This window comes from Micromys minutus (assembly GCF_963924665.1).
Source record: "Micromys minutus genome assembly, chromosome: 18".
Lineage (NCBI taxonomy): Eukaryota > Metazoa > Chordata > Mammalia > Rodentia > Muridae > Micromys > Micromys minutus.
The window spans coordinates 566,461-708,887 of record NC_137953.1 but is presented as its reverse complement, the minus strand read 5'-3'; the positions used below and the strand labels follow the sequence as shown (position 1 = coordinate 708,887).

At 44.4% G+C, this 142,427-nt stretch overlaps 5 protein-coding genes and 1 pseudogene across 9 annotated transcripts in view; 3 read left to right on the top strand and 3 right to left on the bottom strand.

The window, feature by feature from the left end:
• The window catches only part of ISY1 (ISY1 splicing factor homolog), a 13,196-nt gene extending 3,182 nt beyond the window's left edge, over positions 1-10,014 (bottom strand). The window contains exons 1-8 of the mRNA XM_080932178.1: positions 9,888-10,014; positions 8,317-8,339; positions 7,774-7,825; positions 7,242-7,307; positions 6,748-6,790; positions 4,683-4,795; positions 2,967-3,084; positions 28-150 (exon numbers count right to left, since the gene is read on the bottom strand). Of these exons, the coding sequence (XP_080788304.1) occupies positions 28-150; positions 2,967-3,084; positions 4,683-4,795; positions 6,748-6,790; positions 7,242-7,307; positions 7,774-7,825; positions 8,317-8,339; positions 9,888-9,890 (541 nt within the window). The 5' untranslated portion in view covers positions 9,891-10,014. The remainder of the gene's footprint in view (positions 1-27; positions 151-2,966; positions 3,085-4,682; positions 4,796-6,747; positions 6,791-7,241; positions 7,308-7,773; positions 7,826-8,316; positions 8,340-9,887) is intronic.
• A 4,174-nt stretch (positions 10,015-14,188) lies between these two features.
• On the bottom strand, positions 14,189-22,011 carry CNBP (CCHC-type zinc finger nucleic acid binding protein). Of its 4 annotated transcripts, none has more exons than XM_080932207.1 (5): positions 21,860-22,011; positions 16,649-16,787; positions 16,458-16,550; positions 16,098-16,296; positions 14,189-15,274 (listed from the first exon to the last, which is right to left on the bottom strand). In XM_080932207.1, exons 2-5 carry the CDS (start codon positions 16,770-16,772, stop codon positions 15,157-15,159), a joined length of 534 nt encoding a protein of 177 aa, XP_080788333.1. In that variant the 5' UTR covers positions 16,773-16,787; positions 21,860-22,011; the 3' UTR covers positions 14,189-15,156. The 4 variants fall into 4 exon arrangements, with proteins under 4 accessions (XP_080788333.1, XP_080788332.1, XP_080788335.1 ...); XM_080932206.1 differs by having other exon boundaries at positions 16,098-16,301; positions 16,460-16,550; XM_080932209.1 differs by having other exon boundaries at positions 16,670-16,787.
• A 34,927-nt stretch (positions 22,012-56,938) lies between these two features.
• Positions 56,939-81,114, top strand: COPG1 (COPI coat complex subunit gamma 1). Its single transcript, XM_080931970.1, has 24 exons — positions 56,939-57,103; positions 58,084-58,136; positions 58,474-58,554; positions 58,784-58,855; positions 59,019-59,098; positions 61,734-61,809; positions 61,988-62,080; positions 62,402-62,488; positions 63,557-63,714; positions 63,801-63,934; positions 65,905-65,972; positions 66,144-66,332; positions 68,097-68,192; positions 71,900-72,143; positions 72,979-73,054; positions 73,599-73,702; positions 74,312-74,437; positions 74,710-74,778; positions 76,403-76,545; positions 76,819-76,990; positions 77,571-77,668; positions 78,692-78,830; positions 79,091-79,189; positions 80,757-81,114. The coding sequence occupies exons 1-24, from the start codon at positions 57,067-57,069 to the stop codon at positions 80,885-80,887; spliced, it is 2,625 nt and encodes an 874-aa protein (XP_080788096.1). The 5' UTR covers positions 56,939-57,066; the 3' UTR covers positions 80,888-81,114.
• A 1,850-nt stretch (positions 81,115-82,964) lies between these two features.
• HMCES (5-hydroxymethylcytosine binding, ES cell specific) lies at positions 82,965-104,861 on the top strand. Its single transcript, XM_080931941.1, has 6 exons — positions 82,965-83,285; positions 86,744-86,887; positions 90,161-90,286; positions 92,555-92,733; positions 101,448-101,640; positions 104,299-104,861. The coding sequence occupies exons 1-6, from the start codon at positions 83,103-83,105 to the stop codon at positions 104,557-104,559; spliced, it is 1,086 nt and encodes a 361-aa protein (XP_080788067.1). The 5' UTR covers positions 82,965-83,102; the 3' UTR covers positions 104,560-104,861.
• A 3,569-nt stretch (positions 104,862-108,430) lies between these two features.
• Positions 108,431-111,452, top strand: LOC308432341 (cysteine-rich protein 2-like; annotated as a pseudogene). Its single transcript has 2 exons — positions 108,431-108,466; positions 110,841-111,452. The product of its transcript is annotated as a cysteine-rich protein 2-like (transcript).
• Positions 111,453-133,019: 21,567 nt separating this feature from the next.
• H1-10 (H1.10 linker histone) lies at positions 133,020-134,144 on the bottom strand. Its single transcript, XM_080932465.1, has one exon. It carries the CDS (start codon positions 133,883-133,885, stop codon positions 133,316-133,318), a length of 570 nt encoding a protein of 189 aa, XP_080788591.1. The 5' UTR covers positions 133,886-134,144; the 3' UTR covers positions 133,020-133,315.
• Positions 134,145-142,427: the final 8,283 nt, after the last annotated feature.

Below are 142,427 nucleotides of genomic sequence, written 5' to 3'. Positions count from 1 at the left end.
GCTGCAGTGACACACCCACACACATACGTTTCTTCTCATACTCTTGTTCCAAGGGCACAATAACTCCATCATCTTCATCCAGGTAACCATAGTATTCAAAATCGATTGCCTTCATGAGCTCAGCACGTGTCTTTCTGGGAGGAGGAAGGGCTACAAGGAATGGCAGCAACTTAGTTGAAATCCCAACAAGATCACCCTTGAGCCAAACCTTTTCTCCACACAGGACACATGGCCATGGAAATGCCAGTCAGCGATTCTCTGTGTCATACTTGGGACAAAGTGAAGGGGCCCACCCTTCCTAAAGCTGAAGCTTTTGTCCAATGAGTAGAACCTAATTAAAGAAGTTTATCCTTAGGCTACTGGTATAAGCCAGCGATTAAGAATCCTTGCCTCATATGCCTGAGGCCCTTGGTTGAACCCTTAGCATTACAAAAATAGATGCATACCAAGTAAATAAATGGACTGTGGATGGTTTAAACAAACAGACCTAGGAGTGTAGATCAATGGTGACCTCTGTTTAGCAAGCCTTAGGACCAAGACTCAGTCTGAAGCACTTTCTAGCAACACCCTCAAACCTACAGGTCCATAATAAAGTTTTATGGGCAGAGAAATACGTCATAGAAAACACTACTCATAACTAAGACTATAACTTATGGTGTGAGGTAACCTGAAACCTCTTTGACACTGTATTACAATGTTTTAAAAACCCAGGAAATGGTACAAAAGAAAGAACAAGAAGAGTAGACGAGAGAGCTCTGAGGAAGGCACGTCAGACTAGACAGCTAACTAGAACACCAATGTAATTAGCAAAGAGAAAGCAACTGAAAACACTGGCTAAACACTAAAAGGTGACCAGTAAAGAAGGAAAAATGTAGGGGTTGGAGCAATGCTCTTCCAGAGGACCTTGGTTTGGTCTGAGCATCCACATGGCGGCTCACAACCATCTGTAACTTCAGGTACAGAGGGGATCTAATAATATGTCCTCTTCTGGACTGAGGGCTGGGGGGGGGGGGGGGTGGGTTTACTGCATGCATAGTCATACATGCAGACAAAAACACACCCATACACACAAACTTAAAATATAACCCAAAAAAATTTTAAGAAAAAAAGAAAAATGTATAAACATTTCCATTGGTAATAAAGCTTAATTATCAACTTTATTAATTACATAAATAAGGAAATAAGCAGGGAATGATAGCAAACATCCCTGATCCCAGCATGTGGGAGGCCAGCCTGGGCTACCATACAAATTCCAGGCTGGCTGGTGCTCCACAGTAAGACCCTGTCTCAAAACAAAACAGGAAGGTGGCTCAGCAGCTCAAAGTGCTTATTATGCAAGCCCGATGACCCAACTTCAATTCCTAGAACCAAGTAAAGGAGCCAGATGCAGTTAGCACACATCTGAAAACCTAGACTCCTGCAGCATGATGGGCAACAGAAACACAATTGCTAGGAAGTTTGAAGACAGCCAGCCTAAAGTACATAGCACAGAGGCTTAAACAAGAGCCCTGCCTCAAATACAGCAGGAGAGAGCCAACTCACAAATGCTGTCCCCCACATGCACACGAGAGCACACATGTGCCTGCACTTGCACATAGGCATGTGTGATTTTATTTTTAAATCACAAAAATCTTCTAATTATGAGAACTAAAAACAAAGGTCCACCAACAGAAGACTGCTTAAAGAAAGGGCAATTTACACAACTCTTCTTGCTTTCCTTCTGGTGCTAAGGCTTAAGCCCAGGGCCTCCCCGGCCAGGCTCAGCAGGTGCTTCATCATCAATACCCCTGTGATGCACTTTAACTCCTTTCTGTGGTGTAGCTTTTACATGCATGCATCAAGGGTGTCACAACAGTATGGGACAGCCATGTTTTGGCAGACCTTCACTCACTGCCCACATCTGATAATGGCAACTTTATCTGCCACTTTAGGTCATATCCTGTGAAGGGCTGCTCATCACACTGGCTGGAAAAAGTACTGCCGTCCTCCTGACAGCAGGGACTAGTTTTAAAGTGCAATCATATGAAATAGAACAAGAAACACTTTCAGTCACCTAGGATTGATTAATATTACCTAATATGGAAAAAATAAGCCCTGAAAGGGGCCTAGAAGGAAACATGAAGATGAGAACCCGTCCCAGTCACCTCTATAGAGTCCTGCAGGGGGGCAGCAAGGGGACTTAAACCTCTCCTTAACTCCACGGATAAGAGTGACCTATACACACCATTCTTGAGCCAGGCCTGGTAGCACAGGAGAATGAGGCTGGATATGACTTGAGCCTTTGAGCTCATGAGTTTAAGACTTGCCTGGGTAAAACTGAAAGGCTCTGTGTCAACAACTGCAGAGACTACAAGTGAAGTAAAAATACAGCTCAAGGGCTAAAGAGGAAGTCAGTGGCAGAGTGCTTGCCTAGCAAGTGCAAGGCCTTAGGCTCAAATCTTAACAAGGCAGAAAAATTCAGTACAAAATGCAACAACGAGATGGTCGGTGGCTAAAGGTACTCACCAGAGGCCTAATGACACAGGAATAAATAAATGTCAATTACAATGAAAGGTAGATGAAAGAAAAGACAAAAAAAAAAAAAAAACAGAGAAACAATCACAACAAAACCCACACACGATGACCCAGGTCTGCAATCCCAGAACTCTAAAGGGTGAGACTGAAGTTAATTGGCAAACTTTAGGCCAGCCTCAACAATGTTGTTTTGTTTTTGGGTTTTGCTTGCTTGTTTTTTTAAAGGATAGGTATCTATAATCCTAGCAGGTAGAAACAGGAAGATCAGGCATTCAACACCTGGGCTACATGAGACCATGCTACAAAAATATAAAATAAAATTAAGAATAATTTTGAATTTTTTTTTAAATCTGAGAACAATAATTCCTATATAGCATAGCATACAGCACTCTTCTCTCACTCAGTAGCAACAATCAAAGGCCAATGCATTCACAAACACATGAGCTACTTACGTTCTTTCTCAAATAGCTCTCTGACACCAGGCAAATCTTTTGCTGCCCCAAAGTACTTGTAACCTCGGTTTCCTGGGACTTCTTTCCCTTCATGATCCAGCATCTTGGGGCCAACTTTCTTGTTAGGAAAGAAAGAGGAAGAATGAATCTGATGCACAAGCCTGCCCTTCTGTTTACAATACATGTGAGGTAATAATATCACACAAGAGAAACACTCTACACAGAAGTACATTGGTGCATTGTTTTCAAAAGCCTTAAGAACTAAGCTAGAGAGATGTGGCTCAAGAGTAACATTCATCTAGCATATAAGTAGCCCTGGTTTGATCCCAGCACCATAAAAAAATTTTAAAATGCTGGCCTGACATGGTAATGTACACCTTTGATTTCAGCGTTGAAGGAACTAAGAAAGGAAACCCAATGACCTGTTTAATTTTAATTCCCCAGAATCATATGCTAGTTGTCCTCTGATCACTAAAATGTACAGTGGTGTATACATGCACACACATAAATAAATGAATAAATTAACAAGTAAATATCATATCATTAAAAAAAATTAAAAACCAAAAGAAAAAAAAAAAATCAACAAGACTAAGGATGTTAACTCTGAACTGTGCTCCCTTAGACCCAAATACAACTGGGTGTGGTGGTACATGCCTAGAATCCCAGCACTTGAGAACCTGAGAAAGAAAGACTGTCATAAATCCAAGGCTAGTATTAGCCTAGCCTAAGCTACAGAGTGAGACTTGGTCTGAGAGGGGGAACAAAAAAAAAAAAAAAAAAAAAAAACAGAGAAGAAAAGAAAAAAATATACCAAGGGTCCTTTACATACAACTAAACCAGGAAAGGCCCTGCTGGCACAAGTCCCAAGGTCAATCCTCAACACCACATAAAGCCTGGTGACACATGACTGAAACCCCAGCACTCAGGAGGTAGAGGCAAGAGGCAGATATATAGAAGGTTACTTGTAGTTACTTCAAGGCCAACCTGAAGTATATGATACCCTGTCTCAAAAAGTAAATAAATAGAAATATTAATAAATATAAAATAAGATAGAATGGAAAATGCCAAAGTACATCACAGTATAGAGTATGTGTGCTAGGGCCACAGAAATGGTTTAGACTTTAGGAACACATCCTATTCCTACAAAGGATCTGCGTCCAATCCCCAGCATCCACATCAGGAGGCTCACAGGTATTCTGCCTGAATAAAACAGCCGCCTGTCACTCCAACTCCAGAGATCAGACTCCTCCCACCTCCACTGGTACCAACACGCATGTTCTCGTTCTCGCTCTCTCTCTCTCTCACAGACACACACACACATACACACACACACATACACACACACACACACACTCACACACAAACACACACACAAAATTTAAACTTAAATGATTTATGGCAGGCATGGTGGTACAAGACTTTAATCCAGCAGAGGCAGGTGGATCTCTGTGAGTTCAAGGCCAGCCTGGTCTACATAATGAATTCCAAGACAGTCAGAAGAAAAAAACAAAAAAACAAAGTGTGGATGGATGTGTCTTACTACATCCATGCTTCTCATAGGCTTTCTGCCCACATAAAGCAGCTGCTTCTCCACCCTGTCACTCCTTGGCCCCTCTTGGACAGGCATGTACTGAACCTACAGACAATGCTCACAAACAGACTTTGGACAAGCTTGTTAGTTTGTCCTAGATAACATTGGAGCTCTAGCCTACTTACTCCATAGTCAGGACCGCCCAGCTCCTTGATCCGGACCTCCCAGTGTCCTTTCTCCCTTAGCAGCTTGTTAATTTCATCATTCAGGTCTCGAATTCGGAATTCCCCTAAACCAGCTAGAAAGAAAAAAGGAGGAAAATGAGGAGGAGGAATCATCATCATGTGTTATTCTATCCTCTGCTGACATTCTGAAATTTTAACTGGCAGCTGGGTTGGTGGAGGAAGCCTATAAAGCTGGCCGTGCGGAGATGGAGGTCGAAGAACGAGGAGTTGAAGGTCATTCTCAGTGATACAGATGAGACTGGGCTACCTAAGACCCTTATCTCGAAACACAAAAGGAAATCTACACCAAAACATCCACAAACTTGGTACAAAGCTCAGAGATTTTTTACAAGCGACATAATCATGTGGTCATCACTATAACCAAGACACCAAGATTGTCCATCACCCCTAAACATCCTCTCATGCCCCACGGCAGGCAGCCTCAGCCCTCCATATACTCCAAACTACGAACGTCATTGTTTTCTGTTCCTGTGATTTTTTTTCTGATGTCACATAAATGAAGGCACATGGAGTGGCACTTTGAGTTAGATATCTGTTGTTTTGTTTTTGACACTGCTTGGGTGGGTAATCAAGAACCTGAGACTAAAACAGCCAAGGGAGTAAGGGCAAACACCAAATAATCCTTATCTAAAAAAACAAGGGGAAAGCAGTGATAAAATCGCTCCTGCTGACAATCTGCTACACTCATAGATCAGCGCCTGACTCAGCCATCATCAGAGAAGCTTCCTCTTGTAGCAAATGGGAACACAGAGACCCAGACCTAGACATTCATAGAGAATGGACGTTCAGCTCTAAATGAAATGTCTACATCAAATCCCATCCCCTCAAAGGGCAGTGGTGGCACATGCTTCTTATCTCAGCACTTGGTAGACAAAAGCAGGTTGACCTCTGAGTTGGAGGCCAGCATGGTCTATAGAGTGAGGTTCAGGATAGCCAGGGCTACACAGAGAAGTCCTATCTCAAAAAGCAAAAACAAGACAAAAAAAAAAAAAAAAAGAGGCAAAAAAAAAAAAAGTATATATATATATATATATGGGACAGAAAACCAGACCCTCTAAAGCAACATGAGCAAAGCTCATATGACCTCATAGGGACTGAGCCTGCATGGCTCCCACTACAGCCTTTGCATTTACATTATGGCCTCCAGTTAGATGTTTTCATGGGATTTCTGAGTATGTGAATGAATGGGTCTCTGATTCTTTTGTCTTCTCTTGAGCTCTTTTCCTTCTGTTGGTTTGTCTTGTCCAATTTCGATTGCCCAATTTTGACAGTTTTTGTTTATCTTATTTTTTTAAATGAATGATTAAAAACCTATCCACTACAGTAAAGGTTAACAACAGGACTGTCACTTATGCATGCTGGGAGAGGAAAAAGTAAGTTTTCAACAATAAAACACTACATATATCAGCCACTCCATGACAGGCCTCATGTTCAGGAGTAGTAGAACAATATAATATAAATACTGGGCTCCGTACTTACATTTTTTTTAGTGTACTTACATTTACATTTGGTTACAGTTTTGTGGCTTGTTTTCTGTTCTGTTTGTTTGGGGAAGGAGGTATTTTGTTTCTTGGTTTGGGGGATTTTGTAATTGTATTGGTTTACCATTTGATTTTAGAGAAAGAACTTAAAAGTTGAGTAGGTATGGAGGGGCAGAGGATCTAGGAGGACTTGGAGGAGGGAAGAATATGATCAAAATATATTTAGACTTAAAAAGTGTTCTAAATAATGAAAAAATATAATAAAGTTAAATGGAAGTCATTAGGTGCTGTATTCTATGAATGTCAATTAGGTCAAACTGACTAACAAAATTGTATTTAATTGTATGCTGTATTTTAGTTGTATTTAATTTTTAGCCTCTAGTCTGCTGTGGATTCCCTAGAGCTCCTGCCTGCACTGCCCTGACACTGGAATTGCAAGCACGCACCACACCTGGCCAGTGTTCACATCTGGTCCCAACATCTGACTGTTCTTTCTAGAACACTGTAGAAAGTAAGTAGCTTACCATTCTGAATCTGAGCAACTTTTTTTGAGATCTCTCCAATGATCTGTGGGGAAAATAACAGGCAAATTTTTCATGATTTTTGAACATATCTCAAAGTCCAGGAAACCTGTAGTTCACAAGCAACAAAAATAAAATAGGTGTGGCACAGCACACCTTTAATTCTGCTGGGGAGGCAGAGGAAGCAGAACTCTGTGGGTTTAAGGACAGTCTGGCCTATTTAATGAATTCTAGGCCAGCCAGGACTACAAAGTGAGACTATGTCTTAAAAAATAAAAACACCAAGGTGTGGTGGGGCTCACCTCTAGCCTGAGCACTCAGGAGGCAGAGATCTGTTAGTTAGAGGCCAGCCTGGTCTACCTAGGGATTAGCCAGGAGTACAAAAAGAGACCCAATCTCAAAAAACAAGCAAACAAACAAAAAACCTTAGATTCTGGTTCATAACCATTGCTGAGATAAAAAGAAGCAAGCAGAGGCATTACTTCTACTGAACACACCTGCCGTCTCCACTTCTCCGCTTTCGGCAACTCAGTGCATTCGGAAGCAAGGAAAGGTCTTCGTTCCTAAGGAGAAGAGCAACACATGTTGCAGTGAGGTTCTGCACACACTTACATAACAAGCCCAACCAACCCAGCCCTGAAACCTGAAATATTCAATGCTCTAAACACACTAGAAGTCACAGTGCTAGAGGGCATTCAACTCCTAACCGTCACTCTACAGTCTCTTCTTAGGAAACTATATAATTAGAAAACACACTCACTCAAGGAACTGTGTACAGTTAACATAATATATGCAAGTATTTAATCTCTCCAGGCCTGAACACTACCTTCTTCTAGTCAATATTAATGCTAGAATAATAAGGGAAATGCAGGAGGCAGATAATCACACTGCCAACAGAAAAGAGGTAAGGCCAAGATGCAAGTGTACAAACTATTCAACAAACACAGCAGGAGGAGCTGGGGTTTGAAGCCTGCCCAAGGAGTTTCAACACATTTGCTCCAGATGCTTCCCAGAGAGGGCTTCACTCACCTTGACTTTTCCCTCTTCCAGCTGAGCTTGACGGAACCTCGCCAGGGCCGTCCTGCAGGGACACAAAAGACCCCATTAGATTTCTTATAACTCAAGTTCCTGGAAGGGGTAGGTCTGCTCCTGACCACATCTAACCTCACTCACGTATGCAGTAATAAAGAAACCAGAGTAGTTAAGGATTTTCCATGTTCCAAAGGATAGGCCTCCAACATCATTTGTGTTTCTGGGCACTCAAGTATCTACTTTATTTACATTATATATAGAGAGAGAGACTGTGGGAAATTCTATTTATCAGACTGTGATAAGCAATATACAGAAATATTAAAAGATTAACATCAGGTTGCTGTCATTGCCAACCTATCCCCAAATAGGAAAATGTTTATTTAAGCTCTGGAAGATGTCGGACATTAATGGGGGAGAAAAACACACACAAGCAAACACAGAAAGGTTATTTTAACACATGGAGAGAAGAAACCACTTCTATCAAAGTTCTGTGCTAGTTACTAAATCTCAAATTTTTCGGCCCCAAACCCTGATACTCACATGGCTTTTTCTGCATTTCGGGCCTAGGAGACAAGGGAAGAAAACACTAAGTTTAGAATAACTTGTGATTGATTTTAAATGGTATTTTTTTAGTTAAAAAAAAATGTGTGTGCCTACTTGTCTGTACCTGTACCATGTGTATAGTATCCAGAGAACAGAAAAGAACATCAGTTCCACGGAACTAGAGTATAGGCAACTATAAGCCATCTGATATGGATGCTGAGAGCCAAACCTTGGTCCTATGCAGGAACAGTAAGTGCTCTTAACCTCTAAGTCAATTCCTCTGGTCCTAGATTATCTCATCACTTCTATTGTTTTGTTGGTTGGTTGGTGAAGTGGAAATTTCTGGGGGTTTTTTGGAGATTCAGTTGTGTCTTATATTTCTGGAAACTGTCTTATGAGAGGGTGTTTTTGCTGAAGCAGACTCATGAGAGGATGTTTTGATAAGAATAGCCATATGGTATTTTTCTGGAGGCAGCCTGAAAAGGGGGCATGTGATGTTTCGATAGAGTGGATGCTTGGGAACATGTGATGTTTGGAAAGGGTTTAAATGTAGCCCAACAGACAATGGAGGATGCTGGATGGGAGTGGTTCACCTTACCATTCTTTGTACCTATGTATGTTAAATACCACCCCAAACAAAGTGTACTCATGGTTTTTTTTTTCTTTGTATTGTAAAGCACAGACTGTCAAGGCCTATATGTTTTAATGTGTCCATATTTTGCATATATATTTTATAGTTATGCATATATTTATACCTGCTCCTTAAACATACTTTAATATGTACATACGGATTAATATCTACCAAAACGGCCTGTTTTTGTGGATAAGACTATAGACATCATCTACCTACCTCAGAGGTATGAAAGCCACTCTGTATGCTTTTAGGGGAATTTTACTCATGTGTATGAATGCTTTGCCTGTATGCATTGCATGTAAGTGCACCACGTATGTAGTACCACTTCAGAAGTGGTTGTTGGATTCCTCTAAAACCAGAGTTTTGCATGATTGTAAACAACTATGTGGGTGCTGGGAACCAAAGTGAAGTGGTTCTTAACCTCTGGGCCATCTCTGGAGGTCCACAAGGACTTGGCTTTGAAGACACAACAGTTACCACGCCTCTTTGTACCAACACTGTGTCTGATCTCAAATTTCCATATTAAACGCTTCTTGAACGAATGAAACCGAGGATCACAACTTCTCAACATTTCAGCCCATCCTATTCATTTATTCACAGTGATGTCACATCTATCTATGGAGAATGACAGACTCTGTTGCCCGAATTAGGAAAGCAAGAGAGTGAAGACCCTGCCCGTTAGAAGTTCCTGTCTGTGGAGAGAGAGAATACCTAGGCGGGTCCTCTGCTCGTTCATTCTCTACCTATATAATGTGTTTCACCCGGACTGAACCACCGAGACGCAATACAGCTCCCAAACTCAGTTTTCTCCAGTAATTTCTAACAGCTACGCCATGCGGGAAAAGAATCCCGAATAGTTCAGGGATTCCGAGGCCGCACACTGGCCTGGACCTCCTATGGCCCGTGGGCCCGATCCCTTCCCCACAGCACTCACCATGGTGCCGGCGAGGGCACCCAGGCGCCGAGCCGCAACAAAACGTGCTTAGGCGTCCGGAACAGAGCAGGCAGGCTCGGGAACGGAAAACAGCGGTCAGTCTGGCCTTTTTGACGGAAGAATAAATGGAAGGACCGGAAGTTAAGGACCGGAAGCGAGAGAACGGGGGAGGGGAGAGAAATGCAGTTGCGCCTCCCCGCCGGCACGTGTCCAATGCGTCGTCTCGCGCGTAGATCGGCGAGACTACGCTTGCGCGGCAGGAATGTGCGTGTCATTTATCATTTGGTTTCGTTCTGGTGCTAACTGCGATCAAAGATTCGCCTGCCTCTGTCCTTCCTGATTCTTTTATGACAGCAGATGACCTGCACCGAGTGTTCACAGCCACTCCTGGCCGAATGGAGTACTGTCACCACCCTGGACCCGGGTTGCTGGCATACCTCCAAGGCGCAGGCACTGGTTGAGGTGCCAGTGATGTGAACCTGTCTTCCTGGAAGGCTTCTTCACTTCTCATTTACTTAGAGCTCAACAGTGCCTGAGACAACGGTAGTCCTCCTTTTAGGAAACATGTGTAATTATTCTTTATTAAAAGTGACTGTTTCCAAGAAATTGACAGGATGTGATCGTGAGAGAAACGTCTAAGCCATATAAAATCAAACCTCCCTCCACACATTCCCAGAAGGCTGAGACCACTCTCTTTTAAATAGAGTTAAGGCTAAGCTTGTTGCGCGCCCGGCCCCCAGCATTTTAGTGGCAAAACACGCCAGTTTCGGTGGAAGAAACCCTGGTCTTCATAGAGAGTTTCAGGTCAGCCAGGGGTACATAGTGAAACCATGCCTCAAAAACTAAAAAGCTAGGCACCTTTCATCCCAAGATTCAGAAGGCACAGGCGGACATACCTTTGAGTTTGAGGCTACTACACAAATTGAACCCCAGAATAGCCAGGGCTACACAAAGAAACTACTCGAAAAATAAAACAAAAAAGTAAAAAATTAAAAAAAAAAATGAAGTTCAGGGATACAGCATTGGTTAAGGTAAAAAAAGTGACATTGTAGTCAGGTGTGAGAGAAACATTTGTTTTAGCTATGCATTCAGCAGACGTTTTGGTAGTCCGTCTCACCCATGAATAACTGTTATCCAACCATTAGTTTAAGTACACAAGATCTCAGAAGAAGCCATGAACTAGTTCAGGATCGAACAGGCTCCAACAGACTCGTGGAATATCTATGTAAGTGGGCAGCTGGTCACCAGGCTAGAATCTTGTGTTCCCATTTCTTGCAAATAAGTTGTGGAGATGTGACCAAATGATTCAGTGGTGCTTTGGCTCAGAAGCCCCAAGATACTTATTTTGCTTTAACTCTTTTCTGCATTGCTAAAGCATTTTGACTTTTCCCATTCAGAGATCTCTGGAGTTTTGGCCTGGAGCCAATGATGAAATGAACAGATGAGCACTGCTCCACTTCTCATGAAGAAACAGTTAAATACCTACCAGAAATGCCTGTTTCCTTTCTCCACCGTCCAAGTCGCCCACCAGAGGGACAATTAGTCATCAGTTCTTTCAGGAATCACACTCATGCCATCCCCTTCTCTATCACTTCTGAGCCTTCTTACCTCTTTTCACTTTGAGAAAGTCTTACTATGTTGCCCAAGGCAACCCTAAACTTCTACCTCCTAAATGCTGGGGGAGGCAGAGCAGTCAGAACCCCAAAGGCAGGTCCTCTACAAGAGGACGTTAACTGCTTAAGTCTCTTCCCAATATAAATATATAATTTGAGAAAAGGTTTTACCAAGCAGCCTTGGCTCAGCCTGAACTTTACAGCAAGATCGCCTCACATACTCAGCTCACATGCCCTTTTAAAGGCACACACCACTACCTGTAGTTTTTCAAGTTTCTCTGTGAACCCCCAACTAGCCTCAAACTCTTGAGATCCACCTGCCTCTGCCTCCCAAATCCATTTTAAGTAAAGCCATTGCATGCTGTTTTTTTCCTTTGGTATGTTTCAAATGTGTGTATATGCAGGATGTGTGCAGTGCCTTGGAGGCCTCCCTTATAAACTTGGTATCCTGAAGCCATTTGGCATACATCTCTAATCCTAGCATCCAGTGGAGAGGATCTGAGTTAGAAAGCAGTCTGGTCTAGAGGAAATCCCAAGACAGGTGGGGAAATGTAGAAAAAAAAAAGTCTTGGGGTAGGGTGGGGTAAGCAGGTCGCTGTACCATAAATGCGTATTTTGTTTTATACCATCTAAATGTAAACACTAGAACACTACAGAACACTACTTCCTCAACTACACCAGGAAAGTAGAAAAACTAAAGCACCCAACCTCATGCCTTACAACTGCTACATGCACTTTCTACGAAAAACTGACTAGATTTTCCCACAAACCTAACACTACAGGGGTCTGTTTTTAGTTTTTCCCATATTTCAAAATAAAACTACAGGTATGGGCTACACAGGGGCCTAACATGCTGAAGGTACAAGTTTTGTTGTTGCTGTTCAAGATTCTCAATTATGCATTTTATCTCTAGCAATGTCCACCTGCATGTAGGGACCATGTCACAAGACGGTATCAGATCCTGTGACGCTGGAGGTTAACAGGTAGTTCTGAGATATCCTGAGCATCCATCATGACTCAGTTCTTCTGCAAGACATGGCTGAGGCAGTTCTTTCTGCCTAAGGTCCAGTTGTATAATTTTCTATTAAGAGACAACATCCTCATAATTTTCAGTATTCGTAAAGACCACAAAGCTACATTCCAGTCAACCATGTAAAAATTTCACCAAACTGGTAGTGACACTTCCTTGAAGGACATTACTTTTTTTAAATCATGAAAATTCCAAAGTTGTTCTCTGACCTTAATACAAATACCTAAAAGCACAGTAAACTCATTAAAGGATACTAAGGAAACAAAGAACAAAGTACCAGAAAAAAAAAATTTTTTTGCAACACGATTTCTGTGTAGCAGCAGTCCAAGAAAATATTTTGTAGCAGGCTGGCTTCTGAGATCTCCCTGCTTCTGCCTTGAGTGCAGGGACTAAAGGCATGCACCTGGTTTCACAGCAAACTTATTTATAAAGGACTGCCTCAAAAAAAGAAACAAATGTTGGGTGTGGTAGCTCATGCCTTTATTCCCAAGCACCTGAGAGACTAGAGCAGAAAACTTTTAAACCAATAGGTTTTTAAAACTGATAGGTTAAGGGCTGAGTGTAACTAGCTTTACTGTGCTACAGCTATGTCAAGGACTTCATGTAAATCTGTTCTCTCTTTTCACCTTATCATGGGCTCTTCAAAGGCCTTTGGGTCCAGTGAAGGCGCGTTTTCCCAGTGTAGGGGAATGCCAAGGCACTGAGATGGAGAGGGTGGTTGGAAGAGAGCACCTTCATGGAAGTTGAGGGGGAGGAGGAAGGGTAGAAGGGGCTAGCAATTGAAATGAAAATACAGAGAACATCTAATATAAAATTAAAAAACAAAAACATGGGACTTATCAGGTACCATTAGCCATTCACACAGCCTTTGTGCCAGCTCTCAACAATATTGCAGTGGTGTTTGAAAGGAGGCCATTCCTTATGCTGGTTTTACTTTTAAAAACAAATTTACTCGGGTATTTAATATGCTTGCTGCTCAGACATACTACTTAGTTAAAAACAAGTCTCAAGATTCTAAGTGTAGAAATGTATGTCACAGGCATGGTATAGCTATCTACTCCCACACTGACATCAATGTGACAGATCACCACAAACTGACTAGAACTCTATTCACATGGAAGATAAAAGTGAAGAATTACATGGCAGTGAGAGTGGACTGGAACTACTAAACAGGAAGGCCACCAATTATATTTCAGAGAGCAGGAGTAGGGAGGGTGACTTAGGATTACTCCTAAACTACATCACTTTGATTATCTTATCTTTAAAGCAAGGGCATAAAAACAGATTATACTGGGGGTTGTTGGCAGGGCTAAGGAATCCAACATAATAAAGCTAAATATGAAATGTCAAAAAGCAAGAAGTACCAGTTTTGAGTGAACCAAGAATTAGGGGCATTGTGAGAACAGGTTAAGAGGAATGTTCTCTAGTGCATGTCAAAGCACTACTGTGAATGGAAATAGTGTCTTTTTCCACCTTTACAAGGATTTCTCAAGTAAGCCCAGGCTACCAAGCTTGTGCAGCAATTGCCTTTACCCACTAGGTCATTAGATCAGAGACCCACAGAGAACTCTTCATATCTCTACAAATAAAACGTTGTGTTCTTCTGTCACCAGCTTTTCTTTACTGAATACTTTGCACAGAAAGAAAAGTCCAAACTGTCATCTTTCAGTCCTCCACATTCCCCTCTTTAATATGGCATTTTGTTCTATATACATTGATGAAAATTTGAAACAAACAAAAGGAACTTTAGTCAAAACTCCCCTTCCTCCTCCAGCTTTATTGGAATAGTTTAAAATTACATTTTCTATTTTCTAGGACTTCAGTTGCTCTCTCCATCTGACGTTTAAAAACTGATTACAGCAAATGAAACACAGTTGTCTAAGTGATATAGTATACAAAAATAACATCTTGATTTCTGTGAAAATGCATTTCTCTGCAATTCCTGAATAGCTCCAAATTATGCTAACGCTGAGCATTGGATGTTTACTCTGGGTTTTAGATTTAGTCTTTGAAAAAATGTGTTCTACACCTTTGCCATCAACGACTGTATGTCCAGCATCAACACTGGGATGAAGCTGCTCCTGTGTTGGACTTTTAGCCAGATTCCATGGCATAGCCTTCAACACATTTGTCTTTTCAGTTTACTCCCAACTCAACTGTATATTCTATGAGGGCCTGATGCAGATGTTACTCGATGTTATTTAATAGCTACTGAGGTCAGACAATCCAAGGCCATCATTATGCTAAGAATTAAAGTTATTTATGGAAGCTTAGATGCTTCCAGGATTGGTTTTACCTCCTACATGGGAACACACTCAAACCCAGAAGGGCTTACTGGTCTGACTGAACTCTTCCCACTCATTAATCCCTATTCACCAGTGGCACGGAAAGGGGGTTCTTTAACAAAGCATTATACATAACACCTCTACCAAACTAAACATAAACTTTTTTTGTAGTTAAATGCAGAAATTCGGTTTTTTTCCACCCCTTTCCTCCTTTTACACTGCAAGTAAAGCTCACTGGCCTGGGAACAGCCTCTATCTGCCAACCTTTGGCCAGTGAAGAGGATTCAGAGAAAATAATACAACCATCAATCAGAAAAAGGAGGGGCGACAAAGGAAAATAATTAGGCTGTAGCCTCAATTGTGCATTCCCGTGCAAGATGCCCTGACTCGCCACAGCGGTAACAGTTGACTTCACTTGTCTTGCTGCAATTGATGGCTACATGACCAGTTTCACCACACCTAAAAGAAAAAAAAATTACATAGTTTTGACACTGCTTCTCAGAACAAAACTGCTCTCAAATCAATGACCAATACAGAACAAAAATAGACAGAGAAAACTTACTAAAAACAGAGAAGAATAAAAACTAGGTTCTTAAAAACCTTGTGGACTAGAGATGGCTCAGAGGTCCTGAGTTAAAATCCCAGCAACCCACATGGTGGCTCACAACCATCTGTAATGGAATTAGATGCCCTCTTCTGGAATGTCTGAATAATATAACTAAGTCTTTTTAAAAAACAAACAAAACCTTGTAAGAGATTAATTAGTTTCAAGCCTAAAACCTCAAAGCTGATGTTATTTGTAAATTAATCCTAAGGTTTCATTTATATGCCCCAACAGCACTTAGTAACTACACCACACACAAGCCATAGATCATATATGGAAAGTCAGCATAAACAACAGGTGTTTGTTTCCTCCACCCCTCTGGGATTGGCTTGCACAAGTCCTTTCATACTTACTAATCCCTTACTGCCTCAAACTGTACACTTTATCTTGGTTCAGTGGTAGTATCTACCTACCAGTTTGAGGTCCTAGGTCCAATACCTAGTACCACAAAAGAAAAAATAGCAGTCTTTTTGCCAGGCAGTTAAAACTCCCTCAAATTAACAGGCCTATCTGGGCTACATAGTGAACTCACCTCAAAGGAAAAACCAAAATTGTCATCTATCTGCCACTAAGCCTGATGATATCTATTCTAAGGAAGGAGAACAAGTCCAAGGTGTCCCCAACAGACACTACCTCCACAAAAATCTTCAAGTTTTTAGCACCCACTTTATGACTCACCTATAGCATTTCACCTTGGTGCAGTCTTTTTGAATATGTCCAAATTCACCACAAGAATAGCACTTCTGCTCATCCGCGTGGTCACAGTCACGAGCCAGATGGCCTGGCTTGCCACAGTTGTAGCAGCATTGCTCTCGCTCTCTCTTGGGCTCCTTGCAGTCCTTGGCAATGTGGCCACCTCTACCGCAGTTATAGCAGGCTTCAACAATAAGGAAAAGAAGCAGACCAAGACTATAAAACCTTTACAAAGTAGTATGTTTAAGCCCATGCTACAAACCCTCAAAGCTAGAAAAATCTTACAAAGCTGTGTGTAGTTTACATGTTCACCTCTCCCAAGAGTAGGAAGTGTTAAATACTTACCATCCTCCTGAAGATCACAATCCTTGGCAAGATGACCAGACTCACCACAGCGGTAACAGATGTCAGGAAGAGACGAGGAAACAAACTGGAATCCTATTTTAAGCAGAAACAAAAAGAATTGGGATAATCAGGCCAGTCTTAGTATTAATGAATGCTGGAGTACTTCAAAATTTTTTATTCGACAAAAATACCTCTATCCGAGGTAAAACCACCTCTGCCTCGGCTTCTCATTCCACGGCCCCGACCTCCACCAGTAGGGCATTCCCTGGCCCAGTGGCCAGATCGTCCACATTTAAAGCATTCGTTGCTGCTCATAGCTGCAGTTAAGAGCTTTGGAGTATTTAAAAAAAAAAAAAAACAAGCATTTAGAATTCATACTGGTTAGAAATACACTATTTACTTGTACTTCAGATATACTACTACCATATGCAAATCCAAACTCTGAACTGTTATCTTACAACTTCTAAATGGAAGTTATATGGATTACATGCCTGTGTTAATCTCAGTAATATCTCAACATTCCAGGACTAGCTTTGTTTATGTTTATGCACACCCACGCACATCATGTATACTTACTGCCCAAAAAAACCTAATAACAAAAAAGAAAAATAGAAGCTTACTTTTGCCCAGAAATATTAATTTAAAATTTTAGGACAAGAGTAGTGGCAGAGGATCCAGAGATCTAGGTCAGCCAGGGCTACATAAGTTCTTTCTTTAACCCAAAAGTAAACCCACAGCCACTGAGCTCAGAAGTCTAACTTGTCTTAGATACTATGCATTCAAACTGCCTCTCCCTTAGGTCAGGCAACTCAAAGTACTCCCTCTTATGTACAACTGCATTTAATTGGGTCTTTTACAGATTTTGACTGTTCTCCATAGAAACTTAAAACATGGCTGAGAATTAAGACTTTCACTACCTGTGACTATCAGACTCTTCTGCACACCCCTCTTGTTATACCCTTTTCCAACTTTTAAAAGCCATCTCAATGCCAAGTCTATTTAAAAAATATCTGAACATCTCCCAGCCTCAAATTCACATAAATAGCTATCAAATCATACTAACAATGCTTTTAGTCATATTCCTCAAAGGCTGAGACTGAGTCATCTTACCTTTGAATTATTACAGTACACCATATAGTGATCCTTTTAGTTCCTATTATATACCATGGCTTCTGCAGAGATGGGGAGGTCTTAAGTCCTTTCTGCTCTGTAAACTTTGCATATTTTATATAGACCCAATACAATCTAATCAAATAATAACAGTAAGCACTAAATATGCTTGGTATCACAAGTTACTCTATTACTAATTTACTACATTAATGTTTTCAATTAAGCACTCATTAAGGGTACAGTCACTCAGCCTTCTCAAATCATAGGTATGATCCTATGCATGCAGACTTTTAGGAGCAAAGGCTTTTGCTTCCAATAGGGATCAAGGCTCACTGTGTAAGGACATCACTGATGAAATACAGCAAACTAGCTGAACAAAAAAACCCTCCAGGCTGAAGAGATTGCTTAACAGTTACAAGCACTTGCTGCTTTTAGAAGGACTAGAATTCTCTTCCCAACACTGACATGGCTCCAGTTCCAGAACACCAGCCAGCCTCCACTAGCACTAGATACACATATGGCACACACAGAAACATACAGACAAAGATTTATACAAAGGCTGGAGAGATGGCTCAGTGGTTAAGAGCACTGACTTCCAGAGGTCCTGGGTTCAATTCCCAGAAGCCACATGGTGGCTCACAACTATCTCTAGGGGGATCTAATGACCTCTTCTGGTGTGTCAGAAGACAACTACAGTGTACTCATAAATCTTTTTTTAAAAAAACTCAAAATACAAAATAAAAGTAGTGCTAGTGTAAAGAGCAAATCAAAGTTCTAAGGGGAAAGAAAAAAGTAATATCTAAAAATTCAAGAGTAGTTGAGAATTTCCATCAAAAATAAGTAAAATGAGCCAGCAGCCAAATCTCCATCTTACTGTTTATTTGTCACACAAGATCTGTAGAACTACTATCATGAAGTGCTACACAAAATGCCAATATAAAATGACAAATATGGGCTAGAACTATAGTTTAGTATAGTGTTCCTAGCACTCTTGAAGCCCTGGGTTTCATCTCCAGGACCACACACAAAATCTCTTACTTTGCTAGTTAGCTTTGCAGTATAAAAAGACGGATTCTAAAATCATGCTTAAGTTCAAGTTAGCTAGGTTTTTGACTACCCATTTGTCATGTCACCTCAAAGACACATGTCCAGCACCACAACTATGGTGTGTGTTGAGCTAACTTTTATTACTTTATCTGGCTTTCTTCACTGTGGTTTACATTCGTTTTTATGCTCTAAACCCTTAAGTTATCTTTCCCATGCAAAGGGTTATCTCTGCCTTATCACAGTTGTGATACTGAGACTACAGGACAGGTCTTGCCCACTTTCATGCTCCAGTAAATTCTAACAAACTGAATTAAAAAAAAAAAAAAAAGAAAAAAAAAAGAAAATAAGATAACCAGATAACCGCCTGTTACTTGATTCTGGCCACCATGATGAAAATAAGAGTATCAACCGGGAGAAATTGTTTTATCCTACAAATCATTGACCTTGGTTAATTACACCCATATCTGCCTGCCCTGACTACCTGTGCAAAGACTTAATAGCCGAGTACCACCTACTGTGTCAGCCATAATTACATAATCTATCTTAACCACTCTTCAAGTTATGTATCCTTACTCCCTTTTAATAAGAAAACAGTGTGGCTGAGCTTGGTGGCACATTCCTTTAACCCCAGCACTAGGGAGGCAGAGGCAGGCAGGTCTCTGGATTCAAAGCCAACCTGGTCTAGAGTGAGTTCCAAGACAGAGAAGGCTACAAAGAGAATCCTGTCTAAAGGAAAAAAAAAAAAAAAAAAATAGAACAATCTGAGAACAAGTGACTTACTAAATCCATACAGGTAGAACCTAATACTATCAAGATGTCAACAGTTTACCCCTAAATCCTCTAAGGCTATCCTCTAGGAAATTATTTACACATACATACATGCTTCCTATATGTAATTTAAATCCCAATGCGCAAATTTTCTATTCTTTTAGATAAACCAAATACAAATTACAACAGGTAAGATACTAGTCACTTTTAATTTATTCACAGTAATCATTTTCTGGCCCTGAATAGGTAGGTATAGGAGGCAGTATTAAGAGATGGGCCGAAGTTCTGGTATATAATGAGTGTGTCACCACTCCCAGATTTTTCTGCCCTTTTAAAACATTCTGTAGCCTAGGCAGGCTTCAAATTTATTTGCAATCCTGCCTATCCTTCCCAAGTACTGGGGTGATATAGGCTTGTATTCATAAGGTACAAAGCCTTCCTATTTGCATGAGGCCACAACTTTATTATCCCAAGTATTTAACAACCTGAAATTACTGCCAAAACAAGAACCCTATTAAATAAGGCAGTGTAGAAAAGAGCATTCTCCACATAGCTGGCCAGGATGCCTTGGTATTAATATTCTGGCTCACCACTTACTGTCAGGGAGCTAGGAAAGGAAAGCAAAATTTCTCTGGAAATGTATTTACCTAACAGAACAATCACTCTAGCAGTGACTTCTTCACTATATATTGTTTTCAGGTCTAAAGGCAAAAAGAGTCAAGTCATACATCACTACCAAAATTTTAATACTTGCAGTTGTTCAACTGCCAGAATATTGGCCCTTGGTCTTCAGCTGATTTGGCTTAAAGCACATCTCTTTGAAATAAATTTCCTCTTGTTGTCTATATGAAAAGAAATAGTTCAAATACAAGAGTTTCCTAATATGAAGTAGGAGGTAAATACAGATATACTATTAGATTTTAAAAACTTGTTACAGTTGTAATTTGAGGAAAAAATTAAATTAAGCCCTTAATTCAGCCCTTGGAATTCCAATAAATTTCTTTCTCTTATAGTCCAGCATACAAAGAGTTCCTTGTAAACAAGAAGCAAGTTTAACAAGCTTTTTAAAAAAGTACCTAGAACTATGTATGGGGGTTACAATTTGATAAGCCTGAATTTTAATCAGGGTAACTTTCAGTTTTTTATAAAAGTTGAAAAATAAATAAAGCGATAAGGACTACAGCTTATGTATCTTTTTAAAAGTTTGAAAGTCTTACACTCAATATATACTAGCAAATGGCTAACAAACTTGCAAATTTAAAACCAAAGATTAATTCATTCGCGTAAGCATCTCCAAAATTGGGTCAGACAACAGGAAATGGGAATTTTTATCTCATAAAAACTTAACTTAGAGATATAACTTAATTCCCCTTTTCTTTAATGCAAGGCAAATTGAGTGTCGTGGTTTATCTTGTCTTTTGTGTCTTCAAAAATATCACAAAAACCTAATCAGCCGACTGCGCAGTGCAATGTCTCCTTTTCTCAAGACCCCCACCCCCACCCGATATGTAGTCACTTCCTCTCAAAGTGCCTGGTGGCCGAGGCCATGTGCTTGACATGTGGCAACAAGCAAAAAAGCTTCACCTATAAAATCAACACCCAAACCCAAGTGAGAGCGATCAAACCGTTCTAAAAACAGGTTTTCACGCTAATGAAAAAAAAAAATCTAGATTGATCTTTGCCAACTCTACTTCCGAGGCTTGCTTGTAGTTAATGTCCATTTAATCCGAGAAATATTGGCAAAGACCTCTGCCGCCCTGACGGCCTTATGGGCTGACAACCTACGAACCCTTTCCACCCGCTCCCGCTCCATTAAAAGGGGGGGGGGGGTGTTAGACTTGAATCTCTTCGATTCGGGCAAAGGTGGTTTCTTCAGAGAAGCGAGTCGAATAAGCTGCTTAAGAATACAAACTACAAGAAATCAGGAGTCTGACTAAAGATCGACAAGACGGAGAACAGAATCCAGACTTGAGCCTTACAGCGGCGTGCGCGGGCTTCGTCACGGGCCGGGTCCCGAGGCCCCGCAGCCGCTGGCACATGGCCCGCCAGGCCTCCACTCGGCGCTCGGCCTGGGAACCTCCACCACGACCAGGCGCTCCCCCCGCCACACCGCCCCGTTCCAGGAGTTCCCGCCACACTGGCCCTCCGCGCTAGGCCTGCGCGCGAGCCTCCTCGCCTCGGCCCCAAGGGCGCCGGGGCCTGGTCGCCACTCGGCTGAGGCCTGCGTGGCCCGAGCGAGGCCCCCGCGCACCGGCCCTAGTGCCCGCGCCGCAGGACTGCAATTACAGCCGCCCGAGTACGGCGGGCCAGAAACTCCGGCCGAGGCTGCAGTCCGGCCGAGCGAGCCCCGCGCCTGACGCAGCAGGGCGCAGGCCAAGGTGCGGCCGCCATCGCGCCTCGCAGTTCCGGCCCTCCGTCGGTCTAGGCCGTACCAAACCCGCGACCTCCGTTGAGCAGGCTACATCCTCGGCTCTCACCTTCGGCGTCGGAGCTGCCCACAGCGGAGGAGACTAGAACGTAGACCCAAGAAGACGAGTCCCAAAGCAGCGGCTGTTTATTTTCAGGGTCCTTGCCTGCGCCACACGCGGGTCTGCACACGGCCCTACACACGCCGCTGCGCACGGCTCTCCTCCGCCTCGCCCACGGGTCCAATCAGCGCAGGAAGCTAGACCAACCAATCAGGTTCGCCCGCTGGGAGCGCGGCCTCGCGCGAGGGCGGCCGGGGCGGGGCGGACAGATGTACGCCCAGCCTCTTCCGTCCTGCCCCGTTCGCCGTCTTCCCGCCCGTAGCTGGGTTCCGTGGCCCCAATGGGTGTTTGTTGCTTTCCTTCAGGCAGTTCGTCTCTCGAGCCTTTGCTGATCTTACTCCAACTCCGAATGATGGTTCTCACCAGCTACAGCCTAGGGGACTGGCTCGGGCAGTGGTTGCGGCTTGCGGGAGCCAACCTCACCCTGTCCGGTCTCCCCTAAACTTGTGGGGCTCAGAAGCAGGCCCGGTTTCCAGGATACACGCCCTTAAGTTTGGGGGAAGGTCCTAGTGGCCTGATCATAGAAGCGGCTGTGGCTACCATTACGGTCCATGAGATGAGATGCGTTTGGGTTTTGTTTCCTGGGTATTAACCAACAGCGCGCTGCTAGTGGCCCTGGTTTGCAATAACCCCAAATGAAAATGCCTAATGAGGTTGAAGATGGTGACTGGTGATTTGTGTCACAACACTTCTTGTGACCCATAATGAATGACATCCCTAGGATTTATGCATGAGAGAGGAGGCCAGAAAAGTCATTGACCTGAGCTGCCTCATTCAGGAGTGATGTGTTTGCATTTCATGGTGTCTCCAAAAGAGATTCTGTGTGTAGTCGTAGGTCCTCGAAGCAGAAGGCTTTCGTGAAATTTTCCCAGTAAGTCCTGGATTTGAAACCCAACAGTACCACCACCACCCCCAAATTTTTTTTTTCAATATAAACTAAAACATTCTAGAATGTTTTAGTCCCATTTTAGTGGATTTTTATCACAAGCATGAAAAAAAATCTAGACGTCTCAAGACTCTTGAGTTCTAAAAACTAAAATTTAAATTTCAGTTTCTGCTAGTTACTTACTCTCTAAACTTGAACATGGGCCTGCAGAAATGATGTAGAAGTTAAGGGCACTTGCAGCCAGGCATGGTGGTGCATACATTTAATCCCTTGCACTTGGGAAGTAGAGTCAGTCCGAGTTCATCCTAATCTATATAGCAAGTCGAAGGTCAGCCGTGGCTACATAGTAAGATGCTTGGGCTGTAGATACAGTTTAGTAGAGCATTTGTCTTGCTTGAACAAGACTCTGGGTTCCATTTCAACCAATGAAGAAAATGCTCAACCATAGTGAGACCCAGTCTCAAAAACAAACAAAAAGCCCACCACCAGCAACAAGAACTCGTGCTGCTCTTGAAGAGAACCAGAATTTAGTTCCCAACACCTACATCCTACTGCCAACAACTACCTAAAACTCCAGCTCCAGCGGATCTCATGTCCTCTAGCTTAGGAGATACACATAAATATACTCAGCCACATACATATAAATCTTTGTTATTCTTGTTGTTTGAGTCAGGGTCTCTACATAGCACTGGCCACCCTGGAACTCATAGACCAAGCTGATCTCGAACTCACAGAGTTCTGAGATTGTAAACATGCCACCATGCCCAGCTGCATTTTTTTTTTTTCAATTGAATGCAGAAACCTATGAAGAAATTGAAAGACAGAGGATACAGCTCAACGGTAGAGTGCTTGGCAGGTCCTAGTTTCCAGAACCCAGTACAAGCAAAACCCCCTAAGGGTCTGGAGAGATGCCTCAGCTAAATAGAACACTGGCTGCTTCCAGAGGACCCAGTTTCAACTGCCAGCTCCCGAATGACATTTTGTACCCATCGTAACTCCAGTTCTGGAGGATCCAGAACCTTTTTGCCTCCACAGGCACTGCACCCAAGTGCTACACAGACATGCATGCAAGAAAAACATCAGTGCACATAAGATGAAAATAAACCTAAAAAACGTTAGAAGGTGAAACCAGGATGAACCCACCTTGCCAGCAGCTGTCCTCTGTTGGTGACTGTGGAGACTTGAACCACTGTTTTCCCTAACATAACATCTCAGTGGATCCTTCCAGTTCCAAGGCTATGACTGATTGGGAGACCTAGGTTTAAATCACCATTACTCATCAACGCAAAGCATTTAGCAGTTTGTGTAGAACCAGCATTAATACATAACAATTGTCAAAATATGAATGCATTTTTAAGAACGTGTGCTACTTTTAAACCTTTAAACAAAAATGACAAAGTATGAACGGTTTTCATAGCACAAAAAAGATCACATTTTTCCAATCATGTTGAATGAACCCTTAGCAATTGATTAAGCTATAACATCAGACTTACCATAAAAGGTAGATTTTATTTCAGTTGTTTGTTTTTTTTTTTTTTTTTTTTTTTTCTGCAAAATGTCAGGCTACAAACCATTCTTAGTGCTCACTGGCTTCTGAACACTGAGCATAGAAATAGCCACTTGCTCTTTGCCCTGATGTCACAGGCACAGCTGAGCAGCTGGGCCAAACCTGTGGTACTGATCTAGGACAGCGTCTTCAGGGCAGCTCAGTTGTTTCTTAATGGAAATTTTATACCACTTTATAGATATATAGATTCCCTCACTCTGATCTGATTAACTGTCAAACTATAGTATCTTTTTCTTTTCTATCTTGTTTATTTGTTCGAGACTGAGTCTCCAAGCACAGGATGGCTTCAAAGTCCATATATAGCTAGCTGAAGATGATGTTGAACTCTTGATCCCCTGTCTCCATTGCCCAAGTGCTGGGGTTATAGGAACACACCATCATATCCAGCCCTGCAGATAAAGCAATTGCAAACAAGCATCCTCTTCTTAACTCCTAGCAGTGAGTATGTGTAAGGTGAGGCTCTATACAAAGCCTATACTGCTCCAAGACACCAGAACTCTGAACTATTGTTTGCTTTTGAGACAGGATCTCACCGTGTAATCTTGCCTGGCCTCGAACTCACAGATATCTGCTTGCCTTTACCTCTTTTTACTGGAATTAAAGGTATGCAACATCATACCAGGTTAAATTAATAATTTTATGGCTTGTTTCTAATTTGCCATTTTAAGTACAATCACACAAAAAAATCTTTGATCCTCCTTTTAGGTTCAGGGATGGAATGTTTCTTGTGTTAAAATTTGTTTTGAAGCTGGGTGTGGTTTCGTGACAACTGATGACTCTTCACTTGGTGTCCCACATTCTGTAATTATCACTATTCATAAAATGAGACTGGCCGTGAGGCATTATGTTAGTTGGCATGGAGATCTATAATGGAAGTTAACTTGTGTTTCCTGAACATGGCCACCAATTTCACTAGAAATGTTTAAAAACCAGGAAGGAAAGAAGGCCAGCTTTACCTAACGCTGAGCTGTGGGTCACCAAGACAGTTCGACAAGGAACAGTGTTTGCTGCCAGGCTTGCCATCCTGAGCTTGATCGTGTTAGAAGAATGGATGCCCCCCCCACACACACACTTGTTCCCTGACCTCTATACATGTGTAATAGCACACTCCCAAACATTCACAAGCATATACATACAGAAATGTATAAATAAAGTCTAACTTTTTAAAGTTAAGCTCTCAATGGTACTGAAGAAATGGACTCCTGCTGCAGTCTCTGGCCTTGGGATGTGTTTTACCCCTCCTCCAGGATTAGTCATTAGTGTCACATGGGTTACAAAGGTACTCAGTTATCCTCTAGACCTTGGTCTTGGAGGACTTGCTGGCTATCGGGGCCATAAGAAAGCACTGAGTGTTGGAGAGAGGAGCAGCTGAAGCACCATGACTCAGCATGATTCAGTTCTTAAAACCACTTAAAGCAACAGTTTCCAACTCTCCATTTCCCATCCAGTGCCCATCTTCATAGCACATGCCTTAGATTCTGCTGTCAGACTGAGATGATACATAGGTCTTTCCCCTTATGTTTCCTGGGCCAGAAGGGAAGCTGCTGTGGTTTTACTTGGAAAGTATGTGGCTAAGGAAGAAGGGTACAGATTGATGTCTCCACCCCATGTATGAAAACAGAAAGGCAGGGCCTAGACTAAATCCTGAAAATCAGACTGGGCATGGTAGAGCACACCTATAATCCTAGCACTCAAGAAACCAATAACAGAAGTCTGTAAGGAAATCAAGGACAGCCGACCTACAGAGTGAGTCCCAAGAAGGTCTAAAATCCTGTGTCAAAAGCCGGAGAGATGGCTCAGTGGTTAAGAGCACTGACTGCTCTTCCAGGGGTCCTGAGTTCAAATCCTAGCAACCACATGGTGGCTTAGAACCATCTGTAATGAAATCTGATGCTCTCCTCTGGGGTGTTTGAAGACAGCTACAGTGTATTTATATGTAATAATAAATAGATAAATCTTTTTAAAAATGTAACTAAACAAGCAACAACAAAAAGAAATGAACAATAGGCCAGATGACTAAGCATTAAAAATGTGAAGCTTTCATAGCAACATCTGGCAAAAAGTTAAGCAGGTCTGTCATCTGTTCCTGCCTATTGAATGCTGATTCTAGATTGTTTTGGTCTATTTGCCGGTTTGTTTGCCTGGCCTGGAATTCGCTGCATAGACAGATCTGGCCTTGAACTGCACACAGATCTGCCTCTTCCTCTATCAGTACAGGCATATGTGGAGTGGGGGAAGGCCTTGAACCCATGCTCCTCCCACCTCCACCTCTTCAGCATAGCCTTCAGCCTGAACCACCAGAACCAGCTATTGTGGGTTTTTCTTTATGTTTTTTTTTTTTTTCTTTATGTTGTTTTGATTCAGGATCTCACTGTGTAGTGCTGGAAAGCCAGGACCAGACTGGGTTAGAACCTGCCCCTGCCTCCCAAGAGCTAGGATCACAGATAGGCATCACTATGCCCAGCTGTGCCGGGCATTTTTATGATTTTCATAAGTTTTTACAAAACTTTTGTAAATTCTCATTATCCCCAGAAGGTAAATGTTCAGAGATCTAAAATAATCTGCCCAAGGTCAAAATATGAGGAGCATGCTTTCAATACAGCCTGCCTGTTTATCCATTGGACCATATACTCAGCTCCATTCCTCAAAAAGGTGTCCTTACAAATTTTCTATAAGCCAGGCACCCCTGAGTCAGAGGCAGGAAGATCTCTGTGAGTTCAAGGCCAGCCTTGTCTACAGAGTGAGTTCTAGGACAGCCAGTACTATTTAGAGTGACTTTGTCCTCTAAAAGAAGAAGGCGGGGAGAAAGGAGGAGGGGAGATGAAGAAAAAAGAAAAGAAAAGAAAAAAGTTATGTAAATGTAATCATACACGTAACCACTTGAGATTATCTTTTTAAGCCCATTATAATTGTCCGTAGAGCCATTCCAAATCACTGTAGATCAATAATCCACCCTTTTTATTGTTGATATTTCCCAGTTGGGAAGACCACATGTGTTTGGCTACTGGTCATTGAAGGACTACTTCCAGTTTCTGGCTACTATAATAAGTGGTGCTGCAAAAAAAAAGTACATCTATTGCTACAAAACATTTATGCAATGCTCTTTTGTGAATGTAAATTTTCATCTTGCCTCTTGCCTTCCCGTTAGCATCTCCCAGATTACTAGGGGAGCTGAACTCTTCTAAAACTGTAGTCTTCACATTTCTTCTTTCCAGAAGAACGTATTTTGCACATTTTTTTTCTGTTGACTTGGTCTCTTTCTTGTTAATTTATGAGTGTTGTGAGCATTTCCTTCTTTCTTTTTAGTTGGTTTTATTTTGCTGTATTTGTACATAGGTCTGTGTGCATATGATGAGTATGTCTGTTCCATGGCACATGTAGAGGCTCAGAGGACAACCTTGGGTCTTAGTCCTGCTTTCCATCATGGTGCTTTGAGACAGGGTTTTGCAGTAGGAATTATATATTCTATCTAACACGTATAGAAGACACACAATCCTGGTATTTATTTACAAGCTATTCTAACTTACATCCCAGCTAAATATGTCCCTCATTACTTGCTGTTTCTCCTGATCCATCTCTTCGCATGGTTTCCTTCTCCTGTCTCCTTCTCTCTTTGCCCCCTCTCTTCTCCTTCTCCAGTCTCTATGGAGACCCTCTTAAACAATCCTCAAATCCCTCCTTTCTCTCTCTACTGCCCAATCACGGGCTTTATCCTTTTATTGACCAATTAACTTGGGGAGCAAGGTTTGTACAACAAAAATTGGTGAACTTGAGAACTCATTTGTCTTGGGGCAACTAGATCCTGGAGTACAGAACTTAGGATTTGAATACATAGCAGTACTAGATTGACAGCAACAGGGTCTCTTGTTACTCACTGCTTCATAGGCCAGGTTAACTTGCATCCTATATCCTTGTACAGCATCGTAGGTTTACAAATGCTTACATTACCACTATGTTTTGCTTTCTTACCTGGATTCAAGAGATCTGAATGGCTCAGCAAGTGCTCTACCCACTGAGCCATCTCCCTAGCCAACTCTCCTTGTTCTTGTGTGAAGGGACTGAAGAGACACAGATCCATGAAGATCTCCATAGGGCAGATCTTCCTGGTTTCCCATCACACTTCTACCTGCTTGAGGACAGATGTGAACAGCCCACAGAGTCCTCGCAGTAAATATTTTTGCATGATGTTTTGAAGCATTTAGATGCATTTATCTCAAGCCAAACCCAGCCCATGCTTTTCCAGCTCTGGGAAGCTGCTGACATCATGGTCTTCCTTCCCTCCCTGGTGTTCCCATTTCCCCAGCTCTGCGGCTAGTATTCAGAATCCTGACTCATCCTTGAGCCGCCACAGAGAATGCTGATTATTCCAGTACAGTCAGTGCTCACAAAGTGACTTTGAAAGAGAAAGAGCTTTGGAGGAGCCAACTCCACTGTGCTTTTAGGTACCAGACAGCCTCCTCTTAGTCCTCGGTTCAGCAGCCACTGCTTCCTCCTTGGAGGAAACAGGAGCCATGCTCCTGCAGACTTGGACAGAAAGTTGGAGCACCTTTCCATCTGGTGTAGCCAATTCTGTCTTCCTGAGAGCCATAACAGTGCAGTGACCACCTATCCCACCTTGATCTGCTTTTAGGGAACCAGCCTGGCCATCGCACACAGGGTTTAGGATAAGAATCTGCATAGCCCAGCAGTTCATCTTTTAGCCAGCGATCTTTGAGACACGCCCTGCAGCTCAAAAGGTGGTGTACTCCTGTGATCTTAGCACTCAGGAGTCTGAGGCAGGAGGATCACAAGTTCCAGTTTTATTTTAGGTACATGAAATCTTGCTTTAAAGATTTGTAAAAAATTACATTCATTTATCAACTGCCTTGACTTTTTTTCCCCAAAATTTAAAATATTTGTATTGTGTTTTGGGGGAGGGGCAAACTTGTGAAGTCAGTAAACTTATGGAATTGATTCTCTTCCTCCATCAACTGGGATTCATGATTAAACTCAGTTTGTTGGGGTTGTCCCCAAGCATTTCTAACCCCTAAATCATTCCCTGTTCCTCATTATAAATTAAAAAGAAATTAAGTTTTATTTCATTAAATGTTTTGTCCGAATATATATATATATATACATACATACATACATACATACACACATGCACTCGTGTGTGTGTGTGTGTGTGTGTGTGTGTGTGTGTGTGTGTATTGTGTGTGTGTGTGTGTGTGTGTGTGTGTGTGTGTGTGTGTGTGTGTGTGTGCCTGGTCCCCTCAGGGGTCAGAAGAGGCCATCAGGTCCCATGGAACTAGAATGACAAACATCTGTGAACCACCATGGGTGCTGAGAACTGAACCCGGACCCTCCGCAGGAGCAACTAGTGCTCTTCACCACTAACTGTCCAGCCCCCTCATTTTAAAAATGGTATTACTTTATTTACTTATTTTGTGGAGGTGGGGCACCAAAGCACAGGTTTGAAAGTCAAATGACAGCTTGCAGGACTCATTTTGCTCCTTTGTGAGCCATCTTGGCAATCTTACTTTTTTTTATTGACATACGATGATTGTATGATTTACTAAGTGGGATATTTCAACACACATACATGTATTTATATACATAGCATGCCATGATAAAATCAGTAATTAGCATTTCCAGTTTCTTGTCATTTTTTCTGTTTGGAGGTTCTAAGTTCACCTTCTCCAGTTTTCACAAGATGAAGAACAGTGGTCTTGAGTTGGAGTCACCCCCCACGCTCGATCTGACTCTGCTAACTGGACCCTTTCCCAGCTCCTTTCTGTTCCTGCTTCCCCACCCTTCTAGCCTCTTTCATGATTCTACTCTCCTAGTTGAGGTCAACACTTGTCTTTTGAGACAGTGTTGTCTCTCTAATTGTACAGCATTGGCTGTCCTGGAACTAGCCATGTAGACCAGGCTGACCTTGAACTCAACTCACAGAGATCCACCTGCTTCTGCATCCCCAGTAGTGGGACTAAAGGTGTGCACTGGCTGGCCAGCTTCTAGAGGTCACTTCTAAAGCTTCTAGATGAGAACACATGAGGTTTGTCTCTTTTCCTCTGGCACATTTCATGTAACTCAAGTTAATTTCATAGCATGAGTTTGATAACATGAATGACAATTCCCCCAAGATAATGCACAGAGAAGCAGATTGGCAAAAACTCATAAAGGAGAGGTGTGTGTTGGGGGGAGATTTCTTATAATTTTTGCTTAAACCAAAACAAGTACATAAAAACAGGCTTATGAAAGTATGAACATTTATGTTTGAGCTATACAAATAATGCCCCCCCAAAAGGCTTTGAGTACTTCCAAAGGGCTAATAGGTGTCCCTATATAAAAACAGATTAAGGTAAATATCTGTAGGCCTCGTTTGTAATTTTCTTCTTTGCTTCTTTCAATACTGAGAATTAAATCTAGAGCAGCATGTGGGTCATGACCCCCTCTTTGGGGATCTATTTGCATATTTTTTGGGCTACCTACCATCTTTTCAACCCCCCAACTAGGAGACTAGACTGACCTCAGACTTATTAGGTCTCAGAGAAAGACCTTGAACCCCTGATCCTCCTATCTCTACCTTCCACCTGACTCTAATTAAATATTTTTGGAGAATGATCTGTTTCATTAGCTCTGTTTCTATTTTGTTTAGTTTTGGCTTCCACACTTACAAACACAGAACACACACATACACAGTTAATAAAAACATAACTCGAAACCACTAATAGAAAAGGAAACTGTGAATTTCCAAGGCCTCACCTGATACAAGCATCTATGCTGGGCTCTTGCCGTGGAAGGAGCAGCTGTGTGATGATGCTATTAGGGATGTGAAGTCAGGGAATCCAGAGGGGCTAGTGCAGTTAAAAACAAAGCAGGAGGATAATGAAATAGTTCAGGGGGTAAAGGCACCAGTGGCCAAGGCCAACAGGCTGTCCTCTGCCTTCTACACACATGCTGTGCACTTGCTTTGCATAAACATATTCACCCTCGGTGTACACACACACACACACACACACACACACACACACACACACACACACACACCAAACAAATACAGGCTGGAGAGATATCTCAAGGTATAAGACCTTTCTGCTCCACACAGGCAGAAATACATACATACAATTAGAAATGAAGCTGGTTGTAGTGGCAAATGCTTTAATCCCAGCACTGGGTAGGTAGGATCTCGGTGACAGGTGAATCTCTGCAAGTTCAAGGCCAATCTTGTCTACATAGCAAGCTCCAAGACAGTCAGGGCTATATAGAGACCCTGTCCCAAAACAAGCAAGCAAACAAGCAAGCAAGCAAACAAACAGAATCCTAAAATAAACACAATCAGAATTTTTAGAGAGAAAACACAGGAGATGTAGCATTCACTGGTAGAGTGTGCACCTTCCTCTGTCCTGTGATCTGATCTGATCCTGTATTGAGCCAATCCAAACTTCCCTTGGAAAGTTTTTTTTTTTTTTTTTTTTTTTTTTTTTTTTTTTTTTTTAATCTAGTGTTTTGCCCTTAGGTCTCTTTTGGAGAACACAAAAAAATTCCCACACAAGATTTCACATAGGTGCTTAGGAGTGCTTGTAGTGATAAGAACGTGCTTTCGTTTTCTTTTCTGGTGTAGGATAAGAGGCTGTTTTGGAGGGTTCCAGCTACAGCAGAGGCTGGTTTTACCATCTGCAGATAGTTTCTGCAATTGTGTGACCTTTGAAATTCTGAGAACTTTTCAGAGGGCACATAAATGCTAGCACCCTGAGAGGCATGGGTTGGTTGGTGGTCGGTGGTCAGTGGTCATTAAGGGGGCAGGGGGCAGTGGTGGTTGCAGTTTGTTAGTAGTTGTGTTCAAAGCAGAAACAAAAGGAAAGAGATTAGTGCAAAGACCTCTTCCTCTATCCTTCTTTCTCTCCTATCATAGTGATAGGTGGTGAAGCAAGGGCCCATGGGAGCTCGGATGGCACAAGAAGAACTCAGAAAGTAGCAAAGACCAGCGACAAGTGCTGTTTCAAGTTGTTCACACCATATACACAGGGCTTTCGTTGCTTTTTTCTCCTACCTATGAGTGTGTGTGTGTACTAGACAAGTACTTTTATCATGGAGATTATACATCCCTTTATAATATATACCATAGAGATGACTCAAGAATAAAACTATAGAAAATTCATAGCAGTGCACAGGAGGTGTGGCATTCGAACCTATATTCCCAGCTAGAGCAGAGATATTCAACACCAGCCTGGGCTACACAGTGAGACCCTGTCTCAAAAACAGCATCAGCAAACATTAGATAATTCTGCATTACAGATTACACAAGGTGAAAGATATATCTTACAAATTTTTACAATCCTAGCAGTTGTTACAGTACCTGGAACACAGGCATTCTGTGGATTATTATTTTTTATCTTTAAAAGGTTCTAGGAAGAATTCTTGAGAAAATGCTTTGTTTTTCCGCTCAACTTTGGCCAGAAGTTGCACAACTTGCTCATTGTCCATCCTAAGAGCCAGCATTTACTACACTGCACTTGAGAGCTGCTAAGACAAAGCATTTGCCTCAGGTTTTTCCTGTCTCCTAAATTGCCTTCCCACCTTGATTTGCTAGGAGCAGCACTTGGTATGTGCCTTCTGCAAATTGGTGTCACAACACAGTCTGCAGTCTGCAATGTGCAGAAAGGATGTCAGCATAGGTGTCTTCTAAGCGGAATTGCTTCAAGTTGTATCAGTACAACCTTGTGGCTCATAAGACTAGGACCAGGTGTGGTGGCATACAACTAGAATCCCAGCACTTGGAAGAATCAAACAAGCAGATCAAGACTGGAGTCTAGCCTGAACTACATAATGAGTTGGAAGCCACCGTATCTCTATAGCTTCCTTTTTAGTTTTGGCAATCATGGATAAAGCTGCTGTGAATATGTGGGTACCAATGGCTGTGTGGTCATGAGCTGTCAACACTTTTGGGTGAATATCCAAAAGCACTTGCTGGGTCTGATGGTAAGAGCATGTTCAATCTAAGAAAATGACAAAGTAGCCAAGCGTGGTTGTGTATGCCTGTAAACCCAGCTCTTGGGACACCTGGGACGTAGAGGCAAAGGCAGGAGATCAAGTTCATTCTGGAATACATAGTAAAAGTGTACTTATTAATCTCTCTCTCTCTCTCTCTCTCTCTCTCTCTCTCTCTCTCTCTCTCTCTCTCTCTCTCTCTCTTCTCTCTCTCTTCCCCCTAGTCTTAACCCTCCCATACCTCATCACCGATGTCAATAAATGAGAGTTTCTGCCGATGCCCACCCTCACCAGCATTTAGTCTTGTTACTGTTTGCTTTGCACCATTCTCCACCCCCATCAGCATCGCAGAATAAGCCGAATCTGTTCTCACTGGAGCAAAGAAGTATTCCTTCACACAGTTCTTTTAAAGAATGGAAGCTTATCCCACACTCTCAGCCTGGTAGAAAAGTACAGGGTATGGGTTGTTTTAATTAGGTATAGGTAGTAGCCCCTTTCGTTTTGACTTGCCACTCCCTAGTGGCCCCGACTTTGAGATTCCTTTCAGGTGTGTGTGGTGTGTGCATCTCCTTTGCTTAGTGGTCAGTTTGAGTCTTTTGCCCCTTTCTACCTCACAAATGCTTTGATAACAGATATGTGCCACCATGTTGGGATCTTTTGCTTGTTGTTTGTTTGTTTCTGAGACAGGGTTTTACTATGTAGCCCTGCCTGTTCCAGAACTCAAAATGTAGATCACACTGGCTTCAAACTCACAGAGCTCCTCCTGGCTCTGCCTCCTAAATGCAGAGATTAAAAGTATACACCACCAGCACACTGGCTTCTTTTTTTCTCCTGAGAGCTGTTTTATTAACACACTACCTGCTACATAGTGAATGAAGCTGCAATATATTTACTAATTCTTGTTGTGTATAACTAGTACTACTAAGACCATTATCAAACCAGAAGCATGTTGGTGGTGGAGTCAGGTCTAATATATACCACTACCTGGGACTTACTAGAGGAACACATCACCAGGCACCCTGCCAGAAGTACTTTAAGAGCACTCAAAATTCTGTCTCTTCTATAAATCATCTGAATCAGGTCTTTCTGGAGAGCCAGTGGATCCAAACAGCTAGCAAAGACATCAAGAGGAACCCAGCAAAGGTGAAACATGGTGGCCCACATTTTTAATCCCAGGTACACTGGAGGCAGAGGTAGGCAGATCTCTGAGTTCAAGACCAACCTGGTCCATAGGGCTAAGTAAATCACATAAGTTAGTACACCTACAATTTAAGAGTAGGTATGATCTGACTTTTGTTATGAATCAAGATTTTAAAAATATAGACCCCCAAATTACATTGGCAGTAATTATTTCTCCATCAGCCCTGAATGTTTGTCTATGAGTAGCTGTTAATGGTGCAATTTTGTTCTTGGCTTATAGGGACTAAAGAGACATTGCCTCTGCCTGTGGGTTTATACTATCAGCTGGGGCAACAGAACCAGGTGCCTTGAACTGTACCAATGGAGTCTACGGCTCACTCCCTAAGACATTCAGGCCATCGTCCTTTGTTTTGTTTTAAATACAGTCTCACTATGCAGCCCAGGCTGACCTGGAATCCATAATCCTCCTGCCTCAGTGTTACCAGTGCCAGGGTTAAGATAGCCCTGAGAAGCTGTTGGTGTCAAGCATGCTCTGGGCCCTGGAGGAGCAATGGGGAGGAAGATTTTCACTTGCAAGAGGCATGCCTGTGGGGAACTTTGCAAAGCACAGGAGAAAGGAGAAGCTCTCCAAAATCCAAGGTCCTTCCTCTCAGCCATGGAAACCCAAACCTACGCCCTGACAGAATAATCGTGACAGTATCATAGGCCTCAGTGGTCACCAGATGACTAACTCACAAATGACAAGAGTCTACTGTTTAAGCAGATGCTAAGATGCCCAAAGGATGGCCAAGGCCTTCACAGTGCCCATGGTCTATGGACTTGACACTCCAGCCTCTTCTGTTTCAAGGCAGTTCCTACCTCCAAGCCATCCCATCCATTGCCTACTCTGCCCTAAGGCCCTTGCTCTTGTCTCCCCAGAATGCTCAACTGAGACTGAGCTTGATTTAAACACCTATCTCTGGCTGGTAGAGAGTTCAGTGGCTGAAGATTCTTGCTAACAAGCCTGCTGACCAGCGTCATCCCCAGGGCCCGCATGGTAGAAGGAAAGAACCAACTCACACAGGATGTCTCTGACAAAAATGTGCTCCCCCCCATGACAACCAAATAAATGTAAGCATCTTAAAGAACAAATCTGCCAAGTGGTGACAGTGCACACAGTTAGTTCCTGAGACAGGGGGAGGCAGAGCTCTGAGTTCCAAGGCCAGCCTCATCTACAGAGTGCATGGTAGAACAGTCCTGGCCACCTTGAAACACTGGAGCGGGAGAGACCCAGTCTGGCCAGTTCTGTCCAGGTGTCTTATGCTTGGCTGCAAAGCTCAGCAGATGTAATTACTTGGGAGCTGGGGATGTAGGTCAGTTGGAAGCCCTGGATTCAGTCCCCAGAATTGCATAATTTGGGAATGGTTAGTTGCACAAGCCTATAATCCAGCACCCTGCCTGCCTCACCCTCTCAAGTACTGGAATTATGGGTGTGAGCCACCATGACTGGCTTGGGGCGGGTCCCTCATTCAAATGTTGTACTGTGGTAGAATACCTGAGGTCAAGCCTGCCTTTCAGTGTGCAGCTCAGCATCAGTAACTGGCCCCTGATGCTGCATAGCCAACACCCATCTCCACAACTTTCCCATCCTTTCAAACTGAAACCCTGTTCCCATCAAACACTGTCTCTCTCCCCAGCCTCTCTTTACTGATGAGTCTCAGACCTCAGGTAAGTAGGACCATAAGTACTTGTCTTTTTCTGACTAGTTTATTTAACTTGATGCAGCTCCCTCAGGTTCATAGCACAATACCATGTGCTTTTAAATGTCTTTTAAAAAACAAAATATAAATAATACAAGAAAAAAAACCAGATCACATTATGTAACCCTGGTTGACCTAGAACTCAATTTATAGACTAGGCTTGACATGAACTCAAAGAAATCTTTCTTCCTCTCCCTTTGTTCCTCTCTGTCTCTCTGTTTCTATCTCTTCTGCCCCTGTCTGTCTGTCTGTCTCTCTGTCATCCTGGGATTAAAGGTATGTACCATATCCATGTGTGTGACCCTTCTAAAGTCTTCCCTGGATTTTTATTCCTCTTCTTCCTTTGCTTCAGGTGAAAACAGCACAAGTCAGCTTGACTTCTCCAGATGACGCAGCTAAGGCGATCCAAGACTCTGGGCAGCCTCAGAGGAGCGTGGCCTGTACTGGCCTCTGGTCATTGTCCCTCATACTGTCTTTGTAAGGATGAACCTTTGGACCAGGGCCTCAAAGCTTGCTCTGTTGCCAGAGATAGTGGAGAGCCTCAGAGAATCATTTCATTTTCTTTGCCAAAAGAGAATAAAAAATTATGCTGAGTCAGAGGAACTATAAACATTGAATCCTTTTAGAGGTTTTTGCTTCATCCCTGGGCTCTCAGACAACACACCCGAGTTCCAGAGATGTGCTTCTGAGAAATAAACTCTTCTGAGTCGGCAAAGTCCCTAGGCAAACTACCTCGGGCTTCCAGACCCAGATAAGCCAACTTTATTATATTGTATCAATCTTTTAAAATTTTTTTTCTTAATTTTATGGGAGGATTATATGTATGGCACAGTGTGGAGTTGGTGGTTAGAAAAACCTTATTCTTTGTGTGCTTTGGGCTGGACAGATGGCTATAGTGAAGAGCATGTGTTCTTCCAGAGGACCTGAGTTCAGATCCCAGTACTCCCATTCGGTGGCTCTCAGCTACACAGAAACTTAGCTCCATCGGACTCAACACCTCTTTTGACCTCTCAGGCCACCTAGATTCACATGCAAAAACCCACATGGAGACATACACACATAGACATAATTTTTAAAAGAATACAAGAAAAAAATTAAAAGTATGTACCTAATAGGTACAGGAATTTTGAAGGTTTTATGAAAATGGCACATGTAAAATATTGTTTTGTTTGTGTTCTTTATTTTAATATTCTAATATATGTTTTTATGTATTTTTCTAAATACAGTATTTTAGTCTCCTTTACTGCTATAATCAAACTCATGTACAAAAATAAATACTGGTGCCTCTGGAAGAAATTTAAGAGATTATCCCCAAATTAAAAGGAAAAAATTGGTATCAAATAACTATTAAATATAAAAAAAGAAAGAAAAAAAAGTAACTTCCAATGAGCCCAGAACTTCCAGTGATCCCAGCACTCTGAAAACACAGGACGGAACATTATGAGTCTAAGACCAGCCCTCCGTAGATAGCAAGGCTCTGTCTCAATAAATACATAAAAAATGGACTTGTTGACTCATGCCTGTAATCAATAATACAAGGCCATGCTAGGATAGAGCAGATGTGGGGGCAGCCTGGACTACATAGGGCCTTGTCCTGATAAGTTAAAATGAAGGCCTGGCCTGGCATTTGTAAAACCCAGGCTGTCCTCAACACTGTGTAAACTGCACGGTGTCTCAAGTCTATACTCTTAATTCCAACCACCCAAGAGATGGAAGAAGGAAGATCTGAAATTCAAGGTCATCTTTAGCAACACAGGGAGTTTAAGCTAATGTGTGGGATAGAAGTAAAAATTCAAAGCCATTTTGAGTCTCAGGCCAGCCTGTGGGAATATAGTAAGACCCTAAATAAATAAATAAATAAATAGCTTAGAATTGGCAAATTCACAGAAGCGAAGTAGATTAGAGGTTACCAGGAGGAAGAGGAAGGTGAAATGAGAGCCAGTTTTTTTGGAAGGTTGGAAACAGTGATCATTGCATGTATTGCAATTTATGTAGTCAGTGTTATTGAACTGAACATGTAAAAATGATGTAAGAAATACAAAAAGAGGAAGATGAGGTGGTGAGGTGGTTAAAATGTACCATAATAGTTGACCACTAAGACAAAAGAGAAACGGACCCACACTTCTGTGGCCCCACAGCTTCACAGAGCTAACATGTGCATCCTTGCGACTGACCAGCCCCCATGCAGGCTCCCTCCACCCTTCTAGACTCTTCTCTCAGGAGCTGCCTCTGCAGATCCTTCCTGTCCAGCTGCTGGGCTAATCTTGGCCCGAGCCCAAGCTGCTGGCCCAGCTCCACAAGCCTCTCTGGTTTCCTCCATGACTCATTCCTTCTCTTAGTTGTCCATCACTCTTTGTCATGCACACCCCTAACCTGCCCTGTCACCCTTAGCTCTGAGTCACCTGGGCTCCCCCAGAATTTTCTGCTCAGCCATTAGGTGGACCAAGAGAAAGAGAAAGGACCACAGCAAAGTAAGAAGCATCCTCAGAAAATGTGTGCTGCTCTTCATGAAGACTGAAGGGGGGTGTGGGGATTAGCCTAGGGCCTGCTGTCCACTAAGGGCAGGAACTCTTTTGGCCTTTCTCTGGACATGCTTACTCTTCTGTAAGGTAAGTGCCCATGCTGAGATCTCCAGGGTGTGTTTTCTATTCTGGGATTTTAAATAAAGATTCCAGGAGGCCACAGGTGTTCTTGCTTTGGTTTGGTGCTGGGGTCCGAACCAATGGCTTCCCCAATGCTAAGCACACACTTTGCCACTAAGCCACATTCCAGCCAGGGGTCCACAGTTTTGGACCAAGTGTCCCCCAGCAGACCAAGCTAAAAAAAAAAAATAATAATCAAAATGGAACCACTCACACTAAAGTTCCACAGTTACCAAATGCAACCCATAGGTTTATCTGACTTCCTAAGAAATTAGCATTAAGATTTATAGATAACCATAGGATTTCCAAGACAGACAGCATCTGTCAGAGTGGTAATGAAGTTCCCTCTTTTCCATCACAGGAGTCACCCCAGACAGTAAGTGACTCATTAGTTAGCTCCCCATTTCTCTGTCACAAGAATGGACCTGAAATGACCAATCCATTTTGAGGGTTGATCTCTTCCGTCTTCAATCTCTTCATAAAACCAACTTCCTTCTCTTGGGCCACCAGAAGATGACTGTGTTTTAGGGAGTGAAGCGTTACTTGTTTTCATTTACTTTTTATTTTAAGGCAGAGTCTCATACAGACCAGTCTGGCTTTGAGTTCCTGATGTTCCAGCCTCCCTCTTCCATGTGCTGAGATAGAAGAAGATACTCACCACCATGCCGGCTTTCATTGGTTTTTTGTTGTTGTTGTAGCTGTTGTGAGATCTTGAGTCTGGGGCTCTGTGCATCCTAGAAGTGTTTTACTACTAAGCCCTCATTTTGTTCTTTGAGGCTGGCTCTCATTAAATTGGCCTTGGACTCTAGGCCAGCACAGGCTACATATGATCTAGTTTCAAAAGAAAGAAAGGGAGTAGAGGAGGGTGCTTGTGTGAGTTGTTGACTGGGGAAACTTAAGGGAAAAAAAATGTTTTCCCCAGTTCTCAGTACAGGTCCTTATCAATGTAAACACACAGGTCCTGTCCCAGGCACTGTGAGGGCAAACATGTCCTCTCAGTATAACACACAGGCTGCACGTACATGCATAGTTCTAATCCACAGTGTGGCCAGAGTGCAGAAATAATACCTATAGCCGACAGGCTGGGGTTATTAGATTGCAAGTGCCCTAGGCAAACTGATCTCAGAAAGTTCTCCCTACTCCAGAATGCTTGTGCTCACTGAAGAGCGGCACACTGTCCCCTAAAATTCTCCTAACCCTTGAAGGTTGACAGAGTTTCCAACTAAGGGTTCTGGGTCTCCCCTGTTGATTCCAGTCTACAGTGAGCAGGCTGCTAAGAGGCTGCAGCAGGAACATCCCAATCTAATACCCACCTAGAAATGTTGGTACTCTCTACATTGTGGTTATCCTTTTTTGTTGTTTGTTTATGGAAAATATGGCATAACAGATTAAACAGCTCCACCACGAGGTGTTTTGAAATTCATCCCAACTGTAGGCTGAGTGTCCTGGAGGTTAGAGAGACTGCCAAAGTCCAGAAACTTCAGCATTTCCTTGGTGTCAGGATCTACCTCATTGATCTCCTGATCTAGGGCCGAGACCTCTCTCTCTCTTCTTCCTGCAACTTGATAGAGATTCCTCTCACAGGACCTCTCTGAATCTGCTTTATCAGATTCATGACATAGCTGGCTATCTTGTTCCGGAAGTTTTTCTCTGGGGAAAGTGGCGATTTCCTCACACTCACTCTTGTTGGTGTGGAAGTCATTACCCAGGAGTGTTTCGTACTTCTCGATGGTGACCCAGGCCGCCTTCTTCACAGTCTTGGTGTGAACTCAAGAGGAAACAGGACATGATTATCCTATGAGAAAGAGACTCAGTAGCCCAGACTCTCTCCCTCCTTCCCCTCTCCCCCCTCCTCTCTTTATCTTTCTCTCTTCCTCCTTTTAGTTTTTGGAATGGAGTTTCTCTGTGAATCCTGGCTGTCCCAGAACTTGCTCTGTAAACCTTCAACTGGCAGAGGACCGTGTATCCCTGCCTCCAGGGTGCAGAGATTAAAGGTGTGTGCCACCACGCCCAGTTCAAAGGTCCCAGACTCTTGATAACTTCTACCTTAGTCTCTGGAGTTCTGGGGTCACAAGTGTGAGCCATTATATATTATTTATGCACAAAAGACAGAAAAGAAATAGAAAACACACACGACTGTGGTCTTAACTCTGTTGTTATTCTTCACTTCAGGGGATGGAATTAGGATTGGGGAGATGAAGTTAGAATTCATGTAAATTCAGATTATACTGCTTGTAAGGGTTCCTTATACTTATTTCTCAATCTCTTCTTTGGTTTTTTGTTTGTTTCACTTTGTAACTGCCCTGGCTGTCCTAGAACTTGATTTATGTACAAGGCTGGCCTTGAACTCTCAGGGATATACCCCTGCCAGTGCCTTTCGAGCGGTAGAACTAAAGGCATGTGCCACCACGCCCAACTATGCTTTACATAGTGAATGAGACTCTGCACTCCTCTGTAAAAAACAGGATTGAACTGGTTTGGCAATTCTTTCAAATCTTAAGGCAATTTTAAGGTAAATTGGCAAAGATTGTAAAGATTTGGTTGTCTTGCTTTTATTTTTCATTATTTGTGCCTGGATGTTAAATTACCCTGTAACCCTGGCTAAACTGGAACTTGCTACATAGATAGACCAGGCTAGACCAAACTTATCGAGCTCTGCATGCTTCTGTCTCCCTTGTGCACCACCATGCCTGGCATAAAGGAATATTTTTATAGTTTAAAACAGCAGAGTTAAATCTCCAGGACTGAAGAAACAGCTCAGCTTGTTGCACAAACATGAGGCCCTGAGTTTGATCCCCAGTACTGGTGATAAAAAAAAAAAAGAAAAGTGGGTGTGATGCCACATCCTGTGGTCACAGCTCTTGGGAGGCAAAAACAGGCAAATGCCTGAGCTTGGTGGCATCAGCCAGCCTAGTTGAATCAGTTCCAGGCCAGTGAAGGACCTTCGAGAAATGAAGGTAGGTGGCTCTGGTGGAACAACATCCAACATGTGTGAGCACCATACATTGAACATGCACGCTCACCTATGGAGAAGTTAAACAGATATTTCAGTTTTCATTACAAATATACAGGTGGACATGCACATGATAGGACTGGTATCGAGAATCTTCTCCTGATATCGGGACAAGTGGGGCAAGTGAGGTTGAGCTTGTACTTGCGTTATTCCAGCTTTGTCAGGATTCTTTCTCCTTAGGGAAGCACTCACATGGAGATCCTGAGATTTTCTGACTCAAACTCACTTCAAATTATAAAAGTTCCCCCTTCTGTCTTGCTTTTCCTTTTTGCTATGCTAGGGATGGACCCAAGGTCTTCTAGATGATACACATAACAACAACCTCCCTCTTTTATCCACAAGCTGATAGGCCATCCCCAAAACACAGTCGGGCAAGCTGCTGACCTTTGGAAAGAGAATCAAAGACTATATTGAGAAAGGACTTGTAACCAGGCTTGGCTGCCACAGGAGTTATTTAGAGCAGCCCTTGCTCAGTTACATCCCAATGTAGGGGCCACATGGGTCATTGGGACATGTTGACAGGTGCTGTGTTCTGGGCCCACAGAGAATCTGCACCAAGCTAGTTCTTGGGAAGGAAGCCACTGGAGTTCCTCACAGGCTGTGCCAGGGAAACGCATGCCATTCAAATGGATCACTTCCCCACAAGGCTAAAAAGAAAAATCAGTGCTAAATGGGCTCACATCACCTGGCTCCAATCTCCAGAAGCAGCAAAAAATAAAATGATGAAAATTCAAATTGCAATATATTATTTTATTATATTACCTACCTTTGAGATGGTTTCTCTGTGTAGAACTGTCTGGCCTGGAACTTACTGCACACACTCACTCACTCACACACACACACACACACACATGCACACACACACACACACACACACACACACAGGTATGTATATAAAATCAGGCTGACCTCAAACTTGCAACAATGCTCTTGCTTCTGTCTACTGAGTGCTGCATGAATGCAGTGCCAAGGCTGGCTAAGTGTTTAATCAGCACTATCACACAAACACTGGTTTATAATACTCCTTATTCTGTTTGTTGGTTTGGTTCGCTTGAGGAAGGTGTTTATTGAGATAGGATTTCCCTGTGTAGCTTTGGCTCTCAGAACTTCTGTAGACCAGGCTGGCCTCAAACTTACAGAGATCCACCTGCCTCTGTTTCCCCAGTACTGGGATTAAAGGCATGTGCCACCACATAATAATAGTGTTCTTATAAAAAAAAAAAAAACTCTCTCTCTCTCTCTCTCTCTCTCTCTGTGTGTGTGTGTGTGTGTATTGAACTATGTATATGTGGGAACAAATAAGTATACAAGGTCAGAAATCGACATTGCATATCTGCCTCAGTCAGTCCACCTTTGTATAGGGATTTTATTTATTTATCAATGTGTGTTTTGCCTGCATGTATTAATGTGTAGTAGTTTATGCAGTATTCCAGTAGACCAGAAGAGGATGTTGTAACTTTCAGGAACTGGAGTTAAAGGCAGTTGAGAGCTGCCCTGTGGTGCTAAGAACCAAACTCAGATTCTTTGCAAGAGTGGCAAATGCTTTTATCTGCTGAGCCATTTCTCTAGCCGCATTTCCCAGCTCCCCTCTACACCCTCAAGTATCTCTGGCTGTCCTGGAACTCACTCTGTGGAGCAGACTGGCCTTGAATATAGAGATCTACTTGCCTCTGCCTGCAGCGATTAAAGGTAATACAGTCTCCATGAACCTAGAGCTCAAGGATTAAACTAGGCGGTTTGGCCAGAGAGCTCTAGAGATCTGCCAGCCTGTATCTCCCCAGCCTTGGGATCATAGTCACTCAACACTAGTGGCTGGGGATGTGAACTCAGGACCTCATGCTTGCACGGCAAACACTTTAGTGACTGAGCCATCTCCCAAAACCTAAGAGTTCTCCTAAAGGTAATACATTTTATATAAATAATATATATGCATATCCCTTCATGAATATGTAAAAAAGATAAGAAACAGGATGAGCCTTTTTTACTTGTTTATTTTGAGACAGACTTTCACCATGGGGCCCAGGTTAGCATTACATTCACAGTAACCTCACCATCCCATGAGCTAGGATGACAGGTATGAACCATCACATCTGGCAAGCTTGATTTTAAACAGTATGTTGGTTCTAGTTTCAAACAGTACATTCTTTGGGTGGGGGAGAGCTCAGGATTGAAAGAGAGCACTCCAGGCTTGTGCTTTACCACTCACCCCCGCCCCAGGACTAGGTTATATTTTTTTAAGCTCTAGCAAACTTTCTAGGTACAGCTCATCAGACTTCAAAGTAATAGCACCAAGAGGTAGTTTAAAACATTCTAATAAATACAGAGGGAAGTACTTTATGGACTCTCTGTATATGTTTTATGCAGCACATGCCAGGTGTTGATTTGAAACAAGAATACAAGTTCAGGGTAATATGAGCTGCATCTTCTTTTAGTTCTCTGAGCGTGTCTCTGACTCACCAAACAGCCTTGTATGGAGACCATGATCGTGGAGAATGCACGGTCTGGCCACCTGCCCCTGGCAGGCCCTGCAGTAGGAAACCAGATCTGCATGGAGCCAATAGAGGCCATGACTCAGAAGGAAAGACTCTGGTGGAAACTGCAGTCTTATGTCTTGTGGGAACTCTGAGCTATATCCTCCGTGCAAGGTAGATATAGTAATAGAGCCTTATAGGGTTGTAGAGGTTACCCAAGTTAACACATAAGGAAAGCCTTTAGCATGGAGTTCACCATGTGTGTTGCTCATACATTTGCTTATTAGACTCAGTGGTGATATTGGACAAAGTCTGTGAAAACATATGCTCACGTTTTTTCCTGAGGAGACGGTAAATGCTGAAAAGAACAATAGTTTTATATTTAACTTTCTATAAATTCTTATTGTAAGTAACCTTATAGTCAACTCATTGTTTTGGATTCTTTAGGATCACTGAAGGTGACCAATTTGATCTATATGTTACTAGGATGGAGCTACATAGTGAGACCTTGTTTACAAACAAACATACATACAAGTAAACAATCAGAGAGTAAACATTTAAAATATACCATGTCCCAAAACTAGAGTTTAACAGTTGTTAATGTCTGCCATCACACCATAGAAAGATGGGTCTCCTCATCTGTCTCACTGTTAAAGGCAATTTGATGTTTTGATGTCAGTATCTCTGTCCATTAACTCCTTGTCTCTAAACTTGTTCTTGCCTGTTCTTCTGGTCCATTCTGAAAATTGCTTAAAGAAGAATGAGATTAAGACAACTGGAGATCATTCAGCCGTCTATTTCCAATTATAATCAGCATATGTTTTAACAGACATTGTCCAATATCACCACTGAGTCCAAAAAGCAAATGTGTGAGCAACATGTTAAAGGCTTTCCTATATTTTTATTCATTGTGTGTTTGCCTGCATGTGTTATCTGTGCACATGCCAGAAGAGGCTACAGATCCCCTGGAGCTGTAGTAACAGTTGTAAGCTGCTATGTGGATGCTAGAAACTGAGCCCAGGGTCACTGCAAGAGTAACAAAGGCTTTTAACCACTGAGCCATCTTTCCAGCACCAAAATGACTCTTGAAACAGTCCACTGGGGTTCTGAATCACCTTGTAAAGAAGTCCAGCTATTATCAATGAGTTGGTTGGGCTTCTGATCTACCCAGACGAATCATGAACAGGAGAGCGAAAGTTCACCAGTGCTGGCAGTACTTGAGTGCCCAAGGCCTAAGGACTGGCAAAGCCAGAGGCTTAAGCCCAAAAAGCAAGAACCTGTTGCTCCATGCTTCACAAGACCTTGCAGAAGTAAAAGCAACACCTGGCTCAGTTGCTACATCTGAAGTCCCTGGCCAGTGACACCTCCACCTATGAATGAGACAAGGAATATCTTTGCAAATCTCTTCAAGGGATTAAAAACAAAACAAAACAAAACAAAAAAAGAGGTAGAGAGCTTTATAAGCAATCTTGCATGCCACTGCAAAGGTAAAAATTCTGTACAAACTAAAACTGAGTAAAACTGTAACCATTTCTATCATAGTTATCAAGGTGGAGAGTGTTGCACATTAGAATATCATCTCTGTTGAATGGAACAGGAAGCAGTGCACTGCTTCCAGAACCATCAAGGTTTGATTTTCAAGGGAGGAGGCAATGAAAGGCATAATTGAAGGCCCGTAGGGAGCAGTTAATAGAACCGTGGAGGGCAGAAAGCTATCTGTACAATTTGTATCTGATCCCTATCATCTGCCCACACAACTGGTTCAAAGGAGGAATTGTACATCTTACTTACCAAAGAAGAAAGTGTGTGTGTGTACACTGAGATAAGATATCCATGATGCTACTCAGTCTTGGCTTATGGGACTTGCTTGGGCTCAAAGTAAGATAGTGGGTGTGATGGTTTATATATGCTTGGCCCAGGGAGTGGTGCTATTGAAATGTGTGTGTCACTGTGGGCATGGGCTTAAGACCTTTACCCTAGCTGCCTGGAAGTCAGTCTTGCACCAGCCACCTTCCGATGAAGATATAGAACTCTCTGCCTGCACCATGCCTGCCTGGATGCTGCCAGGCTCCTGCCTTAATGATTATAGACTGAACCTGTAAGCCAGCCACAAATACATGTTGTCCTTTATAAGACTTTCCCTGGTCATGGTGCCTGTTCACAACTGTGAAACCCTGACTAAGATGGTGGGTTTCCTATGTCCCCAAAGTCTCCATGTCCTCCCAGTAACTGAAGCCACAGACCTTGGCTTCTTGGAAGGATCTATTTCCAGAAAGTCCATGATGAGTTATGGATCTTCCTTCTCATAAGAGCACCAGGCCTCAGCTCCAGGTAGGCAACTTTAGCAGGACTCTGGCCAGAAGCTCATATGTTTCCAGTCTTTCAAAAACCTATGTATCATAGGTTCAAGGCAGTGTCTAGCTGGCTGGATGTATGTATATAAATTATGTATGTATAGAATAAGCACCAATCAAGAGAGAACTGTCAAACCTGCAGGGGTGAGGATGACCCAAGTCTACCAAATGGTTCCCAGCCAAACCCCAGATTTTGTTCCACTTCCTTCCAAGGCAATGATGGAGAAGAAGGTACTCAGTTCTCGAGGCACCACATGGCCTGCACTGGGCGTTTGCACCAGGACTGCTGGGGTAACCTTGGCTTGGAGCCATCCTGCTGCCATGGTGCTTCCAATGGACAATCATCATGAGTGGGTCGTCCAAGATTATGGTTGTGTGCAGTCAAGCACAGTCTGTTTCTGGCTCTTATTGCAACTGGGAGTTTTTTTCTTTTTCTTCTTTTATTCCTTGTTTCTACATCGATGACATGTGGGAGCCCCTCCCATCCCATCATCAACCATGTGCCTAGGCATAGCCTTAAGTCTTCATACTCCACCAAATCAACTGCTGTATTTTAAAATGCTAATTTCACTTCATTTTCTCTTCTCTTTTTAAATTTCTTTCCTTACTTTTCCTTCCTTCCTTCCTTTCTCCCTCCCTCCCTCCTTTCTTTCTTTTTCTTTCTCCTTTCTTCTCTTTCTTTTTTGAGACAGGACCTCACGATGTATCTTTGGGTAGCCTGGAGCTTGCAATGTAGTCCAGCCTGGTCTTTTATTGACAAAAGATCTGCTTTCCTCAACCCCTCAGCTGCTGGGATTAAAAGCACATGCTCCCCCACCCCTACAGTTTAGCTCTCTATCTATCGATCTATCCATCTAGTTTTCTTTTTCTAAAATGATGCTTATGTGTGCAAGTTTATGCACCCATGTTCACAGGCCCACAGAGGCTAAGAGAGGGCATCATCTTCTCTACAGCTGGTGTTACAGGCAGCCATGAGCTGCCTGATTCAGGTGTTAGCAACTAAACTCAGATCCTTTGCAAAAGCAGGATATTGCCTCTAACTCCTGAGGCATCTCTCCAGCTCACAACTTCTTTCCTAACTCTCTTGTGATCAGTTTTACCCAGCTCAGTGAGCTGGGCATGGAACATCCTTCCAGCATAATTCTCTCGGTGATGTCTATCCTTCACTCTCTTCCAGGTCCTGGTAGTCATGGAGACCCTAGCCAGTACTAAACAAGTATCCTAATGGCTCATATAAGCTAGGCTATCAGGGACTGATTTCCCTTGCATTGCCTCAAATCATAAAACCCTAGAGAAGGAAAGAGACAAGGGGGAAGGGAGAGGGAGAGGGGGAGGAAGAGGGAGATCACTAAACGGTTCATGAATGCATCCCTGAAGCTCCAACCCCACTGGGTGAGGAGTTTCCTCTCATACTGCATTATAGCCTTAAAGGACCTAGTAAATTTGTAAATTAAAGGACTTAGTAAAACTATAAACACATGTGTATTTGTATTCACTAGCTGGCACATGAGCCATGGCTCATTTGTGGAGGTCAGAGGCCAACTTTTGAGAATCTGTTTCTTTTCCACCATGTGGGTTCCAGAGTTCAAACTCAGGTCATCAAATCAGGCTTGACCTGTGGTCTCCAATCTTAGGGAATGCACATTTTTGGTAGGCAAAGAGTGATAGAGAAGGATACCCAGTATATTCTCCTGTTTTTGTGCATCAATAGATGTGTGCACACCCACACATACATACCCACACACCCTACGCACAAATACACACACACACACACACACACACACACACACACACACGTGCTACACTCACAAAGACACAAACATATACATATAAACACACAAACTACTAAGTTTAACACAAATCTGCTACTGAGGAGCTATTTCTCTGAGTTAAGACATTCTTTGCCTAAGCAAGGATGGAGGCTCTGGTGGCTAGTGAAATCTTACAAGTCTCAAGAGGTTCAGAAAGTTACAGGGTTCTGACTGGTTAGAGGACTCAACAGGTAAAGGCACTTGCCAGCCAGCCTGGGTGCCTGTAAGTTGTCCTCTGTCCTCCACACATACCAACTTCACTTGCTTATTCTTAGAAGAAGAATCTCCCTAACCCTTGGGCTAGCATTTTCTTGGCCAGGCTGCAAAGCAGGAAGCCTCAGTGTTTCCCTGTTTCTACCTCCTTTGGAGCTGCCTCTATTGTGTGCAATTTTACATAGCTAAATTCGGGGCAACTTTTACTTAGTATGTCGTGAATAATGTCTAACTTCATTTGGTATGTTCCAGGGAGAGAGTGGTTGTTGGTTTCAAATGCTGCTGAAAGGCAGAGCAAGAGAACCCACACAAAGTCCCACAGAATCCCCAGAGCCCATGCATGACCTGTGGCAGAAGTGTCCCACTGGAGAAGAGGGACAGAAGAGTAAGAGGCAGGAACAGGGGATGAGGGCTTCTTCTGAGGAGGAGCCAGCCAAGTGATTTCTAGGAATTGTCTTAGGTTTGCTTGTTGGTTGTTTGGTTCTTTTGTTCTTGTCCAAAACAGGGTTTCTCTGTGTAGCTCTGGCAGTCCTGGAACTGTGTAGAACACTGGCCTTGAACTCAAAGATCTGCTTTCCTCTGCCTCCCAAGTGCTAGGATTAAAGGTGTGTGCCACCACTCTCTGACTTGTCTTCGGTTCTTTCTGTGAAAAGAGATAAACTGAAGTAGGAGGTTCCTTTAAACCCAGGAGTTTCAGACTAGCATAGACAAGATAGCAAGACCCCAGCTCTTTGTTTGGTTTCAGTTTTTTGAGACACAGATTCTTTGTGCAACTGTCCTGGTTGTCCTGGAATTCATACTGTAGACCCAGCTGGCCTTGAACTCACAGAGATCTGCCTGAGTCTGCCTCCTGAATGCTGGGATTAAAGGCATGTTCCACAGGGCCTGGCCAAGACCCTTAAAAGAACAAAGACTAATATTGAAACAACTGTTTCCTGTTTTGAATCATGTAAGGTTTTTGTACTGTCCTCCTAAGAGTGAAGTGGGCACACAGAGAAGGGTGAACAGACCAGGAAGACTTTTATTCACATGGAGGTGACTGCTCACTAGGGAAGTGGAGGCTCTGAACTCACTGTGTTGATTCCCAAAGTTGAGTCTGTGGACATCAGGTTACCTGTGAAAGTAAAAGCAGTAGATAAGGTAGAGATCCACTTCCCCACTATAAGCAGCAGGTAGCAGGCTGAGGTAGGGATAACTTGCTCCTCCTCAGAATCTGTGAAAACTGACCACTCTGACCTGGGAGAGGCTGCGCACCAGGTTTATATAGACTTTCATAGGTGGGCCTTTATTCAAGTACAGATGTGAAGAATAAGGACCGATTGGATAAAGAGCCTGGAAAAACTAGGGTGGTGGGGGAAGAGTGTCCCCCTGTATGAATGAGCAAAGCCATGTCAAGGACACTAGTGCCTCAGACTCATGGGAATGGCAAGGTATGTTGATGAACAGTTGGCTTTTAACTAAAACTAGTATATGCAGAAAGTACCAGCTAAGCATCCTCAACCCCATGACTGCAGCCTGAGAATGCTCCCTACAGAGATGAATCAACCCACCTCCTCATTTCTATGTATATAAGAAACTTGCTGAGTTTCTGGGCTGGTGTCTCCCACCTGATTCCAGCTTTACTCGTGTCTGTCATTAAGCCCAAAGGCCCTTCAGGTTGAGGCAGAGAACATTCCCAGTCAGGTCTGCTGTTCTGTCCTCTCTTCTCCCCTCTTTTGATGTTGGAAGAAAGTTGGGAACAAGCCTTGAAGTTTCCAGGCAGCCTGTGTTCTTGCATGTTTCCTGCTGCCACCAGGGTTGTGGGAGACCTCTCCCACCTCTCCCAAACATACCTGTCTTAGGGTTTCATTGCTGTGAAGAGACACCATGACCAGGGCAACTGTATTATAAAGGACAGCATTTAACTGGGGCTGGGTTACAGTTTCAGAAGTTCAGTCCACTATTGTCATAATGGGAAGCATGCCAACACCAGGCAGGCATGGTGCAAGAGGAACTGAGAGTTCTACATCTTGATCTGAAGGCAGCCAGGAGGAGACTGTCTTCCTTAAGCAGCCAGGAGAAAGGTCTTCTCCACACGGGGCAGAACTTGAGCATAGAACCCCAAAGCCTACCCCAACATAGATGCACTTTTTCCAACAAGGCCACACCTATTCAGGCCACATCTCCTAATAGTGTCATTTCCCATGGGCCTATTTAAATCACTACCATACCAGATACTGAGTTCCTCCCTTCTTTGCAGAACAGGGCCTCAATGAGGCCATGCTGGCCTCAGTCTCCTGAGCCTTGGAATCACAAGAAGGTACCAGAATGCCTAGTTTTATTATTTTACTTTCTTTTTCTTGATGGTTACTTTTATGAAGGGTAAATAGTACTTATTTTTCCCCAATATATTCCCTCTCCCCTGCCCCTTCTCTCTTCTCTTCCTCTCTTCTCTTCTAATGCCCAGTTTGGCTCATCTACAAACATATTTAGATTTTTGTCTCATAGGCAGTTCATGCCTCTGCCTTCTCTCCAACCAACCCCATCAATTTGTTTAGTTGTCTTTAGAACCATGAACATCATGTAGGAGGCCTCTGATGGTGGTGATAGTTGCAGTGCGTGTGTATGTGTGTGAGAATGTTTTTCCTGCATGCATTTATGTGCACTCTTTGTGTGCCCAGTGTCTTTGGAGGTCAGAGAATTTGTTAGATCTGCTGGAGCTGGAGTTATTGGCAACTGTGAGCTGCCATGTGGGTGCTGAGAATCAAGGTCCTTTGATCTTAACTGTTGAGTCGTTGCTTCGGCCTCCACCACCCTAAGAGACCTACCTTTCACAGTATATACAAGTCCAAGGCCCAGCACAAACATCAGTGCCTGCTCCCAGGGAGTTCACGGAAATGAGTCCTTTAAAATGAAAATGTGCTCTAACTCTTTATACATAAGTCTGTGTATATCCCAGAGTATCATGTGCAGTTTTTGTTTGTTTTGAGGTGGGGGGCTATCAAGAGAAAGACAGACTTGCTCCTGGGGTCTTTTAAGTATAAAACGTATGTTCTCAGGCACAACCCAGTGTTGATAGTCCTCATGCCTAGTGACCTTGGTGGGGAGCCTGGGAGACATAGTTAGGGACACTCTCTTTAGCTTTATTACATACCTTCCTTCTTCAGTTTGCTGTGGGTGGAGATGTTCCAAGCCTTTCTACTCCACTGTCACCAGCTCCTGGTGAATCACTAGCAGCCCTTCCTACACCACCCCTCCTGCAGGGTGGCCGAAGGATCTTGCAGATGCTGCTTCTGCTTTGGTGGGTGCCATAGCAACAGGAAAGCAGCTCCCTGGAGCCTGCTCAGCGAACCAGAATATAGAAAAAGATGGGGGTGAACTTCCCTGCTTAAGATCTGCAAGCTCACAAAACACCCAGTTCAGGCCTGTTTGGATTTATCATATGAAAGGAAACACACCATTACAGGGACATTCATTCGATTTCTATTCATTTTCCCTCCATGAAACCTGAAGTGGCCAATACAGGGTATTTTCTGTTCCCCTTCCTTTATCTTTCTCCTCTTCCTTTCCTCCTTCCTTCCTCCCTCTCTCCTTTCCTCCGTTCTTCTCCTTCCCCTTCCTTCCTTCTTCTCTTTCCCTTTCTTCCTCCCTTTCTCTTCTTGCAGAGCTCCATCCCCAGCCAGAAAGCAGGTCTCAATCCTTTGCTTTCTTGCAGTGTTGTGGTCAAACCCAGGGCCTTGCACATGCCAGTCAAACCATTTACTAAGCTATTCCCCCAACCTGAAGGGATGTCTTGTTGCAAAAATAAATGGATACATAAACCTGGAGTTGTTGGTGCTGGGATCTGGGTCTGTCATTTAACTACTATTTTTGGAACACCTACTTTGCGCCAGGTGCTAGATACAGCAAACACTCTGAAGGTGGAGAGATGATGGCTTGTAAATATTTATCTTAGATGTCAACTTACCTGAGCCTTAAGTGCCAGCACTTTGGGTAAACATGATTCTGGGTGTTTCTGTGATGGTGGTTTGGGATGAAGTTGTTATTAGCTCAGGATAGTGAGGAAAATGGGTTCAGCTTTCCCCAGTGTAAGTTGCTTCAGCTCATTAGTTCTGGGAAGTATCTTGGTTGTCCAACAAACAGATAAATGCCACTGAAATACTCTGTGTGTGTGTTTTGTTTTGTCTTAGAAAGAGTTTTTATGTATCCTAGGCTGGATTTAAATTCACTTGGCCAATGATGTCCTTGACCTTCCAGTCCTGCCTCTGCCTCCTGAGTACTGTTTCACATACATGTCTTCATACACAGTTTATGGAATAAAGGGGATCAAACTCAAGGGCTCTTGCATGCTAAACAAGCATTTGTCTTATGAGGCTAGAGACTGCTCCTCCTCATTACACTGAGCAGACATTCAGGCCTTTTCCAGGTCATTTTGGTGGACTTGTAGGGCCTAGTTTCCCATCTCGAGTTCTGACTTCCAAGAAACAAAACAGTAAGAATAGGTGACATCAGAGGAAGACCTGAAAGCTCTACAGCACGCTGTAGATTTTCAAGTTGGGGGTTGCTGTGATAAGATATTAGATCAATACCATTACTTTTTCCAGATTTTTAAATTTTTGTTGTCTGTCTGTGTACATGTGTATGCACAAGTGTGTGTGAATTCACTGAAGGGCAGAAGATTGTATCACATTCCCTGGAACTAGAGTTACCATCGTTGTGAGCCAATGGTGCTGGTCTTCTGGAAGAGCAGAAAGTGCTTGCTCTTGACCACTGAGCCATCTGTACAGCCTCTCATTTTTGTATTTGTTCTTTGACAATTTCATACATGTATGCGATACTCCCCTCCCATTTCTCTCTGACTGCTCTTCTGGAGGATCTAAGTTCAATTTCCAGCAACTATATGGTGGCTCACAACCATCTGTAATGGGATCTGATTTCTCTTCTGGTGTATCTGAAGAGAGCAACAGTGTACTCATATAAATAAACAAACAAACAAATAAATAAATCTTTTTTAAAAATTAGTATTATGGCTTACTTAGTCACAAAAGAAGTACAAAATAATAAAAAAATGGATCAAAGTACTATATATAAGAGTCAAAAGTGTGACACTCTTTAAAGAGAATAAAGTGAAAATGATCTTGGCTTAAGCAATGATTTTTTTCCAGATGACACCAAATGCTCTGTAAGGAAAGACAGATAGTTCACAGATTTTCTTACTTAAAACTTCTTTTTTGAGCTGGAGAGATGGCTCAGCAGTCAAGAGCACTGACTGAGGCTCACAACCATCTGTAATGGGATCTGATGCCTTCCTCTGGTGTGTCTGAAGACAGCAACAGTGTAATTATATACATTAAATAAATAAACCTTTAAAAATATTTTTCAAGCTTTATCTTTATTAGAACCTTTTATTGTTGTTTGAGACAGGTGTTCTCTGTGTAGCCCTGGCTGTTCTAGAACTCGCTGTGTAGACCAGGCTGGCTTTGAACTCACAGAGATAGATCTGCCTGTCTCTGCCTTCCAAGTGCTGGAATTGACATCTACTGTGATACCCTGCTTTAAACAATGATTGTTAAAAGCAGATTTCCCATCAAATTAACACTCACTTCAGGACAAAAATACATTTAAAAAACCTAAATCTTAAGGTAGAAATAAAACATTAAAAAAAAACCCACCTCAGCACCTCTCTATATATACATACATTTAAATCTATCTATCTGTCTATCTGTCTGTCTATCTATCTATCTATCTATCTATCTATCTATGGAGAAAGAGATTCATTTCATAAGTTCTGTGACTCTAAAGAACACTAATGCACTACTATACAACCAAATGGCAGTTTTTTATGATAATGGAATCAGAAGGCAACTCTTTGGTTTCATCTGTATAGTTTGACACTATTAGGTAATATGAAACATCACTAGGTGGTACAGCCATGCTCACTGGCTGCTTGACATGGTTCCTGGAAAGCCGAGCCAAGTGCTACAACCACTGTCTTAACTTGTAGGTTTGGTGTCTGCATGTTACATTCTTGGGGACTGTTGGCGTTATGATTCATTTTATGTTTTCCTGAGAAAAATTACCTCTGAGTCTTTTAAGAAAAATCCTAAAATTAACTTTATTAGGAAATCTTCCTTATGTCTTGGAGATCATTAACCACGGATAAGCACATAGCTAGATGAAGCCATTACTGCAAGAATCTGCATGAGGTAGCTGCCACTGAACAAACTCAAACAGTATAATCAATGTAGGGCAAACATAGACAATTGATGAACTCTGGCCAGAATAGGTTACAGATTCAAGATCTCTCTTTTTTTTTTTTTTTTTTTATTACAGGCTTAGAGCTCTCTGAAAACATAAAGACAGGGGGTCATACAGGGTATACCCCTGTAGAAATAAACTCAGTAAACAATTTAGATTGACTAGAATAAACTGTTTCTACTTTGTAGCACACATGATAAAACATATAATAAAAGAACTTAGGTATTAGTCTTTGCTGCTCATAAAAAGACCAGTTCAGATTTTTTTTTTTTTTAATTTGTCTGGGGTGCTTTAAAACTGCAAACACTGCCAGCCTAAAAGCAGCCTGCCATATAATGTGTGTTTATTTTGGAGAAGACATTTTTTAGATTCTATAAATTGGTGTTCTAGGACTGATAATAAGAATAAATTCTGTTCTGTTTGTATTTTCTAATTGTAACTGACTTGTAACCCTGGGCATGCAATGATACGTCAGACACATTCCATACTTCTTGGATAATTGTCTTGATGCCTTCTTCTGGTGTGTCTGAAGACAGCTATAGTTACTCATATACATAAAAGTAATACACCACACACACACACACACACACACACACACACAGCACATGTATAGAGATCACTTGTGGAGTCAGCTGTAAAGCAGGTTGTTTGCTTCTACCTCTATGTGAGTTTGTTAAAAGTAAGTTAGGGGTTGCAGAGAGAGGAAGGGAGGGAGACCATTACTCCCATTGTGACACACCAGAAGAGGGCATCAGATCCCATTACAGATGGTTGTGAGCCACCATGTGGTTGCTGGGAATTGAACTCAGGACCTCTGGAAGAGCAGTCAGTGCTCTTAACCGCTGAGCCATCTCTCCAGCCCTGTGACTCTTGATTCACAGGGTTTGCTTCCAAGAAAAAGTACTCTGACATGGGAACCACATTTTTATTCTAACTCAGGTGGTGACTCTTGTTTTTTCCCACTGGCTTCCGTCAGACCTCAGTCTTTCTTGACTGTCTAGTTTTTTTAAAAAAATCCCAGCAAAGGAATTGGAGGGGGAAATGGTCATCCACATTAATCTGAGAATGTAGCAGGGCCTTTTGAGTGTGGAGATTTAAACATTTGCCTTAAAAGTCTTACAAGGTGGAGGAAGATACACAGCATTTGAATTCCTTGTCAAAACACAAGTTTTATAGTACTGATAGAAAAGACTCGTTTAATAATTTTCACAATTGAACCAGGTCCTCAGGCTTGGCAGCAAGCACCTTTACTTATCAGCTGAGCCATCTTATTGGTTTTATTTTTTGACAAAGTAGTCATGTAGCTTAGGCTGGTGCAGGAGGATGGCCCTGAACTTCTCATCCTCTTCTTTCTGCCTCATGAGTGCTGAAATTACTTACCATGCCCAGTTATATCTCAAATTTAAAGTACAAATGTACATAACTCCAATATTCATTGGCTCACATGGCTAGACTCCGATGGAATCCGTTCCTTGACTAGCAACAGGTGTTCTTTTCCCTCCTCGCACCCCCCAACCCCCATGGCGACTCCCCAGGCCTCAATCCTTGGGACCAGTAAACTTGCCTGAGAGCAGCTTCCCAATAAATTTGCCTTTAAAATATTTTAACCTGGCTTGAGTTGGCTCATTTCACCAGCGGCGGAAAAATAACCTATCAGTGAGACTTCCGGAAAATGACAATAAAGAGTAACAGGGAACATTTATGGGGTCGGCATACTACAGGCAACTGTCCCATCAGAATGTCCTTTAAATTGAGCCGGGGTAACAGCAAACAGGTCAGCCGCGGGAACACACGGGGGCGCAGAGGCGGAGCACCCGCCACTGCCGGTCTGGGGCTCCGCCCCCTGAATTAAACCACGCCCATTTCCTGGGTCTCACTCCACCTCTTCCGCTCTCCTCCACTCCGTTTGGTTTTGGCAGTCTCCGGGCAGGCAATGAAAGAGTAAGGTGGGAGCAGTTGTGCGCAGGCGCAGACAATAGATTGCGCAGGCGCAGTGTATAGCGCAAGGCTCTGGGCGACGTGGCGGGCGGGAGTACGGAAGCCGCTGGGGGAGGCAGCTTTCACCGCTATTCTGAGCATCTTCCTGCTTCGTGGAGCTACCGCTGGCACCATGTTGAAGAAATTTGACAAGAAGGACGAGGAGTCTGGTAAGGGACCCTTGAAAGGCCTGTGGAGGCCAGATCCTCGCAGGGATTCATGGGGTCTTCCTAGGCTTCCTTATTCCGGGCCTCTGTCAGAACCAGATCCGAGACCCAAGAGAGGCAGGGGCTTGTGCGCAGGTCCATAGCTGTTCTCAGAGGGGACGTGCTGTTTGCACTCGCCAGCTCTGGTCAGGATTGCTGCGTGACCTTGTGCGGGTCACGCTTCTCTCTGGCCCCCTTTTCAGAGGAGGTTCCCAGGCTGGATGCTCTCTTGTATTTACCAGAGCTGTGTTGGTTCTTTGCCTATCTGGGTGTCCTACAGTTAATAACCCTGACCGTTTCATTCATTCAGTAAACTACAATTACTGAACATCAGGCACCTCACTGGTCCTATTATTGCCATAGGTAAAGCAAACACGACACTAGATGCCTGCATTAGGAATGTTAGGATGGTCACATAGTGGAGTAACCAGACAGTAACCAGATAATCACATGCATAATTACTTAATGTGACATCTGCTGTCAGAGAAACTCAAGTCACAGGTTAGTGTTGGTTGTCCCTGGCACGTCGACACTTAGGTTCTGATTGCATGAATCAATGCTAATTTTTAGACCCTGAAGGGCACAGAAAGAATGCTAGGTGATTGTGAGAGAACCATGACTACCTCTGGCAAATGACATAGATTCCCTTCTCTTCCCCGTGTTTGGCAGAATCTTGAAATTTAGGGTCACAGTTTGGGGCTGTAACTCAGAGTGCTTGCCTAGCATGCCTGAAGCCCTGTGTGTGACCCACAGCACCACAGCACTCCACAGGAGGTAGAGGCAGGAAGATCAGATGCACAAGATCATCCTCTGCAACATTTTGAGTTTCAAGGCCAGCATGGAATACAAGAGACTCTGCCTGAAAAAAAAAAAAAAAAAAAAAAAAAAGAAGAGAAACTCATTGAAGATCACAACATGTAATCAGTCTTCTCTGTTCACTGTAGGTGGAGGCTCCAACCCCCTCCAGCACCTGGAGAAGAGTGCAGTACTCCAAGAGGCAAGTTCCACCATGCCTGTGTCTGGTCAGGATTACCTGCCAGCCCTGCTGTCAGATACTAGCATACACAGACTTATGGTTTATAAAGCCTGGGCCCAAGAAGATGAGACTTCCTTAATTATATTTGCTAAGTGTGGCTAGTATTAGGGAAGCACAAGCAAAGACTTCAGATACGGTTAATAGATAAGTTAAGAAAATAAACTTTTTCCCACTTGAGAATACATTTATGTGGACTGAGCTTAATATACATTCTGTGGTTCTCTAGGCCCTTCATGAATTGAGGGGCAGCTGTGGAAGGGAAGTGTACCAGGTTAGAGGTAATGGTTGTTCTTCGCAGGCTCGGGTCTTTAATGAAACTCCTATTAATCCCCGGAAATGTGCCCACATCCTCACCAAGATCCTTTACCTCATAAACCAGGTAACAAGATGCGGCTTGGCAGGGAATACAGGGGGGTGGGTGTTGGTTATGTAAATGGGGATGTATCCTTAAGCTTTTGACAGCTCTGTGATTGGAGCCAACAGTCTAGTCCTGGGTCCTCTTAAGTTTCCAACTCTCATTTGTTGCTTGTGCTCAAGTACCTCCATGCTCCAAAGGTCTAGCCTGCTGACCTCCTGTTCAAACCTGCGGCTTTTTTTGATTACCACAGGGGGAGCACCTGGGGACCACAGAAGCAACTGAGGCTTTCTTTGCCATGACCAAGCTCTTTCAGTCCAATGACGTAAGTACACGAATCCATGCATTTGTGCAGATGTGGCACCCATGACAGGGTGGTGGGAGGGCTACCTGTTTGTATAGACTACCTTCCACAGAGCCATGCTTCTCCTGACCCGGATCCTCTCCCACTGAGAAAGACTGATAGGGTCTTCTCCATGTCTTTTCAGCCCACACTCCGTCGCATGTGCTACTTGACCATCAAGGAGATGTCCTGCATCGCTGAGGATGTCATCATTGTAACGAGCAGGCATGTCTTGGGCTGGGGTGGCACCTCTGGTGGAATCCATTGACAGAGACAACATGTACAGCCAAGGGACTTTTGACATCTATCCTGTGCCCTTTCCTCCTAGGCCTACCCCATGATAGCCTCTAGAGTGGTCTGCTTTTTTCTCACTTCTCTGGCCTTGTTTCCCTTCCTCCTCCTTAGACAACATAACTGGCATGGAACTTCAGAATGTCTTTAGTCAGTGCGAAGGAAACGAAAAACAGAGTGTAAGAAGTTAATGAGCAAGTCTACTGGCCAAGTACTGGTTTCTGCATTTGGCTGAGTAATTTAGGAACTGATGTCACTAATATATACTCTGTGTCCTTGGGAACTGGGAGTCAAGGCTGAACATGGTGCTACATACTTGTACTCCCAGCATTTGGTAGAAACAGGAGAATGGCTGCCAGTTTGAACTTGCCTGGGCTATATAGCAAGATCTCTCCAAAAAATAAAATAAAACAAACACACACAACAACACCCCCATCCGACCCCCAGGCCCAGTTCTTTTTTTTTTTTTTTTAAATAAGATTTATGTATTTTATTTATATAAATATACTGTAGCTGTCATCAGACACACCAGAAGAGGGCACCAGATCCCATTACTGATGTCGGTGAGCCTCCATGTGGTTGCTGGGAATTGAACTCAGGACCTCTAGAAGAGTAGTCAGTGCTCTTAACCACTAAACCATCTCTCCAGCCCCCAGGCCTAATTCTTTTATTTCTTCTTGACATTACTAGCCAAGGAGAGGGTCTACACAGCCAGTTTCAGGTGCATTGATATTGGGGTTGGAGAGATGGTTCAGTGGTTAAGAGCACTTGCTACTTTCTTAGCACACACATCAGAAAGCTTAAAACCATCTGTTACTCCAACTACAAAGGATTCTGATGTGTTGGAGGGTACCTGTACTCATGTACATATACTCACATGCACAGAGATACTTACACATTGTTAAAAATAATAAAAATAAGTTAAAAAATTTTTTGAAAAAATGATACTGAATGTTTTTATTAGCCCATTGATTCATTTTGGGAGTATAGGAGCATACTGAATGTTTTTATCAGCCCATTGTATTGTTTTGGGAGTATAGGAGCATACTGAATGTTTTTATCAGCCCATTGTATCGTTTTGGGAGTATAGGAACAAACAAAGCAGTGGTATTATATGACAAAACTTTTCCTGGGGAGACAAAAGACATATCTACTCACTCCACATAGGGAACCCATGACACACTAAAGTATGGATACCACTGAAGTATGGTTTTGTGAACCCCGACTTTTATTGGGGTTACTTACAGAAGTATGGGTGATGATTTACTTACAGGAGTAGAAATGACTCAGACACCTGTATCATCAAAGCCCATGTTCAGCATGGATGACAGGTCTCAAAGCTGGGAACCTGGACTGCACTGCAGAGACTGCAGGCAGCTTAGTAGGTTTCTACTTTCAGGCATCTGGTATGCTTTGAGATTCTTCTGTGCAGCTTAACTCTTAGTCTGAGAGAGACTTTCAGTTTTGTAGCTTACTCTGGCAGAGAGGGGACCTAGTGAATCTGGTCAGTTTCAGGTATTTCCTGAATCTGTTTTTGAATTGTCCACCTTCCAGCTTAAGGCATTTCCCTGCAAGATAAAGTGCTTCAGTCCTGGAGGAAATTGTTATACAACTCATAGCCTCTGCAGCTTCAGGATTTACCAGCAAATAACCAGGCAGCTGGGCTCTAACACGGCTCTTGGAACTGTAATAAAGTGTGAAAGCAGAACAGAAGGACCCCCAAGACCAAATTCTGAGCACAAAGGAGGTTTATTTGCCCAGGGAAGAGGGAATAAGAGACAATCAGAGGATGAGGGAGAAGGGGAAGGGAACAAGGGAGAAGGGGCAGGGATAGTTGTCCTAGAAAGGGACAAAGGACTACCTCTGGGTAGAGAGGAGATAGACATAACCGATAGGCAAATGGTAGTGTATAAAGGTAAAGGAGGAAACAGTGTTAGGATGAGGTGTTGTTTAATTGTAATTGGACATGTTAATTAGGTGAGCCAAAGGGGGCTTTTGATTCCTGGACTTCAATACTTTGATAGCTGGACCTTGGTAGTCAGCCTTGGGAGGAGGAAGTGGTCAAATAAGGGAATGATCCTTGGCAGCTAACTTTAGGAATGTAATCAAATGGTTTTTAACAAGGCAGAAGGAATGGGGGAGAAGGGCCAGGCCTGCTAGACTCTTATTTATCATGCTCAGGCAGGTCAGAGTTTCTCAGACAACAGCTTGACTTTGGACCAGAAAAGATCTCCATAATGGTCTGGATTCTTAAGGAGTAAGGTCCAGGCTGAGCAATGGCAAGTGAAAAGGCCTGCAGAGGAAAACACTGCTCACTGAGAAACTGCTCTGTTTGATGCTTAGGAAGCCTTGAGCTCATGGTGATCCTCCTGCCTTTGTCTCCTGAGTGCTGGGGTTGCAAGCATGTACCCACTGTGCCTGGCTCTGTTTTGAGTTCTGTAAAACTCCCTGGAGCTGCTGTATGGCTTGTAGTGGGTGAGAACAGAAGGGGGCAGTAGTTAGCAGACTGGTGTGGTAATCCAGGCAGGGGTGACCCCCGCATATCAACAGTACCTTCTTTCCCTGGCAGCCTGACAAAAGACATGACTGGGAAAGAGGATAATTACCGTGGTCCTGCTGTCCGTGCCCTCTGCCAGATCACTGATGTGAGTTCTTCCACCCCTACCTGCTGCCCAGGCTCTCAAGCAGACTCTGGGTTGTCTGCAACTCTCCGAATCAAGTGGAGGAGTGGGGTGGGAATGTCTCAGTAGGATCTTCTGAGAATGCTTGCCTTGCTTTGCACCCCATTGCTTTCACATCTGAGCCCCTGTTCTCCTACCACAGAGCACCATGCTGCAGGCTGTTGAACGCTACATGAAACAAGCGATTGTGGACAAGGTGCCAAGTGTCTCCAGCTCCGCCCTCGTGTCTTCCCTGGTACATAGCTGTGACTGGGCCTGCAAGGGTGGGCTGGAGGTAGAATAAAATGTCTGAGGGCATTGTCAGAAGGGAACCAGACACTGGATCCATCGGGAAGAGCTGGGGTGAGTGGCTTTGACCCACCCCTTACATGGCAGATTGTCAGGACTGGCATCAGGCAGGAAATTCTCCAGGTGGGGAGAATGAGGGTGTGCTATCTGTCTATCTATGGTCTTGATCTCAGGACAGTAAAGAGGGCCTGGCTGCATGTCAGAGACAGGGGTATGATAAGAAGGGCTCCTTTCCTTTTGACCCCTTAACAAGTCCCACTGCCTGCAGCACCTGTTGAAATGCAGCTTTGATGTGGTCAAGCGCTGGGTGAACGAGGCCCAGGAAGCAGCGTCCAGTGATAACATCATGGTACAGGTGAGAGGGATACTGAAAGCAAGCAGGCACACAGTACACTGTCATTGCCCACCCTCCACAAGTCTTGGTGGCCTCTGACCAGAACAGGCTCTTACTCTTTTGTCACTGGGTGTGGGGATGGAGACTTGGGAGAAACAGCCAGGGCAGTGCATGGATGTTTAGGAAAGAGTTTCTCACTGGGTCGTGCAGGTGTAACTAAGTATGTTGAAGGGTAGGTGAGAATGATTTGGAATACAGACTGGTAGAACCCACGCAGCCTGTAGGCCCATGGCCATCACATTCTAAACCAGTGCTGAGCTGGTTCTGTTAGTTAGTGGGGTTTCTGACTGAGAAATGTTCCTTTGTAACCTGAACCTGGTATGTCTCTCTCTGAGCCTCAGTTTCTTTGGAAGGTTGGAAGAGCAAGGCTTAAATAAGAAGACATGCACCATGAGGGATGGGAAAGGCAGTTTGTTCCTTTCCCTCAGTGATTGTTCTCCTCACTCTGTATGGATCGTGCCTTTGGGGTCATCAGTGACGCTTTAGTATACACCTCTGTGGGTCAGAAACACCACCTGGAAAGCACATACACCTGCTATACCTTGGCCCTCACATGCCACTTGACTACAAATGAACAGAATGAATAGGAAGGGACCTTAGTAACTTACATTTCTAAAAGTGGTGTCCCTGGGCTTCTGTACCTCCAAAGCCAGGTTGGCCACAGTGGGACAAATAAGCAGGGACATTCAGGCCAGCCCTCTGGGTGTCCCACAGGACCATGCTCAAGTCTTGCCCTAGCTGCAGCTCTTTCTGTTCTGGTGTCTTCTCCCACATAGTCAGGATACCTGCAGGGTCCTTGCCAAAACTCTGGTGCAAACGAGAACATCATGTGTGAGGTGTGTTAAGCACTACATTGGAGCTGGTTACACAGAATTCTTGGGGAACTTGTTTCAACCCGTCTGTGTGAATGTGAGTGCTATGCTTTTCTTAAGAAGGGTGAAGCCAGAGAGACACGGTGCCCTCCCCAGGGCTGCACAGCAGCAGTCCTGGCCTTACATGTCTGTTTCCCGTGCTGCCTCTGTCCTCTAGTACCATGCCCTAGGACTTCTGTACCATGTGCGGAAGAATGACCGCCTGGCTGTGAGTAAGATGATCAGTAAGTTCACCCGGCACGGCCTGAAGTCCCCCTTCGCCTACTGCATGATGATTCGAGTGGCCAGCAAGCAGTTAGAAGAAGAAGACGGCAGGTGAGAACGCTGGTCTCCTGCCAGCTAGGTGGTGCCCTCTGCATTGCTGGACTGTCCTCAGCATCTTTTGCTCTGTTCTTTTGTAGCCGTGACAGCCCGCTGTTTGACTTCATTGAGAGCTGCCTGCGTAACAAGCATGAGATGGTGGTGTATGAAGCTGCCTCAGCTATTGTCAACCTGCCAGGCTGCAGTGCCAAAGAGCTGGCCCCTGCTGTGTCAGGTCTCCATACATCCCCTTTCCTGCTGCATAGTTTGCCTGCTGGGCACAAGCCCTGAGCCAGAGAGATCTTCAGATAGGCCATGTAGGGCTGTCACCGGTGTTACTTTTAAGGAGGGCTGCTTTCAGTTCTGTCTCTGCTGGTGAGGCAGGTGTGAGGTCATACTAACACCGCTAGGCCAGCTGGCTCCAGAGGAGGGCTGGGGGTGGGGCCCAGGACCTGTAAAGCTCAGTGTGCTTGCTCTTGGGGTAGCACTGGAGCTCACCAGAACTGCTCTGAGCAGACAGGAAAGCCCCTGTCTTCTGACCTCCCTCTTTAGGCCTCACTTCCCTTCCGAAACATGAAGGACCCTCTTGCTGTATGTGGTAAAGGTGGGATCTGCACAAGCTACTCAGCCCAGTGTGACACACAAGTGTGGATGCAGTGTGTGTGTTACTAAAGAGTCCCAACAACTTTCAGCTGTCTGTGCTCTAGCTATCGAAGTAGTGCTTTTTCCACCTGCCGTATGCTGGCGTTGGGATGAGAGCAGAGAATATGCACCTGGTGGTTGAAAAGCTGAGAAGCTGGTGCAGAACAATATGTTTTGAGAAAATAAAAAGGGTCTACATGGGCTTCAAGAGTAAGAGAGAGGGATGAGTAACTAACTCAGGACCAGTCCAGAGGCAAAGGAAGAATATGAGCGAAGAGTTGTAATGATTGGACTGTTTTTCTAGAGATCCTACAAGTGATACTAAACTGGTAGAAAGATGGGCTCAGTTGTGGAAGTAGTTTCCCTTCCTCCTTGGGGCCAAGCATGCATTCACTCACTGACTAGGGACTATTGTACTCCTATGGTAGCCCCAAATGTCCGGAAAAATTAAAGACATAATGAGGTAGAAGCTTTAAAAGATACATCGTCCTATTTTAAGAAAAATGTTAGTTCCAGTAAATAAATGAAAAGAGAATAAAAGCCAAGGAAAAGGACTCATTTTCCAGAATACAGTTCCATTCTAGACTATACTTGAACACAGACTTTAGCTGTGAGCTTTGTGCAGGCACATGAGGGAATACTGTGGTCCTTAATATACACAGTGGAGGTCATCTCTTAATGGAAGGTTTTAAAGATTTATTATACACACATACTTCAGACACACCAGAAGAGGGTATCAGATCCCATTACAGATGGTTGTGAGCCACCATGTAGTTGCTGGGAATTGAAGTCAGGACCTCTAGAAGAGCAGTCAGTTCTCTTAACTGCTGAGCCATCTCTCCAGCCCCCATCTCTCTATTTTTTTAAAAAGATTTATATATTTATTATGTATACAGTGTTCTGCCTACATATGTGCCTGCATGCTAGAAGTTATCAGATCCCATGACAGATGGTTGTGAGCTACCATGTGGTTGCTGGGAATTGAACTCAGGACCTCTGGAAGAGCTGTCAGTGCTCTAACCACTGAGCCATCTCTCCAGCCCAGCAGGTCAACTCTTTAACACTGTTCCAAGGAGAAATAAACTTGCTCCTTAAGGGAAGACTTAGCTCCCTCGCTTGGTGCTGAGATATGTTCCAATGGGTCCTATGAACGTGGAAAGAGGTGGCTAAAGAGGTGGGCTGCAGATGTGGACAGCCTGTGACTTGACCCTGCTTATGTTGGGTAGCTGCTACTGAAAGTTACTTGAAGTGCTTTGCCACTGTCCCTTGGGAATTCAAAGAATCAGACAAGGCAGGCAGGGCACAGGACACCCACTCAGTGAGGGCCTAGCATACAACAGGTGCTTAGTATATGACACTCATTGATACCGGTGGGGCCCTCACTGACAAGGTTCAGGATGAGGCAGTTCTGCTGGCCTCTGCAAAGCAAAAAACTTGTGTGACTAGCCTGAGAACTTGTTCACCTTTGACCCCACTCTATTCCCTGGGGACCCCAGGTATTCCACTGACATTCCATTGCCTGGCATCAAGCGCAGCTTGACACATGTCTCTGCCTCCCTGCAGTGCTCCAGCTTTTCTGTAGCTCGCCCAAGGCTGCTCTTCGCTATGCTGCTGTGCGCACTCTCAATAAGGTAAGAGCTGAGTGGAGAGGTGGGGAGGTGGACTGGTCTAGCTGATGTCTCCTTCCTCTGAATGGGCTGGGAGGCTGGTAGGCATGGTCCTCAGTGGACCTCTGGCCAGGCCTACCCTGTAGGTGAAATGACAAAACTGGGTACTGCCCGGTGTCTGTCCTTCCTCTGCAGGTGGCCATGAAGCACCCATCAGCAGTGACAGCCTGCAACCTAGATCTGGAAAACCTGGTCACAGACTCAAACCGCAGCATCGCCACTTTGGCCATCACCACCCTCCTCAAGACAGGAAGTGAGAGCAGCATTGACCGCCTTATGAAGCAGATTTCTTCCTTCATGTCGGAGATCTCAGATGAGTTCAAGGTACCCAGTACCCTCACAGCCTGCAGTCCCCAAGACAAGGGAGATGCACTGTTGGGAGAGTAAGCGTTAACAAATGAGCAGACATGCAAACGAGCCCGAGATGCATTGAGGAGCTGGCCCGCAGTAGCAGCTGCTACAGAGGAAGGCAGTGTGAGCCCAGGAGAAAGGGCAAGAGTAGGGATTGGTGAAAGTATGAAGGAGACAGGCCAGCTGGGGATTGGGTGCTTTGGGGAAGGTTAAAGTGATGATGTCAGGACAGGCTGGGGTTGTTTACTGACCTACAACTCATGATAAAGTTTTAGTTATAAAGAAGTCGTTTAGAAAGGCAGTGGTTTGGAACTTACTTTTTCTGTTTTTCAAATCAAGACAGCATCTTTCTATGTAGCTCATACTGAACTTGAACTCAAGATTCTCCTGCTTGAGCTCCTTCATTGCTACGGGGATTACTGATGTGTATCACCCTATCTGGCTTTTGTTGTCTTTTTTGTTGTTTTAGTTTTTCTAAACAGGCTTACTTGGAACTCAGTAGAACCCAGAGTAGTGTCAGACTTGGAGCAATCCTCCTACCATCTCAAAAATGCTGAGATTATAGATGTGTGCTACTGTATTGGCTTGTTTTAGTCTTTCTTTTTTTTCTTTCTCTTTTTTTTTTCTTTCTTTTTTTTTTAAAGACAGGGTTACCTTTGTAGCCCTGACTGTCCTGAAACTCACTCTGTTGACCAGGCTGGCTTTAAACTCAGAGATCAGCATGCCTCTGCCTCCTGAATGCTGGGATTAAAGGCATGTGCCACCACCTCTCGAAATATTTTTTAAACTTTTACTTTAAAATAATTCACTGGAGGTTGTAAATAAATAAATAAGAGGAAAGTCCTGGGCATTTCCCCCAACGCTAGTGCCCACCTCCCTCATAGTCATAGTATAGTGTAAATGAAGAAACCAGCAATTGTACAATCTAGAGAGCTTACTTTGATTTCATTGGTTATGAGATGCATGTGTGATGCCTTTCAAAATTGTTGTCACAGTCAGACTTAGCATCACTAGACAGCACGAAAGCATGATATTCCTAGTCCCTCACCCCTGATTCCTGACAGTTGCTAATCTATTCTTATTTTGCATAGTTAGGTTATTTCATTGTTATATAAATGGAGTCATGAAATGTGTCACTGCAGAGTTTCTGTCAGACCAGATAATGGTAGGAACAATCTTTAATTCAGCAGGATAAATTCTAGAGTGTGGGTTGTACAAACTGGGCAGAAATCTCTGCCTGTGGGTTATATGAAGATATATTGAATGGTGAGGTGGTGAGATTTGCATATGAGAAGATTGCTTCTGGACAGTGGGGGATAAGTCTGAGGAGACTCGGATCTCAGAAGATGAACTGGCTTAGGATTCTGCAAAAGGGGTTTGTGAGAGGCACAGGAGACTTGGACCAGTTACAGGCAGGGAAGATAGAGCAAAGGGAGGAAGCAAGAATGCTGAAGAGACTTCAGGAAGAGAATGGGATGGAATGTCAGGTGAAAATGGGAAAGGCAGGAGAGAAGCAGGCTAGACAGGGCTTGGAGACCAAGACAAACTTGGGCTACCAAGATGGCCGTGTTTCTCCTGCCTTAGGTGGGCTCAGGACTTGTGCCCCAGTATTCCTCCTGGTTTCATCCTCTTGTGTTGGCCCAGGTCATGTCTTGCCTAAGGAGAGACTCTAGCATTTAGTGAGCAAGTCTCCAGGACTGTCAGGGGCTGCCACTCATACAGGTCTCTCTGTCCCAGGTGGTGGTTGTCCAGGCCATCAGCGCCCTGTGCCAGAAGTATCCTCGAAAGCATGCTGTGCTCATGAACTTCCTGTTCACCATGCTACGGGAAGAGGTAAGGGCGGGGCCACTGAGGTCCTGCAAATCCGTTGGTGTGGAGAATGGTTTGACTGCCAAACCCTGTCTCTTGGTGTTAAGCTCAGAACACTGTAAAACAGCTAATTTCCATGCCCACGGCACTTTAGACTCCATGCACAGATGAGGCCACAGCAGCAGCTGTTATAATTACAGTAATGATGTGTGACTCACCAGCATGGCAACAGGTCCAGGAGGCGCCCCAAGGCGGTGCTTATGCAGAAAGGAGAGGCCATGGATTCTATTAGGAAGTCTGGTGTAGGAGGCTGCTGTGCCAATCAGGAGCTCTTGGAAAACTGGGGCTGAAAATACACATGGGTTCTAGGTTTTGGTTTGTTTGGTGACAAGGTCTCTGCATAGATTTGTCTGTCCTGTAACTTACTGTATAGACCAGGCTAGCATTGAACCGACAGAGACACTTTTGTCTCTGCCTCTAGAATGCACATCCATAAGAAATAAACTTCTCCTGGGCATAGCAGTGCCCACCTTTAATCACAGCACTCTGGACGTTTACTAAACAAGCCTAATGACTTGATTTGATCCCTGGATTCGGTGGTGGAAGGAGAGAACCAACTCTTAAAAGGTGACCTCCTCTCCATGTTTGTGACATGAGATGTATAGCCCTGTATTCACACACATTTATTAAGCATACATACAAAATGATAATGAGTGTGTGCTTGTGTGTGTTCGTGTGTGTGTGTGTGTGTGTGTGTGTGTGTGTGTGTGTGTGTGTGTTTAAGGGCTGGAGAAAGAGTTTAGAAATGCATGCTGTTCTTGCAAAGAACCAAACTTTGGATTCTTATTTAGCAGTTGATAACTGCCTATAACTCCAGTTCCTGGCCTCTCTGAGTACCTGTACTTACATGCATTATCAACATAGACACACACATTTAAAAAAAGAACAGAACAGGATTCTGGGAACTGAAGGGGTAGTTCAGTTGGTAAACTGCTTTCCTGGCATGGTCCAAGACCTACTTTGATTCCAGCACTGTATAAACTCGGTAGGTGGTGGTGACTGCACTTCCTATGCCTGTATTGTACATCCTAGCAATTGAGAAATAGAAACAACATTCAGAGCTCAAGGTCATCCTTGGCTACATGGTGGTTTTAAGATTAGCCTTGGTTACACTAGACCCATTTTAAAAAAAAAAAAAAAACGGGTGCATGAGGCTTAGTGTGACTTGATCGGAAGGACCTGCCTCCCAGGTTATTCTGAAGAACAAACAGAACACTGGTATCTGCACTCAGGTGCCTCTGGCCCTAGAGCATGTGTTTCTCTCACTGAGGGTCTGCAACACTCAGACTCGAGAGCTTGCCTTGCTCCTGCAGACATCTGTCACAGTCAGGACGAGGCTGGCTACAGCAGTGAGACTGAAGCAGTTTCTGGGGGTTTGGTCACACATGGAGCCATGACAGGAGAGAACTGACCCTACAAGTTGTGCTCTGACTTCTCATGCTCTAGATCCTCGGCAGCAGCCCAGCCAGCCCACTCATGTGCTATCAACAAAACCGAAGTTGGAGGAAAAGATGCCAGGGATCTAATGAGGGCCTTGTTCTACTGACCTGTACTCTACCCTGATCTGGGAGATTTTTCTTCTGAGATTTAACTATTTCTATATAGGAAGGATGTGTGTGAGATGGAATTACAGGTATGCCAACTATGTCTAGCTAGTTTTTGAGGTTTGGGGGTTTGTTTGTTTGTTTGTTTGTTTGTTTATTTATGTGAGTACACTGTGGCTGTCTTCACACACACGAGAAGAGGGCATTGGATCTCATTACAGATGGTTGTGAGCCAATATGTGGTTGCTGGGAATTGAACTCAGGACCTCTAGAAGAACAGTCAGTGCTCTAACCACTGAGCAATCTTTCTCTTCCCCTTTCTTAATAGATTCTGCTAACAATGTCCTTTCTTGCTCTTCTTTTACAAGCCTCCCCTCTCTTAGCAACAGCAGGAATTGAACTCAGGACCTCAGGAAGAGCAGCCAGTGCTCTTAACTTCAGAGTCATCTTTCTAGCCCCCAGGTTTTAAGTTTCTTTTTTTTTTTAATGTATTTTATCTTTAGTGCACGCATGCGCACGCGAGCCCGTGTGCATGTGTATGTGTGTGTGTGTGTGTGTGTGTGTGTGTGTGTGTGTGTAAGTGTAGTGTCTGTGCAGGGTACGGTGGGTGTTAGGTCCACTGGAGCTGGAGTTACTGGCATCTGTGAGCTGTGGATGCTGGGAACTGAATCCAGTCCTCTGGAAGAATAGCTGGTGCTCTTAACCACTAAGCTGTCTCTCCAGCCCCCTTAAAAAAATTTTTTTTCCACTTATATTTACTCATTGTATTTTATGTGTAAACATTTTGGCTGCATGTATGTATGTATACCATGTGCATGCATGGTGCCCTTACAGATCAGGAGTCATGAGATCCCATTGAGCTAGAGTTATGGATGGTTGTAAGTCAGCCTGTAAGTGCTGGGAATCAAACCAGAGCCCTCTGTATTAACAAGTGCTTTTAACCACCAACTAAGCCTCTCTAGCCTAAGCTTTTAGTTTTTAGCTGAGACTGTACCTATTACACACTACCGTCCCATCTGCCTCTCCTAGCATCTCACCTACAATTCTGTTTATGATCTGACAGCTGCAGTTACCTTAGTTGAGGGGAACCTCAAAGTATCTCCTTTATTTTGCTTGTTTCCTCAGGATTTATCTATATCATAGGATTTTCTGCCTTTTCAATGTTGAATAATATTCCTTTAAGGAACAGACTACATTTTGTGAAACAAGATGCCTCACTTTTATGACACGATAAGATCGCTTCTGCGATCTGTTCTGTTGATGATACGCAGAAATGGAGTTACTGGAGCAGATAATTCTTTCCTTGGTGTTGTGAGGAGCCATCATACTGTTTTTCCAGCCTTGTATACCACCCATTTCAATTTTTTTCATATCTCGGTGTCTGTGTGGAGAATGATCTCCATAGCCAAGCTTTCTGTCTCGAGTGAGCCTGTTCGGTAGATAGCACCCTGGAGTAAAGGAAGGCAGCAGGAAACTGTATGTAGACAGCAGAACACAAGAGCATGCACATCATCCCACAGGAGGAGTCATCAGAGCCCTTTGTTGACAGACTGACCCTTGCTGGGGTGAAACTTCCAGATGGTCATCCCCACCATATATGTTTTTACACTGTGAGAAAATCTGGAGTCTTTGCTGTGGGAATGATTTGCTTAGCTGTCTTCAGAACCCTGTGTTTTTACTTCTGTGATTTGCTCTTTGGTCCCCAAAGGTGCTGTTTACACTCTTGGATTGTATTGCTATTCTCCTTTCCTCTTACCACAGAGCAGGTGACAATCATCCCTGGACAAGGGTATTGGAAGACAAAACATGCTTGGGTCTGAGGTCAGAACAGGAGTAGAGAGCAGTTTTTCCTTCAACAGCACTTGTCGGTTCACTATACAATGTATCTTACACTCAGAAAAAGAAATAGGGTCTAAAATGTTTCCATTGATCTTTCTCCCATTAGAGTTAGAAGGCTCTAGTGAGCTGCCAGGCCAAGCCTTTTGTTTTATCCAACAAAGACAGAAACCTAGGCTCCTGCTTCCAGGCTGTCTGTGGAGCATTGTCTCTGGGCCTGGCTAGGCTCTGGGCCCCCCGTTGGTCTCCAGAGGATGTGAACTCTTTGCTCAGCTAGACCTTTCTCTGCAGGGTGGCTTTGAGTACAAGCGTGCCATTGTGGACTGCATCATCAGCATCATTGAGGATAACTCAGAGAGCAAGGAGACAGGATTGTCACACCTGTGCGAATTCATCGAGGACTGCGAGTTCACTGTGCTGGCCACCCGAATCCTGCACTTGTTGGGTCAGGAGGGGCCCAAGACCAATAACCCCTCCAAGTATATTCGCTTTATCTACAACCGTGTGGTCTTGGAGCATGAAGAGGTTCGGGCAGGTATGTGAGAGCTGGGATGATCCTGGCCTCTTCTTTTGCAGTGAATTTGCAGCAAAGGGACCTAAGCCTCCCAGGGGGACAAGCATACTGGGAACATGGCCTCACAGCTGTTTTTACAGTGTCAGAAGGATTTTAGATGCCAACTATATAAATGACTTTCTACAATTTAATGTTTTTTAAATTTCACTGCATATTCATACTTAAAGGTGTTTTTGGTTTTGTTTTTTGAGATAGGGTCTTGTTCTATAGCCAAGCTGGCTCACAGTCTTCTGTGCTAAGATCCTAAGTATGTAGCAACAAACCTGGCCCTTTTTAAAAACAACTGGAGGGATAACACACACCACAAAATGTATCTTTTTTTATAAGTCAGTGATCTAACAGTCTACCATCATGTTTTTAGTTTCATCATCTTTTCCATTTTTTTACTTCTATGCCCCTTGTAGGCAAGTTTTTCTTCTTTTGGTGGCAGTTAATCACTAAGTGAAGGTTATATTTTCCCATTACTTTCAGGCTTGGCTACAAATGAAGGTGCTCAGAAGTAGCTGACAGTGTTGATAATGTCTGTGGACTTAATCATTTGAAAGTTTCCCCTAGAGCCTTAGAACAAGAGCCATGTGTGTGTCAACCCTTCCTCCAGTGAGTGGAAGAGGAATCTGAGGCCCAGGTAGCACGGGATCCACTAAGATTACTCACAATCCATTCTGTGAGCGGATTAGCAGTGCCACCCACTAGCTCTTCTTCATGGATTCCCACTCTGAGCACTGATGGGCACCATCAGCACTCTGGCAGGTGGGCCCAAGGGGCTGCTGGTGAGTCATATTTACCTTGGAACTAGGTGCAGTGAGTGCTCTGGCCAAGTTTGGAGCCCAGAACGAAGAGATGTTGCCTAGTATCTTGGTGTTGCTGAAGAGGTGAGTCTCAGCCTAGAAGCCTGAGTGCATAGCAGTGCTCCCTTGGGTCCAATCTACGTTTTATCAAATTTATTCATTGAGGTGGGACTTCTCCATATAGCCCTGGCCTCCTGGGACTTGCTTTGTAGACCATGATGGCCTCAAACTCACAGAGATCCATCTGCCTCTGACTCCCAAGTGCTGGAATCAAAGGTGTGAGTCCAACAAAGATTTAATTGTGTATCTTATGTGTGTGGGTGTTTTGCCTGTGTATATATTTGTGCACTGTGTGGCGCCTAGTACCTGTTAAGGCCAGAAGTGTACTCTGAGCTCAAGGGTCCCTCTGTATTTTGTCGGTTTGGGTTTTTCTTATGGTGCTGGGTGAGATCTTTACAAGAGAGCCGTTTACCACTGAGCTGCATCAGCCATTGTACTTTATACTGTCATATAAGAGTCACCACCCTTGTGGCTGTGCTTTAAGAGCTCTCCATTGCATGCAGTCCTGCAGGGTTCCTTTGACACCCTGGCTGGGCTCAGTCAGGAGTACCTTGTGTCCTGGTTGCAGGTGTGTGATGGACGATGACAACGAAGTGAGAGACAGAGCCACCTTCTATCTGAACGTTCTGGAGCAGAAGCAGAAAGCTCTCAATGCAGGCTACATTCTAAATGGTAAGTCGCTGGCCACTCAGGACATTCCTGGAGCTTTTAGCCCTTCCTGTGGCCTTAGAGCAGGTGTGCTGTCTCTGGGCCAAGATACCCAGACCACACATGCTTCTCTGGACTTGTATAGCAGTCTCTTGGATCCATATAACCTCAGAAGACCCAGGGCCACATGGTTTGAATCAGTCAATGGTTCAAGTAAATTAAGTACTCCGTGAAGCCAGGGCATTGCACTCTCTTGGCAACTCTCCACCACCATACTGTATCCTCGGTCCATTGTTGTTTTGAGATAGTATCTCATTATATAGCTTAAGCTGGAATTTATGACAATCCCCTCAGCTCAGTGTCCATAGTGCAAAACACTCATTAATAAAGGCCTTTAAGCCTGGTATGTTGGCTTATGCCTTCATACCAGCACTTAAACGTACTTCCTGCTTACCCACCTGCCAACCCTGTGGAAGGGAAGAAGGAAGAAGAGGCAATGCTCAGAGGTTTCGTGACTGTCAGCATCAGCACATCTAGCAGTCATAGTAGGGGTCCCAGGCCTCTGTCCTCCCTAGGCACACCATGCCTCTCTGTCATGCTAGCCAGGCCGAATGACTGTCTTACTGGCTTTAGGTCTGACCGTGTCCATCCCTGGTCTGGAGAAAGCCCTGCAGCAGTATACGCTAGAACCATCAGAAAAGCCATTTGACCTCAAGTCTGTGCCTCTGGCCACTACACCTATGACAGAGCAGAGACCAGGTAAGGCCCTGCTCATCCCCAAGGCCCATCTGTTTCCTTTGACTATAGAATGGACAAGGACAGGCTGTTATACTGAAAAGAGGGAGTAGCCCTTGCCACCTTGCCTCAGGCAGTAGGCACAGCCATGTTGACAACTTGCTCTTTTCCTTGCATTCATCTCTCTCAGGAGAGTTGGCAATTACAACATCCAAGTAATAACATGGGCTCAGCAGCACCATGCTGCCTGTGACCACAGCTGTGGGTTACTACACCAGGTATGTTTGCTCTTACAGAAAGCACCGCCACCGCAGCAGTCAAACAGCCGGAGAAGGTGGCAGCCACAAGGCAAGAGATTTTCCAGGGTGAGTAATGTCAGTATGGCCAATAGTTCTGTGACTTCAGAGCCTGCCAACTGGTAATCACGCATGCCTCAGTAGTAGATGCTGGCATGCATGCTGGATACCCAGCATTTCAGCCCAGATCAAAGGATTTTTAAAAAGAGCAAGACCTCTAGGTTCCTCAAGAGCCAGGTGATAGAGAATATCAGGGCTTCTTTCACATTTGACTCTGACTGCTCATGGCCTGGGTTTCAGATGGAGCTTAGCTGGCGATCAGAGACACTGCACTGTGCTTTTGGTTCTTATGTGTTCAGTCCATGTTGTCTTATAAGCTTTGTCTGCTGTTAAAACACTATATTTGAAACTTAAAGACTAGTGACAAGGAACTTGAGCTCAGCCCATCTCTAAACCTCTTGTCTTATATCTGTTTCCTATTGCTCCTGTAACAGTTCCTCAAGCCTTGTGACTAACATAGCTGGTCAGTGACCACCAGGGAAAATCTAGAATCAGGAAAGAGAGCATTGTCAGGGAAAATCTAGAAGCAGTTAGAGGTGGACATCTTTTACAGAGACTTGGCTTGTGGCTCTTCAGCTATATTCTGTGTTCAGCCTTAAGAATACTAGAATTAGCCTGGTTCAGTTGTGGTGACCCTGGCCTAGGACCTGGCATCATTTATAGGAAGGATCTACAGGCTGCACTGAAGTCTTCCAAAGAAGTTTTATTTATTTATCTATTTATTTATTTATTTACTTACTTACTTACTTATTTTTGGTGCTACAATTTAACTTAGAGCCTCAGGCATGCTTCATGCCAGTCTTCTAGCATTGAACTATAGCACTTCTTGTCTTTGTTATGCTGAGACATAAGGAGGCACAGTAGCAGCCTTGAATTGGATCCTCTTGCTGTGGCCTCCTGAGTAGCTGGGATTAAAACTCTGTGTGTACTACCATGTCTAGTGTTTCTGCATGTTCTGAAGTACCTCTTCATTGAGCATAATAGCACGCGCTTGTGATCTCAAGACTCAGCAAGCTGAGGCAGAAAGATCACAAGATTGAAGGTAGCCTGCACTACAGAGTTAGACCCTCCAGGGCAAATCGAGTAGCTCATCGTTCATCTCACTTCACTGGCCAGTGCATAGGGTGGATTTGTTCTTCCCTTACTCTGTGTTTCTAAAGGAAGCAGCTCATCCTTGCAGTCCTTTCCTAATCTCCACTGTCTTTTAAGAATCCTTGCTGAGGGCTAGAGCTAAGTGTACATGCTGCTTTTACAGAGGACCCTCACTCAGCTCCTAACAACTGTGTCAGACAGCTGACAGCTGTCCCCTCCAATCTTGACAGGAGACAGACAGAGAAAGAGAGAATCAGTAATGAACTAAAGGTGAGGATCTTCAGATGGATTAGGCCTGAGACATTGGGATTTCCCACTTAGTGAATTGCTTCAGGCACAGTGGGTCTTTTTGGAGGGTTATATATACAACTTGAACCAGAGCCTCATGAGATGTTGTAGCATGCTGACAAAGAGTGAGCAGCCAGTTGGACATGTGTGTGTCTTCCTCTTGGGGGAGTGTATGGGACCTGAGGGTTTTGCTAGAAACCACAAATTGGTGTGGGGATCCAGAAACCAACTGAATGTGGCCTGTGGCTTTCAGAGCAGTTAGCAGCGGTGCCTGAGTTCCAGGGACTAGGGCCCCTCTTCAAGTCCTCTCCTGAGCCAGTGGCCCTCACTGAGTCAGAGACTGAGTATGTCATCCGTTGCACCAAACACACCTTCTCTGACCACTTGGTGTTCCAGGTAAGCAGGGCAGCCTGAAACCTAACTGGTGCCTGTGCCCAGAAGCAATCCCAGGTCTGATGAGTCCTGTAGGGTTTGCCATAGAGTTGGTCGGGGGCATAAATTGATGGTGTGTCTCATCCCTCCTTGCCCAGGACTTCTCTAGCCTGTGAATGTTCAATCAGGCAGAGGACTGGGGCAAGGGCCTGGTATATGTGTGTGGGGTGGGGGGTGGGTATGTCCTGGTTCTTCCCATATAGCAACGTCTGAACCCTACTCCACCACCTTACCCAGTTTGACTGCACGAACACCCTCAATGACCAGACTCTGGAGAATGTCGTAGTGCAGATGGAGCCCACTGAGGCATATGAGGTGCTTTCCTATGTGCCTGTGCGGAGCTTGCCCTACAACCAGCCTGGGACCTGCTATACACTAGTGGCTCTGCCCAAGGAAGACCCCACAGCTGGTGAGCTCTGTAGATACCATTCATGCTTCATGGGAGTCCATGCATTAAAGATAGCACAGAAACTCTTTGGTTTAGGCATAGGAATTGTGTAGGCCCAAGTTCTTTTCATATATTATCTTACTTCTTTCTCACAGCAACTCTATGAGGAAAAGTATTGCCTATTCTCGACTATAGTTGAGGACACTGAGGCAGTCAGGCGGGTTGTAAATTTAGAATCATGGTCTGTCTGGTCTGTAGATAAGTAAGTACTTTTTTACTGTAGCACAGCGTTCCTAACAGACAGGCACAAACAACCAGACATCTCAGATTCACTTTGCCAGTGATAGCACCAGCTTTCTTTTCCACCATGGACAGTGTCCTGCAGCTGTGGCGTGATCACAGCTACACTGTGTTGTCTCCGTTTCTTTGGTTTTTCCTTTGGATCTGTAACTTGGCACTCCTGTTCAACAAGGTGGTGCCTTCTTTGCCCAGCATGCTGGGGTTGATAGCATGTTAGGCATTGTTAATGCTGCCTGGAGGGCAGGTCCTGGCCACCTGACCAGAAAGGAGTTTGTCTTCATCCAACCCTTCTTCCCCACAGTGGCATGCACATTCAGCTGTGTGATGAAGTTCACTGTTAAGGACTGTGACCCCAACACTGGAGAAATGGATGAAGAAGGCTATGAGGATGAGTATGTGGTAAGAGGATTGTGTCCAGGACTGAAGAGGTGGTTTAGCAGCTAAGAGGACTCGGGTTCAATTCCTAGCACCCACATAGTAATGAACTGTCTGTAACTTCAGTTCTATAGGATCTGATGACCTTTTCAGTTCTCTACAAGCACTGCATGATTGTGGTTCACAGACATGTATACAGATTTTTACAAATACATTTCTGATTTTGTTTTTTTGTGGGGTGGGGAGGTTCGAGATAGGATTTTTCTGTGTAACAGAGCCCAGGCTGTCCTGGACTCACCTTGAAGACCTGGCTGGTCCTAAACTCACAGAGATCTGCCTGCCTTTGCCTCCCAAGTTCTGGTATTTAAAAGCATGTACCATCATGCCCAGGACATTTCTAACTGTTTTCCTAGAATAATTCCTTATTGGCTCAAAAGAGATTTCAAGGCTTGAGTTGCTCTTGTTATGTTGCTTTCTAGATAACTGGACCCCTTTGCTCTGCTGGGCCACAGTTCCTTAGTCACTAGCATGCATCTGACATTCACTCATCATTCCTGAGCCAAAATGACTGAGGCAAGAACTGCCTTAAGACCTCTCCCGGGAACTGTGTAGTTGGGGCATTCCTTTCATTGAGTAGTGGCTGTATGCACTGTAAACACCTACAAGAACAGGTTTCTGTGAAAAACTGTTGGAAGAATTAACAAAGGTGTCGTGTGTGGACACTGTCAGTTCAGGCTGGCTGTATGGGAGTGTTATGTCAAGTTCACACCCAGGATCACAATAGGGTTCCACTTGTGTTGGGCCTAGGGGCACAGCCGAAGTACAGAATTTGTTGGAGAAATGGCTGTGACCAGTTGAAGCAGTGGCACTTTCACTGAACACCTAGGATTTGCTCCGTGTCATGAAGCCCACCATTTCCCCACAGTGTCAGATAGCTGCTAAGTGAGCTGCAGGAAGGAAGGGGTAAGGAGATGAGCTCTGAGCAAAGGCCCAGACATGTGGAAAAGGATCCTCTCCCTAAAGTCTACTGTATCTCCATTTCTCCAGCTGGAGGATCTAGAAGTTACTGTAGCTGATCATATCCAAAAAGTCATGAAAGTGAACTTTGAAGCAGCCTGGGATGAGGTCGGGGATGAATTTGAGAAGGAGGAAACATTCACCCTGTCTACTATCAAGACACTTGAAGGTAAGATGCTGGTGACATCATCTCTGGCCTGGCTGCCTTTCAGAAGCCTTGGCTATACTATAGCTGCCCAGTATGCCTCCCCATTTCCCATGAAGATTCCAGGGCCATAAGGAATACCTAGCTTGGCACTGACTGGTTTTGTGTCTCATGGGGAAAGTACGTACTTAATGTGTTAGGCACAGGACTTGACTAGCACCCAACAAACACACACAAATACCGATATAACTGTGACTTAATGGTGCTGGAATTTTTCCCTGCAGAGGCTGTGGGCAATATTGTGAAGTTCTTGGGAATGCATCCTTGTGAGAGGTCAGACAAAGTGCCAGAAAACAAGAATACTCACACGCTGCTGCTAGCTGGTAAGAGACGTCTGTGACCTGAGTAGCTTCATGGTAGGAATGCTACTGGGTTCCCCACAAGAACACCTGTGTGCTCTAATTGTCCTGGCAAGGCCTCATCTTTATCCTATGGGATCGACTGCAGGGGGTGTGGCATGATGGCTCAGCTTTTCTCCTTGGTGGTGGTCGTCTGAAAGCAGCAGGTTTGTGATCTAATGCTGGGGACCAAATATCGTTTCCCCAGCCCCCAATGCAGTTTTTTTTGTAGTTTTGAATGAGTTTTGAATGAAGTTAAGTGTCTTGTATTCATATTTCTTTCTCAGTGACTTGTCTGAGAAAATTTCTTGTCTTGTTCCTTTAAGTATTAACTTTATTGAGTTTTTTGTTGTTGTTTTCTTTAAAAGAAGAATGGGTGTGGGGCCTGACCTATAACTCACCCTGTAATTTCAGCATTTGAGAGACAAAGACAGAAACTTTTGTGTAAGTTAAAGCCAGACTCAAGTCTCCAGAAAAACCTAAGCAAAGCAAAATGAAATTCCCAGCACCCACAGGACAGTTGACAACTGTCTGTAATTCCAATTCCCCTGGATCCGACACCTTCACACGGACATACTTGCATGCAAAACACCAACATACATAAAATTTTTCAAAAAAGAGTTTTAAAAAAAGAGAATGGCTATCTACATTTCATCTTGGACATTTCCCAATACTTACAAAATTAAATGGCGCATACAATGAACTCTAACTTCCCTTCTCCCCACTGTCAGCACCTATGCCCAGTCTTCTTCCCTAGAGTATTGTCATGCAATGTAGTTTGTAATTCATATGTAAATGCTTGCTATCCAGTGTCTAGCTCAAATATAGCCATAGCTTGTATTACCCTAGACATTTGTGGAAATGGAGCTGAGAATGAAACTCAATGATTGAGACTAGGCAGATTTCTGCAGCAGAATCTGAACTTGTAACACTCCTACCAGCCTTCAGTAATCCACCACACCTGACTACTATCCCTCTCCAGTGCTGAGGATCAGACCCAGGGCCTCTTGCCTACCTGGCAAGGCAAGTGGTCTTATCACTGAGACACACCCAACTTTGAATGGGTTTGTGTGTGTGGGTGTGTTTACAACAGGCTTGGGAAGGTGTTCTGCTTCAGTGAGTGCTCACCACTCACTGCCACCAGGCCCAATTTTCTCCTTAATGAAGCAACTCAGTCCCCTGGGTCTGTCACACACCTGCTTTGTGGTTTTTCTTATTAGTTCTCACCCCCACATCAGCGCTCTCAGATTCAGCCACTGTCTGTGAGCCTCTGAGGTATTAGCCTTACATACCCGGCATTCACTTAAGCCTGGCAGGAGGCTCAGGTGATACATAGTTAGTGACATATCGATTGATAGTTGCTGCAGCACTTTGTTCGGAAGGGTTCCAGAGCTCAGGGAAGCAGTGAGATTTGCCCAGTGCCTCAGCCGGGGTGGGGTGGAGTGAGGGTGGGGGATAGCAAATGTCTGAATCAGTTGCCCACATGTCATTCTCAGCATAGCCTCCGTCAGGATCACAAAGTTCACAAAGTTCTGCTTCCTCTCTCTTCTAGGAGTGTTCCGAGGTGGTCATGACATCCTTGTGCGTTCCCGGCTTCTGCTTTTGGACACAGTGACGATGCAGGTGACAGCCAGAAGCTCAGAGGAACTCCCAGTAGATATCATCTTGGCATCCGTGGGCTAAAGCTCTGACCTAAGCCCTACTCCTATCTTGTCCAACACTACGTCGAAGCCACTTCTTCCCTGTGAAACCAGTGGAAACCCTTCCCCAGACATCTGTGTTCGGAAACAATCAAGAATCAATACAGATTTTTTAAAAAAATTCCATCCTATCATTCAGGAATGCTAGGGTAGATTTTGTCACCCTGCCTGCAAAGAGCTGTCACAAATGAATAAAATGTTCAGACTTTCTCGAATATTTATACCCAAAGAAACCGTCTCATCCCTACAGTAAGTCAGCGTGTATTTCCTGAATAACTGCTTCTGCAGGCTCATGCTCAGGGCTTTCACTTCTCCTTGGGACTGTGTCAGTGCCAAGCTTAGAATGGAGTTAAAGGCTAGCTGAATGACAATAGCTAGTAGGTCTTTAAGCCGCTCATCTTCAGGCATTTGTAGATGGATGGGTCCCCAAAGGGTTAGCGTCCTTCACCTGGGCGTTACCTGATCAGCTCTGGATTGGAGGGTGTCATGGGTTTCTGCTCTGGGTCTATGAGTGGGAAGACCAGTATCTGCCTGTATTCCTTTTGGGCTGGAGTAAGAAATCCTAGGGTATGCCTCAGGGCTTCGGCTTTAAACTCAAATTAGGTGGTTTTAAACCATTAGAAACACCTGATGAAGAACTTGTTTTTAAGAACCGTACCTCCTATGGGGCTACTGAGGTGGCTCAGTGGATAGAGGTACCTGCTAAGACCTAATAGTTGCCCTCTGACCTCATGAACACCTGTATACTGTATGCCCAAGCACATACACATGTACATGTTAGAACGTGGGCCTGCACCTTCAGGCAGAATCCCATAACCTGAAGAGATCAGGCTACACTTGAGTATAAGTAAGCTGTCTTTGCTGTGGCCTTTCATGATATGTGGTCCTGGCTCCTCCATGTGCTTGGTCATACCTGCTGTGTTGAACTAAGTCACGTGATGTGAAAGAGTCTCTGAAAAGATTTCTCATTTCGGGGGTTTTCTCAGATAAGTGAGCTGAAGGCTGCTCCCTAATGACATTCCTCTAGACCCCGCCTTCCATCCCTCTCCTAGGGACTCTGCAGCAGCTGCTCTTGTCTAGCCTGTCTCCCTCTTTCCAGGGCCTCTTGAGACTTTAAAGGAAAGCCTGTCCTTCAAGAGCACATCATGCTTAGATCTTCATGATTGTATTCTTTTTGCCTAATACCCCCTCCTCTACTCCCAGGCCTGACCATAGCCTGGAAGCCATTCCTTTCTAATAAATTTCACTAAAGGAACTGTGTGTCAGCCTCCCTTTGTGAAGGTTACTGCCTGCTCTTGTTTTAAGGGTGTACATACACCCCACACAAAACAAGTGTTAAAAAGAAAAGGTGGAGATTCTGTGTGGATAGCTAGAAAGTCTCAATTCAGAATGCCTTACACATTTGAGGGTGACAAATGACTCCGAAGGCAAGACTGGGAAGGAGTAACATGAGGTCTTGTCTCAGGTGTGTTCCCTTTTGCTTCGCCTCTGCTCCTCATCTAGCCACACCCCCACCTGTGGGGAGGAAACCCTCTCGGCGCAACGTCACGTGGGGGTGGGGCGGGGTTACTGAGGGGGCGGGGCGGGTGTTCCTTAGGCGGGTGGGAGAGTGGACTAGAACTCTCTGGAGGTGAGGAGACTCGGGCGCGTCGGGACGGGCCCGTCGAGGGGCGTGGGGACGCGGGCTGACAGGCAGGCGGAGGAGAGGGCCGCGCTGAGGGGACGGTGGCAGGCAGGAGGAGGGGTGTGGCGATCAGAGGACCGGGGCAGACCGAGGATCCGGCTCCGCTGAGGGGAAGCAAGCGGGCGGAAGAGAGGACCCAGCTGAGGGGAAGGCGGGCGGACTGGGGAGAGGGACGCGGCCCGCGTTCTTGGCAGGAGGCCCCGCCCCGGAGCAGAGCGCGTCCACTCGGGCGGTGGTGCGGTCTCCGCGGTCCTCGAGTGTTGCTGGTGTGAGTGCAGAGAGCTCTCACCTTTCTCTGCTGAATCCACCGAAACCAACCTCGGGAGGACCGGCCTTCTCACCTAACACCCGGTGAAGGCCTGCTTCTGGACTGTGGGCCCTGCAGTGGCCTGGACTGGCTGACCTAACGGAGCCTCTGTGGAAGATGTGGCTTCTCAGGGAGGATGCTGTGACCTAGGGAGTAAAACCGTATGGTTTTGTGACTTTTTATAGGTCTGAGAAGCAGTGTTGGAGTATGTGCGGGCGAACGTCCTGTCACTTGCCTAGAGATGTTCTCACTAGGGCCTGTGCCTATCGGGATCGGCAGGGCAGGCGTCAGCTCCCACAGTGGAGGGACCCTGATAAGTACTGTCCCTCCTACAACAAGAGCCCGCAGTCCAGCAGCCCAGTGCTTCTCTCCAGACTGCACTTTGAAAAGGTAAGGAGTGTATCAGCACCCTATGATCTTCTGGTCCAGCATCAAAATTCCTGCGATGGCTGCTCAGCCTCTGGAATGACCTTGAAAGCAGCCTCTATAGATACATTAAGGCTCTAAATCACTCTGGGCCTTGGCAGTGAATAAGTCACTATTCTTCAGGGTCAGTTAAGCTGTTTTAATGCATGCCCAAGTTATGTAAGCCTCATATTTGGATACATTTTAAAAAGTCTTTTGAGATAAAATCTTAACAATGTAGGCTGTCCTGGAACTCACTATGTTGGCAAAGCTAGCCTCAAATTGCAGCAAACCTGCCTCTGTCTCCAGAATCCTGTATTACTGGTGTGCATGCACACTCTTGACAAGCTTGAATCTTTTTTTTTTTTTTAAAGATAGCAGCTTTCAAATGTTAACTGACTGATCAGTGTCATCTGTCCTTATATAGAAAACAAAAACAAGAGGCTGGAGAGATGGCTCAGTAGTTAAGAGCACTTGACTGCTCTTTTAGAGGTTCTGAGTTCAAATCCCAGCAACCACGTGGTGGCTCACAACCATCTGTAATGGGATCTGATGCCCTCTTATGATGTATTTGAAAACAGCTACAGTGTACTCATACAAATAAAATAAATAATAAAATCTTTTTTTAAAAAAAGAAAACAAAACAAAAACCCAAGTGTGGTGGCACACATCTTTAATCCCAGCACTTAGGAGGCCAGAGAAAGTCAGATCTCTGAGTTGGAGGCCAGTCAAGATTTCATAGCAAAACTGTGTCCCAGGAAACAAAACAAAACAAAAAACTGATTGGAGAACTTACAGCTTGGCTCAGTGGGAGAGAACACTTGCTGCATGGTAGGAGAGAACCAGCTCCTCTAATTCTACCCCCACTCTGGGACATGCACACATACACAGAATAAATGTAAAGAAAAAATTAATGTGATTGGAGCTGGTGATAATTACTCGGAGTTATAGAACATATTTCATATGTGCATAGTCTTGGGTTCAGTCCTAGCACACAAAATATTTTTGATTTAAAAATAATTAAACAATGTTTATGTGTACTGATGTTCTACCTGTATGTATGTATGTGTACCAAGTGTGTGCCTGGCGCCCTTGGAAGTCAGAGCTTCAGATCCTCTAGAACTGAAGTTACCAAAGGTACCATGTGAGTGTGTGGAATTGAACCCAGGTCCTCTGCAAGTACAGAAAGTAACCTTAGCTGTTGAACAGACCATGGACCCTATTTCAGTGGATGGATCTTGGAGAGCGGAAAAGGCTATGCAAACATAGTCCTCCTTTGGGTCATTTGGGTTTGCCCATGTAGTTAGTGTTTGACTGCACATCTGTAATACAATTTGTTTAGATTGCTAGGATTTCTTAATTTGGTAAATATGTGATACTTTATTTTTTTCAAACCTACACATTCTAAAACAAAATTAGGAACATTTCAGCAGTTCAACTGCCACCATATAAGTATAGATAGCAATATTTGTATTTGAAACCACTGATTTGCAAAGTGTTTCCTCTTTTTTTTCTTTCATCTACCACAGTGCCACCAGCTGTTCTATTCCAAAATCAGACCCCATAGAGAAAAAGATGACTAATACTGAGCAATACTTTCAGTATCTCGGCCTCTCAGCCACTTTGTATGCATTGCCCTCGAGTTTAGGGATGCTTTGCGTAGTGATGAAACACGCAACAGTGGCCAGTAGAACTGTAAGAACAGGTCTTCTCAACCAAGATGTCACTGACACTTAAAAAGATTTTATATTTATTTTTATGTGCATAGGTGTTTTGCCTGAATGAATGTCTGTGCCCCACATATACATGTACAGTGTGTGTGGAGCCCAGAAGTAGGCACCATTGGGGTGCCTCCCCCACAGCCGCCTATAGCTTCTCGGGCAGGGCTGGAGCCTCATGAACTCTCTCCTGCCCATGGTGGAACACTGAATGTTAATGGGCCCATTCTTGAGCAGGTCTTGTGCAAGTGTCCAGTGCTGCTCTTGAGTTTGTGGGTACAGCAGCCATGCCATTTCCGGAAGACAACTTCACAGCACTTCTAGTCACTCAACCTTCTTTGCTGTGCTTTGTTTTGTTTAGTTTTTTCAGACAGGGTTTCTTTATGTATCCCTGGCTGTCCTGGAACTCTCCTTGTAATCAGACTGGCCTTGAACTCAGAGATTTACATGCCTCTCAGGATGCTGGGATTGAAGGTGTGTAGCACTGTGCCCAGCTTAGTCCTTCAACTTTTATATCCTTTTACTTAATTGTTGACAATTTCATACATAAATCTAATGTACTGTAATCAGTCTAACTCCCAGTACTTCTCAGCCCCGTCTGCTGCTCTCTTCTTTATCCTTCCACTTTCTTCCCCTTTCCAACTGTTACTTTCTTTTTATTCTCTCTTTCATGATGTTCCCTGTGCCTTACAGGGATAATATAGGTGTCCATTTAGAGCTGAATACTTAAAAGCCATTCTTCTCAGTACTTTGACCAGCTATGTGTCTCTGTGGTAGTCATCACCTTCTATATCCAGGAACTTCTCTGAGTGCAGAGAACAGCACTGAACTCTGGGTATATGTAAATATTTAACTTGACACTGTATCCATTTATCAGAAAAGACAACTAATAGTATCATCCCTTGGGCCTAAGACCTACTTCAGACAGTACATCAAGTTAACATGGAATTCACAGTACACCTGTATCATCTCCCAAGTATTATATATATTTATTACAAGTGTTTTCAATCCACCATTCTTGGTCGACACACCCCACGCCTTTTTTTTTTTTTTTTTTTTTTTTTTTTTTGAGGCAAGCTGGCCTTGAATTCACAGAGATTAACCCACCTCATAGATGCTAGAATTAAAATAAAAGCATGTACTACCATGCCCAGCATATTTTCCCTCCTAATAACCTTGTATTGTTTGTGTATAGCAATTATGGTCTTCCTACTGTATCTGAGCCTCCTATTTAATTAAATTTTGTCTTGTTCAACCATTGTTAAACTTAAGTGCATTTGTTTGGGTGTATGCCAGTGGGAAGAGTTGTACAGTTGTAGCTGCTAAACAGGTTCTTTTTTTTTTTTTTTTTAAGATTTATTTATCTTATGTATGTGAGTACACTGTAGTTGTCTTCAGATGCACCAGAAGAGGGCATCAGATCTCATTACAGATGGCTGTGAGCCACCATGTGGTTTCTGGGAATTGAACTTAGGACCTCTGGAAGAGCAGTCAGTGCTCTTAACTGCTGAGCCATCTCTCCAGCCGTAGACATAGGTTCTAAGAACCTAACTCAGGTCCTCTGCAAATACCACTGTGTCTCTAGGTAGTCTTGCCTGGACTTTCTATGTAGCTCAAACTGGCCTTAAAGTAACAGGAATCCTCCTGCCTCAGCCTTTTGGGTGCTAGGATTACAAGTGTATACCCCAGTCCAGGCGCTAAATCTTAATCTTTTTTCTATGGCAGGATGCAGACTCATCAGATCGGGTAATTATTCCCATGCGGTGGGGCTTAGTACCATCTTGGTTCAAAGAAAGTGATCCTTCCAAGCTGCAGTTCAACACTACCAACTGTCGTAGTGATACCATAATGGAAAAGCAGTCATTCAAGGTAGGTGGTGTGTTTTGGATGCCTGACAAATGTATTCCAAAGGATACTTTCAGTTATTTTTGTTGTTTTGTTTTGTTTTTTCAAGGTAGGGTTTTTCTGTATAACCCTGGCTGTCCTAGAACTTACACTGTAGACTGACTATGGTGGCCTCAAACTCAGAGATCTGTCTGCCTCTGCCTCCCAAATGCTGAGATTACAGTTATGTACCACTACCACCTGGCCAGAATATTCCCAGTTGTTAATATTGGGTCCTGTTCTGTTTATTGTTTATCTAGACTAGTAGTGTCCAAACTTATTGGTTCTGATGGTTTGAATGAGAGTGGCTCCCATAAGCTCTTAATACTTGGTCTCCAGTTGGTGAAGCTATGTGATAAGGATTTGGAGGTGTGGCATTGTTGAAGGAGATGTGTCACTGTGGAGTGGGTTTTCAAAAGCCCTTGATATTCCTAGTTAGCTCTTTGGGTCTCTCTGACTGGGGATTGTGCCTCAAAATATAACAAGCTTTCAGCTACTACTCACCCTGCCTGCCTGCCGCCACACTCCTCACCACGATTGATGGTCATGGACTCACCCTCAGAAACTGTAAGCCTTCAATAACACCCTTTCTTCAAGTTGCTTGGGCCATGATGTCTTATCACATAAACTGAAAGTAACTAAGACAGTTTTTGAAACAATTGGCCCAGTGTGGTAGCACACACCTTTAGTCCCAGCACTTGGAAGGCTGAGGCCAACAGATCTGTAAGTTCAAGGTCAACTTGGTCAACAGAGTGAGTTTCAGACCAAGCAGAGTTATTCAGTGAGATCTTGATCTCAAAACAGGGCTGGAAGTAGCAGAGAAAGTTCTCTAGGTAAAGTATCTGCTACCATCAACCACCAGAACATACATGGCAGAAGGAGAGCACCAACTCCTACTACACGTTGTCTTGTCCACAGTGGCATGATCAGATCCTTTCCCACCAAAAGTAAATAAAGTGACAATTAAAAAAATATATCTCTTGGACTAAATGTGCTGTTGTTCAGTGAGGCTATTTTTACTGGGAATGTTTGCTCTTCTTACCTGGCCAAAGATATGGTAGTTGTGCTGGTTAGTTTTTTTGTCAAGTTGACACAAGCTGTGATCAGCTGTAAAGAAGGAACCTCAATTAAGGAAAGACTCCCATCAGATTAGCCTGTGGGTTTGTCTGTGGGGCATTTTCTTAATCAGTGATTGGAAAGTAAGAACCCAGCTGGCTGTTAGTGAGGACTACCCCTAGGCAGGTGTCCTGGGTTATATGGAAACAAAACAAAACTGAGCAAGCCATTTAAAGCAGGCTAGTAAACAGTATTTTTCCATGGCCTCTGTTTCCATTCTTGTTGCTGCTGTTGTTGAGGCAGGGTGTGTAACATGACTTTTTATGCCTGCCAGCTCCCAAATAATGACATGGAACCTTTTATATTATTTATGAAAGCTTTAGGCCTTAGCTTATTTCTGTTCCCAAGTAGCTCTTATAGTCTAATTAACCCATGTTCTGCCACATGGCATGGTGCCTCTGCTCAGTTTCATACTGAGTCTTGTTGGTAAATCTATCTCTCACTGACACCTCAGACTCTTTCCCAGAGTTCCTATCTCTCCCGGAAGTCCCCTCTATTCTCTCCTGCCTTGCTATAGGCTTTTCGGCTGTTTATTAAACTAATTAGAAAGTGATGGAGAAGACATTTACAAAACACTGACAGGCAACCTTCACAGTGCACAAGAAGATCACCCCAACAAGGCTCTCTATGTAGTCTCAGTTGTTCTGGAAATTAGACTCCAAGAGTCTCAAACTCGAAGATATCTGCCTGCCTCTGCCTCCCAAGGGTTGGAATTAAAATCTACCACACCGGTCTCATCTACTTTAATTCTTGCCGTGAGTTCCTGTTCTAACTTCCCTTCATGCTAAGTTGTGAACAGAGATAAAACTATTTCCCCCAAGTTGCTTTTGGTCTTGGTATTTTCCTACAGCAACAGAAAGTAAACTAAGACAAATGGCTTCGTCATGCATGGCTGGAACAACTAGAAACCTTTCTACATTCCTAGCATGAGTGTATGCTAGCCAAACTTCTGATGTGCTCATGATTCAAGAAGACAGAACAGAAACTACATGAATTTTGTGACCTGGTCTTTTCAGTCATATAGCATTGCTCACGCTGTGTTCTATTTGTCATTCAGAGCCAGCCTAATTCAGTCTGGGAAAGGATGAGATGTGTACTAGATGAATACTAGAAAGCTTGTCCTCTTGGAGCAAACTGGAGACTAGCTGTTGTTGGCTAACTTTAATTGGGGAGATGTAGTACACATACCTAATTACCCCTGAAAGGGGGTCCAAAATGAACCGAAGTCCAACATGGTGAACCAGTGAGTTTTTATTGGGTTTATTAAGAGAGAGTATGGGTATTGGTTCACCTACAGGAGTAGGGATGACTTAAAAAGCAACATTATTGCCGAAATCATTCCAGCATTCAGAAGCTGCCGCTCTGAAATGGACTGGTCAGTGTCCATCTCTAAGAGAGCATTTGTTTACTCCTGTAAATCTGGGGAGGGGCCTTCTAGAACCTTCTACTTCTCAGGCATGATATGTTTTGATTACCTCCTGAGCTTACCTTTCTGCCTGGAGAAAACTGCCGCACAACACTAGCTGCCACCAGTGGGAAAGTGCTTTTTTGCCTCTATGTATATTATTTAATTTCCACCATCTGTTTAGTTGAGTGGTAACTTTATAGGAAAAGTGGTGTGGTGGTTTATTAGATAGCTCAGTAGGTAAAGGTTCTTGCACCAAACATGAAGGTCAGAGTTTGATCCCAGAGACCCACATGTGGAAGGAGAAAACTGAGTCCCACCAATTGTCCTTTTACTACAAACATGTACTGTCACACACAGAAATAATTTAGAAAAATGAATGTCTAAGCTAGGCAGCTGTGACAAATGCCTTTAATCCCAGCACTCAGGACAGACAGATCTCTGAGTTCAAGGCCAACCTGGCTTACATAGTGAGACCTTGTCTTTTTAAAAGGAAGTTTGAAGTGCAGAAAAATTAACTCCTGAGTTTCTCAATGGTAAAATACTTCCCTGAGATCAGTTCTGGCACTTTAAAAACAATAAAAGTTAACTCCTCCAGATGAGTCTGACTGTTTTGGTGTGTGTGGCTCTGACGGTGGAACCTACCGCCTTGTACTTGCTAGGCAAGCCCTCTGCCGCCACATTACAGTGCTGAACACAGGAGTCACTGTGACTGTAGCCTATTAATTCTCTCTCAGGTTCCTCTTGGAAAAGGACGACGGTGTGTTGTCTTAGCAGATGGATTCTATGAGTGGCAGCGCTGTCAGGGGACAAACCAGAGGCAACCATACTTCATCTATTTTCCTCAGATCAAGACAGAGAAGGTATGAGCAGTTGTGTAAATAGTGTTTGGAAAAAACAGAGAAACAAATTGAGGTCATATAGCAATGTTTCTGTAGACATAGGAAACATAATGTTGATTCTACTTATTGATGCATAATCTAGGGTATGTTAAGCCTACTCTGCTGTTAATACAACAAAATTGCTTAGTGTCACATTTCTAATAACTATGTCATCATTAATACAGATCTACAATTTATTTTTGCAACATTTGCAACTCTCCCAATACCTCCTCATGTCCCATGGCCTCTTTTTTATTGTTATTGCATGTAAATATGTATATTTACAGTCCTAAGTATAACCTACTCAATCTGTGTACTTTTGCTTATACTTATGTTTCCAGTACTGACCACCTGGCACTGGATACAAGCTGGTGGGCTCTTCCCTGGGAATGATATTTCTCCATTCCTGGTATTTCTCAGTTGCTATAATGGTTATATATAATGGTTATAGGGTTAAGGCCTTATGGGCCTTTCCCGCATCTACTTTGGCCTGTCCATTGGTGTCCTTGTTCAGATCACATTTGGACATTCATGTTGGTAAAACTTTATGGATTTAGCTTCTGATATTATTAGGAAATACACTCTCACAGCAAACTCTCTGATCCTCTGGCTGTTATAGCCTTTCCACTCTCTCTTTCTGCAGTATTCTCTGAGCCTCAGATGCAGAAGTGTTTTATAGAGGTGTCCATTGAGATAGGCTCCACAACTTCTTGTTTTATTGGTTGTGGTTTTCTGTAACAGTCCCTGTTGCAAAAAGAAGTTTCTTTGATGAGGGGTGAAGACTACACTTTTCTGTGTTGTGAAGACAAATGCTTAGATTGTTAAAGATTATGCTGGTTTAGTAAAGTAGTGGGTGTAGTTGTAGATTCCCCTCCAGTATCCATGACTTCACTAGCACCAAGTAGCTGGTTTTAGTAGTTAGTTGGCATTCCAGTAGCAGGCATGGTTTCCCTTGTGTTGAGTGGGTCTTAAGTCCAGTTAGTTATCACCATGAGATGTGAAGCACTGCTGCATTATAACTAGGTAGACTACTGGTCTCCCCCTCCTTTGGAAGCCAGCATAAGAGAATGGGCACATACTACCATGTCCAACTTTTTATGTGGGTACTGGGTATGAGAACTCAGCTCTTTATGCTTGTGTGGGGAGCACTTTACTGACTTGAGCTGCTTTTGAGTTGATGGGCCATTTTTTTTAAGGGGGATTCTGTTTTTTTGAGACAGGATCTCTATTATGTAGGCCTGGCTGTCCTGGAAATCCTATATAGTCCAAGCTGGCCTCAAACGCAGAGATTTGCCTACAGTGTTTCCTCAGTATTAGGATTAAAGATACATGCCACTAAACACAGCTTGAAATCTGGTTTTATATTTCTAAAAAAGCATTTATTTATATACTATAGATGTGTTAGATTATTTGATATTCTCTCATTGTTCTTAAGTGGTCTCTTCTGTGTTTCAGTTTGGGTAATGTTCATTGTTTAAAGAGGCCTTTAATATTAACTAAGCCATCTGGGAAATGTAATCATGCCTTCAGTCTGGTTCTAGTGATTTTTCTTGGCAGTAGAATCTGTGTGTGTGTGTGTGTATGTGTGTGTGTGTGTGTGTGTGTGTGTGAGAGAGAGAGAGAGAGAGAGAGAGAGAGAGAGAGAGAGAGAGAAGAGAGAGAAATATGAGAAAGAGTGTGTGTGTTTCTTACAATTTTGGTTGTTGTTAGACACAATATATAGAGAAGAGACCAAAATCCAAAATAATAATTTCTGGGAATTCTTCTGTTATGTCTTCAAATATGAGATCAATAGGATCACTCTTATAGTCCATGGAACTGGGTTTGGACTTTGCTGTTTTCAGTGGGTTTTTTTTTGGGGGGGGGGGTTGTTTTGGTTTGGTTTGGTTTGGTTTTGGTTTTTGGTTTTTTGTTTTTCTATTCAACACAGTCTTTTTTTTTTTTCTCTAGTGTTTCCTTGTGCCTTAGGTGAGCAATGACATACTGGAGGGTTTTCCTAGTATTCAGGCTCTCTTTGAACCTTTCCTGAACCAGATTTTAAAGAGTTGAAAGTCAAGTGAAGGCATTAAATTCTGAAAATATTAAGAAGACAGCATCTGCTGCTTCAGTGAACATTTGCCGTGAAGCTTTTTGGTGTTGATAATGGATCAGATAGTATCAAAATAGAACAGCAGAACTGTTTCAAAACAGCTGACCTGCTGTCAGATCTGAAGCATCACTGGGCATGTCTAATCAGCCTGCTGTTTTCAGTCAGGTGAGAACAATGTTTCAGACAGCCCTGACTGCAAGGAAAAGGTCTGGGACAACTGGAGGCTGCTGACAATGGCAGGGATCTTTGACTGCTGGGAACCCCCAGGGGGAGAGCGCCTGTATTCATACAGCATCATCACTGTGGACTCCTGCAGAGGTTTGAGTGACATCCACAACAGGCAAGTCACAGCTTTTTCCTGGGAAGAGTTTGCTCTGGTTTTAGAGAGTAGGAAACTAACTTGTGCAAATCATAACCAGTTTTCCCAAAACATGATGTATATCCCCCCAAAAGGTTAACAACATGCTTGCAAAATTATACAGTAAAATCCTTATGAAATAATTTTGGTTTCTGAGATTTTAAAAGTATTTTTAGGGACTTGTGATACAGCTTATGATTGAATATGTCCTTAGCAGGACAATGGACTTACTAGGCAGGCCATTGATGTATCATTGAGATTTACCTCCAATTCCACTGACTCAATGGATAAGAGCTCTTGCTGTTCTTCCAAAGGACTAGGTTTGATTTATAGGCAGCTCACAACTATTTATTCTTGAGCTGGAGAGATGGCTCAGCGGTTAAGAGCACTGGCTGCTCTTTTAGAGGTCCTGAGTAATTCTTCCAATTCCTAGAAACCACATGGTGGCTCACAACCATCTGTAATGGGATCTGATGCCATCTTTGGTGTGTCTGAAGACAGCTACAGTGTGCTCATTCACAATTGCTTATACTTGTATTTTCTGGCAGTCCACTTCCTTTGGCCTCTTCAGACACCTGCAGCCATGTGGACATTTCCACATGCAGAAACACACATGTACACATAAATATAATTTTAAAAAATCTTAAAAAATAAAGTACATTGATTTGTTGAAGTCAAGACTTTTCCTCTTTAATATAAATGCTTATATATTTGTCTCCTAAAATCAGCTGTGCTAAACAACCTGTAAAATATGAGTCTGGGCTATAAAACTGGAAACTAATGTCTTAGTTTGCTTCCTGTTGCTATGATAAACACCGTGACCAAATGAAACTCCAGGCGGAAAGGGTCTATTTAATACTCATCCTAATCTTAGTCTATCGTGAAGGTAAGTCAGGGCAGGAACTCAGGCAGAGGCCTTGGAGACATGCTGCTTACTTGTGCTCAGATACTTTTAATATATAACCCATGACCAACCTGCTCAGGGCTAGTACTACCCACAGAGAGCTAGGCCTTGCCGGTCAGCCAGTAATCAAGAAAACGCCCCCACAGATAAGCCTACAGTCCAGTCTGAAATAGGTGTTTTCTCAGTTTGCCTTTCACCCTCCCCAATGGCTCTGGCTTATGTCAACTAGACAAAAAAAAAAAAAAAAAAAAAAAAAAATTAGCACAGGGTAAATAAGACTGAGAAGACAACACTGTCTGCCAGTTGTGGAGGCACAGGTATAATATAACCTAGCACTAGGAGGCCAAGGCAGGAAACTGTACATGTTTAAGACTAGCTAATACTGCATAGCAAGACCCAGTCTCAAATAAGACAACTGTCAGTGAAGCATTAAAGAATATTAGAATAATAGCATTGGGTGCTGGGGGAAATAAAATGTTTTACTAAATGAATAGTCAGCTTGTTCACCATTTGTGTCCCTGCTACAATTCCTTAAGTGTGTATTCACCTGCATTTGTGGGTTTTCATGCTGCAGAAGGCTTTGGGAAATGTAGCTGTATTTGACACCACCAAACCAATCAATTCCAGAAGCAAAAGGAGCCGATTTTGTGGTATTGAGACTTCTTACATTAAATAAGTAAATCGTGCTTTCTCTTTGAGAAAACTTGCAGCATTTACGATGCTGCTCAGATATGAATCTTTATTTTTGCAGCATTGTCACCAGTGAGGTTCACTTCATATCTCTTGTCTTGGACATAATCGTGTTCTCATTTTTATTTCAAAATGTGTAACATTTCTAGTTTCTCAATATTTGAAATAGTTTCATTTGTATATACAATCTAACATGTTTGATCTGGGAAATCTTGACATGTTTGAGATGTTAGATTTTATATATTTTTTTAGAGCATATTTAATTTCATTTTTATGTGCATCAGTGTTTTGTTTTCATGTATGCCTGTTTGAAGGTATCATATCCCCTCCTGGAACTGGAGTTATAGACAGTTCCATGTGAGTACTGGGAATTGAACTTAGGTCTTTTGGAAGAGCAGCCAGTGCTCATAACTACTGAGCCATTTCTGTGTCCCTGAATATTTTCAAATATTATATAAAATTATTATATTATAAAATATATAAAAATTAAGAAATGCAAAATAGTAGCAGAATACAGCTTGGATATGTGTCAGTCAGACCAACTATGGGCATCTGAGGTGGATATATGCATGTTTTATATATTCATTCCTGCAAGCTCAGTTTCACTGTGGTCAGTTTTCCATGTTTACCTGTTTTTCTTAGTTTTCTTTTTTGTAATTTTAATATGTACATGAATTTTTTAAAGTCTCAATCATAGAAACCATTACAGCTAACAAATTTCTGTCAATAAGAAATACATTTGTGTATTTCTATAGCATAAAACTGAGCTTTGAAGCTTGACACTCTTAGCATCTTCTGCATCTTGCTGAGTATGATAGTATTTTCCCTGCTAATGGATATCAAAACACTTAGAAGTTGGTACAAAATCAGGTGAATAGGTGGATAAGACAACTTTTCAGGCTCTGGTTAAAAAGCCCTGGTTGTGGGCTGTTGTCATGGAGAACACATTACCAGAATTGGGCCTCTTTGTTTGCCAGTACTGCCTTTTAACATTGTAGTTTTTGGTGCATCTCAGCTTGCTGAGCACACTTTCAGATGTAACTTTTTAGCTTTTTTCTGAGATTCAGAAAGCCATAGTAGAGGCACTAGCAAATACCAGACAGTAACCAGGACCTTTTTTTTTTTTTTTAATGCAAGTTTAGTTTTGGAAAGTGCTTTGGAGCTTCTCAGTCTAGCCATTGAGGTGGTCATAGTTGGTTGTCATAAAATCTACTTTTTGTTCTATGTCACAACCTAATCAAGAAATGGTTGCTGTGTATAATAAGACACAATGACTGTTCAAAGGGATTTCTTTTCCCCACATTTTAGTTATCTGATAGGAGCAGTTCACATTGAATTCTTGGCAACTTGATACTAAATTTATTTTAATAAAGTAATAAAGCTTTGATCATTGTTGACTTCTGATGGCTGACATTAGCTCATCTTCAAAGTCATTTCTTTGCAAAGCTGTTGACCCAACTCTGCCTTCCTGGATCAAACACCTGTTTAATGTTGTCATTTGTCAGCACCGCTTTATTACTTTATTAAAATAAATTTATTATTTATTGGATTAGAATCATATCAGTGGTGGCAATATCACCAAATAGAACGTAGGGCCGACTTTCAAGCAAATATATGATCAGTCTTTCCTGCAAAATTAGCAAACATGCACATGGTGCGAGTGCTATGATAATCTAGTACAGTCCTTCCTCTAATTTGGCTCAGGATAATCACCTGGGCAGTGAAGCTAGCTGCTTCCATTGTGGGTCATTTTTACTGTTGCCACAAAGAACATCTCAGATAGACATTCTTGACATTGACATCTATGTTGTCTCCAGGAAGAGCTTCATTCACAGCCTCAGGTGCATTTCTGTATACTTTTTATATGTCAGTTTTGACATTGACTGGTAACAGCAAAGTTACCGCCAAGTGGGTTTGATAACATTGGTGCACGATAACGGTACCAGTACTACCAATTTTTATAGACACCTAGGAGAGGCAAGTGGAAAGACTTTACATTTGGACAAGCTGGTGATAGGATACAATGCAAAGCCACCAGCAGTATGGTTCCACTGTGCTGCCATCTTCATGAGTGACCCAAGGGACATGAGCACTTGGATCCAGCATATTTTCACCATTCTAAACAGAAATTGCCACAAATGCTACCATATCAGGCTCATTGCCAGTTTCCTTAAAAAAATGTTTTTATATTTTATGGATATTGGTGGTTTGTGGTTCATGTATGTCTATGTACTGTGTGCATGCTTGTTGCCCACAAAGGCCAGAAGAGAACATGGATTCCCTGGAACTGGAGTTAAGGACAATTATAAGCCACAATCTGGGTACTGAAATTGAACCCAAATCCTCTGCAAGAGCAGCCAGTTCTCTTACTGTTGAGCATCTGTCCAAACTATCAGAGCCAATTTTCTTAACACGGGGAATGACTTCCGTAACAGTTTCCTCATATCTTCTCTGGCTATAGTTTAGCTCAGTGGAATCCATTTTGTTAATACTTAGAATTAGCTGTTTTATACCTTGTGTTTAACACAAAGGTCTGCTCATGGTTCTGCCATCTGCATTCTTAGAGGTAACATCTTCAAATTGAGCAACACCCACAGCAGACATCAGGACTGCATGGTCAGCCCCAAGTATACCTATAAAGATTCTGTGTCCTAGGGCATTGATAATAGACACATGATAATTAACTGGTCTCAAAGTCATAGGTGACACAGCAATCAATGGTGCTGCTCTTGGTTTTCAGTTTGGCCAAAACCCATAATGTTAATCTGGAAGAGCTCTTCCCCATCTCAGCAACTGCCTTCTCACCTTTTTCAATGATTTTTTTGTCTTTCTCACTACATTTATAGATCAGTTGGCCAGTAGGGGTGACCCTGCCCAATACATGTTCAGTAACAATGCTAATGATGGTTTTCTTGCCAGTTTTATCTTCAGTTCAGTGCTGGTTTTCATAACACAGTTTTAAAGGGCTAGAGTTCATGATAGCGAAACAAAGGCTTGATGGCTGGAACACTTAAAAGGTTATATTTTAATCTGAAAGTAGTAGGCATAGAAAGTATATATATGCATGTGTGTTTGTATACATTTAGTATGCCATTTGCCTGCTGAAGTCAAAGGAAGTTGTCAAATTTCCTGGGACTGGAATTACAGAGCTAATATGTGGGTAATCAGACCTGGATCCTCAGTAAGATCAATAACTAATAAACTAATTCTGCTGCTCCTACCCTGTATTTCTTTCTATTTATGGAGGTGGGATGGGGTAGAGGTTGAAATAAAGTCTCTTTTATAGTACTGGCTGTCTTATAGCTTACTATGTAGATCAGACTGGCTTCAAGCTCACAAAGATCCACCTGCCTCTGCCTTCCAAGTGTACATCACCATGCCTTGTTCCACTCAGTATTTCTTGAAGATAAGATTTTGCATAAGCAAACGTAAATCTGCTGATATATCAGATGAACTGAAAACTGACTTCCAGTTTTAAAACAAGCACTAAATTGAGCCTGATAGCTCAAGCTATTACTCCCTGCTATTAAGAAGGTAAAGCAGGAATAAGTGTCTTGAGTTCAAGTCTGCTTTAGGCAACTTAACAAACCTTTCCTTAAGAAAAATGGACTAGTGCTCACTTCGGCAGCACATATACTAAAGTTGGAACGATACAGAGAAGATTAGCATGGCTCCTGAGCAAGGATGACACACAAATTCGTGAAGCGTTCCATATTTTTAAGAGCAATGTGCAAATTCATCTGGAATAACAGGAAACCTAGAATAGCAAAATACATCCTCAACAACAAGAAAACATCTGCGGGAATCACCATCCCTGACCTCAAGCTATATTACAAGGCAATTGTGTTTAAAACTGCATGGTACTGGTACAGAGATAGGCACGTTGATCAATGGAACAGAATAGAAGATTCAGAAATGAACCCTCACATATATGGTCACTTGATTTTTGACAAAGGAGCTGTAAACATTCAATGGAAAAAGGACAGCCTCTTCAAAAAATGGTGTTGGTCCAACTGGCACTCAGCATGCAGAAGAATGAAAATAGACCCTTTCTTATCTCTTTGTACCAAGCTCAAGTGCAAGTGGATCAAAGATCTTCACATTAAACCAGGTACACTGAAACTATTAGAAGAGAATGTAGGGAAAAACCTTAGAACACGTAGGCACAGGGGAGAATTTCCTGAACAGAACACCAATGGCTTGTACTCTAAGGTCAAAGATTGACAAATGAGACTTAATGAGATTGCAAAATTTCTGTAAGGCTAAGGACACTGTCAAGAAAACAAAACAGCAGCCAACAGATTGGGAAAAGATCTTTACCAACCCCACATCAGATAGAGGTCTAATATCCAATGTATACAAAGAACTCAAGAAGTTAGATGCTAGAGAATCAAACAGTCCTATTAAAAAAATAGGGTACAGAGCTAAACAAAAAATTTCTCAATTGAAGAATATCGAATGGCTGAGAAGCATCTAAGGAAGTGCTCGACATCCCTAGTCATCAGGGAAATGCAAATCAAAACAACCCTGAGATTCCACCTCACACCAGTCAGAATGGCTAAGATCAAAAACTCAGATGACAGCAGATGCTGGCAAGGATGCAGAGAAAGAGGAATAATACTCCACTGTTGGTGGGGTTGTAAACTGGTACAACCACTCTGGAAATCAGTCTGGCAGTTCCTCAGAAAATTAGACATAGTTCTACCTGAAGACCCAGTTATTCCACTTCTGGGCATATACCTCAGAGATACTCCAACATACAATAAGGGCACATGCACCACAATGTTCATAGCAGCCCTATTTATAATAGCCAGAAGCTGGAAAGAACCCAGATGTCCTTCAATAGATGAATGGAAACAAAAATTGTGGTATATTTACACAATGGAGTACTACTTAGCTATCAGAAACAATGACTTTATGAAATTCCTAGGAAAATGGATGCATCTAGAGAATATCCTGAGTGAGGTAACCCAGTCACAAAAGAACAGACATAATATATAGTCACTGATAGTTGGATACTAACTCCAGAAAGCTCTGAACACCCCAGAAACAACTCACAGGCCATATGAAGCCCAAGAAAAACAGGCCAAAAAATGAAAGCCTCAGTCCTTCTTAGGTAAAAATAAATGTATAGCACTCTCTCAGAGTGTGGTACACCTGGACCTTAAACCATTAATAATCCAAGAGCTAAGAATATAGCCTTGTGGCAATTTTTGGTATTCAAAGATCATTATGCTTAATCTATACTCACCAAGAAATCTGTTTCCATGTTACGTTCTGTCCTACATGTACTTTATGCTTATGGTAACTAGTGGGATTTCAATGCATGGGATTTTAATTCTCTAAAAGAATAAAGTACTGACAAAAAATATTCATATAGTGAGTGTTATGCCAAAATGCCTTTAAAAATCTGTATATGTACCTCTCTTTTTTAAAAATAAAATTGTACGAGAGATTAAAACAGAAAAAAGAAAAAGAAAAATGGACTGTGTGGTAGTGTACACCTCTAATCCCAGCACTCTAGAGGCAGAGAAAGGCAGATCTCTTAAACTTGAGGACAGCCAGGTCTACAGAGTAAGTTCCAGGATGGCTAGGGCTACACAGAATAACCCCATCTCGAAAAGTTTTTTAAAAAGAATGAAAAATGAAAAAATACCTAGTACTACAAAAATAAACTTTAAAGTGAGCTAGTTGTGGTGACACATATCAGTAAGATATGCTGAAGAGGCAATGACAGGAGGTACACACGCAAATAAATAAATCAGTAGGGGCTGGAGAAATGCACAGTGGAGAGCACTGATTGCTCTTCCAGGGGACTTGGGTTCAGTCTCCAGCACCCACATAATGACTCCACAACTCTCTGTTACTAGTTCCTGGGGAATCCAGCACTAAGTGAGCCTCCTAAGGTACATAGGATGTGCAAAGATAGACATGCAGGAAAACACACACGTGAAATTAAAAATTTATGTGTATATGTAATGGGAAAAGTCACTGGCAGAGGAATGGTTGCCTTTATGTAACACCTCACAGTTACTGATTGCTCTGAGCACGCCAGGATGTAATGCTGAAGTGTTACGGGGATCACCTAATTTAGCCTTGTCCTAAGCTCTATATGTGCATGTACTTTCATGTGGGATATTAGTTCTATTTTTTTGCCAAATCTTAAAACTAAATTTGTATATTTCATTTAATCTGAAATGCCATTGATTTAAAAATAGGCTATAATTGTATACGGTTTTAAAAAGGTTTAATGTCTGTTATTTCCAACTAAGATATAATTCAGCACAGGAGGTATGAATGCATCTATATTTCAAAGCTTTTAAGGGTCTTTTGTTCTCTCACTCTTGTTTTTATGAGGCAGTTTTACCCTGTATCCAATCTTGGCTAGGAACTCACTGTGTAAGTCCAGGCTGGCCTAAAATTCATGGTACTCTTCCTGCCTCATTCTCCTGAGTACAGCGATTACATATATGTGCTACCTTGACTTTTTTTTTTTTTTTTTTTAAGAAAAATGTCTCTCGTGGTGTGAATACATTGAACCTGTAATCCCAACACTCAGGGAGTGAAAGGAAAGGAAAGAAAATCAGGGGTTTGAGGCCAGATTAGGCTACAGCAGGAATTCATCTAAAAATCAAAACAAAAAATCAGGTCTTGCTGTGTTGCCGTAGCTAGCTTGAACTTCTGGGATCAAATAATCCACCCACCTCAGCCTCCTGTGTAGCTGTGACTACAGGTTCACTTCAGTGTCTGGCCAGCCCTTTCTTACTGGAGGTCTTTCACAGATGATGTCTGGAGGTAGTTGTTGACAGACTTTTCCAGGATCTGATTTCTTTTTTAATTCTAGTCCAGGCCACCCAGGAAAATTCACCAACTTTCTAGGGGGTGCACTGGCATCCCCTAGATTCAATCTAGTGCCCTTTACTGCATGTGCCATGTAAGCTAATGAATGTTAACTCCAGTGCATTTTCCAGTTGTATCAGTAGCTTGGGGCTATGTCCTCGTGTGAAAGTGAGGACCAGAAGCCCCTATGATACCTGAATTATCAACTGACTTAGTCTCTTTCCTTTCTCTACCCTCATCTTTCTCTCCGACTCCTGGCCAGGATGCCGGCCATATTAGATGGAGAAGAGGCAGTCTCCAAATGGCTTGACTTTGGTGAGGTCGCCACTCAGGAAGCTCTGAAGCTAATCCACCCCATAGACAATATCACCTTCCATCCAGTTTCTTCAGTGGTGAACAATTCCCGAAACAACACTCCTGAGTGTCTGGCTCCTGCTGACTTGATGGTTAAAAAGGTAGGGACTATGACTTATCCATTCTGAGACCACTGTTGTTCAGAATATGCCTTTGCATCATCAGATTTATTTCATGTGATTTGAATTTTAGACAGGATCTCACTATGTCTCCTTGACTGGCCTGGAATTTTGCTGTGTAAACCAGCCTGGCTTCAGACTCACAGCCATCCATCTGCCACAGCCTCTGTATTGCTGACATAAAGGCATGCACCACCATGACTGGCTTTTATTTTTTCTAAGATTGATTTTATTTTTATTTATGTGTTTGTATGTGGGTTTGTGCACATGAGTGCAATGGCTGCAAAGTCCAGAAAATTTTATCTGATTTACAGGAACTAGAGTTGCAGGCAGTCATGAGCTGCCCAATAGGAGTGCCTAATGCCTGGAAATAAACCTGGGTCTTCTGCAAGAACAGCAAAGTGCTCGGAACTGCTGAGCCAACTCTCTAACACCCACAGTCAGATTTCTTTTTGATTTGAGACAGGGTCTCACTGTGTAACCTTGGCTGGACTAGAACATGCCACCTGGCCTCAGAGATCTGCCTGCCTCTGCCAGCCAAGTGCTGGGATTAAAGGTATGCACCACAACGTCTGGCCGGAATTTTAATTCATTTTTAACTACCATGAGCTTTGGAAGGTAAGCATAACAGTGATGTTCAGATCCTACTCTAACTTAACCCTAACAGAAAACTCAAAGTAATTGTTAAGGCCACTTAGTGATGGGGTGAATGCTTGTCTGCCATGTTAAGTGGCCCTGGGTTAAAAGAATAAAAAATGAGTTTCAGACAGTTAAATGTTGGACCCTGTTTAAATATGTAGAATAACTATTCAAACAAAATTTGGCTTTCTGTGTCCTTTAAGAATCTCCTTGATGAGTCTAGGATCCAGTATGTAGAGTAAGTGTGAGAAAGTTTTAAATCTGTTTTCAGCTATTATTTTTTTTCTTTGGTGTGTTCATATCTCTGTGTGTGCAGGTGCATGTGTATGTACACACTCGTGTGCATGTTGTAGAGGACAGACTTCAGATACTATTTTCAGAAACACTGAGTCCACTGGCCTGGAGCTCACCAATTAGGCTAGACTAACAGAGACAGAGAGCCTTAAGGATCCTTCTGGTGAATCCTCAGCTCTGGGATCTGCCACCAGTCCTAGCATATTTATGCAGATGCTAGGGATTAAACTCTGGTTCTCACACGTACTGACTGAGCTGTCTCTCCACCATCCAAACATGATTTTTTTTTTTTTTTTTTGATGTACTGTTTTTACAACTACAAGTTGGAGGATCTCCAGTCCTCATCCTCTTCCAGAGCACCTGAGAACATTCTTGCAATGCTCTGTAATCTCAGTATTTAGTCAGGATCCAAATGCCTGCAGTGGGAAGGGAACTTTCCCATCAGAAAGGTGGCCCTGCTGACATACAGAAACAGCTCTCCTCTCTCTGTGGCGTAGAGGTGTTGGACCCGCATGGCCCATGATCAGGTTGTCCACTCCCACAGAGACACAGACTGAGACACCGATGCAATAGACAAGAGGTTTAATTAATAAGTCCACTATACTGGGGTTGTTCTGCATCGGGACAGAGATGACCCAGAGGTTTCAAAGTACACAATTTTTATACAGTTCTGAGGGCAGATTTCACCAGCAGGGTGGTGGTGCCTCATTGATCGGTTACAGTGACCCTTAGATTCAATGGATGGGGTGGTTTAGGCTGATCATGATGCATATTTGGACTTTTCTATGAGACCTTGTGACTGTTAGCCAGTAAATTCTGTCCTTGTTTACTTTCTCAAAAATGGGTGTTTTGGAAAAATCTCAGAGCAGGGGCAACTTAACCTGGCTAAGAGCCTCACAACATTCCTGGGTGTTTTGGAAAGTTCCAAGGAGGGGGCAACTGCAACTTGTTCCTAGGTACAATTACATAATTCACCTTGTACTGAACAGCTACCTTTTTTGTCTTATTTTCAAGACAGAGTTTCTCTGGCTGTTCTAGAGCTGAGCTCAGAGATCCACCTGCCTCTGACTCTTGAGTGATGGGATTTAAAGAGTGTGCTGCCACTTTTTCTGTCATGGTCTATACTCTTCAATGCTAGCTCATAGAGAGCCTCTCATTTCAGAACTAGGTGTAGCACACAGGCAGCAGAGAGAATAGTAACAGTAGAGACATACTAAGCAGGGAGAATCATTGAACCTGACTGTGGTGGCAGCCTCTCATTACCAACCAGAAGGCACTTCATTCTCTGAATATTTGGAAGACTCCCCTCTCCACACTGACTCTTGTCCTCTGATCTTTTTTTTTTAATATTTATTTTTTGATATTTATTTATTATATATGCAAGTGCACTGTATGCTGTCTTCAGACACACCAGAAGAGGGCATCAGATCCCATTACAGATGGTTGTGATCCACCAATATGGTTGCTGGGATTTGAACTCCGAACCTCTGCAAGAGCAATCAGTGCTCTTAACCACTGAGCCATCTCTCCAGCCCCTTGAGACTCTGATCTTTAAGTGCTTCTCCTACCCTGGGCTCTCACAGCCTGTTTTTATTTGTACCCTTAGTAACACTATGCTGGCATAGACTGAGGTGGGAGTGATACATGCTTCTTCCTTCACAGTGGTATTCCCTCTGAAGATCAAACCTGGAATTTTCTCCCTCCTAGGAGCCCAAGGCAAGTGGCAGCAGTCAAAGGATGATGCAATGGCTGGCTACAAAGTCGCCCAAGAAGGAAGTCCCTGACTCACCCAAAAAGGAAGTCCCTGACTCGCCCAAAAAGGATGCATCAGGTCTACCCCAGTGGTCCAGCCAGTTTCTACAGAAGAGCTCATTGCCGACTAAAAGAGGTGCTACCAGCAGCAGCCTCCTGGATCGATGGCTGAAGCTGAAGGAGGATGAGCCCATGGCCAAGAGGCCTAAAAGCTAGTGACAGACTCCTCCATACCATGCCTCAGCCTAATACAGTATTACCGTTGTCACCGGCTGACTGGAAGGTGGTGGCCCAATGTCAGCTGACCTTTATGGGCCTAGAAGAACATGGTTACTGTGGGACAGCCTAAGAGGACTGGCTACCATGACTAGCCCTGTGGGCCCTGCTTATCCCTCCTCAGCTGGGAATCTGCCTCCCTGCTGGGAGCCTTCCTGTTACTGGTGTCCCATGAAGGAGGCTCTTCTCAATCTCTGGGTTCTCCTTTAGAGTTAAGTTCTTAAAATGTATTTTGTTCTTGAAAAAAATTAAAAACAAAAACAAAACAAAACAAAAAAACTGCGTTCGATAAACCTCGGCTGGCAAGAGTTCTGGCTCTAACCCAGTTTTTCCTGTTATTTGTTTAAAGTATGCGTTTTACCACAAGAGGCTGGGCCTTCAAAGAATCAGTTTAGTGGCTGCAGCCCTTGTACAACCATTCACTCTTAATACTTCAAGTCCTCCGGGTTTAGTTTAAAACCAACCTGAGTGAAGTGGCTGCGGTCCTCGAGCACTTTGGGGAAGAGTTGGGTACAGAGGCCTTCAAAACACTTGGCACGGAGAGGGAAGGATCTGGGTGAGAGGGCACAGGGCAGCAGGTGGGTCTGCAACTAAAAGTGCTGGAAAAGTGGCTCCTGAGTCAGATCCCTTTGCTCTGTGGAACCCCTTGCCTTTCTTTGGCACCAAATCACTTCATAAGTTGTTTGCGATTCCATTTCCCTTTGCAAGTAAAATCCCTGAGAGCAGGAACTTTTTTTTTTCACGTTTTCTCTTGTTAACAAAAAAGTCAAACTATTTGACCAAGTGCTGTTCGTTTGATCATGTTAGTCCAGTTTTAGTATAATTGCTGCCTAAGCGAACACACGTGCAAGTATTTGTTGTGTGCGGTCCTGTGTGCCTCCACTCCAGCACACAATATAAGTACGAGGTACAGGTGCCCCAGAGGGCGGTCTCTGCCAAAAGGGTTGGATGTCTCTGTGAGGCCTCTCGGCAAACCCCTTAGTGTGGAGAGATCAAGGCAGCTGGCGGGCGTGGCTTACAGGACCTCTCAGGAATACATAGAGACGTGAAAATGAGGGCCCTGTCTGCTGCCTGCAGGAGCTAGATGGCATTCCCGCCGCGTTAGCCTAGGTCTTATGCAAATCAGGGATCGGGGTTTCTCCAATCCTGCACGGATCCTGTGTTGTGTGAGAGCGTCCACCCAGTGCGGGCAGTTCCTTGTGGGCGGAGCAGGTGCGTGCAGGCCCACCACCCTGGCCTTCCCAGGCTGCCTCCTCTCTCAGGCTTCACACTTGAGCTAGCGCCAAGGGCATGGATTGACCCTTGCAGTCAAGGTCAGGCACCCTGTGCTTCTACTGTGGCCTCTGGTTTAGTGAGTTATTTCTATGAGGTTTTCGTTTTGTTTTGAATTCAGATAACTTACTAGAACATTCACTGAATTACATACTGATATTTATGTCGTGTAATGAATCTCCCATCCTGTTTATGGTTAAATTCCTTAGCAGAGCTTTTCATATTTTAACATGGATGCAATGAATGGGTAACTTTTCATTCAAGTAGCACTTTCATGTAAATAACATGTTATCCTACCCTGCTAGTACCTACTTGTTACCTCAGCACAAGGGAGGGTGGAAGCCAGGGAATAGGGTGTTCAAAATTAACCTACAAAAACCCTAAATTTTTATATCTAAGAGCATAATTACCTTACTTGTACATTTTGTAAACGTGTTTACCTCAGGTGTTACATTTTTATTTATTTGTTTAGCCTTCAATTTTACTACATAGTGCTAATTGCTCATCAAGTTTTCACTTATTTCAGAACTGTGACCTGATTTTTCTGCCTTCTTGACAATGTTTGATCCTGTCTATAGAACTCTGGAGCATCCTCCCGTGTGTGTGTGTGTGTGTGTGTGTGTGTGTGTGTAAAATCATGTGCCACACAGCACATGTAGAGGGAGGTCAGAGGAAAACTGAAGTCTCCATCTTTGTGGGTTCCAGGGGTAGAGTGTGACTTGTAAGACTTCTGCAGCACACTCTACCCTTTAGCCTATATGGAAATCATAGAGCATTAGCCAAGAGGTTTTGTTTATAGAGTGTTCCTTTTCCTGCCCCTTCCTTCCGGTGACTTTTTCTATTTTAGACTCAGAATCACAGATGAAGGCCATTTTACTGGTTATATATATAGCTCTTTAAAGGAAGACAAATACCCAAGTGTTTAGTCAGCAATTGCTGTAACTGCCCAGAGTTTCATATCCATTCCTTTAATTCTCAGATTACTCCATTTTACAGAGAACCCAGGCCTGTTTGATCTGGTCTGCAAAGTTCTGTAGCAGACTCTGACACAGGGAGGCCAGCTATGATATGCCCTTCCTTCTGTAGTACCACCAAACCCAGCACTTAGATCCAGTGGGGAAGAGAAGCAAAGGGTTTGGCCTTAGACTAAGCAGGGCAGACTGGACTGCCAGTCTGAATGTGGTATGTGGGATCCTGACTGGCATTCCCCAGAGCAGGTGGGCCATTAGGAGGATATGGCTATCTGGGCCCCCTGCTGGCCTCCCAGATTCTGCCTAACATTCAAGCAGCAAATAGGGGATGACAACTCATCCTTAAGGGATTCCTTCCTTCACTCTAGCCCTGGGGGAAGCAGACTGCACAGAATGTCTGGGTTGTGATAGATGCTGTACCTGTGTTCTCTCGGCAGTCCACCTTGATTCAGAACCTAAGGAAAAACTGCTCTGCATTAAGGCAAAAATAGACTTAAGCAATGTTTGGTCCCTGATGCATGACTTAGCACAGGTAGACTGAGGAACAATCAATGGGGCTCCTGGTATGGGAAGAACGTTTCATCTTGGGGAACATGGAGATTTTGCTTATAGCTGGGAAGGTCTGGAGGGCAGGTGCTAAGGGGAGAACTAAACTCTGAGACTTCCAACAGACCTGAAAATATTAAAAATAGGCCATTTCAAAATGTGCTGAGATACCGTATAGATCATAGGAAGTCCAAACTGCCAGAAAAGATCGTTTGATCTGACCTTTCCTACATTTGAAAAGACAAATGTTCTCCTGGGAGTATGTGCCCAGGCCAGAGAACATCCTTAATCACCAGAGCCTGAGAACTGGGGGCTATAACGGCCTTGAATAAACACAATTTTAAAGTAATCCTTATCTCCTATGACCTTCTTACCACTCTCCCATAGTCTCTTTACCCCTGTAATTGGTCTCTGCATCAAGGAATCTCAGGCTGCTGAGAGCCACAGGCTCAGGCTATGGTCTTTCAGAAATATGTTATGCAAAAGTATAAAAGCATCATGCTTATTTCGTCAGACTTCACTGTTATAAAGATCACGATGTATGTGTGAATGACTCAAATTTATGCTTTTTTTCTTATCTTGTTTGGTTTTGTTCTTGTCATGTTTATGAGACATGGTCTCGTTTTGTAGCCCTGGATATCCTAAAACTCCATGAGGATCAAGCTGGCTTGGAACACCTCAGTGATCAGCTTCCCTTTGCCTCCAGAGTGCTGGTTTGAAGAGTGGAGGCCACCAGGTGTTTGTGCCTAGAAGTTACAGGGTTTGCTCTCTCCCCTCCAGCTTGCGTATCCTTCTTCTGCTCAGAGCATGAAGCAAGGGATAGAAATGCTGGAACTTCATTCCCCGAAGAACAACAACTTGGAGGGCATACATGTATAGCCTTTGGCAAGTCCTTTGCCCTCTTGGGACAAAGTTAGACCCTAAGAATCATGGAAGAGTGGGTAAGTACTCACAACCAAAGTCTCAACGCCCAAGAACAGCAGGCACCAGCTCCTGAGACTCAGGACCTGCCTTGGAGCGGCATGCCTGTTATGGAGATGACTGAGGACTTCTTGAAGGTATCAGAGAGGTGGGCCATGCTGTCTGCTGTGTGGGCAATGTCCTCAGCAGGCAGCAGAAGTTAGAGTGCTGTTTGGAGGGACAAACAGTTATAAAGTGGGCCCTCAAACTGCAGAACGGGTCAGAAGTGCAGGGTAGTCCTGACAGGGTTGAAGTAATCAGGAAAAGGAATGTCTGGATTCATTCCTACAGCATAACCCTCAGTCCTCAGGAGCACCTATAAGGAGAAAGTATCATTGCACTACAAGTACCCAAGACCATTAGCTTGAGTCTGCAGTGGCTATCAACAGCCTGTGATGCCCACAGGACATCACCATGGGGGCTTCTTGGTTTTATCTTGAAATTGTGTGTGTGTGTCCACGTGTGTGCATGCGCACGCATGCCCGAATGCTCTGAGACATACCACAGGAGGCACATGAAAGCAGACAACCCAATGGAGCTGCTTTATTCCTTCTGTGACACAGGACCTAGGTATTGAACTTACACAGGTCACCCAGCTTCGCAGCAAACACGTTACCCACTGAGCCACCTTGCTGGTTTTGGTGAGGCCAGAAGAGAAAAATCATAGATCAGGTTAAGAGACCTAAGAGTTTGAGAACTGCAGCCAGGTGTGATGGTCACGACTTTAATCCCAGCTCTCGGGAGGCAAAGAACCAGCCTGGCCAGAGTGAAATCCAAGACAGGCAGGGCTACACAGAGAAACCCTGTCTTGAGAAACCAAAGAGAGAGAGTTTGAGAACTGCAAGACACATTCAGCTCACACTATATACTTGGCCCATGGTGTCTTTTTTGTTTGTTTGTTTGGTTGGTTGGTTTCGTTTTTTGTTTTTTTCCTTATGGATGTTTTGCCTGAAAGTATTCCTATGTCGTGTGCATGTCTGGTGCCTGTGGAGGCCAGAAAATAGCATTAGATTCTCTGGAACTAGAGTTATAGGTGGTTGCTAGCTGCCATGTGGGTGCTGGGAATCAAACCTGAGTCCTCTAGAGGAGCAGTCTGTGCTCTTAAGCTCTGAGCCATCTCTCCAGCTTTGTAAAGTCTTTTTAGATTGTGGTAAAATGCTCTGTTCTACTTTTTCGATCTGTCCTGCTTTGCTTTCAGTTGCTGTGATAACCAAAAGCAACCTGGAGAGGAAATAACTTGTTTGGTTCACACTTCCACATTACACTCCATCTCTGGAGGAAGTCAGGATAGGAACTCAAGTAGGAAACTAAAGGCAGGAACTGAAGTAAAGATTATGGAGGAGCATGTCTTGTTAGCTTTCTCCCACAGCTTACTCAGTGTCCTGGCTAGTTTAATGTTAATTTGACTCAAGCTACAGTCATCAGAGAGGGAACCTGCCTCTATAAGACTGGTCTGTGGGCAAGACTGTAGGGCATTTTCTTAATAAGTGATTGATTTGGGAGGGCCCAGGCCATCCCGGGAGGTACCACCCCTGTGCTGGTTGGTGGTCCTAGGCATAAATTCCTCAAGGCCATCAAGGGGTAAGCCCCGCCCCCAGACTACTCGGGTGCCCAAGTCTCTCCAATCCTAGGCCACTCTGGAAAGATCCATTCCCCCTCCCCCACCCCCCAGAAAACCTATATAAAGCCTGCCTCCTGCTCAGTTCTCTGATGCTTCTCCCCTGGGCAGAGGTAGCCACCCTCATGTGGTTTTCCCTCCCAATAAATCTCTTGTGAGATTTAGTGTGATTTTGGTGTTCCTTGGCTCCTGACTGCCAGGATACCTTTCCCCTCTGAGCTGTGATGCTCTCATTAGTGCCAGGACTTGGATAGGATCTTCTGGTGCCTTCGCTACCCATTAGGCTCTGAACTGCACTTGATTCTATTTCCTCATCCCAGTCCACCCATAATAAATTCACCTTATGACTCACATATCACTCAGTCCATCCACCAGTGACAATCAGGTAGGCTTCCCCTCTGGTTGGTATAAATGCTTCTCTGAGTCTGAGGAAGTAACTGTTGAGTGTCCAGGACCCCTCCAGTACTCTTGGAGGCAGAGGTGACCCCCCCCAGCCACGGTCTATAAGGCTGTGGCTGGCCCTCTTCACCTCCCACCACTCCACCACCCTTAGGGCTGCAATCCTGCAGCTTTCTTAGGCCCCACTGGCCTGCTGCACCCCTTCCTGCTCTCTTCTCCCACCCTGACTTCGGAGCGGCCCATAAATCCCACAGCTCCTCTAGGCCCATGTAGCCTTTGAAACCTTATTCCCAACTGTGGCAGGACATTTGATCACACTGTGAACCCTCAAGATTGTGTTGCTTAATGAAAAACCTGTTTCTAGCCGTGGTGTGCCTCAGTCTTTGCACACACTTTTACTCCCTCTGGTTAGAATACCTTTAATCCCAAATAATGAAGGTAAAGTTAGTTTGTAGAAGGAAGCACCCGAGCGCGGGTGGAAGGTACGGACCAACCTGGCCTCCAAGTGTCCCAAGTGTGACAAGACCGTGTACTTCCGAGAAGGTGAGCTCCCTGGGCAAGGACTGGTGAAGTTCTGCCTCAACTGTGAGCACTGCAACAGGACACTGACCCCTGGCGGCCATGCTGAGCATGATGGGAAGCACTTGTGCCACAAGCCCTGTTATGCTACACTGTTTGGACACAAAGGTGTAAATATCAGGGACACTGGTTGCTACATCTATGAGAAGCCTTCGACGGAGACTCACTCCATCGAGGTCCCTGTGGTGTGAACTGAAGAGCAGAAGATCAGCGGCCCCTCCCCCAAGGTTCCCAGTAAAGCCTCTAGTGTCACCACGTTCACTGGGAAGCCCAACATGTGTCCTCGATGTAACGAGAATGTACTTCGCTGAGAAGGTAACCTCTCTGTGCAAGGACTGGCACCGGCCCTCCCTGAGCTGTGAGCTCCACTCCAAGACACTGACCTCAGGCTGGCAGGCTGCCACAAGCCTTGCTATGGAATACTCTTTGGACCCAAAGGAGTAAACACTGGCACCGTGGGCAGCTCAGAAGGCACAGTTCAGCCTTAGACCTGCAGATGCTGTCCTCGGGGTCCCCTACTTGACCCTGAGAGAAAGTGACCTGTTGCCTAGCCCTGCCTCAGTGTGTCTAGCCTGCAATTCCAGGACCTAAGTAGTAGAGGAGAAAGCCTGGGTAGGCCCAGAATTTCAGCCCCGCCTTTGTCACCTTGGCATGTCCTATGTTGCCCATGGTTTAATTTCTGTCTGTGGGCCTCCATATAGCCCCATGGGTCCTGTGTTCCTATGTCCAGCATCCTCTTTGTCCCTGTATCCCCATGTTCCTGATAGATCTCCAAGGTAACTGTCCTATGATATCCCTTCCCCACCAGTATTATTTATGCTCTGCTTGCTGGTGATGGCCATGAGCTCACCACATTCCCAGGGTGACAACACTCCCACACTACTCCCTACCTACCTGGTTCACAGCTATGGAGACTTTTGCTGTCAATAGTTTGGTTTGAGGATTGAAAAAAAAAAAAAAAGCATCTATGTTTGAAAGTGATGTTTAATTGAGTGGCAGACAAAGTGATGAATCAGAGAAAGATTTTACAGAATAGGATATGCCTAACTCTCACCAGAAGAGTAACTACATAGAGAAAGAGAAGAGGAAGCTTTACTGAGAGAGTTTTACAGAGAGAGAACTGTAACAGTGCCCAATTAAATACTCAAATTGATCCCAGCGACAGCAGCATTCCTTGCTACCCACCTCAGTGTGGGTTCTCGAATGAAACACACACACACACACACACACACACACACAAACTGGGCCACTTCCTAACCTCCACATGGCTAATCTACCTCTCTCTGATATTCCCAAGTTATTATTTACTAAAATCTTTTGTCTTTGTTGTCCTGGATGCAGTCGAGCTTCCCTCTTGGGGCGGCTCTCTACTGGCTCCTACGTGGTGGTTGTGCTCTCTGTCCTGCCAATGATCAGCTTGGCATCTCCTCTCCTCTACCTCTCCTGGAATGGTGGATCTCCCTTTTCCTCCTTCCTCTCTGTCCTTAGCCCAGGAGTCCTAAAAGTCCCACCTTCGTCTACCCTGTCTAACCATTGGCTGTCAACATATTTGCCAGTTGAAGTCAGGGTCCTTCAGTGTCTTATGTGCAGACGTGTATATTTTCGTGTAATTTGGGGGACCCAAATTAACATAATATGAACATTCGATCAAACCTGATGTAGAAAACAAACTAGATGTAGATGAAGACATAATGAGCAGGAGAATGAGAAAGAACCAGATTAGAACAGACTGCCAGAGTTAGTCTGAAGTCAAGTAGAGCAATTCAGGAAAGGCAAGAAGAAGCCAGTTCAATCAGTCAGCTTGGAAAGATGCTTGAGCCAGAACAGCTGAGCTAACCAGTCAGCCAGAGATCAGAGAGAACTAGGAAAGAGTCAGTTTATTCAGCAGCAAGTCTCAGAGGCTATAAATATTCTAGGCCTAGATTAGATTGTACAGAGGCTAGAAGTTTCCAGAACCAGGCCTAGGTTAGCAGACAGAAACAAAATGGGATCTCAGAAAGCCTGAGTTACTTTTACATCCAAGCCTTTCCTGTAGATGAGATTCCCTTCTGAGCTTGGGTTTTGTTCTTTCCTTCTGGCTTCCTCACTTTCTGGCCTGCACATGAAACCTGGTACCAGGTGCTGAGTCTCTCCCCTTAGTCAGGCTAAGCTCCTGACCTCCACTAAATGTAGTGATGACTCACTGAATGGCTTGTGTCTTCCTCCTGTCCTCCTCGAATCCCAGGGATGCTCTCAATTACAGGTTGCAGTGACATTTTCCCTCCCTGCCCCTTCTCTCATCCATGGGTATGCTGTCTTCTCATACCCTCCCATTCCCCCTCAGATGCCTCTTAGAAAACCTACACCTGACACCCAACCTGAAGAACCCTAAACTTGCTCACCTTTGCTATTGAATTTGGCCTCAGCACCCACATGGCTGACAGTTTCTTTCCTAGGGTTGGAAAGAATAATTTTTTTTTTTTTTTTGCTATGTCACTTTACTCCCTTCTTGATTAAAAGTGACCATATCACTTTTATGCCAACCAAGGGAAGGGAGAAAAAAAAAAAAAAACTCAACTCGACTCGTTCTAGCTATACATTACAAACCAGATGATTCCTGCACTAAGTTTTGAGCTCCCTAACAAACCAGTCCCTTCTCTCCCTCTCTGGCCTCTTCAGTTTCTATTTCTCTCCCCTCATTGATAGGCCACCAAATCAACCCTCTTGGGCACCCATTTTGAGCCCACGAGAATCCCCTAGTCTTCCTGCTGTTTGCTCCCACTCTAACATGGGACTGAATTCCCCACCCCAACCCCTGTGCAATCTAAACCAGCCATGGTTCTCTCTTTATGGGACACTGTCAGAGTAAACAGCTTCTTCTTCTGTGAACACCCGAAAACAAAACGATTGGGATTCTATACCGCTGATCCTTCCACCTTTATTACAGAATTCCAATTATTACCTTACTTTCCAAGGCAAGGATTCTTAACAACAACCTTCTCCCCAGGAAACCCAGGCAAAGTTGGGGATTAGGCTAGAGCACATGCAGATGAGATCCAGACATTTGCCTCCTGTCATGTCTTTCCAAGCTTGTTCTAAAAGCACTTATCTTTCCAGAGTTTCCCTGATATTAGGGCCAAACTTAAATGTCTAGAGCAAGAGCTCCTAAGTCTATAGGCAGAAGAATTAGTGGTAGTACTTAAAGTGTAGCATGGGAGAGATGCAAAAGCTCCCAAACAAAAACTACCTAAGGTTGGCTAAGGCCTCTCAGTCACAGGAATTGCCCAGGCTCCCTGGCTCCCCCAAGCCTGAGAACCTTTCAGGTCCCTGCCTCAAATGTGGTCAAGAGGGCCACTAAGCCCAGGTCAGCCCAAATGCTTGCAATCCCCCCACAACCTTGTCCAAAGTTGAAGGACATGAAAAAGGACTCTGGGAACATCCCAAGATGTCAGAACCCAGTAAAAGGAGAAAGCTAGACCCCATTAAGCCACCTTCTTTAGAGGATGAAGTTGAACCTAAAGAAACAGAACCAATTGACCTTAGATTCTCTTTTGAATTCAATTTAAGAAGCAACTGCCTCCTCCCAAATGACAACATGTGTGCTGACTAAGCAATACTTGGAATAGTGCATGGATGGAACAATTGCCTTACCACAAGTTGCTTTTGAAATACCAACTTCACTGACTGTGGAGAAGTATCTCAAAAAGCGCTTTGGTGAATGGTCCAAGTTTATGGGCACTTTTTGATGCAGTGACATCCTCAAGCTTGCTCCAAGAGCGTTCCCAAATTTGTCATCAGCAGCGATTTTCTGCACATTCAAGGCACCTGTGATTCAGCCTGGTTCAACCTTAACAGAGCCTTTGCCACACCAGGCTCGAGAGTGTCATGTAATAAGATCAGGAATAGACAGAGAAATGAGTCCTGGGGTCCCGATGTTCTCAAGATTGTTGGTGTTACTGGATTTGCCATGGAAAGGTGAACCGAGGGGGGATGGGGAAAGGAGAAAGAAGAGAAAAGAAAAAGAGGACATTGGGCTACTGATTGCACCTGTGACCCTCACAGCATAGGACATCAAAGTCAGATCACCCAATATCCTAGGTCTGGCCATGGAAAACCGAGGGGGCCTGGGCTCTCTTGGCTCAACCATTGCCATCTTCAACAGGGAGGCTTAGATAGTCATTACAGTGTCAGGACAACCTACCTCCTTCCTTTTGGACACTAGGGTTACCTCTTCAGCCCTACTGGAGTTTTGGGGACCCATCTCTCCTGTTCCCTTATTGTCAGAATAAAGGAACAGCCTTGCTAGCCTTAATGAACCCCACCACTTACCTCTATCTTTAGGGGTGTTTACCTTACCTACTCCTTCTTATTGGTACCAATCTGTCATGTCCCCTTGCTGGGAAGGGACCTCTTAGCCAAAGTGAGAGCATCTATTTCCTTTGTCCCTTCCCCACTTGGTCCTGTTGTAAAACCCCCAGGAGTCTTAGCTCAGGAGCATTACCCACAGAACACAATTAGATGATAGACCACTGTAATAACAAGAGGTTTATAATTCCATATACATGGGGTTGCTCATCCTCGCAGGGAGAGTCAACCCCAAACTCAAAAAACATATAATTTTTATACTTTTGTGAGGGGGTGAATTACTATTTTACCATTGGTCAGCAGTGTAATTTTCAGAAAGAGAGGAAAGGGAGAGAAATTTTGGCAGTAGGGTTGTTGACAATTTGCATTTTTCTTGGAATTCAGTACAGGGAAGTGTAGGGGAGCTGTTCCTAAAGCAGTCATTTTGTTTTGTCTTAACTCAGTTTAGTCAGCATAGCCTGACCTGTCCATTAAAACTTTTTTACATTTTCAGAACCTTGTTTATATATTTTAAAACTTTGAAGGGTTTTGTCCTTGTTTTGTTTCTCAGAATTGGGTGATTTGAGCATGAGACATTTGTCAGGACCCTATCTAGGGCTTTCTAGAGGGCCAGGTGGCTATCAGTCAGTATATTGTGTTTTTGGTTTTTTTTTTTTTTTTTGGTTTTTTTTTTTGGTTTTTTTTTTTTTTTTTTTTTTTTTTTTTTTTTTTGAGAATTACTCTGGGCCATTGTTTTTGTCAGGCACAGGCAGGATCTCATAGCCTTGGGATGACTGGAAAGTCTCTGAGCCTGTCTTCAGCCATTTCTGTGTCTTTAGGGTCTCACACTCTAGTAAATTTTGTCTTTGTCTACTTTCTCAAAAATAGGTGTTTTGGAAAAGTCTCAGTGCCCCTAAAAACTGTTTTTTACATTAGTTCCAGTCCCACCCTCAAATCCAGGCTCCCCAACCATTCCCCTCCTCCTTCTCCTCCAGCAGAAAAAGATGGTTTTTGTCTCTTTCTTACAGAGGAGTGTTACTCCTATGTGAACCAATTGGATATAGTAAAAGATAAGACCCAACAACTTCATACAGATCATCAAAAATGTAAGAAACAGCTCATTGCCTCTGGCCAGTGGATCATTAACATGACCTTTCTTAACCCCTTTCCCACAGTCTTAATCCTACAAATTGCACTCTTGTCTAGATTTCTTCAATAACAGATCCAACAACTCCTAGCTATAGAGCAAGAGCTGCAAATTACACTAGTGTAGAGAAATTTTAATCCAGCAACATGGCTTTCTGGTTACATAAGACCTTATAAGTCTGTGTGATCTGGCTGGAATTTAAACACATCCTTAGTATATACCTTTAGTTCCTCTGGCTGGAAACCTTCAGTGCATACCTTTAATTCCAAACAATGATGTTTAATTGAGAGGCAGACAAGGTGAAGAATCAGAGAAAGATTTGACAGAATGATTCAGAGATAGGATACTTCCAACTCTCAGGAGAAAAGCTATTTAAGATCAGAGAAGGAAAGATTAGTTGAGTCATCTGAAAGGCAGAGCAGTTCATTGGTGAGTACATGCAGTTCAGTGCAGGTCAACAGAGGCAGCTGAAGCCAGAGGATAAGAAGGAACTATGGTTAGTTTGAGGACAATCAGACCAATTCAGTGAGAAGCTGAGAGAATTGAGTCAGCTTGAAGAGGTGTTTGAACCAGAACAGCTGAGTTTAAACAGCTGACTGGACTTCAGAAAGAATTGGAACGGGTGAGCTCATTCAGAAGTAAGCCTCCAAGATGACAATTACATCTATCAAATAAAAGTTACTTTTACACACTAAGTTCTATAAGAAAGCAGGCTGAGCAAGCTATGAGAGAGCAAGTCAGTAAGCAGCACTCCATGGCCTCTGCATCAGCCGGTGCTTTCAAGTTTTCAAGTTTCTTCTTCACCTGACTTCCCTCAGTGATGAGCAGTGACCCACAAGCACAAGGGAGGAAGGGAGAGCTAACTGGGAACTCAGATTTTGAAACCTCAGAGCCCAGCCCTAGTGATACACCTCCTTCAACAAGGCCAAACCCCTCAATCCTTCCCAAACAGGAATTCAAATATATGAACCTATGGGGGCCATTCCCATTCAAATCACTACAAGTGGCACTAAACTATCAAGGAGCAGGGCTTAAGTCCTTACACGCAAGGGCCTCACTGGTGGAAAGAGGAAGAAATCAGGAAACATTGGTAACCAAGCCTTGGGTAAGAGCAAACCCCCACCACTTGACCTGGCCTCTCCCTGGGACAGACTGCACTGCACTAGCTATTTCCTGTCATAGGCTGGAACTGTTCTTCTCTGTAGGCTAGAAAACTGTCTTAGTCACTGTTCTGTAGCTATGAAAAAACACCAAAACCAAGGGTTTGTGTGTGTGTATACGCATATGTGTGCATGTGTACTTGTGTGTGTGTGTGTGTCTGTGTGCGTGTGTGTAAATGTGTCTGTGTGTATGTTTGTGTGCATGCATGCGTATCTGTGTGTCTGTGTGTGTGTGTGAGCCTCTGTGTGTCTGCGTGTTCATGTGCATGTGTGTGTGTGCGTGCATGCATGAGTGTGTGTCTGTGCATATGTTTGTGTGTCTGTGTGTCTTTGTGTGCGTGTGTGTGTGTCTGTATGTGTCTGTGAGAGTGTGTGTTTCTTTGTGTCTCTGTGTGTCTGTATGTGTCTGTGAGAGAAAGAGAGAGAGTGTGTGTGTATGTAGATTTAATTGAAGGCTTGCTTGCAGTTTCAGAGGGTTAGCTCATGATTAAGGAGGAAGTAGGCAGGTATGACTCTGGAGCATTAGCCAAGAACTTACATTCTGATCTGCAGGCGGCGGTAGCAAAGAGAGAGAGAGAGAGTAAGAGAGTGAGAGATCAAGAGTGCGAGAGCACGTGAGAGAGAGCGAGAGGAGAGAGAGGGAGGGAGGGAGGGAGGGAGGGAGAGAGAGAGAGAGAGAGAGAGAGAGAGAGAGAGAGAGAGAGAGAGGGAGAGAGAGAGCGCGCACTAAGCTTTGGAAAGTGCTTAAGCTTTTGAATCCTTAAAGCCCACCCCAAGTGACACACCTCCTCCAATAAAGCCACACCTCTAAATCTTTTCAGAATTGCCCACTAACTGGGAACCAAGCATTTGCATATATGAGCCTATGGGGGTCATTCTCAGTGAAACCACCACAGGAGTGCAGGTGAGGGAAGGGCAACCTGTAGGGAGCCGTTTGTGCTGCACCTAAACATGGCGCCAGCTTCCCACCGAGAACTCAGCAAACAGAGCTGTTGCCCAGCCAAGAGACTTATTGCGCATGCACCACATAAGTCACAGCCCACTCTTGGGGCACGTGATTGAGCTACAGGAGGATGCACCAATCAGGTAGCAACACAAGTCTCCTAGATATATATAGCAGTGCATTTCTCCCCCACGTGGGGAGAAGAGGAAGACAGTGGAGAGATTGCGGGAGACCCCACGTGGAAGGATGGCGGAGAGATACCACATGAAGAGAAGCCCGATAGGAGAGGTTGTGGGAGATCCCGCGTGGACAGAGACTGGACAGAGAGATCGCTCGTGGGGGACTGCGCGTGAGAGGTCGCCTAGACAGTAGAACTCAGTAGGGAGTCCCCGGCCCAGAGAGAAGTTTCCTGCTCAAGAAGCCCCCTGCTCAAAGTGCTGTTCAATAAAGGTTATCCGCAGAAGAATCTGTTTGTTGCACGCCTGTTCCTAGCGGCGGGAAGCGTCGGCGCGTGACAGCAACCCCTACCTAACATCTTTCCTTCTCCATTTCTCTGCAGATCCCAACCAATCCCCACATTACAATCATTCAGCTACCTTCTAGGAAGAACTAGACCCCTAAAACCTTTTTTTTAAAAATGAGACAGGGTTTCACTGTGTAGCTATAGCTGTCCTAGAACTCACTGTGTAGATCAGGCTGACCTAAAACGCAAAGATCTGCTTGCCTTTGCCTACAGAGTCTGGAGATTAAATGTATGAACCACCATTGCCTGGCTGCCCTGAAAACTTTAAGTGATGTTTTTCTGCCAACAAGCTGGGTCTCAATATTCCCTAAAGCAGGTGGGAATGATCTCCCAGTGGGAGCTCAATTATACTGGCTTGCAACTAGATTTATTTTGCAAAAAGAGATGAAGAACAGTTTAAAATGTGTCTTACTTATATGCATAATTTTTCTCTCTCTGGGACTAGCCTCAATACCAACGCATGTTTTGCTGGATGTTGTCAGCAGGATAAGTTTCTTTTCCTTAAAGTTTAGGCATTCTTTCCCACTACACCCATCTCTTTTTTTTCTTTACCTATGATTCCCTCCTTATTTCAGAAGCCCCAAGATTCTATATTATACTTTGAAGTAGGAACCTCTGGTTTCTTTGGAAAAATCAGTTGTGTTGGTATTTTACTGGGGCAGACACAAGGAGGAGTATTTTCCTGAAGCAGTCAGAGGTGAAAATATGTTTTGCTAAATCAAACCATGAAAGGACACATAATGTAATGAACCCAACTGACAGTGGATGACACTGGATGGGGCTGGTATGCCCTGCTGTCGTTTGTCATGACTTCATAGAAAGTAACGCACTAAACAACTCCTGGCGGTGTTCCGGCAGCTTCTTGATGCTCCCGAGGACTTGGGCCGACTCACAGAGTTTTGATAAGACAGACTGTCGCGCGCCCACGTCCGCCGGCCGAAACAGGCGTGCAACAAAAACAGATTCTTCTGCGGACAACCTTTATTGTACAGCACTCTGAGCAGGGGACTTCTTGAGCAGGAAACTTCTCTCTGAGCCGGGGACTCCCTACCGGGGTGTACTGTCTAGGCGACCTCTCACGTGCAGTCTCCCACGTGCGATCTCTCTGCCCAGTCTCTCTCCACGTGGGGTCTCCCGCAATCTCTCCACTATCTCCCTCTCCACGTGGGGGAGAAATGCACTGCTATATATGCCTAAGAGACTTGTGTTGCTACCTGATTGGTGCATCCTCCTGTAGCTCAATCACGTGCCCCGAGATTGGGCTGTGACTTATGTGGTTGCCAAGCAACACGAGGGGAAAGGTTTTTGTAGGCTGAACAATGGGCGGGAAGCTGGTGCCATCTATTGGCGCCAACGGCTTCCTACAACAGACTAAGGTGTTGTATGCCGAGGCAGGAGCAGTGGAAGGATATGTGATGTTTGGAGGGAGAATAAACAGGGCTCAACTGACATTGACGGTGTGCTTGCATAGAATAGCTAACTTTGCAGTGCACTGTTTGGTCTCTCGTCTTCGCTGATCTTCACTTTGTCAAGAGAGGTTTGGTAGAGAACTTCTGGCATCTGTGCTGGCCCTGGTCACTCCTGCTGACTCCTGTCCATTATTTAAAAATCTAAGCCTACAAAACTCTACTCAAAGTACATGGGTTAGGGTCTAAGAATCACTGAAGGAAGAAGACACCAGACTCAAATAGTTTGCAAAGGCAAAGAATGTTTATTCTGCAGAAATAACTGACTTGCAGGGGTCAATCATCCCTCAAAATGGTGACCGCCAGAGAAAAACTCACAGGCCCCCTTTAATGTAGGGCTAGGGTAATTTTCCAGAAGAATTATATAACTTCTAGTATGATTGGAAAAGGGCAAAGCAGTGACAGTACAGTTTTGATTGGCTGCTATGTGAGTTTCATTCTGTTCAGTGAGACCTTGAAGTTCGGGAACCAGCTCAGCTCTGGCCTTGTGATATCCTCTGGCCAGGTGTCCCAGGAACTGTCTTAGCTCCATACTGATCCTCCCTAAGTCAGAGCAGTCACCTATCAATGACCCATTGTCAGCCTGAGGAGCCCAGATTGCCTCTCAGGGGACTGAAATTTTTCCCCAAGGTTTCTATTTCTTAGTGGCTCTCTCATATGTAACCTTAAGGCTGAGTATATAGTGTAAGGGTTTAAGATTCTGTGTGTTCTCTGACTGACAGAGTGTAGAGGTCTGTAGCTTTAATTTTTTTTCTCAATCATAGTTTTAATAACTGTTCTTAAACGCTTTAACCTCCCTTCTAGTCCACTACCCACCAGAGGTAGTGGATAAGAAAGGTTATATGTGGGAAGTGCACCTGCTCAGAAATTGTTCTTTGGAGCAAATCCCATCTGCATTGTCAGACTATCAACAGCAGTTCAGCTCACAGAAGTCAGCAGCAGCAGCTCAATCCATTCACAAATACTTCATGAATTTACCAGCAGTCCAGTTTAGTACTGTCAGGATAGCAACCTGAATTAGCAGTGGTGACACAATCTAGTAGAGACAGCCAGGCCACAGCTGAAACAGCATGAGTCAGCAGGAGGGATTGGGCAGGAGAAGTTCTCTGTTGTGCCTCTCTCAAGGAAGTAAAGATCAAAGAAGACTCAAGACCAAGAAACATTGCAAAGCTAGCAGCTATACAAGCAAGCCCCCTTCACTGTCTGTAGAGTCCTATTTATACTCCCTCAAAAAAATCACATGTCTTCCACAGGTCTTGCTTCAACATGTCTTGCCTCAGGATGTGAGTCTGTCTTAGCAAAAACTCCATGAGTCTGTATCAGCTGACACCACTCTTGCCAATTGGACTGAGACCACAGAAGCACTAAGAAGCCACAAAAACCTCATAAGAATTGTTTTGGTGCATTTCTTATTGGGAATTAGTTCTAATGCTTTGTCTTAATTCAGTTCTCAAAACAGTACTTCCAGACCTGAGGATCCCTGCCCACAGCTGGCTTTGACTGGTAATAAAGAATTGCAGTATGCCATACAGTCAGTAGCTGGGAAGGGAGACAAAGGGGACTTTTAGAATGCTTAAGTAAGAAATAGAGGGAGAGAGAGGAGAATTACCATGATGGGGGAGCAAGGAGAACAGACTTAAAGGCCCACTGCCATGTAAGAATCCAGAAAAGTGGCCCTAGAGGCCACTTCTCCAATTGTGTCTGGGGTATCAGAGGTGAAATATGCATTTTAAAAGATATTAACTAAGAAATACTGGAGGGGGGGTATGTGCTAGCTGCAGGGAGGTTTAAGAATGCCCAACCATTGAGCTAGCCTAGCCAAGATATATCAAGATTAGCTGTAGCACACACGTGTGTGTGCACGTGTACTTGTGTGTGTGTGTGTGTGTGTGTGTGTGTGTGTGTGTGTGTGTGTGTGTGTGTGAGTGTATTTCTTTTACAAATCCAGAGAGCTCTTGGGCAGGTATATCACTCAAAATCCACCAGGAGCCAAATCTGCTTAACCAATTCACCACTACAGGTTCTCCCTATGGAATCACAGCTAATGGAGCTCAACAACATAGTGTAAGGCAAACCTATACGTGTCTTTAATGAAGAATCCATCATGTGCTCTTCATGTGTTTGCTTTCGTAAGACATCCTTTCAACTGTGTCTGCTTCAGAAAAACACTCCTTCACGTGTTTGACCCAGCAAAACACCATCTGAGACAAAACGCCATCTGACACAACTGACTTTCAAAAAAAACCCAAAGGTTTCTGGTTTCTACTTCAGAAGTCAGCAGACTATAAAGTACAAGTATGGGTTTTCTTGACTGAGAATCAAAGTTAAAGAAGAGGTCTAGGGAAGGAGAATCTGGGATAACCATTCTAGGGGATTTGGTTGCTACATATAGCAAAGGTCACCAGGTCATTAACAACATCCACTCCCACCCTTCTGGGTGGAAAACAGGTATTCATTTCCTCTTTTGAGGAACAACCCTGTGGTGACTACATTTCTGATTTCCCTGGTGATCTGTGGGTACAAAGATCTTTGTGCTCCCAGGATAAAGGCAGAGGCAGCAGATCTCTGTAATTTCAAGGCCATCATGGTCTTTATAGAGAGATCCAGGCTAGCCAGGGATACATGGAAGAGACCTGTGTGCCAACTAGTTTTATGTGGACTTGACATAGGCTATAGTGATTTGAGAGATGGAAACTTCAATTAATAAATTTCTCCTGGGCTGTAGGAAAGTCTGTGAGGCATTTTCTTAATTAGCGGTTGATGTGGGAGGGCTCAGCCCATTCTGGCATGTTCTTTTAGATTCTATTAGAAAGCAGGTTGAACAATCTATGAGAAGCAAGCCAATAGCCAGCACTTCTCCATGGCCTCTGCATCAGTTCCTGCCTAAAGACTCCTGCCCTGTGCTGACTTCCTTCAGTGATGAACAGAGATTTGGAAGCATAACCTAAACAAACCCTTTCTTCCTTCCTCAAGTTGCTATTGGTCAAGGTGTTTCATCACCCCCCCCCCATGGTTGGTCAGAGATTCTTGAGGGAATAATGTTCCACCACATAATACTCCCCCTTTTTGGGGAGTTCAATAGAGACCTAATTGATGAGGTTAGTGTAGTAGGCCACGTTTTGCCTTTCTCCCCACACTCCTAACTCAGATACCAGAATAATAAGTAAACAACTTAACGATTCTGTCTTGTACTTGAGGATACTTTCCTCTATGTTCCCTGAATCTTTATTTGCCTTGAAAAGTCTAACTTGTAAGACAGGATTAGCCCCTTAGACTGTCCTACCCCAGGGATTCAGAGGCAGCCTCTGTTTATTTGGATTGGCATTGGCCCAGGATCTCATCAAATGATCATTCTCCAGTATATTGATGACATTACTTTGTAGGGCATCTGAAGAGGAAAATTCCCAGGGAATTGAGTATCTCCTCAACTTCTTAGCTCAAGGGGGTGGGGCATAAGGTCTCAGAAACAACAATGCTCAAGTTACACGGTTGGGAATGTTAGGGGAAAGTGTAGTTCTGAATGAATCCAGCCTATTCTAATGTACCCCCTTCCTCAGACTGTAAAGCAAGTGAGAGGTTTCCTCTAAGTGACTCAGAAAGCTAGATTCCTGGTCTGTAGAACTCTTTTCTGACTTCATTTTTTTTTTAAGTTTTTGTTTTGTTTTGTTTATTTACATTCCAAATGTTGCTTCCCTTCCCAGTCCCTACTGTAAGAATTCTTCACCCCTCTTCCCTTGGCTTTGCTTCTGTAAGGGTGCTTCCCCACCTTCCTCATCCACCAACCCCCTAACCTCCCCACACACTCAACACACCCACATACCCCTTCCCTGGGGCATCAAGTCTCTACAGGGTTAGGTGTATCCTCTTCCATCAAGGCCAGACAAGGCAGTTCCTTGCTACTTATGTGCTTGAGCTTGGGGCTTAACTCACTGCTGACCACAGAATGGTTCTGGTGGAGAAAAAGTCCCAAAACTCACTGGGACAAGGTTTTGTAGAAAATTGCAAGCAAAGCCTGGCAAGCATCTAACTGGGAGAGTGGGGTGGCAAGGGGTTGCTACTAAAGCCTTTAGCATAATTGCCTGGTGCTGGGAGCCAAACTATAAACTTAACTTCTGCTTTCCTCCTGATTGATGGTTGTTAGGCAGGGGCAGACTTGTAACCTGGGGGTGCAGATCTATTGGGGAGATTTTTTGGGGGGGATAACATGGATACACGGCTCAGGCTTTGCTGGAGGTGGCAATGACTTGGAAACTGGAGCTAGGTACTGACCTGTTAGTTTACTTGAGTTCTAACTTAGGTCAGGTTCTCTAAGATGGAGTCTGAGTATAAAAAGAAATTGGTCTCTCAGATGTATATCTATATATCATGTGCATTCAGTGCCTACAAAGGTCAGAAGGTGTCAGGTCCCTGGAACTGGAGTCACAGATGGTTGTGAGCTGCCATGTGGGTATTAGGAATCAAACTCATGTCCCTCAGCAAGAGCAGCCAGTGTTCCTAACTGATGAGACATCAATCAAGCAATTTCCATTTAACAATTCCTTAAGGAGCCTCACAACTTTCATTTCCCCAGGCCCCATGGTATGGGAACTTGAGAGATGTCACTTTTTCCAGTGACTCAAAGGGACACTCTTAGGATTCCACCTTGGGGCTACCCAAATGTTTCCTTTATGTAATTCAAAAGAAGGGGATTTCTCTGGTCATTCTAACATAAACAATAGGACTAATATCCCCAGCTGGTGGGAGGGGCGCCTGAGAGCAACTGTAGCAGTTGAATCTGCTCTTGAAGCACCCAGATGGACTCAGGAAAGACCTGACTGCATGTACCCCAAGAACACTTATGAATGTCACATGGAAGGATGATAAACTAGCAGATTCTCCTAATAGAAGGGCCTGAAGTGACCCTCAAGGTCCTCCCCTCTCTCAATCCTGCTATTCCCTTCTAGACAGGGAATGCCATGATTCATGTCAAGAGGCCTTGCAAGGAGCCAGACTTCATCTTAAAGACCAGTCCTTGGAAAATCCAGATGGTAGTTCATTTGTACAATAGAACTCAAGAGGGATAGACAATATGCAGTGACCACTGAAATTTGTGACTGTTGGGTCTAGCCTCCTCCCATTTAGCACATGTGCTCAACTGGCAGAGCTTATTGCTCTAACAAAGGCTTCAACACTTAGGAAAAGAAACAGGTAAGTATTTATATAGACTCTGGTGGTTTGGATGAGAATGGCCCTTGTAGGCACATATATTTTAATGTTTGGTTTCTAGTTTGTGGACTGTTTAGGAACAGGAGGGTGTGGCCTTCTTGGAGCAAGCATGCAATTGAGAGTTCAAATTGAGGTTTTATTTTTATTTCACTTTTATTTATTTATTTATTTGTTTTATTTATTTATTTATTTATTTTATTTATTTATTTATTTATTTATTTATTTATTTATTTAAGACAGGGTTTCTCTGTGTAGCACTCTGTAGACTGACCTGGCCTTGAACTCAAGAGATCCACCTGCCCATGCCCCATGAGTTGCTGAATCAAAGGTGTGCACCAGCACTACCTGGCTGGTTTTGAGGTTTCAAAAGCCCATGCCAAGTCCAGTCTCTCTCCGATTTGGGCTTATGGGTCAGATGTAAGTTCTCAGATCCTGCTCTAGTGCCATGCCTGCTTGCCTGCCACCGTGCTTCCTCCCATATGTGTCATGGACTAACCCTCTGAAACAGTAGGAAAGCCCCCAATTAAGTACTTTCTCTCTTTAAGTTTCCCTGGTCATGGTATCTCTTCACAACAATAAAACTGTAACTAAAACTGACTCCAAACATGTATACATGCTACCTGTGGCCATCTGGAAGGGGAAGGAACAGCTGACCACCTTGATGAAACAGATAAAGACTCAGAAGAGCTCTTGAACTCACTAGATGCATTTCTACTTCCCCATGGTGGTACATTCATGCACTGTGTAGCAGTATGAAGAGTAAGGGCTCCCACAGGCTCATATATGTAAATGCTTAGGGAGTAGGGAGTAGCACTATTTACTAGAAGGTGTGGCCTTGTTGGAGGAAGTACATCACTGGGGGTGGGCTTTGGAGTTTCAAATGCTCAAGCCAGGCCCAAGTCACTCTCTCCTCCTGCTGCTGCCTGTAGATCTGGATGTCTTAGCTTCCTCTCCAGAAACATAGCTGCATGCATGCCACCATGTTTCCCACCAGGATGACAGTGTACTAAACATCTCAACTTGTAAGCTAGTTTTAGTGAAATATTTTCCTTTATAAGAGTTGCCGTGGCCATGTGTCTCTTCATAGCAACAGAACAGTGACAAGCAGTGTGTCCTTGTCATCCTGGTGTCTGCTAGGTTGCTCCTCAATACCTGGGTCTTTTTCCACTGCTGCTTAGGCTGTGGCCCTTAGAATGAAAGGAATGATCACTCTTCTGTGGGAAGTTTCTCTCCTACCCCCTGGAAGGCCCCATTATACTCCCTCCAGGGTAGAGGAGACCACAGGACAGGGTGTAGTCTGGGTCATGGTGATGGCGGGTCACCTCTGGTTGTCTCTGGCTGCCTCAGTGCCTACACCTGACAACTTTAAACTCTCTGTGACAAATGTATCACATAGGAATGGAAAGCTCTTCAGCTGGTTAATAAAATGTTTGTCTGCCATGGTCGCACATAACTTTAAAACCAGCAGCTGAGAGGTAGAGGCAGGCAGCTCTCTGTGTGTTCAAGGCTAGCCTGGTCTCCATGGAGAGTCGTCTATGTCATTCTCAGTCATAAAACTCACAGGATTAGGTACAGTTTTCCAGAACACCAGTCTTGTGGCCATGGGAAATCTCTGGACAATTATACAAAATAAAACCCAAGGGGATTTTATTTGCCGTATAGACTGTAAGTTAGAGAATCATAATTGACTCTATCCCCAATCAAATGGAATCCTGACTTTGCCCAGGCATGGCCTCTAGTGCCCATTACCATCGAAGAGTATGTGATACATGGGTGATGGATAGCATTTCCTGCTGGGAGGGAATGCCATTACCCTCACTGATCTCTCTCGTGAACATTCTAAGCATTTCCAGTACACCATAGGGCCCTGTACCCTACATGTGTTTGTCTTAGTGCAGAGGGTTGCACCAGGGCAATTTGCCTCACTGAACAAGGCACTAATTATGATGTTGAAGAGGTTTCTTCATTAACCATGTCTCTTGATTGATGTCATGTTCAAGGAGACATGGTGGCCCACCTCTGAGCTCAAGTTGGCTGAGGAGCAGGCTTCTCTGGGGGTCCACCTTCACCTTGCCATGAGTACAACAAGTGTTTAGGAAATCACCAGCCTGGCTGGCCCTGTGAAAAACCCGACAGCATTTTAGATTTTTTTTTTTTTTTTTTTTTTTTTTTTTTTTTTTTTTTGCTTGTCCCCTCTTCTAATAAGGGTGATGCTGCTGCATTTTGGTTTTGTTGTTAGTTTGTTTTTGGTTGTTTGGTTGTTTTGAGTAATTATTAAAAATCAGTTCACACTATCTCTGGCTACTCTCTGGAAGCGGCGATCTCCCTGTCCCCATAGCTATTCCCAAGCAGAGGTTCCCCCAGTTTCTCACTTGCGGCTCCTCAGGCCATCTGCCCCCACTAGCCCCTGTGCTAGTTCTAAACCACTAGTGCCTTATAATTAAGACAATTGATATTGATACAAGCTGCCCACCTAGAATAGACAAATTGCCCTACAGTACTCTAATGTTCTTCTATGATAACCATAGATACCTGGAACAATTTCAAGCCACATGGATCTGATTTGCCGTCTTCTCCTATAGGTTTCATCTTGTCTCTATTTCTCTCTCTGTCTTTCTCTTTGTCTCTATCCCTCTCTAACACTCTCAGCCCACCTTTTCCCACTGCCCAATCACAGTCTCTAGCCTCATCTTTCACCTGCTCTCACCTTCTTACAGACAGCAATCTACATGTTTGTTGTGTTGTGTAGCTTGATTTTATTAAGACAGGGTCTTAGCAGATATGAAAGAAGGAAGCTTGCTCTCTGCTGCAAGTTCATCCCTTTGCTGGAATTAGAAAGCCTACTTTGAGATACTGGCATATACTGAAGATCAGCTAAGACATTGAGCCTTGTGGATGGAACAACTATTGGATCCTTGGACCTTCCATTTATAGACAACCATTGTTGGGTTAGCTAAACCACAGCCTGTAGGCCATTCTAATAAATCCCATATATATGAGTATGTGTATGTATATATATCCATACACACATATACACATATGTGTATATATAGACATATATGGGAGATGTGTATGTGTGTATGAGATTAGAAATTCATTCTGATTAGAAATTCATTCTATAAGTCCTTTCCTCTAGAGAACCCTGACTAATAATATACTCTCCTTCCCTTCATCCCACACACTCCATTTTCAGTACCCAGAACAACCGTGTTTGCCTATTTCCTGTGTGTGGGGGCTACTGGGCAGATTCCTGCCAGATTTAGAAGGAAGTAGCTATGTCAGTTGCATACCTGCTGATTTGCCTCAGGTCCAGAGCCTGGCACTGTCCTCCCAGCCTTTCTGATGCTAGGACTGGTGAACCAGGTCTCTATTTCTTCAGGATGCTCACACTGTGATGCCTAGAGGCAACAAAAGAAGACAGGTTTCAGTCTGTCTTGGAAGGCTGTCTCAGCGAGTAGGGTTTGTGCCTGCTGTGACCTTGGTTTTTGATTGTCTTGAAGACAATCTTACAGAATGTGTGTACATTTTAGACTCCTACATTGCACCTGTGTCTCCTCAGCTTCTGCCTCCCTCTTGAGCTCTGGTTGACCCAGGAGCTTGAGTTCTGCTGACCTCTGCTGCTCTCCTGATAAGTTTTCCCATTCCCCTGAAGCATCTTCCAGATATCAGGGCCTATGCTAGTCCCCAGTCTCCAGGTGTCTCTGTCCTATCTCCAGCCGAACACTGTCCAGCAGAGCTGTCCAATAAGTGTTGATAGAGGACAGCAGATGAGGCTCTTGACATGTGACACCTCATTTCCTTGTTCAGCACTTCCACCTCTATCTTGAGGCCAGGTGGCCCAAATGGCAGTTGCTGTTAAGACTAAGAGCCATCTCTTGAGTACATAGGCAACACAAACTGGGTTTGTGTGTTGTTTTCTTCTTCTTCTTCATCTTTCTTCTTCATCTTTCTTCTTCTTCTTCCTCTCCTTTTTAAAAAAAGATTTATTTATTATATATAAGTACACTGTAGCTGTCATCAAATACACTGAAAGAGGGCATTAGATCTCATTACAGATGGCTGGGAACCACCCTGTGGTTGCTGGGATTTGAACTCAGGACCTCTGGAAGAGCAGTCAGTTCCTTAACCACTGAGCCATCTCTCCAGCCCCCTCTCTTCCTTCTTCCTCTCCTTCTTCTTTCTCTGTTCTTCCTCTCCTTCTTCTTTTCCTCCTCTTCCTCCCCCTCCTTCTGGGGTTAGGGTGAAAAGTAAGTGTGATATGAAATTCTCAAATAATTAAAATAATGTGAACAGCAACAAAGAATTAGAGCCATATACTGCTGCCTCAGGAATAGTAGCAAAACCAGAATGCCTAATGTGTACCTCATATAAAATCTCATGTCCCAAGTAGGTGATAAAGGTCCTCCAGCCTCACCACTTCCAAAGCCCATGCTCAACTCAAAGCCATACCAGGCAGAGGGACAAGTCTAGGCCAGGTTCCCACAGGCATGGTGACCCCAGCCTGTGGTCACTCTGGCTTTAGTGCTCAGGACAGGGGTTTAGTAGTTTCCTCCAGGGATGTCTGGAGGCTAGGAAGGAGGCAGACCTAGGTATCGCCAAAGCAAACCTGAGATCTGGGGGTTCGCAAGGAGGTGGCAGCCTGTTTACAGATATGTAGTCACAAGGAAAATGGTCTTGACTCTACTTATAAGTGAGGAAACTTCCTCAGAGAGAGCTATCTTGGTTCCCCAATCAAAAGCCCCATGAAGCCAGGCCCAGCACCTTGACCCTCAGCTTCCACCCAGCCCTTCCCATTAGTGGGTGCAGAGAGGCAGCACTCGGGCTGGACTACTTTACAGATATGTCCTCAGCCTCTTGGCTGCATCAGGCTACCTCTCCCAAAAAAACCTTTTTCTTAGCCAGATGGCATTTGTGTTTGACTGGATCCAGGGCCATTAGGATCAAGACCAGGACATAGTTAGAAAATGGATCTGGAATGTCGGAACATAATGTCAGGAGGCCCAAGGGTTCCAACCTGGCCATTGACTGGCTGTGTCTCATCCTAGGGACTCAAACAGTTGAATCAGTAAAGTAAAAAAACCCTTCGCACACATTCCTGTTGGAGTTGGAGGAGACCAAGGCTGTACAGTACTCACCCTAGCTCCTGATCCAAGGGAAATAGGAGTGGTTGGCTAGGGTCATATAACTTTAACTTAGGATGCTTCTCAGGCAGGTAAACTCAGCAAGGACATAACAAATTCAGCAAGCACCCCAAGGTGTGAGTGCATCTGGTTGAGCAGGTAGGGGAAGGCTTGGGGACCCTGGGCAGAAAGTTTAGAAAAACAACCATTCAAAGAAATGAAGAAGTCTAGGAATGTGGAGGAAGAAGGCAAGTTAAAAGTGTTTGGAGACCAGGATGCAGTTGACAGCAACCCAATTCAAACAGGCTTATCTACAGAGCAGCACAGCAGCCGAGGGTGGTCAGGCCTATGAGCTCCATTCGGATGTCCATTTCCTGACTCCAACTCTCCAATCTTGATTCCTTTTGAGGCAGCCTTTTCCACTAGCAACTCTGCCCTTATATTCCTATCAGTTAGTGAACCCGAGAAAAGAACAGCTGTTTAGAAGTCCTCCAGTCGCTTGGCATTGAACATTCTGGGCAGCAAGAACCAATCTGTCTCACCGAGCCATCTCTCCAGCCCCCCACTGAAGCTAACAATTGACTTAAGCACTCAATGGGCTGGTCACATAACCACTCCTGGGGCTGGAGAGGTTCAGTATTCTCCCTGTAACCTGACACTGGGGTGGGCTGAGTCCCCAAAAGGATAATTACAATGGGCAGGGGTCCTGCCCTTGTGTGTGGGCTAGTTTTATGTCAACTTGATACAAGCTAGAGTCATATGAGAGGAAGAAACCTCAAGAGAAAATGTCTCTATAAGATCCTGCTGTGGCAGGAAAGTGGTAGCTAAAGTTTTTAATCCCAGAAAGCAGATCTCTTCAATGCCAACCTGGTGTACAGAGTGAATTCAAGGATAGCCAGGGCTACACGGAGAAACATGTCTCCAAAAAAAAGTTTTAAATTAGTGATTTGCAGGGGAGGGTCCAGCCTATTGTGGGTGGTGCCACCCCTATGCTAGTGGTCCTGGATTCTATAAGAAAGCAAGTTAAGCAAGCCATGAGGAGCAAGCCAATAAGCAACATCCCTTGAAGACCTTTCTATCAGCTCCTCCATCCAGGTTCCTGAACTGGCTTCTCTCAGTGGACTGTGACTTAGGATATGGAAGCCAAATAAACCCTTTCCTCCCCACATTACTTTAATCAAGGTGTTTTATCACAGCAATAGAAATCCTAAGACATCTATTGAGGAGTGCCCTGGGCCCTTTATTGTCTAGAAGGGCTTTGGCCTGGGGTGGAAGCCAAGTCAATGGGAGTTGGGTGACAGGGAGGAATGAACCATAGAGCAACATGTGAGGGGTAAGCCACTGAAAGGCAGGGACAGAGTTGGAAATTATGAAATGACAACGAGGAATAATGACAACCTGGAAGGCACCCAGGAGTTCCTGAAGTCTCCAGAGGCTTACAGGGCCAGAGTCAGGTTAGGGGTTTCACCAGCAGTTGGAGAAGAGCCACAGTGCCAGAGCCAACCCTTAGCCTTCAGGAAACCCCCAAAACATCCATGGAGTAGGGAAAGGTTTCCTCAGCCCAGCTGTCATGACCCTGTGGACTGAGCTATCTGGAAGTCATTGTCTCACTGACCGGCTTGGGAATGGACCAGCACAATTCAACAGGATACCTGGCTATGCTTTGCAGGGAACCTTCAGCCTGGTACCTGGCAGTGAAATGATCACTTTAGTGGTTGTCAGCTTCATGATCCCACCTGCCAAGAAACACTTCCCACCCTCAGCCACTTATTAAAGTGATAAAGAGAATCCTGTAAACATCTAACCCTGGCTGCAGCTCACCCCACATTGTATGTGTACACTGTTCCAGAACCTTCTTGGTCTTCCATTTGGCAAAATTGTCCATTGTGTTGGGCTAGATCCTGGGGTTTAATTCCCAACATATAGAAGTTTCCAATCCTTTATACCCTGGACACTGCAGCGACCCAAAGCTTTTACAACAGTTCTCCACTGGGCAGCTGTCTCACGGCACACCTATCCCATCTCTGCCAGAGCAGCCTGCCAGTTGTCTAGCTCGACTCCCCCGGACCCCAAAAACAGCCTACAGCACCCACAAGACAACAATGATCAAGGTTGGAACCGTTTATTGCGCCCCAGGAAGGCGGCGGGCGAAGCAAGGCGCCGCGCAACCAGAGCGCCGAGTGGCCATCGGCGGGCACGGTAGGCAGGCGCCGCCAGGCCATTGGCGCCGCCGGGCCGGTAACCATGACGACGGCCGTTGCCAAGGGTGAGAGCCAATGGAGGCGTCGCCAGGGCCGTTTCAAAAACCTAAAGCAAACAGAAAGCAACATCGCTGGGGGAGGGGCGGAGGAGGGGGACAGGGATCAGGGACCTGGGCCGGGCCGAATCCTACGGAACCCGTACACCAAGGGAGGAGGGTATAGATAGACGACGGAACTCGACAATGTCGCCAGACCGTAGGGCGTCACTTGCGGCCCTTGGGCACCTTGGGCACGCTGGGTTTGGCCGCCTTCTTCACCTTCTTCGCACTGGCAGCAGCTGCCGCCGTCTTCTTGCTCTTTTGCGCGCGCCGCTCCGGCTGCGGCCTGGCAGGCGTTCTGTCCGCCGCCGCCGCGCGCGCCTTATGCGCGGGACTGCTGGCCGCCGAAGCTCCGCGCCTTTCCGCGCCGCCCTCCAGCTTCTTGCGGTTCAGCTTGAAGGATCCGTTGGCGCCGGTGCCCTTCACCTGCAGCAGCGTGTCGTTCTGCACCAGCGCCCGGATAGAGTACTTGAGGTAGGTGCGCCCGTTCTGCTGGTCGAACCACGACACCTTCCTTGCCTCGGCGTAGATGCGCGCCAGAGATGAGCCGCCGCGCTCACCCAGCCTGCGGATCGTCTCCACCACCAGCTGGCTGTACTTGCCCGGCTGGTTCTTCTTGCGGTTCTTCCTTCTCTTGGGCTGCGTGGGCGCCGCAGAGCCGCTGGCCTTGGCCGTCTTGCGGGCCGTCCCGTCGGCGCTCGTTGGCGGCAGGGCCTCCTCAAGCTCCACCGACATGGTGGCCAGCGGGTTGGTAGCAGGCGGCGCGCGGTAGCCGGGGGGCCGCGCCGGGAAGAGGAAGGCGAGGGGCCGCGGCGGCGCCGGCGGACTGGGGGCGCGCGGCGGCTCCAGGCGGGAGCGGCCGCGGCCGGGCCTAGGACCGGGCGGCAGGGCTGAGGTGCGGGCGGGGGCCGAGCCGGCCGCGGCGGGGCTATGGGGTGGGATGCGGAGCCTGTGAGCAGCGCAGCAGTGCTGCGCCGGCTCCGGAGGTCTGGGCGTGCGCGTTGCGCTCTGAAGAAGAGCGCGCCGCGCTCCCCTTTTATTTCCCCGTGGCGGACCACGTTGAGAACAACAACAGCCTGGGCCCAGGCCAGCGCCAACTTGTGCTTCTTGGAGCGCCTTCCGCGGCCACTGGCTCCTCCGTCCGCGGCTCCCGGATGCGGACGCACCCTCTGCAGTGTGCCCTGGACAGGGTCCGAGCCTGCTGTCCTGTGCAGAGGCGGCCAGCGCCTAGGAAGGGCTCAGCTGAGGGGCACAGAGGTGTGTACCCCAGTCTACAGGAGCGTGGAGGAGGGGGCGCTCGGTTTGGAAAGGATTAGCGCGGGCCCCGAGCGAGACCCCAAGGCCGAAAACTTTGCAGGCGGCACACAAGAGTGCTCCTCAAGCACCTGAGTTGGTTCTGGGCCCAGGGGACCTCAGCCCTACCCGCAGAAACCGCTTTAATTTGTCCCAACTAACACAGGGTACGCCCTCACGCGGCGGACAGGAGCAACGCGAAGACCCAGAGTTGGTTGGGGCGGGGGTCTCCTCCAGATTCTAAGGGAAACAACAAGGGATTTGCCCTGAGGTTGCACATCTGGAATCTTGGGCTTTGGACGCCTGGCATCTCAAAGATGAGTCAGTGCAGGCATGAGCACAGGGGGCCTCTCCCCAGACACTTCTTCCACACTCTGGCCCAGGTACCCCATCTTGTGATGCCTAATTAGCCATCCATGGCCCCCTAAGAATTAGATGGGGACTCTAGGATGGACAAATGTAAGGTAACCCCTGAAGCACCCCCCCAAGAGGGTGTAGTAGGGGACCGGCTTTTGGGAATCAAATACTGCAACTTTAGTGTGAGCATGCTTGAAGAAGGTGGGGGTACAGGAAAGGACCTGAAAGCTTGTGAAGTAAGGCCAACTGTGGAGAAAGGGATGTTCAGGCAGTAGCCAGCCTGTGAAAGACACAGTAGATACCACTTAAGCGTCCAGGCTAGCTTTGTTCCGATATGTGTCAAACAGTTCGTTCCCTGGCCTCTTGGGTGAAGAGAGTGAGTGACTGCCTGTAGATGAGGAAGGTGAAGGCCCAGATTCTCAGCCATCGGAGATGCCTTTCAAACCCAGTACTCCTGGGTGTACCTGCCTCCCCCAGCCCCACGTCCCTGTCGCCATCAAAGGACGGTGGTAATCAGGACGCCACCAGGGTTTAGCAGAGACCAGAGCCTGAGTCATCCCTTCACATAGTCCTATGGGAGGTGAAGGGCCTATGGGTCTGTCGAGCCTTGAGGACAGTGGGGTAGGGTGCAGGCTCTCCTGGACTCACTGCCCTCTCTTTATTTAAACACCATCCAAGGCTGATAACACCCATTCTTATCTCCAGCCAGCCAGGAGCCCGATGCTTCCTACCCAGTGCGCTGGGATGCTGCCCACAAACTCAGGTGGAGCTTCAGATAGAAGGACTGATGTCTTACACCAGACTGATGTCTCTTGGTCCTGTCAATCTGAGGTAAGTTAGACAAGGGCAACATGAGAAGAGTCCCTCACTCTTGTATCTAGTTTGTCTTTCTTGCTAAGAGTCAGGAAACAATAAAATCAATAAACCCAAAATTACTCACAGAAATACCGTTTTTTCCTAAGGCATCTATCATCAAATGGACTGTAATTAGGCAAGAATGCTTAGAACACTGAGTTGTTATTGGTAGTTCTCTAATCTCTAACATCTAAGAATGTGTCTCATAAAATCCTTATTTACAAAGAAAAATTAGTTAAGATTTTTTAAAGTGAGCTAGTTCATATATTTTTACTAAACTTTTAAACTTTGGAAAGTTGGTTGGAGGGTGTTTTGCTGGGGCAAACGTGAAGGAACCTTTAGCTGAAATGGACAGAGGTGAGAAGCTAAGGCAGATTCATGAAGGAATGTGTAGCTGAAACAGAAATAGGAGAAAGGATGTTCTGCTAAAGCAAGCACGTGAAAGGTCATGTGATGACAACTCGAATATATGGGTCCGAGTAACATCGTGTGGTTGAGCTAGCTGTATTTTTTGGGACTCCGTAGAGAGAAATGCACCAAAAAACTTCTGGCGGTATGCTGCATTTCTTGCCACTCCTGAGGACTCTGGATGATCGGCAGAGTGATGTCAGCTGAGACAGACGGGTGCTGAAGCTACACCGGTGGATGAGATGTGATGTTTGGAGGGAGTATATACAATACAAATAGATCTTGCTGGACAGTGACGGCGGCTGACTTGATCTTTGCTTCCCTGAGATAGGCAAAGCGGAGAACTTCCTGGCCATTTCTCCCCGGTCCTTCCTTCTGACTCGGGCCAAGGTTGAGTGAGGCCTGGCTGTCTCTGCTAAGTAGTGCCACTGCTGCTGATTTGTGTGTGGTATCCCGACTCTACCCAACTGGACTGCTGGTGTATCTATGCTGTGAGTGGGTCAAACTGCTGCTGCCGACCTGTGAACTGAACTGCCCATTTCCAGACAACACGGACTGGAGTTGCTCCAAAGGACTTTCTAAACATGTGCACTTCCTCTGTATTCTTTCTTTCCCACTACCTCTGGTGGGAGGTGGGCTACAAGGGAGATTAAAGTGTTTAAGAGCCATCATTAAAAATAGGTGTTTGAAAAAAAAATTAAGCTTTGCTTAATTGCTAAACTGTATTATAAATTATATTCTCTGAGGAGTATAACTTGGAAAGTCATTGTAAAGATGTAAAGAGTGTGACTGGTGTGTGTGCACCCACATGTTGGGTGTCTTTCTCAGTCACTCTGCACCTTATTTTCCCAGATCGGATCTCCCACTGAAACTGCAGCTCCCCAATTCAGCTAACCTGGACGGCCAGCAAGCCCCAGGAATCTGCTTGTGTCTGCCTTGGCAGTGCTAGAGTTATGGACAAGCATAGGCAAGCCCAACTGGGTACCAGGTGTTGGTACTCAGATACTCCTGCTTGAGCACAAGGCACCTCCCCCATTGATATCAGCACCCCCTTATTCTCTCTCTCTTTCTCCCCATCTTTTTCCCTCTTCCCCTCCTTCCTCCTACTTCCCGTCCTTCCCCACACATGACAGTGACTTGGAACCGTGTATTATTACCCTTTTGTCAGTGGAGGAGGGACACACACAGCTCCACACTGTCACACTCAAGAGTTCCCATCATTTTTTAGGAACTTCCATTCAGACACAACTAATTTGATGATTTGATGCAGAAAAGAATTTCAGGACTAGCCAACATGAAGAAGATCTGGAGATTGTTAGGAAGATGCTCAAGAGAATGAAAGCCCACCCAGGACATGGATGTGGGCTTTGGTAATGGAGTCAAGATGAGTAGCCTTAGCCACATGTACCATTTAGTGATTCTCAAGTTACATCTTCAAAGAGTGCAAAGAAAGCCTTCTCTTTTCCCATGCACAAGGATTCATTCAGTCATGTATGTACAAAGGAAGAAATGGGGTGTCTTCCTCTGCCCTTCTTCACATTATTTTCAAAGATACTTTATTTTGTGGATATAAGTGTTTTGCCTGCATGTATGTCTGTATCCCATGAGTGTGCAGGAGTCAGAAGAAAACATCAGATCTCCAGGAACTGGAGTTACAGATGGTTATGAGCCACCATGTGTGTACTAGGAACTGAATTTGGGTTCTCTACAAGAACTGGGTTCTTTTAACCACTGAGCCATCTCTCCCATCCCAGTCCCTTGTGTTTTGAGACAGGGTTTCTCACTGAACCTAGAGCTATTGTGCTAGACTGGCTAGCCAGGTCACTAGAGTGGGAACTCCTGTTATTGGGATTTTAGAGGCATGCTGTCTTGCTGGGCTTCTATGTGGGTTCTGGGAATTTTCACATCAAGAAGCTCTTTATTTACTGGGCCATCTCTTTTTGATAGGTGAGATTGTTGGGTGGCTGCAGAGATGCCTTGGATAGAATCATCTGATTAGCCAAAGCCAGGCACTGCTAGGCCTGCAGAAGGGGTGCAGTGTGAGTCCTTTCCCCATAAATGGGGTTTCTGGTGAGATTCCTAGAAAATTGCAGGTTTATGGCTAGGGAAAGAGTCCGGCCTTAACTAGTAACAGGTTGGAATTCTTGCTTCTCTGCTGGTGAGAGGCTTCAATCAGATTCCTGGGGGAGGGGCCTCCTTTCCTTATGTTCTTTTTCTTCTGCCTCACTCTACTCCCTGAATGCTGAAACTCACTAGGATCTGCTTCACTCTGACTCATCTTGAAATGATTTTTGAGAAGCAGGCAAAGACCTTATTTCACCTAAGTGGAGATCCCTAAAGACAAAGGGACACCTTAGGTTGCTGTACCCATGCTGGACCATGTATCGCTGCTGCTGCTAAGTCTACCCTCAAACTAAGCTTCAGCACACTAGCCTTTCTCTTCTTTATGCTTCACTGAAGGCACTTGCCTCAAGGCCTGTGCAGAGGTGCCGGGGCTGGCTTTCCTTGGGATGGAGGTGCCGGGGCTGGCTTCCCTTGGGATGGAGGTGCCGGGGCTGGCTTCCCTTGGGATGGAGGTGCCGGGGCTGGCTTCCCTTGGGATGGAGGTGCCGGGGCTGGCTTCCCTTGGGATGGAGGTGCCGGGGCTGGCTTCCCTTGGGATGGAGGTGCCGGGGCTGGCTTCCCCTCTGGTCAGCAGGCTGCCTCCCAGTATTATTTCCTTCATAGCACTTTCCATCATCAGGCAGCACTGCTGCTGCTGCTTTTCACAGCTGGGCGTGGCTCCAGCTTGTATTTTCTGTTGTTTTCCTGTCTATCCTTTTTTTCTAAACAGGGACTTGCTATTTTTTATTTTTATTTTTTTTGAATTACATGTAGTGAGTTGGGAAGGAAGAACCTACATGCCTTTACATGTGTGTTTGATCAAAGACCACCACTGAGAGCCAGTTCTCTTTCATAGGGATCAAACTGCAGGTTGGCAGGCTCGGGCAAACTCCAGGTCTTGGTGTTTTGCTTGATGTAAGGCAGAGCTGGGTCTGTGGTACCTCCTACACCCAGTCAGTTGGCACCTGAGGTCTGTAACTGAAAGGGTTTGGGGCTGGGTTTAAGGGAGACACTGAGGCAGACTGCCATTTTGGTAAGGAATTTATTTGCATATTAACAGCATGGAAAAAGCATGGTGGAAGCTCTGGGGAGAGTGCTCAGGTTCATGAGGCAGAGTGTATGTTCCTTAGTGCTTTCAGAAGAAGGGGAGGCTTTCTCACAGTTGAGTAGGCACAGTAGTAGCTTGCACTCCAGGGGAAGGAATGTGTGAATGCAACAGTGTAGGGGAAGTTGAAATGGATGACTATCTAGTAGGGTCGAGCCTGTTAGAACAGAGCACTAGGGTCTGGCAGCTTCCTCTAGAAAATGGTGTGCCTGCCATTCTCATGAAAACAGGGCACCTGAGGCTGTCAGTCCACAGATGCACAGGCTTTCCCTTACAGCAGCTGTGAGGAAGCTGCTGCAGGTGGGTACATCCTGATTAGCTCCTCATCAGAAACCTAATACATGCCTGGCAAGAATGAAGAAATTCTCAACCTTTTTGATGCTCCCTATGACTTTAATACAGTCCTTCATGTCGTGGTGACCCCCAACCATAAAATTATTTTTGTTGCTACTTCACAACTGTGATTTTGCTGTTATGAATTATAATGTAAATATCTGTTTTCCAATGGTGACCCCTGTGAAAGGGTCATTCTGCCCTTCTGAAAGAGTGTGGTTGATGTGTTTATGAAAAGATAAAGATACATCCCAGGTTTCAGCACCAATGTTAGGAAAAAGATAAAGAGAGAGTGTGTATGGGGGGGGGTATGTTCTGTGGAGGTGTGGTAAGGTAGGGTAAGGGGGATGCCTCTGGCAGACCCAATGTTTGGTCCCTTCCTCCTGAGGGACCAGCCACATGGTGGTATAGTATAGAATAGAGTTTATTCAGGACATGGGGAGGGAAGTTAAGAGGGCAGAGAGGGAGAGAGAAGAGGAGTAGAGTAGTGGAGTCCTCCAGGAGCACGTGGAGAGAGAGAGAGGAGGGAAGGGAATGGGGAGAGGGACAAAGAGGTAAGGGCAAGAAGAGAGAGTGAGGGGCTGGCAAGTAGCCCCTTTTATAGTGCCAGGGGCGGAGCATGTGGGAATTTGGGAGAATCCTAACATTTCCCCATTTTGGTTTAATTAAAAAAAAAATTAGAGATGATGGTGGAACAGGATAGGGTTGTCATAGTTTCTGACTACTTTGTGCTTGTTTTGGGGTGGTGTTTCTAGAGTGGGTCTGGGGATGTTTGTCCAGTGTTAGAGTTGGCTGTTTCCTTGTTGTCCAGGGTCTGTGGAACCATCTGAGGATAGGTCAGAAGGATCAGCTCCAATAGAAGCAAGAGAAGGCTGAAGCATCTGTAGGTCATCTCTCTGGAGCTGTTCTAGATGTGATAAGTGTCTGGTCTTGACAAGATGCTGTAATACACACACACACACACACACACACACACACATACTGTAGGTAAAGATTAAGTATGTTTGGAAGAAAGAAAAATTTTGCAGGAGTGGTCCTAGTGCTCACAGTGGTGACCCCCAGGTTGAGAACCGCTGTTCTATTTATATGCCTCTCCTGTTGGCTTTCAACACATTTGAATACACTGGATGAATGTTCCTAAGAATTCCCTGTGAGAGAATGAAAAAGGCTGAGGGCAGAACTGGAAAGAGGGCTTTTTCCTGGAAGGAGATTTCATAGGGTTCTGACAACTTGTCTAACCATCTTGTTGGAGAAGGCAGGCAGGACACTGCCAGGGCTGTCACTGGGTCTCTGTTCCTCTGCCCCTTATTTAACAGACCCGTTGAGGATCAGTAGCCGAATTTGGGCTGCTACTAGGGCCCAGTCCCTGCTCCTAATGACTTGTGTACCAGTCTCATATTCATGTGGAGAAGGTAGCTTCAGGAAAGGATTGGTGGGAACCAAGATGCAGCATAGCTGAAGGCACACACAGATCCAGGGGAGGAGGACCAGGACTAAGCACCTGAACCCTGCAAGTGGAAAGGTCTTGGTGAGGTTCAAAGGGGACACCGAGATGGATTGTGGAAGCAAGGAGTTTATTAGAAGAGTTACTAATGCCATGGACAGACAGCAGCATGGCTGGTGCTCTGAGGACAGGCTTTCACAGACGGGCTCTCTCACCCTGCACAGTGGCTATAGCTATTTCTCCAAGTGAGAAATCTGGGTACTTGGAAGTCTGTTAGCTAGAGAGTTACAGACAGAGTCAGCCCTCAGATCCTGCTTGTCAGGATCTGAGACAAGAGGGACACTGCAGGTGTGATGGCTGGTTTGGATTCTATCCTAGGCCTCCAGCCAGGTAGGTGCCCTACAGGGCCTGACAATAGAGGGCCTGTGGTGTCCTGAAGTCTTGGACCAGAGTCTGGAGACTGTGCCCTTACCTTCTGGAGTAGGGTGAGGGAGGGATGTTCTCCCTTTAGGAACATCAAGTGGCTTTAAGCCTGGAAGGAGGCACAGAAGAAAGAAGCCACCTTTAAGATGATGCCTTTAAGATGGGATGAGCATTGTGAAGCCAGAATGGAGTGTTATTTGACTGGGATCCATTTTTTTAGCCCTACTTTTCCTTTGGCAGTGAGCTACCAGGGGGCCTTGCTGGTCAATGGAACCTGGAATACCTGAAAGTGTCTGCTGGAGGTCAGCAGGGGGGCTTCAGTGAGCTTCAGATAGGTGCAGACCCTAATTGTAGACCATCTTGGCTTTGGCTGGGACCTAGCAGAGGGTTTTGATGTTTTGAGCAAGCATGTCATAAGGAGGCCCTTGTGGAAAGGACTGTGAGCCAGCAAGCCAGGATTTCACCCTGGAGATCTTGAACCCTAGGTGTGGAGAGTTCTCATTCTAGGATTCTGGGACTGAGAGGATCATGGCCATACCAGAGCCAGTGCTCCAGCAAGGAGATGACCCCACCCCTTGCCCTGCACAGGAGCTGTGCAGGACCATGCAGAGATTCGAGGTTGGAAACGGAAGCCCTGGCTTGTTGTGCTAGGTCCAGGTCTCAGATTCCTTTTTCATCGTCCTCTGGTTTGCTCATGTGCCTTGAGCTCCATTTCCGTCTCTGTTGCTGTAATAAGCAACAGATCTGAATTTGGAGGGCACCCTGTTCAGATTTCCAGGGTTTCTGTTGTGTTTTGACAAGTGTACTGTGCTTACAGAATAGAGAAGGAGAGACTGAATAATTAGAACAGGCAGAAGCAGCAGCAGACGGATAGGACTCTGGAATCAAGTTTCTGAAAGTCCCAGAAACAATCCTGCACATAAGTTAGAAGAGTCAGATCAGCAGTTTGGTTTGTG

Bases quoted from the DNA above. Each gene is read 5' to 3' on its own strand.
- CNBP (XM_080932206.1), bottom strand. From the start codon at position 16,772: ATGAGCAGCAACGAATGCTTTAAATGTGGACGATCTGGCCACTGGGCC. The intron at 16,302-16,459 runs TGGTAAGTATTT...TTTCCTTATTGT, and splicing joins GATTGTGATCTTCAGGAGGA to TGAAGCCTGCTATAACTGCG. The intron at 15,275-16,097 runs GTGAGTCATAAA...TTTTTCTTTTAG, and splicing joins ACCAAGGTGAAATGCTATAG to GTGTGGTGAAACTGGTCATG.
- H1-10 (XM_080932465.1), bottom strand. From the start codon at position 133,885: ATGTCGGTGGAGCTTGAGGAGGCCCTGCCGCCAACGAGCGCCGACGGG.
- COPG1 (XM_080931970.1), top strand. From the start codon at position 57,067: ATGTTGAAGAAATTTGACAAGAAGGACGAGGAGTCTG. The intron at 58,555-58,783 runs GTAACAAGATGC...TGATTACCACAG, and splicing joins TCCTTTACCTCATAAACCAG to GGGGAGCACCTGGGGACCAC. The intron at 76,991-77,570 runs GTGAGCTCTGTA...TCTTCCCCACAG, and splicing joins CAAGGAAGACCCCACAGCTG to TGGCATGCACATTCAGCTGT.
- HMCES (XM_080931941.1), top strand. From the start codon at position 83,103: ATGTGCGGGCGAACGTCCTGTCACTTGCCTAGAGATGTTCTCACTAGG. The intron at 83,286-86,743 runs GTAAGGAGTGTA...TTTCTATGGCAG, and splicing joins CCAGACTGCACTTTGAAAAG to GATGCAGACTCATCAGATCG. The intron at 86,888-90,160 runs GTAGGTGGTGTG...ATTCTCTCTCAG, and splicing joins TGGAAAAGCAGTCATTCAAG to GTTCCTCTTGGAAAAGGACG.